This window comes from Zonotrichia leucophrys, chromosome 26 (assembly GCF_028769735.1).
Source record: "Zonotrichia leucophrys gambelii isolate GWCS_2022_RI chromosome 26, RI_Zleu_2.0, whole genome shotgun sequence".
Classification (NCBI taxonomy): Eukaryota; Metazoa; Chordata; class Aves; order Passeriformes; family Passerellidae; genus Zonotrichia; species Zonotrichia leucophrys.
Genome location: NC_088195.1, coordinates 7085543 through 7222348, shown reverse-complemented (window position 1 = coordinate 7222348; position 136806 = coordinate 7085543). Strand labels below are relative to the sequence as shown.

Genomic DNA, 136806 nt, shown 5'->3' with positions numbered 1-136806 from the left:
TTCTCTGACTGGCTCCCCATTGAGCTGGATTTAAATACCTATCTGTAACTTATTTCAAATCATCCCCATCTATTAATATGACCTCATATTTGAGTATCCAAGAGTCTGTAAGCTGCTTTTCATCCTTTTGGTTTAAGATATTTCATACTGAATGGGGAGTATATACTCGTAACTCTTCCTCAAAGGTTAATTTCCAGCTCTCCTCTGCCCTCAGTGATGCAGCAGCTACAGCTTGAATGCACAAGGGCCACTCCCTGCTAATAGGATCCAACAACTTAGACAAGTATTCCACAGGTTTCTAGATCCTCCCCAATCCTGGCTTAGAACCCCATGGGCCACCCCATTGTCCACATTCACAAATGGGTGAAAGGGCTTTTTTAGAGCAGGAAGGCTGAGGGTGGGGGCAGTTACTAATTTTTGTTTTAATTCTTCAAATCTGTTTACATCCTCCTCTGTCCAGATTATCTCCTCTTCAACTAACTTTTCATACAAAAACTTAACAGCCTTGGTGTATCCCTTAATCCACAATCAGCAATGTCCTAGTAATCCTAAAATCTGCTTTATCTTTTCTTTGTTTTTGGTTTTCTCCCTTCCTGGATGTAACTGTCAGCTGCCTTTACTAATTCTATGACCCAAATCTGCTCCACAAATTGGATTTTTTTCTTTGACACCCTCAATCCCTGAGTTCCTAGAAAATTTAAAAGGCCTATTGTGGCTTCCTTAACTTCTCCTTCCTCAGTCCCAGAAAGTAACAAGTCATCTACGTATTGTATGAGTTTAATTTCAGGACTCAGGGTAGAGGATGGCCAGGCCTCCTCTATGGCCTGCCCAAACAAATTCGGGCATTCCATAAACCCTTGGGGTAATCTCATCCACCTTGGTTGTTGTTTTGTTCCCATGGTAGGATCCTCTCACTCAAAAGAAAGGATGTCCCAACTCTCCTCAGCCAAAGGACAAACTCAGAAATCATCTTTAAGATCTATTACACTGAACCATTGATGTGAGGGTGGAATCTTACTTTAGAGAGTGTAAACGTTAGGAACCATGGGATATCAGTCAATAGTCCTTTTATTCACTTCTCTCAGATCCTGTACCAGTCTGTAGGTACACCATCTGATTTCCAAATGGGTCGAATCAGAGTAATGTGAGGAGACATTCATGATTCCAGGGTTTTATCCTGATCAGAGAGTCAATAATGGGTTGTAACCTTCCTTGCCCTTCCAAGGAGATAGGATACTGACGAACTTGGATTGGGCAACTTTCATCAGTAATTGTAATCGCAATGGGCATCATGTCCAGTTTTCCCTGATTCTTGGGTCCTGCCCATAAAATTTGGTTTATTTTCTTTTTATCATCTCCTTTTAATTTGACCTTTAATTAACCTTTTAATGGTTTCACTACCATTTCCCCTTCTTTTGGTAACACCCCAATTCCTAATTGTACTTGCAAATCCCTCCCAAGGAGATGATCCTGCCCCCAGTACCAATAATATGTCTCCCATTCCTGTTTTATGACTCCCATCAAAGGTTACCTGTTTGATAACAGGCACCTGAAAGCCTTCTCCTTTTGCTCCTGTTACCTGCAAAGACTCTCGGCTCTCCTCACATCCTTTTGGAATCTTCTATACACATGTTCTCTCACCTCCTGTGTCAACTAAAAACTCAAAAACTTCTTCTCTGGGGGGACCTAAGTATAGGGTTATCAAGGGCTCATCATGGTATTTTGTCCCCAGAAGACAGAGCCCCTGACACCTCTAGTTCTCTGTCTCATTTTGTGCTTCCCTATACACTTGTAAATTCCTTCTCCTTTGAGGACAATCCCTCCTCAAATGTCCCTTTGTCCTCAAATGTCCCTCCTCAAATGTCCCTTTGTCCTACAATAAGAACACCTGAAATTCTGATCTTGGTTTGTTGTTCTCACTCCACTATCTAAATCTCCGTTTCTTTGAGGACAATCCCTCTTTGGATGTCATTTTCCCTTACAAAAAAACCACATGAAACCTTGATCTTGTTCTGTTGTTACTGCTTCACCCTGCCTATCACTGTCCCTGAATATCCTCGGTTGACATCCCCGTCTATCCTTTCGAGGGGTCCTACTCCTAACAGATCGACTCCCTTCTCTTATTGCTGCCACCATAACTGTGGCTTTTGTCTTTGCCTTCTCCTCTTCCCACATAAGCATTCTGAGCCTCTCAACAGTTCATTCAATCCTCGTTCCTGCCAAACCTCAAGCTTTTGTAATTTCTTTGGATATCTGGCCAGGTCTGCATGACAAAACTAACCTTTAATAGTGTCTTGCCAGCTGCTGATTCCCAGTTGATGCCAGAGTACTGCCTCACATTCCTTCTGAGTCTTTCCTCCATGGGGGTTTCATCCTTCCACTGGCATTCCATCAAAAGCTTTACTCACATTTTGATTTTGTGGAGCAGCCTCCTTTATTCCTCTAATTATCAATGTTCTATAATCTTCCATATTTCATCTCCCCTCCTCATTGTTGTGGTTCCAGGGGGAATGTTGGATGGGCATCTTTTCTTCCCCATTCTGGTCCATTCCGGTGCTCTCTATCCCAGATTTCTATACCTGCTATCCTGATCATTTGCCTTTCCTCTGGGGTAGATAGTATACCTAGGATTGCATTTTGTCCCAAGTACAGGTGTTTGATCCTAAAAACTGATCCACCTGTTCCAACAAACCAATAGGGTCACCTAACAATCCTTTAAACTCTTTCTAAAAGGCTGCACTGCAGAAGAGTTGAGAGGAGCACTCACAAACCCCATCTCCCCTTTGCACCCCACCCACCAGTACTTCTCTAAGGGGATATACCCTGACTTGATGATTCTTGTTTTCATTCTCACACCTTGATTTTGCTTTACTTCTGGTGTTCTGGCTAGGCCCATCTAGGGTTACCACCTTCTCTGGGGACACTGGTACTTCTGGGGATATTGGTGCACTTTGGGCAATAGGGTAGGCTGGTACTGCTGGAAGTACCAGTGCATCCGGGGCCATGGGAAATGGCAGAGGTAAGTTATCTAGAGAATCCCATTCCTTTTTCTGTGACTAAAGGTTTTGACCTCTAAGGGAAAAAATCTCCTCTTTCCAGCAGAGCACATATTCACCTTCCTCCTGATTGTATGGTTCTTTGGCATTAACATGTATTTGCAGGGCTTGGCAAATCCACCCCTCAAGTGACCCATACTGAGGCTAAAATATATGATCGGGTTGTATTTCCTCCTTTGTCCACTCTATCATGAAGTGAAATAAACAGGGCCAGGAGACTTCTTCTCCTTTATAATGCCTTTATTAAAAGTGATCAGCTCAGGATTGGGCGGCTCGGCAGGGCTGCAGTCCCCGTCGCGTCTCCCAGGGCGACTCAGAGGAGGAGGATATGCGCAGCTCTGTCCACTAGGGGCAGAGCCGGGGGACCAGTCCTCGTGGGAGCCTTTAGGGCTTGGTGTCCCCGTCAGATGTTACTTTACCTGGCTCGGTCCTGTCTGGTCCCGGCGTTGGGACCACTCCCTGCTCAGGGCGAGAGGGGCTCCGAAGGTGTTCAGCATCTCTGCAGGCTCAGCACTCGGCTCCTCACGTCCAGACATCACTTTAATCTCTCAACTCTTAGGTGGCTCGTTGTTGTTGGGGTTTTTTCTGTGCCTCTGGAGTCGGGGTCCCCCAAAGCATTCTGGACTTTGGAGTCACTTTGCATAACCCCCCCCACCCTCTCAGGTGTCTTCCCTATGCTGTAAGAGAGCACAGCCTCGGGGGAAGGGCCATTTCCCCACCCAGCCAGGCTTTTTACTAATACAAAAGAAGGAGATAAGCCTTAACGACCCGGTATTACAATAACAAAGCACTAAGAATCCTGGCAGCGCCTGAGACCTGGCTGCCCCCTGCAACTCTTTCTCACAAAAAAAATATTAACTGAATTTTTGTTCATAACATGAAGTACCGTATAATTTTTACCTTATCCTTCTCCCTTCTATCAGAGGGATGCTCCCATTGGGATAGTATTAGTTCCAGGGGGCTATACTCCGAGGTACCCTCCGAATTTCTTCCTAAGGCTTTTCCCTGCTCTTTCCCTGTCCCGTGTTATTAGTTTGGGACTACCTTCTGCTTCCCCTCCTGCCTCTGCCCTGTTGTCTAGCAGTTAAGATCTCCCCCTTGGGATCCTCCTCTGCCACCACTGCCCCTTTGCCTGGTAACCAAGCACTCTCTTCAGGGGTCCCCTGTGGCTGCACTCCTCCCTCTGTGGCTTGTCCTATCTCCTCTGCCTCCCGACATGTGCTTGATCACTGCTGTGCTTGCTCTGCACGTCCTGCGCGCTTCCCCCACGTCTGTGCCCTCCGTACTTCCCGCATGTTCCTGCTGCAGTGGCCATCACCTTGCCTCCTGTGCCTCTCCACCACTGGGGTTTCCCTGCTCCCTGTCTTCTGCCTCCAGCCTCCTGGGGTTTCCCTGCCTCCATCTGGAGTGTCCTGCCTCCCAGGGTCTGCCCACCTTTGTCCTTTGTGTCCTGCCTCCTCGGGTCTCCCTGCCTGTCACCGAGAATGAGGGCCTTTGTCGGGGATGAGCCATTTGTCAGTGAGGGAAGACTCAGACACTCAATATGAGTGATAAGCAAATTCCGTTTATTGAAGAGAGCATCAGACACTTATACAGTGAGTAATAAGCTTATGAATATTCTGTAAGCTAAGCAATCTATTGGTTAAACTATACTATCAACTCTTCCTCATTCCTTAGGGGTTACATCTCTCTTTTCTCATGTCTCTTTCACTGTTTGTTATCCTACCACAGCTAGGCCCAAGGACACTGCTATCTGTGCAGGTGCAGGACTTGGAATTAGCCATGGTTTTGTACTTTTCCATTTTCTAGCAGCTAAATTCCCAACACCTGCCTTCATCCCAAGTGTCCTGCTGCCTGGGGTCTCCCTGCCTTCATCCCAAGTGTCCTGCCACCTAGGGCTTCCCATCTCCCTATTACCTAGCGCCAGAGACTCCTGCCTCTCCAGCTACCCGCCCAACTGTCCAGTGTCGCCTTGCTCCGATGGACTCTGGTACAGGTCCTGTGTGAGGCTGCTGGAGCTGTGGCTCCCACACCCAGATTAGGGGCACTGGCCAAACCTCTCCTGTCCACTCGTGTTGGGTCTCCAGCCATGTAAAAAAAAAAGACCACAGCAAAAAAAGGGAATTTTACCTTTGCTTTATGGGTTCTCCTCATTCCCAGTTATCCAGCTAGAGTCTAAGGGCCCACCAGAGGCCAGGGATGGGCTGCTGAAATCAGTGAGGCAAGCCTCCCCACATAAGTGACCTGAGGGGTCCTCATAATCAGTGGAAATATCCCAGACGAGTCTCCCCAAAATTGTTAGAAATGACTCAAACCCCAGGTGGGAATGACTAAATAAAATTTAATTAGAATCTGTTAAAGTTACAAAGCAAAGAGGAAACAGCGCTAGGAGCATAGTGACACTCTCTCTGCTCACCAGAGGCTCAGCTCACAAAATGGCATCTTTGCCTTTTATACACTCCAGGTTGCATCAGCCACATTAGTATTCATACACAGTCCTTCTATGTCCTTCCAGCACTTCCCAGTGGGTAAAGTCCGTGGCTTTACCCATACATATATATATATATATATACTTGGCTCCTCCTGGGGTCCATGACCTCATTCTTATAAGCACATTTGGCTCCTCCCAAGGTCTGTCTGTTAGCCCTCTGTGCCTCTCCTTGGTGGAGCCCCTCTTACATCTTGATTGCTGGTGAGATGTTACCCTGATGTGGGGACTGCAAGCACAGAGAGCTCCCAAAGCCTCAAACATACAACGTCGGAGATAGAGATGGATACAGTGTTTGACCTAAGATCTTAGAGAAGGCTTGAAGATTTAGAACAAAAAATTGAAACAGACACAAAGTAAGAATAAAGATTTGTAATTTAAGCAGAAAAATGTTTTATGCAAGGAGAAATATGCCTCATGTAAGTGAATAAATATGTTAGCAAGATAGTAGAAAATTTTAGTCTAGTAATGGAACTTGTTATAGAGTTAATAAAAAGTAGAAGATAGAGCAATAAGTTTCTGTAGAGTTATATGATTGGATAAAAAAAGGCGCATTACAGCAAAATAGTATAAAAATAGCAATGTATGATTATTTTATGAAGATGCTAGTGAGCTTTGTGGAAGTAGCTGATTGGATAAGAAATTTATAAAAGACAATGTAACTAGAATTAAAACAGCTTCTAGTGTGATGGTGCTGGATGCAACAACCTTATGGTCTCACCTTCCATGAAACTGATTTTGCAATAAACCATATTTTAATCACCTCATCAGTTGACCCTGTGTACTCTGTATAGCAAACAATTGTTGCCCACCATGTGAGGAAGAACACTTTTGTCTCAGTTTGGGACTACCCCAGAGGACAATTAAAAGGCTGTTGAAAGGAAGCAGATTCTGTGGAATATGTACACCTGAGATGAGGGTGAGTCGAGCTCTAATTGGCTGCTGAGAGGCAGCAAAATAACTGTGCTTGCTGGATCAAGCCCGGCCTGAGCTCGACTTGGATCACCTGCAAAGAGCGCACAGGTGAGCTCTGGGGAACAGGTGTTTTGTGGAGAAAAGAAGAGAACTCCACAACTTTGTAGAAGTTGTAAAGCTGGTATGTTTGTTTATTGCAGTGCTGGATGAAATAAACAGGGGCCAGGAGACTTCTTCTCCTTTATAATGCCTTTATTAAAAGTGATCAGCTCAGGATTGGGCGGCTCGGCAGGGCTGCAGTCCCCGTCGCGTCTCCCAGGGCGACTCAGAGGAGGAGGATATGCGCAGCTCTGTCCACTAGGGGCAGAGCCGGAGATCCAGTCCTCGTGGGAGCCTTTAGGGCTTGGTGTCCCCATCAGGTGTTGCTTCTGAGCCTCGGCGGCCACCCTGGTCCCGGCGTTGGGACCACTCCCTGCTCAGGGCGAGAGGGGCTCTGAAGGTGTTCAGCATCTCTGCAAGCTCAGCACTCGGCTCCTCACATCCAGACATCACTTTAGTCTCTCAACTCTTATTTGGCTCGTTGTTTTTGGGGTTTTCTCGTTGCATCTCGAGTCGGGGTCCCACAAAGCATTCTGGACTTTGGAGTCACTTTGCATAACCCCCCCCACCCTCTCAGGTGTCTTCTCTATGCTGTAAGAGAGCACAGCCTCGGGGGAAGGGCCATCCACCGCACCCAGCCAGGTTTTTTACTAATACAAAAGAGGAGATAAGCCTTAACGACCTGGTATTACAATAACAAAGCACTAAGAATCCTGGCAGAGCCTGAGACCTGGCTGCGTCCCTGCAACTCTTTCTCACAAAAAAATATTAACTGAATTTTTGTTCATAACAGTCCCCCCTCTTTTTCTTTGATCGAGCTTAAATTCTTAAGCTCGCATCAACTCACAATTTTTTGTTTTGAATCTACTATAAATCTTTTGTGCACTGTGGTAATCATGCTTACTTAACCTTGTTACTTTTCTTGGTTTTTCCAGATTGGTTTGTACAGCCAATACTGTTTTACTAAAACAGACAAATAAGCATAGTAAAAAAAGCAATCCTCCAAGTACACACACAGCGAGAAAAACCACTTTTTCCCATACATATTTTCTGAAAATCTCTAAATTCTCCCACCCACTGGGATCAAGTGTAGGAGTTTGATCTTGATTATTTACACATGCCAATCTTTTTATTTTGTTTGTAATGTCCCTAATAATTGAATTCTTTATTTTTAATACTGCCTGTAGCTGGATGACTTTGTTCAACACAGATTTTGGGATCCGAACTTGGCTTTTACAATTTTGGATTTTCCCAATTTCTATTTCACTTTCCTGGTTTTGTTTAATTTCTCCCAAATCATTATATATAGGAACTCCCAAACTTGATCCAGTTTCTTTGGGTAATAAGAAAATTGGTGTTATCACTCTAGCAATGCAGTTGCCAGATGAGATCAAACTTAGGGATTTAGAGCTCCCCTGAAATGTGTTCCAAAAGGGGTTTATCTCTTTTCCAGTACACTCATATAAATACTTGTAACAAACAGTTTTTCTTACCATTTTCACCATTTCTTTGCTTTTTACTAGATCTGCTGAGCTTGTTTCAGCAGCATCACATTCAAAGCAAAACCAGGCTTCCTCTATAGGGCACTCTCCTAGGAGTGGCTGCCTAAAAGTGGCAGTATTCTGGGCTATCCAATACACTCTCTTATTTTTCTCATAAATGACCAATTGGGAGAGGTTAACACAATCAGGGTTAGAACTGATGTGGACTCTCGACAAGGAGCTCTCTTCCTCCTCATAGAGGGGTTGGTATCACTCTCTGCACGGCTCAGCTGGGCCCCCCTGAGCACCACCAGCAATCAGAGCCATCAGTACTACCCTTCCCAAGAGTCCGGTATGGGTCATCTTGCATAGCCTGCCCACCCGGCCTTGCCTCTTGGGGAATTTTTTTCTGAGGAGAAGCTTCCAAGCTCTTTAGAGTCCCTTCTACCCGCTTCTCTGGTTAAGCCCCTCTTGGTCTGTTCCCTACAAATTTTAGTTTCCCTCCCAGGGGAGTGTTCTGTAGAGGGTTAACCTGGGGTCTTTAGAAGTATATTGGGGAACTTAAACTAGAATTACTTATTTATAGCCTTAAACTTTTTACCAACATAATTTACACAAAACAGTCTTGAAACATTTTAAGCAATATTAGAACTCTGATACCAATTTTTTTTCTCTATACAGTTCAGTCTTTTTGACTCTTCCTCCTAAGAGTCAACTTTAAATCTCAGTATACTCAGGTGAATGAACTTGTGATGTGGATGAATCCTTATCCCGTGCTCGGAGGTGAGTGGTGTGGACTCTAGCTCAATGCCAGAGGGAAAAACTGGGAGTCTGGCCCAATGCCAGAATGAGAAAGGGGTGGAGTCTGGTCCAATATCAGATGAAGAAACTGGGAGTCTGGCCCAATGCCAGCAGGAGACAGGGGTGGAGTCTGGTCTAATACCAGGGAGAATGGGGTGCAGTCCGGTCCAATACCAGAATGCCAGAGGGAAAAACTTGGTGCTGAATCCTGGTCCAATACCAGGGGTGAGAGTGATGTGAGTCCAACCGTCTTAGTAATGAAGAATACCTGAAACGGGCTTTCAAACACAGGCATTAATGGTCTACTGTTCATGACTTTATCAAAACTCAGCTTCTCTGTTTAATGTTATTGGTAATTTCTCTTTTTCCATAGCTTGTATGTTTCTCTCATCAACTTCTACATACTCTGTATTTTGCAAGGAGTTGTATTTCTCAGCTAGCTTGACTCTCAAAGTACTTTTATTCTCCTATTTTTTTCTGTGTATTTAATTCACTGGTTTTCTGTTCTATTTTCAAGATCTTATTTATTTATCTCTTGCTTCTGTTTCTTACTTTTACTTACAGCTTAAATACTTCTTTCAACCCCTTACACTTTATCTCTTTTTCCCTTTTTTTTTTCTTACACCATTCTTTTACACAATACACTTCCTTCTAAGGAGATGTGGTAAAACTTGTAATGCACAATCTACATTACTTCTATTCTAACTCATCTATATTCACTCTCTCATTTCTCATTCACTTTCACACATTCCTCTACACCTTTAAGACACAAACTTATTGCTAGAAAATCACGGGTCCCTATAGCCCCTCCCTTTCACCTTGGGGTTGGCCCACAGGTCTTATTATCTCTGGGCCGCTTGGAAGGGCCCTGACTCTGGTTGCCTCTGGTGCACATTCACCTGTGAGGCAGCCTGTGTGTCACTGACGCTCTTACAGCTACGGCTCCCTCACACATCTGGGGAGCGCTAGTCTGGTTTGCAGGTCACACACACACACACTTTGGTCACAGCCCCCACCCGCCCAGGGGACACAAGCCTGGTTTGCAGGTCACACACACACTTCCACTGCCCCCTTCCCACCTGCCCGGGAAGTTGAGGCTGACTTTGCTTGTGACTCACTCTCACACATACAACAAGACAACAATAAGGTACCTTTTACTTTCACACCACTTATTACAAGTTTAGTTTTACTGGCCAGTTTTGGTGCTATTGGATATCCTTTCTACCTAGCTGGTTTTTGTCTAACTTCAGATGTTACTTTGTTGAGACAGGACTTATCTGCTCCTGTATCAACCAAAAATTCTAATTCTTCATTTAGGGGTCCCACCTCAAAGTTTACCAAGGGCTCTTTTAGATGTTTCATCAGGTCCCCTAAAGTGTAAAGCCCCTGACCCTCTAATTGTCACCTTTAAGGGTCTTCTCTAAATTATCTGGTTCCCTGGCTATTGCCACATCGAGACTGAGCTTTCTACAAAACCTCCTGGTGTGTCCTGGCTCTCCACAGTAATAGCAATGTCGTTCTCTCAAAGGGACTTGAGGTGTCTCTATCCCTCTTGTACCTGACAGTACAAGAGGCCTATCCTTGCCTCATCCTGGTGGTGGTCCCGCCCACCCTGCACTTTCTCTAGCTGCAGCAACCATGATCTTAGCCTTGGCCTTTGCCTTTTCTTCCTCCCTCCTTAAATACACCTTCAATGCCTCTCTTAATAACTCATTTATGTCCTTCGCTTGCCACTCTTCCATCTTTTCCAGTTTCCTCCTTATATCAGGCCAAGATTTGGTAACAAATTGGACTTTTAGTAGCATTTGACCTTCTGGGGTGTCTGGGTCTATTCTAGAGTACAACTGGAAGTTCCGCCTTAGGCGATTAAGCCAGGCAGCAGGAGCTTCCTCTTTCTCCTGTGTACCCTCAAATGCCAATTGGGTGTTGGTTCCTTTGGGAACTGACTCTTTAATCCCCCGTATTATCAAAGACCTATATTCCATCATGGCCTTCCTCCCCTCCTCCTGGTTAGGGTTCCAGCTGGGATCCGTTAGTGGCAATTTCTGTTCACCTGATGGCACCTGGGGTCCTGGACAGTTATCTTTCTCCCAAATTCTTATGCCAGCCACCCTAATCATCTGGACCATTTCTGGGGAAAACAATATGCTCAGGATGGAATTCATCTCCCCCCAAGTGTAGATATTTGGACCTAGAAATTGATCCACTTGGTTAGCTATGCCCACTGGGTCCTCAACTAAATGCCCCAACTCTTTCTTGAATCCTCTCACCTCAGAAGCAGTTAGGGGAGCATTCACAAAGCCAACACCTCCTGCTATTCCTCCCATAGGAACCTCTCTGAGGGGAAAGAGTCTCTCTGCCTTGGAGGTCTTGGATCTGGTGCTACAGTACGGCCCATCTTCAGATGCCAAACTACTTTGAGGGATATCTGGGTTGCCTTGAACTTTCTGCCCATCAGCAGGTGTATTTGCTGATAGCTGTTTATCGGGCGAGGAGGCATTTGTGTCCCAACTAGGAGGAGGTAAAGGGACAGCAATAGGAGGGGGAGAAGAGCCTGAGTGGATATTAAGTGCAGCTGGAGAAGGGGTGGAGAATCCAGCAGGTGGAGTAGGCACTTGTGGTGGTGCAGAAGGAACTGGAGGGGATACTGGGTTTATCATAGCGGAAGCTGAAGAGGTAGAAGGAGGAGTTTGAACAGGTGGTAGTGAGATGGCAGCCGGGGGAAGAACCGGACCTGCCATTTGAGGGGCTTGAAGAAGAGGATTATAAAGTGGAGGGGCAGAAGGAGGCAGATAATCCAGGGGATCCCATCTTTTACTAGTCTTATCATCCCCTCTTTCATTCCCCTCTTTCTTCCTCTGTACCTTACAAATTCGCACCCCTTCATCCCCAACAGCGCTCTTTAACCAGCAAGCTACATACAATAATTGCTCAGGATCAGTATCCCCTCGAGCAGTCAGATAATTATTTAATAGCTGGCACATCCACTTATCCTTTGTCCCACACCAAGGCCATCCTCCTTGTATCTCTAATTCTGGCCACACTTCCATACAATAATGGATCATTTTCACTTTATCTAATCCCTCCGTGGCCTCTATAGAATCCCATTTTACTAACAGTTCTCCTAAGGGACTATTGGGATGTATATACCTCAATCTCTTACCAGTCTTTCTACTATTACACCCTCCCATTTTACAGGTCTTAACAGTAAAAGATCCCAAAGGTGCCTTTACTGACTGGTAATTTCAAAAAGAACCTTCTTTGAGGAGCTTCAGCCTCCTCCACTGAAACTTCAAATTTCTGCCTGATGCTCAGGACTTTATACTGAAACAACTGCCCAATCTCTTGATTGCCTAACTTTCCCCACGTCAGGTCTTACATCTATTGGGACTTGAACACACAAAACCTCGGCCTAAGAATCCGGGTCGTGCCTGACTCCCTCAGTCAGGAAAAACAACTGCCTGATTTTAGTTTGCCTAACCCGCCAATTTTTAGGCTTCACCGTATCAGGACTTAAAAGCAAACCACAGCCTCCTTCGCTGGGGTTTGTGCCTGGCTCCTTGTGCCAGGACTTCCTTTTGCCTGCAGGGCTTGTGAGCTACCCGAATCCTTCTCGGGACTGATAAAATCTTACGTGAATCCTTCTCGAGACTTACAAATGCTACCTGAATCCTTCTCGGGACTGACAAATCTGCCTGACTTCCCTCTGTCAGGGCCTATTTTGGGTGCGTGCCACTCATACAAATATTCCCTCCACACGCCCGGAGTGGGGGGGGCCCTTTATTCCCCCTTGGGAGACGACTCACGCTAATTCCAAGCTCCACCCCCTGTTCCCGGCCGGCTTTCTCGCGAAAGCTCGGAACCGCGGTACTGAGGAGTCCCTCTCACTTCGAAGGTCCGGCTACCGGCCTCCGTCTCATTCACACACACATGCGCACGTCTCCCGCTCCCGCCACCGGCTTTCTCACCAGTCCGGTGCTCTGGTGCTCCTCTGTGTCGCGTTGCTCCTGAGCCGATCCCTCTGGTCCTGGTAGCCAGCTGTCCTGAAGTCCAAGATGGCCAGTCATGAGTCTTCCTGCGGCGTGGCTATTCCGGACGAGCGCCCCCAGCTGAAATAAACATGGGCCAGGAGACTTCTTCTCCTTTATAATGCCTTCATTAAAAGTGATCAGCTCAGGATTGGGCGGCTCGGCAGGGCTGCAGTCCCCGTCGCGTCTCCCAGGGCGACTCAGAGGAGGAGGATATGCACAGCTCCGTCCACTAGGGGCAGAGCCGGAGATCCAGTCCTCGTGGGAGCCTTTAGGGCTTGGTGTCCCCATCAGGTGTTGCTTCTGAGCCTCGGCGGCCACCCTGGTCCCGGCGTTGGGACCACTCCCTGCTCAGGGCGAGAGGGGCTCCGAAGGTGTTCAGCATCTCTGCAAGCTCAGCACTCGGCTCCTCACATCCAGACATCACTTTAGTCTCTCAACTCTTATTTGGCTCGTTGTTTTTGGGGTTTTCTCGTTGCATCTCGAGTCGGGGTCCCACAAAGCATTCTGGACTTTGGAGTCACTTTGCATAACCCCCCCCACCCTCTCAGGTGTCTTCTCTATGCTGTAAGAGAGCACAGCCTCGGGGGAAGGGCCATCCACCGCACCCAGCCAGGTTTTTTACTAATACAAAAGAGAAGATAAGCCTTAACGACCCGGTATTACAATAACAAAGCACTAAGAATCCTGGCAGAGCCTGAGACCTGGCTGCGTCCCTGCAACTCTTTCTCACAAAAAAAATATTAACTGAATTTTTGTTCATAACACTGGATGCATGCGGAGATTTCTCTCCCTAAAAGTGCATGCGTGCCTCTGAGAACTTCAGATCTCCTTTTATCTCCCCTTCCAAATACATATGCATACAGTTTCACAATAGGTTCATACATATTAATTCTTATGGACTCCGCGTGACATTTATCGCCAGTTTCTCTTTATCAAAAAGAATTCCTGGGTCAGGGCGGCCTGCCCTTGCAATCTTTTCTGTTTTTTTTTCTCTGTCTCCCTCTGTCTCCTCACTATCTCTGTCCTGCAGTTTTTCCTTCAGCTTTGGCCTTACAAACTTTTCACCCTTCCTAGATATTTCACCTAATTCAAAATGGACTTTTACTCTGGGGGAATTTTTCACTCTGTCTCACAGGACAAGAGATGTCCAAAGAACAGAGAGACATTTATTCCTGTTTAAAATACTGATAAGACCTAATTCCCATGCCATACCTAAGCAAGAACTTAAAAGATCTTTTAAGCTGGGTACAAAAACGTTTTGCAAATGCAGATCTTGAGTCCGCTTTTACTATGTCTCTTTCTGATGCTGTTGGAGTTAACGATGCAATCTCCCATTGAGATTTTATGGCTGCTAAGTTGCTCCCAGTGTGTCTTGTGCTTACTGAGATATTCAGCAAGTAATCTAGTCCAGCTGTACCTTTGGTAACTCCTTCAGTTCCACAGAGCCCACTGTGGCTGTGCCTGCTTGGCCGCACCTGTGCCTTGGGTGTGCCTCCCTCCTGCCTCTGCTCCTGCTGCCCTGGCGGGCAGCTGTGCTTGCAGCTGCAGCTCCAATTATGCTGCCCTTAGCTGCTTCTAACACCACAGAGGAGGGAAAGATGAGAAGGAGCTTGGAACTTTTAAACAGATTATGGGGGTCCAGAAGCTAGAAAATTATCATACTTTTGAAGAAGAAATTGATCTGCTAGACCCCAGTCCCACAGACCCAGATTTAAAACTTGACTTGTTCCCTCCTGACCCTAGAGACTCCCCGATCCTTTCTAAATCTAAGGATTTTTCAAAAAACAATTTAAAATTGACTGATTGGGCTGAAACATGGTGCAAAGCAATAAAAGAAAGAAATTTTGACTTAGCACGTGACTGGCTCCTAGCTATGCCAGTGAGGTGAGGCAGGCAGAACATAAATCCAAGCCAATGACACATGACGAGATTAAAGACTTGCAAAAAGCTAATAAAGACAATGGCTTAGGCTCACCATATTTTAAGCAGCTGTTGAAAGGCATTTATGGTAATTATCATTTAACACCTTATGATTGTCATTATGTCTCATCCATCATTCTAACGGACTCACAATATGTTTTGTGAGATTCAAAGTGGAGAAGGCTTCTTAATAGGCTGATAAAAAATTATGCAGGAGGTGCAAATGCTGCTCTTACAATTGCCCATCTGGCTGGAGGTCAGCCTCGCAACAGAGCAGAGGATCAAGCAGTTGAATTACCTAGGGTTGTGCTTGCTGACATTAAAGATGGTGCTCGCAAGGCTATCCTGCAAGTTCAGCTGGCAGGGAGCCCTGAAGGGTCAACACACAAAGAAGGCAAGGAATGCCTGAGTCATTCACCACCTTCATAGATCACTTAACACAGGCCATTGAAAGGCAATCTGATGACGATTTAGTCCTTCCACGTATTCTTGTATGCTTTGTAATCTTGCCTTTGCAAATGCTAATGAAGAATGTAAAAAGATTATTTGTGCCTTGGCTTATATACAGCCAGACCTGCCTCAGATGGTTGAAGCTTGTAGTAAAATAGGCGGTCCACAGCATATAGTTGCAAACCAAGCAGACACTTTAGGAAAGAGATTTGAAGAAGCCTTTGCACCACAGCCGGAAGTGATAGACCAGTAACTTATAAAAACCCTCACTGCTCTTAACATGTCAACAGAATGCTTTTAAGGCAGTAATGGAAGCAGAGACTGTTAAAAAAGTATGTTTCTGATGTGGAAAGCCTGGACATGTAATAAAAAGCTGCTCAGAGCCCGCAGAAAGCACAAAACCACATACTCTTTGCCCTAAGTGCAGGAAAGGAAGATACTATGTAAGTCAATGCCACTCAAAGTTTGATGATTCTGGGAGGCCTTTGTTGGGAAACTCAAAAGTGAATGTGCAGCAGCACTGTGTAACGACACCAGTAGTGGCAGCCCAACAACCCAAAAACTTCATAAGGGTGAATCAAACTGGAAACTTTGGCCAGATTCCATTTGCGAAATCATCAGTAATTTTGCAAGCAACCCCAAGTTGTTGCCCCTAGAGGCACCAAGTGAACTGGCAACTTCAAAATGAATACTTTTTACGAATGAGATTCATGTTGCAGTTCCCACAGGAGTTACTGGAAAATCGCAGAAAAGACAAGATTTTTTAATTATGGGGAAAGACAGAAACTGCTTTCTAGGGTTTGTTGTTTATCCAACAATTGTTTCAGCTAACTGTAATGAAGAACTTACAGTCTTAACTCAAGCATATCAACCACCATCAGTAATTCCAGAAAAGACCCCAATAGTAACAGCTACTGCTTTACCAGCTAACCTGGCTGAGTGAGTTTGGTTAACAAAATGCCAGTCACCACCTGAAAGCTCTGACATGGAGACTGATGTCTTTTGGAAAAAGTACATCGGCCATGATCAACCACAGATGACCTGCTACTGATGCATAAGAACCAGACAATTACAATTACAGGCTTGTAAGACACTGGCACAGATGTCCCAATTATATCTCACATGAGAGATTGGAAGTTAATAACACTCTCTCACAGTGATTGGGGGAGCCAAAATGGGATTACAGAGTGAACATATGATTACTGTTACAGGGCCTGAAAGGAAAACAGCAGCCATGTGTCCTTTTGTCATACAAAAACCCATCAAAGTGTGGGGAAGAGACCTGCTGTCCAGTGGGGAACAAAAATAGAAATGAGTTTTTGATGGGGGCTACGACAGCACGCACCACTCTAAAGCTGTCGTGGAAAACCAACGATCCTGTTTGGGTGGACCTGTGGCCCCTAGAAGATAAGAAACTTAGTCCTCTTAAAAAATTGGTCCATGAACAACTGCAAAAGGGCCACATCAAACCAAAAAACATCCCCTGGAACTCACCAGTATTTTTCATACACAAGAAAAACTCTGACTCTTGGAAATTGCTTCATAATCTTAGAAGAATTAATGAAATTATAGAAGACATGGGACCTCTACAACCGGGACTTCCTTCTCTTTAAATGATCTCAAGAGATTGCTCTCTTGTTATCATCAATCTAAAAGATTGTTTTTTCAGTGTTCCACTTGATCCAGAAGACGCCTCTCTTTTTGCCTTTTCAGTTCCAAGCATCAATAGACAAGAGCTTTTGCAAAGATATCACTGAGTAGTTCTCCCTCAAGGATTGAAGAATTCACCTACTATTTGCCAGTGGTTTGTAGCACGAGCCTTGTCTCCAGCTTGACAGAAGCATCCTCAAGGAATGATTTGATATTATATGGATGATTTGCTTATTTCAGCACCAACACAAAAGGAGATGGAAAAAGCTCATGACTGTGTAATCACAGAAGGTCAAAATGCTGGACTAGAAAATCTTACATGAAAGATAAAAGAATCCTCACCATCAAGGTATTTAGGACGGAAAATAAGAGGACAGTAAATTATGCCACAAAAATACAACTTCAGACCAGTGTTGATACTTTGCAAGATTTACAGCAACTTTTAAGAGAAATCAATAGGATTAGACCTGTGTTAGGGATTACTAATGATGAACTTGTACCACTTCTTGATTTGTTGAGAGGAAACTGTAACATTAAATCTCCTAGAATTTTTACACCTGAAGGTCAAAAACCCCTTTGAAAAGTTACTGAAGCTCTTCAACAAAGACAAGCGCACTGTTGTGTAATACCACAACCCTTTTTTCTTGCAGTATTAGGAGAAAAAATGCAGTTGTATGGTCTCATATTTCAATGGGACACTTCTGAAAAAGATCCTTTGCTGATAAAAGAGTGGATTTTCTTACCTTGCAGGTCCCTAAAAATTTTTTACAACATTAAAAATGATGGCTCAGATCATAATCAGAGCCAGAGCAAGATTGCTAACTACAGCAGGGCAAGATTTTTTTTGTGATTTACCTTCTTTGAAAAAGAAATATTTTGATTGGGCTTTACAACATTCAGAAGACTTACAAATTGCATTGCTAAATTATTCAGATGTTTGTTTAATTTGATTACAGATTTACAGATTCTGTTTATGTTGCTGCTGTGGTCAGAAGAATAGAAGGACCAGTTTTAAAAATTGTTAATAATGATAACATGTGTCATTATCTCACATGGCTTTACTAAATTTTACAAAAGAGAACTAACAAATATTTTTCCCATATTTGGGAAAAATATGTTTCCCATAAAAAAGAAATAGGTTTCCCATATTGGGGCACATTCTTTGCTTCCAGGATTTTTAGCAGAAAGAAATGCAAGAGCAGATAAATTAACAACGGTTGTTGCAAATACCTTACCCAATATTTTTGAACAAGCAAAACTGAGTCATGCCTTTTTTCATCAAAATGCACAAGCACTTAAGTGAATGTTTTGTATTTCTAAAGATCAAGCAAAAGCAATTATAAATGCTTGCCCTGATTGTAAACTTGTGCAGCCTCTCATGTCCACAGGAACTGTCAACCCACGAAAGTTGCAAAGCTTGCAATTATGACAGATATCATCAAATATCCATCTTTTGGGAAGTTTAAAAACATTCATGTGTGAGTGGACACTTTTTCAGGTGCAGTTTTTGCTTCCTTACATACAGGAGAAATTGCCAATTATGTTTGTCAACATTTTTTGCAAGCATTTTCTTCCTTAGGTGTACCTGAAGAAATAAAGCCAGACAATGGTCCTGCATATTGTCCTGGTTTAGGGCAAGTTTGGTAGAGAATCTCCAAAGGGGCCCCTCCAGAAATCAAACCCACACGGCCTCTCCCCCCAACTGGTTCGGGAAGAATTCCTCAGAGAGAACCTGTTTATGTGACAGGCACAGCACCCCCCAGCACACAAAATGAACAATACCGGATGACACCGCTCTGAAAAAGGTGACAAAATCAGAAAGTCTCTTTTGGGGGTGGTTGCTCTGTTAGTCCCTCCGGCGCTGGGGCAGCTGCTGCAGGCCAAACGGTGCAAACCCTCAGTGTTTCCAGGTCCCAGTCCGGAGCAGGTTTGAGATGGTCAAAGAAAAAGGAGAGGAGAAACAGTCCAGAAAGGAATTTGGACTGTTTGGCTAGAACTAGCTAATGAGCAGAAGCAAAAGCAAGCAGAAGTGAGAGCAGAGGGAGAGAGAGAGAGAGAGTAAAGCAGAAAGCCAAAAGCAAAAAGCCAAAGCAGCCCTATGTACTGCCCGTCTCTGTGTCCCTATTAAGTGAAATCCAAACAAAACTTTCACTCTTCAGAGACAGTCTTAAAGGCACAGAACATATGAATAGGGATACAAGCATCATAACGTCACCCCAGGACACATATACAGCTCAAAAATTCGCCACATTCTTAATGGATTGGTGTGTTCGCCACACTTTTGGTATTCCCTACTCTCCCACGGCTCAAGCGAAAGAGCACATCACACTTTGAAACATATCTTGGATAAACAAAAAGGGGAAGTAACAGGCAACACCACAGATGCGATTGAATAAACCTTTATGTCTTTAATTTTTTAAACAGCTCTTTTGCAGAACCTGACCCACTAATTTTTTGGCATTTTCCTAATAGCCCACAGGCAAAGTTGAAAGAAAATCCTTTAGTTTTAATTAGAAACAGGACAAATTGAGGGTCCATTTCCTTTAATAACCTGGAACAAAGGGTTTGCTTGTGTTTTGACAGGTAGAGGACCTAAGTGGATTCCAGCGAAGAACGTAAAGCCATATCATGTGCAAAAACACGCTGACAACCCCACAAACAGAAAAATAAGCAGGCAGACATGAGCGGAACAGAGACTATATCTAGCAATGCATACATGAGCAACAAGGAACCAGGGAATCCTGTCTCATCTATACTGACCAAAGGCCAGAAGAAAAAGAGGGGGGGACCAAAGAAACAGCTACAGGAAGATAGTGGGAACATAGCCATTGTGCCACAGGGTGATATAAAAACACAGCTAGTAAGAAAACCACGAGGAAGGCCAAAAGGAAGCAAGAAAGTGACTGTTTTAACTGAGGGAATGTGGAGCTAAATCAAATGCTATGCTTATGTCTTTTTATTTTGTTTGCCTTTAGTAGCGCAACTTTTACCATTAAGCAACCCAAAACAAATGTTTGGGTGACTTTAGCTAATGCATCAGGCTTAGACACCATATGCTTAGCCACTACAACCCCAGAAAATCCATTTTCAACTTGCTTAGTAAGGCTGCCTGTGGACATATGGCCAATAAAAGAGAAAACTAATTGTGTTTTAAGAGGTAAAAGTGCTGGCAGCACATGGGATTGGGATCACTTGGAATTATTGGGCAGGAGAACTTTCTCGAACATCCTTAGATCATCAGGAGATTGATCTCCTTGGCACAGTAAAAATGGATTTTTGTATTAAGTTCAGCTACAGGGAAAGAGTCATGGCTGATGAAAGATTTTTCTCCCTATCACCAAGTGTATAACCCAATTTCTTGGGGAAATTATATTTGTCCAGTACAAAGGTCTATTGACACACCTTTACAGTTGCTCCAAGGGATGTTTCTTATCTGTGGAGATAGAGCCTGGCCTGCCATTCCATCACACATCATAGGTGACCCACGTAGCTTGGGGAGACTTTGCTAACACCAAGTATGAAAATGATCACTGACAATAGATGCAGAGGTAAGAAGTATGTTCATCAATATAAATCAGATTGTAAAGATTATTTTAAACCCTTGGAGTTTAGGGAAAAGGTTTTCAGCATCTGTACTTTTACCTCAACTTGCCTTTGCAGTAGTGTTAAAGCAAATAGATCTAATAGGCTGTTGGCTAAGCAAAGAAACCTGTAGGAATGTGGCTCCTGTTGACGGAGTGACCAAATTATTCTTCGTCTGCTTAAAAAGGCAAAAAGCCCAGAAGTTTCTCTCCTCAATTTGTTAAAAAGACACCTCTTAGGACCTTTGAGAATTCACCTCATGTTGTAATCTTGTTGTTGTATTTCTAAAGTCCCATACTGTTGTATTCATATTTCTAAAGTCTCGTACCTTCTTGGTGATACTTCTTGGGGGCAGTTCTTCACAGCTCTGACTTCTTCTCCTGTTTGTTGTCAGCTCAACTTGACTGGCCAAGCCCAGCCCCTTTTATCCCAGTTATCTTCACTAGCTGCAACTGCAGCCTATCAAAAACAACCAGGGCTTATCAGGGCAAGGCCTATATACAGATATTCAATATACAATACAGATATTTTACTAAGAGTCCTACTATAACCTCAAACTTGGTGCTGCCCAATTGGACAGAGGCCAAAAGGTCCTGCCTCGGTAATTCACTAGAAAAAGAAGAGAACAAAGGAAATAATCACTATTCTGGAGTGTTTTAGCAGGAACAAGAACCTCTTGTCCCTGGCTCAGTTTTTCTCTGAAAGAGCTTTGTTATTTTGCCTTTTATTAAAACTTTTTCTGTTTCCAACACTACCTCGGAAGCCACCCTGCTAATTTTATGCCATTCAAGGTAGCTGAGCTGTAGTATATGGTAGAGAAAATTCGTGCTATTAATGTATAAAATATTGTAAAATCCAGACCATGTCTTTTGACCGTCCTGGCCGGGAGCAGTTGTCTTATTCATATACATCTAGTTCCTGGCTGCACGTTAAGATAAACATCGAAGCTTTAACGTAAGAATAGAAGCTTCCAGATCTATAACCGTCCGCTCCCCCGGGTTGCCGGGCCCACTTGAAAACGATTATTGCCCTGCCAATTGCATCTGTTGAGATAACCAATGGCCCCACCCTGATACATGTGAATACATGGCTTCTCCGGACTGACAACATCGAGACAGCTGGACTGGACCTTTGTCCACCTCTGCACATGTAAAGCAACAGCGATGCATTTGAAGAGACACAAAGAACATTTGGTCATCTCTGCCTTGGGGAGAATAAACTGTATAAAAACTCGTTGTGTGAGGCAGCATTCGTGAACTGGGGAGACTCTGACACTTGGGAGGTCGGATCCGTGTTCACCCAGTGCCGATCCCAGGCTCGACACTGACTCTTGGCTGCGGTGGTTTCAACGACCAAACTTCAGTCTCACAGACAAATTAATAAATCTTTGCTAAATTTTCTTATAAGTTTGGCTCACAATTTGATCATTCATAACATGAGCTATCTTGGTTGTGATACGTTCTCTGAGAGCTCATAAGACCTGGCTCAAGGAGAAACCTATCACAAACCAATGCTACTTCTCTTGCATTAAATGATTTGTTAGCAGTTGTCAAAGGTGTAAGATATGCAACTCTGCAAAAGAGGGGAATTGATTTTCTCTCATTGGCACACAGTCATGGATGCAAAGATTTTGATGGAATGTGTTGTATGAATCTGTCTGATCATTCAGAATCCATCCATAAAAGCATACAGCAATTGAAAGAAGGTGTATCCTGTGGAGAAATGGCTACATGACAGAGGTCATGTAGACATTCGCTTGTTAGACGACCAGGAGCCGGGAAAGTACCGAACATAGCTTGTTTGAGTTTTTGCACCTGCAAGATAGCGTGTCCTTGGGCCTAGCTGGGTATGATAACAAGTAGACAGAGAGCCGTGGGAAATAGAGAATGTAGGCCCAAAGGAATGAGGAAGAGTTGATGGTATAGTTAACCAATAGATCGCTTGGCTAACAGAATATTCATAAGCTTATTATTTGCTGTATAAGTGTCTGATGCTCTCTTCAATAAACGGAACTTGCTATTGACTCATATTGAGCCCCGAGTTTTCCCTGCACCCGACAAATGGCTCATCCCCGACAAAGGACTCATTCTGCGACAAATGGCACCCGAACAGGGACGCTATGGACCCCTGTGAGCCACGGTCGGTGCAGTATTTGGGTGTCAGGCCCGACGCAGCCCGGGAGGCACAAAAAGTGGGCCCCGCCTCAGGCGACCCTATAGAGGAGTCCTGGAAAAAGGCAAAAGGCTGGGCTTCGGTGCCCTGGTGACCTCACAGGAGAGTCCAGCTGACTGAATGCCATCGAAATCCTGGAAAGGCTGCAGCGCGCTGAATGAATGACAGGTTAAAAGGTAATACAGGGAAAAGCGGCATAAAGTCCTTTTTAAATGCTTTTTAGAAAAGCGGGGACTATAGACTGTCGACTTGGGAAGAGAATTCCCAAGATTGCTGCATATAGACTTGCAAAAACGTGCGTTGTGGTGCTGTCACTGCAAGTACACGCACAGTAAATCAGCAACCCTGCTGTGATGGTGGCAGCAGCCGCGGCTCGGAGCGCCTGCGGGGCTGTGCCACTCCGAACTCGGCATGGGCGCTGCGCCATGGGGAGCAGCCGCGGCAAGCAGCTCGCCTGAGATGCTGCGCTGCAGCGGCGGTAGTGGAGGCAGCTGCGGGGGGAGCAACCCGCACCGCCTGAGATACCACGCTGCAAGTCCGGCGCACGCAGTGATTCAGCCTGCCAGTGAGTCTCACAAAACAAGAAGTCCAGCGCGGGCTGTTCACCCGCTCCGACACAAGCGGTTCAAGTCCAGAGCGCTTTTCCAGTGTGAGCGCTTCTCCCTCCGCCCTGCGGCCAGCAAAAAGCTTCAGTTTTAGACTTAACAGCTGTAATAAATGTGACTATTGTCAAAAAAAGAAAAGATCCCTACTGCAATTAAGAAACCAGTGATAATAAATAAGCGACACCAAGGAGCATTACTATGAAGACGTTCCTCACCTAAGTTAAAAAGACTTTTTGTTCTTCCTGGCAGAGACTGTGAAAGAGAAATCAGCGTAGTGAATGCGTGGATAAAATTTCGGCCGATTTGGCTTAGCATCCGTTATGCTGTCTTAAAATCACCTGTATTAACATAGACTTTAAACATCAGAAGCCCAGATAACTCAGTCGGTGGAACATCAAACTCTGAAATTGTATTTTAAAAATTTTAAAATGTTAAAGATGTGTTAAAGTGATTGTATAAGTAGGATGTAATAAGTGTGCTTTTTGTATTCTTTGAGCTTTGCTTGGATGTGATAGATGTAAAAGCAAGCACTGAATTCAAAAGAATTTTTCCACAGCTATACCTTGAACAAACTCCTTATTTTTAGGTGCATTCAAGTGTAAAAATGCTGTAGCAAACATACGAAGAAAGTTGTTTTAGCTTAGTATTTTAGAGTTAGGCCTGTAAGTAAGTTATAGTAAATGCTATATTCTATTTCTATAGTAAGTTCTATCTGTCGCTAAATAGTTTAAGTTAAATTATCTATTAAGTGCCATTAAATGTTAAATACTGTTAAGGTTAAGTTTTGTTAAGTTTATGTCCTGTTAGGTTTAAGTGCTGTTCAGTTTAATTTCTGTTAAGTTTAAGTGTTATTAAGTTTAAGTGAAGTTAGATTCTGTTAAGTTTAAATTATATTAGGTTTAAGTTATGTAGAATTTAAAGTCGGTTGAGTTCTGTTAAGTTCTGCTAAATTTAAGTGATTTTACATGTAAGTTCTCTTGATTTGAAAATCTGTTAAGTTTAAGTAAGGTTAAAGTCTGTTAAACTTAAGTTCTGCTAAGTTAAAGTTCTGTTAAATTTAATTTCTGTTAAGTTTAAGTAAAAATAAGTTTAAGTGAGTTAAGTTCTGTTAAGGTTAAATATTTTAAGTATTTTAAGTCTAAGTGCTATTAAGTTTAAGTGATGTTAGATAGATTTATGCTTTTATGCTAGGCGTTTATTTTATGACTTGTGTGCAAGGTGTTGTCGTGAACATCAGAGAAGCTCTAGTTAAAAGAGACAATCAGAAGCATTTGTGAATAAAGCCATTCCTGTTTGAAGTATATCTGCTGTTTAAGAATAGAAAGCAAACTTACCAATCGACACAGATTAAACCTGCGCACCTGTTGCTCCCTTGGCTTATTTTTGTAAGTTGCATTAGCACACCTGAGTTTTATTTGAGCCTTGTAGCAGCATAGAATCCTTTTGTATCTGTCGTATAGCATATTCTATAAATAGTGATACCCTTTTTGGTTTGTCTCCCTGGCTTAGATCCCTTGTAAGAGAGAAACCTTGCTAGTTAAGAATACTGCTTGTAATGTAATTGTTTTTAGAATTGCCTATTTTTGTATTGCAAAGAGTATGACACAGTTAGCCCATCAAACCTTGCTTGTGCAACAAGAAAACAGGGGAATTGTGGAGAAATGGCTACATGACAGAGGTCACGTAGACATTTGCTTGTTAGCTGACCAGGAGCTGAGAAAGTACTGAACACAGCTAGTTTGAGTCCTGCACCTGCAAGATAGCGTGTCCTTGGGCCTAACTGGGTATGATAACAAGTAGACAGAGAGACGTGGGAAATAGAGAATGTAGGCCCAAAGGAATGAGGAAGAGTTGATGGTATAGTTAACCAATAGATCGCTTGGCTAACAGAATATTCATAAGCTTATTATTTGCTGTATAAGTGTCTGATGCTCTCTTCAATAAACGGAACTTGCTATTGACTCATATTGAGCCCCGAGATTTCCCTGCACCCGACAAATGGCTCATCCCCGACAAAGGACTCATTCTGCGACAGTATCCAAAATTAGGGTTGATTATAAAACTTGTTTAGATGACCTGTTCGAAATAACTTCTAAAAATAGGCATGTATATATTAATTGACATAGTAGTTGTGCTAATAATGGTGCCTTGCTTGCTTCAATGTGTGCGGCAGATGTTCGATAAAGCTATTAAGGGTGTATTTGTGGTTTGACAGAAAGGGGGAGATGTGGGAAACGCAAGCACAGAGCTCCCAAAGCCTTGAACATACAAGCTTGGAGATAGATGGATAGATACAGTGTTAAACCTAAGACCCTGGAGAAGGTTTGAAGATTTAGAACACAAAATTGAAACAGACACAGAGTAAGAATAAACATTTGTAGTTTAGCAGAAAAATGTTTTATGCAAGGAGAAATATGCCTCATGTAAACAAAAAAATATGTTATGCAAGACAGTAAAAATTTTTAAAGTCTAGTAATGGAACCTGTTATAGAGTTAGTAAAAAGTAGAAGATAGAGCAATAAGTTTCTGTAGAGTTCTATGATTGGATAAAAAGATACACATTGCAGCAAAATCATATAAAAGAGCAATGAATGATTCTTTTATGAAGATGCTAGTGAGCTTGGTGGAAATAGCTGACTGGATAAGAAATTTATAAAAGATATCGTAACTAGAGTTAAAACAGCTTCTGGTGTGATGGTGTGAACAGAAAATGGTTCAAAACCAAACTGGAACAACAAAAGTACGTGTCAAAAGAACTGTAAACCTTAACAGAACTTCTTCCCACCATACTTAATAACTCCTCCTTATTTGCATGAGCCAATTACTACACCTTATTCATAACATCACTGAGCTTCATTGCTTCCCAGGCATCGGGAACCTCACTGAGTCCTCTCTTTGCTCCAGAGATGGGCCTGACTCACTTTTCTGGGAGCAGGGACAGGACATGGGTTAAAATCCCAGCAGAGAACCTGCAGAGCAAGAGGCCAAGCACCTGACTTGCTCCTACTGCAATCTGCTGCCAGCCCTCTTCTTTGGGTCTGTGGAAGCACCAAGAATTGTCCTCCTTAGCCCAATCCTCTTGTGCTCTTCACCTTGCACATCACATCGCTGACATCCTGCTCATCCACATCCATCCTCCCAGATCCCTGGGAATCCTTTGGGCTCTTCCTCACCTACTGTGAGCTGGTTCTTGTCACTGGCTACCTCTTGGAGTCACAACAGAGCCAAGACACCATCCAGGTTATCCTAAACGGTCCAACTGGAACCCAACAGACTGCTCTGGAGAGCCAGAGTTGTAAGACTTTAATGACTTAGCCCTTGAGATTACATGGAAAACTAAGCCTTTCCTGGGAAAGGATTCCCACCAGCTGTTTCTGACCTGTCTGCTGCTCAGCTCCTGCTCTTAGTTGGTTGTGAAAATAGAAACTGAACTACTTGGTGCTATTCCCATGCCTCTGAAAGTTGGAAACTGGAAGCTGAAGCAGTGGTTCCAGTTTTCCTTTTGTCATGGTTTAAATTTAAAGGTACAAAGTATATTTATTATTACCAAAGTCGGAAGATGAGAATGAGAAGTAAAAGAAGCCTTTAAACCACATTTTTCCTCCTCCAGCCCCTCCCTCTTTCCCACTGACAGTGTGGGGAGACAGGGTGTGGGGGTTTTAGTCAGTTTGTCACTTGAGATCTTCTGTTCGCTCAGGGAGCAGTTTTTTCTCTGCTATGCTGTGTGGTCCCTCCCACAGGCAAACAGTTTTCCCAAAACTGCTGTGGTGTGGGTCACTTATCCATGGCAATGTAATCTTTTAATGATAGGCTGCTCTAGTTTGGAAGCAAAGGCCTCTCTCTCTATTCGGGTCTCCCACTAGACTGCAGTTTTCTCTGGCAGAAATCCACCTGCTCCAGCTAGATCCCTTTTCTCATGGACTGTGAGTGAACTTCTGCATCCCCTGTGGACTTCCCGCATTACAAGGGGACAGTTTGTTTCACCATGGTCCTCACCATAGCTTGCAGAGGAACCTTGGCTCCGACACTTGCAGCACTTCCTTCCCCACTGACCTTGGTGCTGACATGTGGCTTTCTCTCACATGTTCTCACTTCCTCCTCTTCTCTGACTAGAATAAAAAACCTGCTACTTGTAGGTACTCTTGCCAAGAAGTCCCTCTAATTCTTGCAAGATCCTGCAGTGCAGAGAAGCTGGTCTCATCTAGGTTCCACATCAGGGAATTGCATGCCCTGTTTCCCTTGGTGGCCAGTTGGCCTGGCTGTCATTGTGTGGGCAGCAGCCACCACAGCATTGGCACCATTTAACACCTCTCCTCATGCAGGGCATCAGGAAGGGGAAGACACTGTCCCTGCACTTCTGTCTCCACTGGTTGGTTAGGGGTGCCCAGGCAGGCAAGGCTCACCACAGGCCACACCAGCAAGGCAGTGCCTCCCCACCACTGGAGAAAAACTGCCCCCGTGTGCTGCTTTGACTTTCTTCTTAAATGTCATCACAGAGGCATTAGCAACCTCTCTAACTGGGCCCTGCATGTCCATCTTCAGAGCCATCAGAGGCTGGCTCTGTCAGAAATGGTGGAAGGTTCTAGCAGCTTTTCACAGAAGCTACTCCTGTGGCCCTCTCCCACTACCACAAAACATGCTGCACCACATCAACTCACCTTTTCTTTTGAATATTCCAAAACCGCCACTCAACAAAATGGAAAAGTAGATATAAATAAAAGCTTTATATTTTATTAATATAATGGAACTTTTCACAAAAAAATAACACCCCAAAGAAACAGAAACCCAAAACTGGTGCAGCCCCTAAGAGGCAGACTCTTTCCTTGTAAATGTGTGAGGGGAAGGGGACAGTGACAGCCCAAAAAGAACAAAAACCCCTCAGGAATCTGGGCGGGATTTCTTCTCCTTCCTACTGATGTCAACCCCTTTTCTTTTCTGCATGGTCGATTCACTGCTGCTGCTTGTTTCACTTTGGCTGATTTTCTCTTCTAAAGGCTTGGAAGCCTGTGATAACCCAAGAAATACAAGAGTTGTGAATAATTTAATTTTACAGCCATTGGAATGCCCTGTGCTCCCCTAAGGTCAGAGCCGAGTGTACTCTGGCTCTTACGCAGTGAGCCTTTGTTATTCTGTACCCACATCTGGGATTTTTAGGAAGGGGGATGACAGGAGAGCAAGATAATGGCTGAGCAGGGCAGTAGAACACACATAGATGAGCCAGGTTGCTCCAGGGCTCTGTGTTGTTGCAGGTATGGCTTCGCTCTGTGCCCTCCCGACAGCCACAGTTAACTTGGAAATGCATTCAGAGCTGGAGCAGTGAGCATGGCTCCTGCAGGGAAGATATCCCCATCCCAGAAAGGGTGTTACCCAAATCAGGTGCAAGGGAGGAAAGGCACCTGGGGAAGGGAGAAGACCCAAAAGTAACTGAGTTTTGGGCAGAGGCTTTGATCTGCATAAGGGTGATGTTATTTTAATGAGACTCATTGGTGAGGTGACAGAGAGGAAAGGCAGCAGGAAGAGAGGAAGGATGATGGGAGGAAGGCTGAACTCCATCAGGGAATAGGGAGACCAGTCAGTGAATGGATGAGCAGGTGGAGAACAGGCACAGGGGGGCATCAGGCACAGGTGGGCAGGGAACAGAGCTGAGGGAGAATGGGACTACAGCATCCCTGGGAAAGGTTTATCCATCTCTCCCTCCTCCACCTTGAGCAGCCTGGCAGTTATTAGTGAATGAGCACATTTAACTGGAAGGAGAGAATGTAATGAGCTTAAAAAAATATCATGAAATTAAATACAGATCCAAAATACAGAGCAGAAGGTGAGGAAGGGAAGAACAAAGCAACTGTGAAAGGGAAACAGACAAAAGGACTGTAGACCAAGAGGGAGCCATACCAAGTGAGCAGAGCATGGTCCTTACCTTCAGCTGCCCTGCATATTTCTGGGTCCACTCCCTGGCATTGAGCAGGAAGAGCTGCTTGTTGTACTTGTACTCCGAGGACTAAATGGGAAGAGCAAGACAAAGACAGAGATTTGATTGAATACATGTCACTGAGAAGCTGGGACCAAGTCTGGCTTTAGGACTCGTAAACCAGACTAAAACTGCAACAACATGAAGTGTAAAATTCATTTAGCTTGCTTGAAGAACTTGTGCTGCCATTTGCACTGAAGATAGCGGCTTGAAGACAAGACCATGACCACCTCTTCTGGCCTCAGCTGCCTCAGGGAAGCCCAGGGATGCCCCAGCTGACCCAGGTCAGGCCACGCTCCAAATGTGTCAATCCAGAGTGAGTGAAGCAGAAGTTGAGCCTAATCCAGCCCCCTCCTCCCTCCCCACCCATGTCCATGGCCAGGAGAGAGGGAGCTCACGTACAATATTGGCCATGAGAGGATCATCAGGGTTGGGCTCTGCCATCAGCAGCTGGATGGAGGTCAGCAGGGTGGAGATGTTCAGGGAAGGCCTCCATGCACCCTGTAAGGAAACAGGAGAAGAGCAGCAGCTCGGGCAAAGAAACCAGCACACGACAGCCCAGAAACACCTCAGAACCCACAGCATTTCAGCACAACCTGCCCACAGTTGCCTTGGGACTTCCAGCACCTAATGCCCCATGGAACACACCAGACCCACTCTCAACACAAGGCTCCAAGGAAGCCCAACTGACAACCAGGGCAGTGGTTAAGGCTCCAAGGCTGCCAGAGCTCAAGGAGCATTTGGATAAAGCTCCCAGGCACACAGTGGGACTTTGGGCTTGTCCTGTGCAAATCCAGCTCGTGGCCCCGATGATCCTTCCAATTCAAGAGATTCCATAATTCTACGGGCTGTACCCTGCACATCTCTGCTGTGTTGGGGCAACTCATTTTCAGACATAATGCCAATCTTTAAAGCCTTGGAAACTTATATGGAACAAAAACATCATGTTCTGGCTCTAAACAAAGAAGATGCCACTCAAAACTTCATTCCCTGCTCCCTGTAAATAAGTCAGGAGCAAAGAGACATTCAATCAGGCTTTTACAAGAAGCAGATAAGGAGCTCATTATCCTGCTCAGGCTCACTTACCCACACCCAAGCACTGTTTTACCTTCGGTGGTAACTTAAGAACATCCAGGCAAATCCTTCCAGCAGAGTCGATGTTGGGATGGTAGATGGGGGTCAGGAAGCGAATCTTTGGCGGCTCAAATGGGTACCTGAAGGGACAAGCATTAAGAAACAAAAGTTACTGTTATATTTATAGGACCTGTTGTTTTGTCACCCAAGCAATGCCATAATTTTCTTCTCCCAGCCTACATGACACCCTTCCCCAAAAATCTTCAGAGGCAGTGCTCTGCCTTTGCTGCTTCCAGCTGTGTCAGCCTAACTCTTCGCTGGGTAGCCTTCCACAAGGGGAAGAACAAACTTTGCACTGATGAACAAACTCCTTCCAGAAAGCTTTCAGACAGTACGATGAAGCAAAAGTCTTATCATTGCACTTTTAGGTTTTTAATCACACATCTTTGATGTTCAATGCAAAATAAGTATCAGCTTAGAAAAATTGCATTCCTTAAAAAGAGGATCTCAATTCCTTGTTGAGAGGATGAAGACTCACGTCAGTATTTACAGCAAATACCCTTACATCAGTTTACTAATACTTAAAGCAGGACTACACCAACTACTTAATCAGAGAATCAGCCTGGTTTACATTAGAAGGGACCTTAAAGCACATCTCACTCTACCTCCTGCCATGGGCAGGAACCTTCCACTAGCCCAAGATGCTCCAAGCCCCATGGACTTGGACACTTCCAGGGATGGGGCAGCCACAGCTTCTCTGGGCAACCTGTGCCAGGTTCTCTCCACCCTCACAGGGGAGACTCCTTAATTGAGCTAGCTAGAGTCTATTGCCCACCTACCTTTCAGGAACTATGATTTCCAGGTTGAATATTCCTTTCTCATATGGTGTGTCCACACCTCCTAAAATTTCTTTAAGAGCAAGATGAAAATACAAGAATTACATTTAAAATCAGAATTACAGAATGGTTTGGGTTGGAAGGGGCCTTCAAGATCATCTTGTCCAGCAGTCCCCATGTACCTCCCTCAATTACAGAGCTGTTCAGATGACAGAATCACAGAATGTTAAGCGTTGGGAGGGACCTTAAAGACAACCCAATTCCAGGAACCCCTTCCATTATTCCAGGTTGCTCCAAGCCTCATCTAACCTGGATACTCCCAGGGATGGGACAGCCACAGCTTCTCTGGGCAACCTGTGCCAGGGCCTCACTTCCCTCACTAGGGAGAATCCAGGAATAAAAAATGTCATCAAATGTCTTCTTATGTAAGACCAGTTCCATCCCCCCAGCAATCAAAACTAAGGGTAGACCAGCCAAGGCACAGGCCAAGCTATGTTTAAAGGAAACTACAATCCCACATTTCCACATAGCCTGTAAAGCCCAAAGCATCACACACCTGGCAGCAAACTGCAGCCCAGCCCTGCCTTTGGGAACCCCAGAGTACGTACGTGCCCGCAGGTCATCCAGCTGCCCGTTCTGCCAGCAAGTGATGCCCGGAGGTGGCTCTGTAGCCAGGAGTGAGAGCTCCCTTGCCAGCCGTGAAGCTCTCTGCATGGTGCTGGAGCTCTGAGACCAAATTCTATTCCTGACAAATCTGGATTTTTTAAAAACAGCACTTTAAATTGAGATTTTTTTTTGGCTAAGGACCTGGGTTTTGAGCTGTTAGCCTGATGTGATATCAGAATCACAGAGAGGCTGAGGCAGTTCCTAGAGCTGCTCTTGCACCCAGCTGGGGCAGAGGCATGAGACTCCTTATAATCCATCCCATCCCCCCCAGTCCCCAGCTGAGTCTAATAAACCCTGGGGTTTAACAAACCCTAATAAACTGGGAGGCCATAACCAGGCTCCAAAGCCCTTATGGGACTGGAACATCTGCCCTGGGACCCCTGTCCTTTCATGGTTAAGGTACCCACTGCCCTGCTGGGGCCATCCATCAGGGCCCCTTTCTACCCAAAGGCTCCATCTCCCCTTCCTGGGCAGGGGGAGACCTGAAAGCTGCTTCAGGCATGGGCCTCCCCCTACCGCAGCAATGCTCCTGACACTCCCAAAGGACTGGTCTGCCCCTCAGTCCCCACAGACAGGGACATAGGCACACCCTGAGAGGAACCTCGCTCGATTACCCACCACAGCCTGAACCACTCTCCCTGAGGATGGGGGACACCCCCTGAGGCCTAAGTGCCCCCTCCAGGGATTATCCTTTCCCTCAGGCACCATTAACACCCCACAGACTCGCTCACCCGAGCACCCCTCAATTTCACTGCACCTCTAGCCTGACTATCCCACTGAAGGAGCGTTCTACCCTCCTCCATCAGCCTAACTAAATACCCCCCTAATTACCCCCGCACACGGACAAGAGGCGCGCCCCCCTTCCCACTCCCCAAGGATGGGAACGGCCAGCCACAGCCTCACCCTTCCAAGATCCCCCACAAAATCCCTTCGGAACGATCTCCGCCCTCTCTATTTACCAATTACCGCCTCACTCTAACTAATTAACGTTCCCCCCGCAATGACCAATCCCCGGCTCCCGCCGCACAGACCGTGAGGCGGCGCGCGGCGGGGGCGGCACTTCCGCTGTCGCCTGGCAACGGGCGGGCTCAAGGCAAACAGCCCAAACCCCCAGGCCGCCGCTCGGGCGCTGATTGAGCTGTCCTGGCCCCCTGTCCCCGCCCCCTTCATTGAACTGGGGCGCTGCCATTGGGTGAGCGCTGCGGGCGGGAACCCAAGCCCCGCCCTCATTAGAGCGCGCGCGCGGGGTGTGGCCTGAGGTTGTGGTAGGGAGGCGGGAGCGGGGCCGTAGGAGCTCCGGGACCAACCGGGACCCACTGGGATCCCCCCCCCGATCCCCGGCTCTAGCATGGTCCAGCCCTGGGACCCTCCCACCTTGAACCGCGTTAAACCTCCGCGGACAGCGGGCAGGGCCCTGCTGGGAGCGGTACTTACATAACCCCCTGTCCCAGCCAGCGTTGTGTAACCGGCCCCGTGGGGCGAGGAACCGCTGCCGCACCCGCCGCCACTACAGGCCGTGGGGAAGGAGGTAAAGGCGGGCTCAGGGAGCCCCCCGGGAGGCGGCGGGAACGGCTGGCCCGTTCGCCCCCAGCTGCTGCGGGGCTGGCGCAGGGGCCGTCCTCCCCCGTTGCCTCCTCGCCACTTCCCCGTCCGTGTGAGGGGCCCGGGCAGCGGGTCCTGGGGCCTCAGCCCGGCCTCCCTCCGCTCCATCCCCCATAGGCAGAGACTGTCGGGTGTGGTTTTCGACCCGTTCCCGGAGAAGCCCCAGTCAAGCCCCTACACTTCGATGAGTTTGGGACTTCCTCCTCTGACTCAATATGCCATTTTCTTGCATCAAAGCTGTATCCAGCACCGTATGTATCACGTAAAGTATTCAAACAGGGGAAAGAACCTAGAGGTTGGAATCAGCAGTAGCCTCAGGTCTGGCTCAGTGTGTAGAGTGGGATTATGGACCCAGATTGATGCAAAAAATTAATTCTTAGATCCCAATTTAGAATTGTTCTTAAGCCTATCGAAACAGAATAACATTAAACAAGTTAATGGTGATCATTATTCCACTTCCCAAGCCCAGACTGTGGTTTGAGAGGGCAGGTGTAAGGCTGCTCTCTCCAGATAAACCGTTGTTTATCTGTTTCACTATTGCTTCTGAAGCAGCCAAAATATAGTTAAGGAGCACTTGACAATGGAGAGAGTCCCACAGAGGAAATTAAACTGTTAAAAATTTCTCTTCCCAGTTCCTTAGGCCTTGGTCTGTCCCTGCCCCATCTGGTTCTGCCAGCTCCAAGGGCCAGTGGGACCAGAGAGGAGCTGCCTGCAAGCCTCCTCCTTCACTCTTGGGAATTACACAAAGGCTTGCATGGCTTAGACCATCTTTGAAGCAGAATCCCCATCAGTGCACATATTTATGGTATTTAGTGGTGTTTAAAACTGAGCAACTCATTTGTGGATGCCTGTAGGAACAGGGGCAGCCCAGTGGGTTTTGGATAGTGCCACTGACAGCTTTTGCATCCCTCCAGCACATTCTTGCCTGTGGAGAGAAATGCTCAGCAGCAGGAGAGCTGGGATCAGTGACTGTGTGACCTCCTCTTTTTGGGGTGACATGTTGTAAAGACCCTGGAGCATCAGCTGTGCAACCCTCAAGGTAAGGCATAGATTTCTGTGCTTGTCGTGGTGTACCTGTCCTGAAGTACAGGGATGAATCCTGTGCGAGGTGTATTTTCTACCTGCCTGGTTGATTTTTGGGGAACAGATGTGATCTGGATATGACAGGGAGTGAACAGACTTGAGCTGCTCGTTCATGGAGAGGTGGAAGAGTAACAGTGGATAAATCTCAACATGATGTCAATGACAGACAGCACCTGCTCTGCCTTCTCCAACATTCCAGAGCATCTTTCCTTTCCTTGTGCCACGACAGGAGTGTCCAAGAGCTCAGTTTCTTTCTGACACCACTTGCACAAGTGATCCCCCTCCCCATTCTTTCCCATCCAGTAGGGGATCCCAGCTCCTCACCCAGCTTTGACACCTCTTTGGCTCTGGGCTCCCACCCTCCCAAGTGGGCTTCAGCCCATTTTAATGGAGCCTCTGCTCCTCCCAGCCTGTTTTAATGAAATCCTTGTCCCCCCAGCTCTGATTCCCCCAGTCCCCTTTAGTGGCATCCCCAGAACTGCTGTTAACCCAGACCCTACAGCCCACCCAGGCCCTGGCCTGGGGCCTGCCTGCCCTGTGCCCAGTCGGTGTTGTTGTGTGGTCCTGCAAGGATGCCATCACTGAAGGGATGGGTCCTGCCTGGGGACGTATCTTGGGGCCATCCCATGCGCTGTGTGGGGCACTGGGCTCAGAACAGTCCCAGGTGTGTGAGACAAAGGGGTGTGGAGGTCAGTGTGATCCCACAGATATCAGGGGGCTGCAGGGCCCTGGATTTGGGGCGACCTTGCAGACCATGTGGGGCCACAGGGTTTGGGACAGCCCCAAAAGCTGTAAGGCTGTGGGGGCCTTGGAGCCCCTGGCTGGGGCAGTCCCTCAGTGACCCTAGCTGGTGCATAGAATCAGGGGACTCTTCCAGCACGCTTTGCATGGTTTACTACCCAGAAGTGCCATCTGGGTGCTCCCCTGAGCTGCAAGAGCCGCCTTGTTTTTCCGGTTCTCCCAGGAAGTGGGTGCAGGGCAGAGTGTGCCACACAGCCCAGCCCTGCCCTGGGCTGCACCCCAGTGCTTGTGAGTTTGGGGCCTTACTGGGGGGTTGGAACAAAATGGGCCTGTCTGGGTGCTGCTGGTGCATGTGTTTTGGAATGGAGCAAATCAGATTTATGGAAAAGCTGCTGGATGTGGGTTGAGCAGGGACAAGGGCTGAGTTGCCTGGTGCAGCCATTGTGAGGGGGTGAGTGGAGCTGTTTGGCTGGAGGTGCTGAGCTGGATTAGGGATTGTCATTTGGTGCTTTGCTAATCTCTAAGCTCCTCTGGGGGTAAGGCTGGAAACTAGCATCAGGTAGGGGGCCCACCTGGGAGGTGGATGTTGAACTTTTCCAATTTTACATGGGAAAGTGAGTTTAGGAGGTGCTGCTGGGCTTGGTGCAGGCAAGGTGTCAGCTGGGCTCCTCCTTTGCTTCCTGGCATCTGCTGTGTCCATTGTCCTGAACAGGGCAGCCAGAGCTTGGGAGCTGCTTCCCAAACTGTACCCTGAGAGGCTTTGGCCTCAGATGCAAGGTCAGCACTCCTGCTAACCCTCTGAACTCAGCTGAAGTGGCTCAAAGGGGAATAAATGTATAAATCAATAAATGTATAAATCAAAAGTAGTTTTGTATCATTATTACACCCAGCTCTGCTCTGGAGGCAGGCTGGGAGAGCTGGGGATGCCCAGCCTAGAAAAGAAAAGGGGAGATTTCAGAGCCCCTTCCAGTGCCTAAAGGGGCTTCAAGAGAACTAGAGAGGGACTTGGGACAAGGATCTGGAGGAACAAGACAAGGGGGAATGGTTTCCCACTGCTGGAGGGCAGGGTGAGATGGGATATTGGAAGAAATTCTTCCCTGTGGGAGTGATGAGGCTCTGGCCCAGGTTGCCCAGAGAAGCTGTGGCTGCCCCATGCCTGGAAGTGTCCAAAGCCAGGTTGGACAGGGCTTGGAGCACCCTGGGACAGAAGAAGGTGTCCCTGCCTGTGGCAGGAGGTAGAACTGGATGGGCTTTAATGTCCCTTCCAACCCAAACCAGTCTGGGATTCTGTGAAATCCTTAAGTTCAGATGTCTCCTAAAATTGCCTGACAGACGGAGTATTGCACCAGGTCTCTGATGAGCTGATTGCTCCTGTGGACCTCCTTGAAATCAGCTGATGATTTCCAGAAGATTTGCTGACAGCCACATCTGTGGGGTTAAAAAGTGTTTGTGCACTAAATGGAACTCTGGCAGCTCCATTTGTTTTGATTCCTTCCTTCTGGTGAGTGTTATTGGGATGTGATTTCATTAAGGGATTTAATTTAGAGGATTTGATTGACTCATTTGGGGCAGAGGCAGTTCTCTGTGGAGCTGGATGGTGATTCTGCTGCTGAATGATGCGGTCAGAGGAGAGGTTTGGTCTCGTTCCTGTGTTTCTCTCATGAAAACTTATCAAAGCAAGAAGTTTGTGGTAAAAACTGCAGAGGATTTTTTGGAGCTCTATTTCTAATTGTTAATTGACCTTGTTCTTTATAGGGATTTGATATCCTGAAAGCCAAGGGTTCCCTTCCTCTTGTAGCCAGGATGCTGCATCGCACCATTCACCTTTTCCGAAAGGAGCTCCGGCTCCACGACAACCCAGTGCTGCTGGCTGCCCTGGAGTCCTCAGAGGCCCTGTACCCCGTGTACATCCTGGACACAGCATTCCTGACCTCCTCCATGCACATCGGGGCCCTGCGCTGGAATTTCCTGCTCCAGTCCCTTGAGGATCTCCACAAAAACTTGGGCAAGCTGGGCTCCTGCTTGCTGGTTATTCAAGGGCAGTATGAGCTTGTTCTTAGGGATCACATTCAGAAGTGGAATATCACTCAAGTGACACTGGATGCAGAGATGGAGCCGTTCTACAAGGAGATGGAGGCCAACATCCAGCGCCTGGGGGCAGAGCTGGGCTTTAAGGTGCTCTCCCTGGTGAGCCACAGCCTGTACAACACCCAGCGGTACGTGACTGCCCCAAACCCACAAGTGTCTCCAGGCAGTTCATTTTAGAAGAGGAAAAGCCAAGTGTCTTGGTTTTTCCTTTGGAGGAAATTGAACTGTCTGAGGTGAACGTGGTGCTGTTTGGTGGGTGAACTTTGTTGCTCCCTTGGAAGAAATAGAAGAGATTGTGCACAGGTTTTAGAATTTCAGCCCGAACAGCTGCTTAACTTTTTCCTTTTGGGCAGTTTAACTCACCTAAAAACTTACTCTTTTAAACAGAGTGGAAGAAATTCTCTAACACCTTTAGTAGAACTTGTAAAAGTTCTGTTAAATATGGTAAAGAGTTTTTGGTGTCAGATATTTTCAAAATCTTTCAAGTCAGCTTTCACTGGTGTTTGAATACACTTGGATCCAAGCTGTTACTCAGTGTTGAATGACTGAAGATATTGAAATTATTAAGAAGGAAAGCAGTAATAACTAACACTTCTAATAGCCCTAACACTCCAATTTTGCAAAACCCCTAAATTATGTAAATGAATGGATGTCTGTAATTTGCTGTCTTGAATTCAAGCTGTTTGCACAGGTCATTGCTCAGAGAGGACAGTTATTTACTGCCCCGAACCTATTTTTTGTGACTCCAGAGGTGTCCCACGCCCTGCCCTGTGTGTCCTGGCTGTGTGTGGCTGTGCGTGGCTGTGCAGGTGAAGCCATGACTGGAATCCTGATCCCAGTTTTGTTGTCTTAGGTCCTGAGAAATTGCTCTTGGGATAGATGCACACTCACCCAGGGGAGTTTAACTTGTAAAATCTGTAATTTCTACATTCAGTTGCACTAATGGAGTTGTTACAGCCTGTGATGTCACCTTCCTGTCCACTGGCAGTTCCACCTTCTTCCTTGGTTTCTGTTATGTGAGAAGAGATCTTGTTGTTTTGGTTTTTTTTTAAGGATTTTGGACCTAAATGGTGGGAGTCCCCCATTAACTTACAAGAGATTCCTTCACATTCTGTCTTTGCTTGGTGACCCTGAGGTGCCTGTCCGAAACCTCACAGCTGAAGACTTCCAGTAAGTACCAGCCTGTGAGTGGGAATTGCTGGTCCTCTTTCTCTGCCCAAAAGAAGAGCCAGGCCCAAATGATAATAAGGCATTTTAGATGTTTTCTTTTTTTATTTCTGTGCATGGAGAGTTACTGATTCTATACAGGGGATGTAACTGTTGTTGGGAGGGGAGAGCAGATGGCAGAATGGGCTGATACTCATCTCTTTTGGTATTTGTGCAGATTTCTCACCATGTGGGACACCTCACAAAGTAATGGTTGGATTCAATGACTTAAAGGTTTTTTCCAACCTTAATGATTCTATGATCCCATAAAAGTCTTAAGCTTTTGCAAAGCACTTTGTCTTGGTTTGAAAAGACAGGTGTCTGCTAAAGAAGGCAGGAGCCTCCCTTGAAAGGGAAAATATAAAGCCCCTCCCTCCAAATTATAATAATTTTGAAATTATGAGGCTCTCAGGCAAAGATATGGGAATAGGAATAGCAGTTTTTTACTAGGAAAATTAAAAATACAAATGCAATAGTAAAACAAAACCAAAAAACAACCAATACACTGCCAGAGTCAGAGCAGTCCCTGCCCCCCTGTGTGCCAGGGTGGTGTCCCAGCCCCCTCCCATGGGGGCTCAGCCCTCCTGCAGTGCCAGCTGTGGCTCTGCTGCAGCAGGGATCCTGCACAAGGGGGTAGTTTTCCTCTGCAGCTCCAGGGCTGCTGGAGATGGGCCTGGGCTCCCTCTGGCCATGCAGGGCAGCAGAAAGCTGCTCCTCTGGGAATGCAGTGGGCAAAGGCTGCTGTGGTGTTCCAAAAGCCAGATTCTATCCAGGTAGGAATTCTTGGCTCCTCCCCCTGGGTGGAACATCTCCCCATGGGATGATGTAATTTCATCAGCCATGCAGGGACATTCACTGGCCATGGACAGAAGAGATCTCCCCAGAGGGAGAGTGTGAAGATATAAAGAAAACTGCCCCATCTGCTTTTAACAGGTGGCCCAATGAACAGAGGATAACTGCCCCACCTCTAACAGATGGCAATAGGATACACAGCCCCAGCCATATCTTGTAACCTAAGACAAAAAGCTTGAGAAAAGCTTTTAAGAGATGTCAAACTCTTGCAGAGGAAAGCCTGGGGAATTTACTCAAAGGCATGCTCTGCATTCCTCTCAAGATTTTGGACAGGAACTAGATGAACCACAATAGTTTGTTTTATGCAGGAAGTTTGATGGAATGATCCTGCTGTTCCCTCCTGACTTTAAATCTCTGCTCCCCTCTGCTCTATGGGAAAGAGAGACTGAGCCCTTGTCTCCCAGGACTTGAGAAGTAGCTCGGAGTCAAGGATGTCTTGTGTTTAGCTCTCCATGTGGTTAGTGATTCAAAGGGAGGTAAGACTGGAGCAGGAGAGAGCTGGAATGGGACTGCAGGTGTTTGGGATTCAACATCAGGTGCCTCCTGCATGGCCTCAGCTCAGTGCCACCAACCCAGGCTTGGATCTTCCCATTTTGGGGGAGTCCTGTTACTTCCCGAATGTTGTCCTGAGACAGTCTGATAACAAGACTTATGTAAGTACTGGAATATATAAGTTCCTGTATTTTTTTTCTAGCACGTTTTTTTTTTTTTTTTTTCCTTTCTTGCCTGATTTGTTTGTTTGGACTTTTAAAATTAATGCTGATGAGAGATAAGTGGTTCACATGCTTCCCAGAAGGCTTGAGCTATGTCAGTGCTCTGAGAGCTGCACTGGCCCCACCTCTGTAGGTGCCTGCAGCAGGGCCGAGCTCAGGTTTGTCCAGGGAACTACAAAGATCTGTTGATGTCTGAGTTAATTCACAGGTTGTGAGAAGTCTCTGTGTCACCAGCACTTCCTTGGGCCTCTTCATCTGTGTTTCATGGGGTGGAAGAAGAACCAAACTTCCAGCTCTTCCAGCCATATGGGGAGCAGAGGTCTTGGGAAGCTTCAGCAACTAAGGCTGAGGATATGTTCGGGGGCTGCTGAGGGGTGTGGGCTCAGGGGCCCCAGCTTGGTTAGGAATGAGTAGCTGGGGTGACCCAGCTCTCCTGCCTCCTTCCCTTTGAAACTGAAAGAGAGAAGGTTTAGATTACATGTTGGGAAGAAATTGTGCGGTAGTGAGGCCCTGGCACAGATTGTCCAGAGAAGCTGTGGCTGCCCCATGCCTGGAAGTGTCTGAGGCCAGGTTGGCCAGGGCTTGGGGCAACCTGGGGGAAGGTGACCCTGCCCATGGCAGGAGGGGGAACTGGATGGGCTTTAATGTCCCTTCCAACCCAAATCAGTCTGGGATTCTGTGGCTCCAGAGTGACCTCTCCTCAGAGGCACTCAGGGGAGCTGGAGTGGCATTTGGAGGCAGCACCATAATTGTGTTTATGGTCTGAGGAGGCTCTTGATTCCCCCCTAGGGATGGATGTGACAGCTGGGAGGAACTGGAGGGAGCTGCCTCTGAACTTTGTGTAGGGCATGGGAACTGAAAGGGGTCTGAGCTGGGGGTGCAGCTGACTGCTCTGAGCACTATAACTTGGTGGGACTGTTCTTCCCCAGTTCTGGCTAGAATTCTCTGGAGCACTTGCAGGATAAACTCCTCTCCCCCAGGAAAGTACAGCCTGGGATTTCTCACTGTGCTTTCATTCTCTGCGCTCTGGTTGGACTGTGATAGATGATACTTCGTATGGCATTGACAGGGACTGCCTCTATCTTCTGGCTTCTGTTGTTCCTTTCAAAGAGTTTTCTCTCTCACCTCAGGAGATGTAGAGCCCCTGACCCGGGCCTGGCTGAGTGTTACAGGGTGCCTCTCCCTATGGATTTGAAGATTTCCCCAGAGAGCCTTTCCCCTTGGAGAGGAGGGGAGACTGAAGGGCTGCAGCGCCTGGAGCAACACTTGACTGACCAGGTCAGCCCTGATGGAACCCAGGGGATGGTGGTGACTCCAGGTGGGCTGAGATCAGTGCCCAGCTTGGCTTGGAGGAGGGTGGCAGCTTAGGCTTGGGTTTTGTTCTCTTTGATTTCTGGGAAGTGGGAGTGTTTTCCAGGCATGACATCAAACAAGTCCCTCTGATAGTTAATCCAGTTCCAAGAGCTTTCCTCTGTTTATTACTGGCCATGTGTCATCTCGTGCTGCCTGAACCCAAATTTCATTTTCATTTCAGGGCTGGGTAACAAGTTTTACTAAACCAAGGACAATCCCAAACTCGCTGCTTCCAAGCACCACAGGCCTGAGCCCATATTTCAGTATGGGCTGTCTGTCAGTTCGGACATTTTTTTATAGGTTGTCAAACATTTATGCTCAGGTAAGCCAATAATTGGTCCTAAGTAAGCAAATCTAAAACTGTGACAAGTCTGGCATGGGAGGCAGGATTTAACACTTGGATCATCTTGGTAGAGACTTGGTGTATCAAAAAATGCTGCTTTGTTAGTGTCTTCTCACAGTGTCCCGTGAAATCTGTGGAGTGGCTTCATGTTCTGTGAAACAGCCACAGAATGTCTGCAGCACTTCCCAATTAAGTTTTAGAAACAGGATATTGAAATTCTAAATTCATGTTTTCATCATGAATTGTAGTGACAGGGTAATAGGGAATGGCTTCAAACTGAAAGAGAGCAGATTTGGATTAGATGTTGGGAAGAAATTCTTTCCTGTGAGGGTGGTGAGGTCCTGGCACACGGTCCCAAGAGGAGCTGTGGCTGTCCCATCCCTGGAAGTGTCCAAGGCCAGGTTGGATGGGGCTTGGAGCAACCTGGGCTAGTGGAAGGTGTCCCTGCCTGTGGCAGAGGGTGGAGTGAAATGGGCTTTAATGTCCCTTCCAACCCAAATCATGGTTCTATGAATAGGGAGCCAGCAGACCTGGGATCAGCAGAGAAGTCCAGGAAAACCTTCCTAAATTTCAAGGATTTAGTTTGTCTGTCTGGTGGTTAAGGGAAGTTTCTGATTGGTTTGTACAGTTTTGTTTCTGGAAATCAACTGATTTTATCTTAGACAAGTTTTAATTGTTGCATAAATGAAAACCACTTTCTGAAATCTTGTTTGATTCTTAAGAAAAAGTGAGCTTGAAACCAGCCCAAGAAAACCAACCTCCTTTACCTCCATCTTAAGATTATCATTTGAGACATGGCTGAGCCACCTGAATTCAGTTAGCACATTAATAAACACATGCTTGATGTAAGAAATCCCAGTGTGACACAGTTTTGGAAGGTAGGTGGAGTATGTTTGAGCTAACACTGAAGTCTGGCAGTTTGGCTTTGCTTTGGCCCAGACAGCATTGCCTCAGATATTTGATTTCCTTGACTTGAACACTAAAGTGCCTTGAAACTTGTATTTTAGTCAGATTAATCTTTATTTTATAGGCCTGACACTCACAAAATGAGTGAAGCTGCAATGATATGTATGAACTGAAGCTGTCACCTTGTGTCTTTTGCAGGCAAAGCATCACTCTCTGCCCCCAGTGTCGCTCCAAGGGCAGCTGTTGTGGAGGGAGTTCTTCTATACAGTAGCATCAGCAACGCCCAACTTCACCCAGATGGCTGGGAACCCCATCTGCCTCCAGATCTGCTGGTACAAGGATGCAGAGAGGCTCCACAAATGGAAAACGGTAATGAGGTGCATGGCCACAGCAGCTGCATTGGAGCTTGGAGCTTTCCTCTTCCCTTGATCTGTCCCTGCTGGCAGTTTGAATGCATCTTGCAGTGGTGTGACAGGCTGTGAGAGCTGGGAATGTTCAGCCTGGAGAAAAGAAGGCTCTAGGGAGACCTTAGAGACTCTTCCAGTGCCTAAAGGGGCTCCAGGGGAGCTGGAGAGGGACTTGAGACAAGGGATGGAGTGACAGGACAAGGGGAATGGCTTCCAGCTGACAGAGGGCAGTGTTAGATGGGATATTGGGACAAAGCTCTTCCCTGTGAGGGTGGTGAGGACCTGGCCTAGGTTTCCCAGAGAAGCTGTGGCTGCCTATGGATCCCTGGAAGCATCCAAGGCCAGGCTGGATGGGGCTTGGAGCAACCTGAGCTGGTGGAAGGCGTCCCTGCCCATGGCAGGGGGCTTTAATGTCCCTTCCCACCCAAACCAGTCTGTAATTCTGTGAAAGCAGTGTATGGGGGAGAGCTGATGTCCTGTTCTGCTGCAGGCACAGACAGGGTTCCCATGGATCGATGCCATTATGACCCAGCTGCGCCAGGAAGGCTGGATCCATCACCTGGCTCGGCACGCTGTCGCCTGCTTCCTGACACGTGGGGACCTTTGGATCAGCTGGGAAGAGGGAATGAAGGTTCTCTGCTGCCTTTTATTTTCCTCTGTTCTGCCTAGCCCTGAGAAACCCTGCACAGCCTGAGTCTAGCATTGGACAGTTCTACAGAGCAGGGTTTGGTTCTGCCCCTTCCTGTGGATCTCAGGCTTTATGGAATATCTTTATTTGTCACTCAGTGCAGTGGTGAGAGTTCATTCCCTTCCCCAAATGCTCATGATTTTTGGATAACGAGGATACTGCTCAGTCTCTAGCAGGTTCCAAACCCAGAGTTTTTGGGTTGCTCTGTCTTCTGTCCATGGAGAGCATTCCTAGTGTGCCTGTGAGGAGTCAGCCCTGGCCCCACAGTGCTGTGCTTCCAGTAGCAACCTCCCAGTCTGCTTTTGTCTAGTTTTTGCAATATAGCCATTTCAGGACTATTTCTCTTCCCATTCCTGATGTGCAGGTGTTTGAAGAGCTGCTTTTAGATGCTGACTACAGCATCAACGCTGGGAACTGGATGTGGCTGTCAGCCAGTGCCTTCTTCCACCAGTACACACGGATCTTCTGCCCCGTCCGCTTCGGGAAGCGCACAGACCCCCAGGGCGACTACATCAGGTCAGGGGACACCCACCCCAGCACCTCCCTGAGAGCTTCTCAAGCTCCTCTTGAGAAGGAACAGCAGGAGCTGATGAACTGGATCAGTTTCAAACACATGCCTGTTAAACAGGACTCATAGCAATGGTTTTATTGAAAACTTGGGGAAACTGAGGCGTGGAGAAGCAGAGAGATATCTGTTATTCCAAGTGATGGCTGAGCAGGGCTTGTGTTCATTTGTGAGCACTTGTTGTGTCCAGCACCATGTTTGATCACTAGGCTGGCTCCTCTTTCCAAAGGATTTGAGAAGAACATCCCACAGCTTCCCTGTTCCAGTCTGCACTTATTTTCTTGCTTTTCACAGAATTCTGGGATGTGCTTGGAAGGGAGCTTAAACCTCATCCAGTTCCGCTCCCTGCCATGGGCAGGGACACTTTCCACTATCCTAAGGTTTCTCCAAGCCTGGCCTTGGACAATTTCAAGGATGGGACAGGCATAGCTTCTCTGAGCAACCTGTGCCAGGGCCTTACCACCCTCACAGAGAGGAATATCCCAATATCCCATCTAACGCTGCCATTCTTTATTTGCACCCACATAGGTTTTACTTTCCACTCTTAGGTGGAGACTCTCATTTTGTTGTCTCTCCATAATGTGCTGATGGACTTTCTCAAAGCACTGGGCTCACTGTGTTAGTGTTGAGCAAACAGCTTGTCTTGGTTTGAAAGGCAGGTGCCTGCTAAGGAAGGTGGGAGCCTCCCTTGGAATGGAGAATGTGAACCCACTCCCTCCAAATTATTATAATTTTGAAATTAAGGGGCTCTCAGGCAAAAATATATGAAATTAGGAGTAACAGTTCTTTACTAGTATGTATAACAAGGCAAACAAACCTCAACGACTGCAGCATCACCGATCACAGAGCAGGAGCCCCGTCCCAGCCTTGGGGCTGCGGCGCTTTCCCTCTGCTGCAGTTCCGAGCACGGCCAGCAGGGGCGCTGCTGGCTCCCGGCGGGCGGGGCAGGTGCAGCGATCCCCGCGGGGCTGCAGGGGGCGCTGTGGGGCAATGGCGGCTGGGCCCAGACCGGGAGGGATGGAGGAGAGGCTTTGCTCCACAAAGCCCTGGGCAGTCAGTCCCGGTGCCCCCACAGGACTCTGAGAAACACTAGGCTGGAACAGCAGGAATGAGCAAAAAGTCCCCACGTGGTGGGCGAGATGTGTCAAGATCTGCGGCAGGAGCTGGAACTGCGGGATGTCCCATAGTGCACAGGGGTGCGGGGCCCAGTGGCAGAAGAAAAGCAGCTCCCAGCTGGGTTGTGGCTGTGTCAGCGAATTCCTTTTCCCAGACTGCGGGTCCCACCGTCCTCTGAAGCCCAGATTGAGCGAGAGATTGCAACTGCCCCAGCTCCCATCCTTTACCTGCTTCTAATCTCGGGGTGTCTCTGTCCCTCCCAGAGAAGCTCCCAAAAACCAGAGGAGTTTCCCCTCCCCGAAGTCTCAAGCACACAACCGTCAGTGTTTCTTAGCAACTCAATGGGAAAAAATTCTTCGAGTAGAGGAAAGAAAAGGAAAGAAAAGCCAACCCCCAGCACAGCTCAATTTCTCCACATCTCTTCCTCCCATCCTGTCTAGATTTGGGTATTGCCAAGGAGAAGCTTGTGCTGAGGTACCTCACAGAGTGGAACAAAAAATTACTTTGCCATTCTGCAATAATTTTTTAAAATTAGTTTGTTTTTAAAATTTATTAATGTTTAGGGTGAAATGTCAGTGAAAATTTTAAAGACTTATTTTGGAGGAAATCAAAACTGAAGTACTGTTTAAATCACCCCATTTATTCTACACTGTGAAGTTAACTTTTGGAAGATATTACACCTATGGAGGTTCGAGAACATAAACCCGATCTTTTTTTTGTGGAGAATGAATCAGAACTTTCCCACAGATAGTAATCTCAATATTAACATGACACAGATTGGTTTACACTTCTCTGAATATATGAATATTTGCCTGCAGGATTATAAACCCCCCTATTATCCTTGTTTTGTAGGAAGTACTTGCCCATACTAAAGAACTTTCCCTCCAAGTACATCTACGAGCCCTGGACAGCATCTGAAGAGGAGCAGAAGCAAGCAGGATGTATCATAGGTAATTAATTCATATTCCTTGCTAAGGATTTTTCTGCTGCTAACTATCCAAAATAAATGTGAATGAGATGGAAGCATAACACTTCCAACATAAGCCATTTATCTTCTGAAAATGGATGAATCCAACAGCCTTCCTTCTGTTCATTCTCCATTAACATTTTTTATAGGAGTCTCATTTCACAGTACATATTTTTGCTTCAACTTTATGTCCTAAAACTCTTGGATCACTCCACACTTTTGCTTTTGAATTTATTCATCTTGGATGCTTGGCTGCTTTAAATAATATCAGAACATCTTGTGCTTTTACTCCTGCTCTAACACATCTTTGAAGGCTCTTAGGTGAAAGTGAGAGCTCTTCTCTTTGATGGAAAGGATTAGGCACTTCCATTTAAGAAAAACTGGAAGTATTCCAAATCCATGGAAAATGTCTTTGCTGAGTGTGGTAAATGCTCTGTCTCCACATTACCAGGCCAGGATTATCCCTTCCCCATGGTGAACCACAAGGAAGCCAGTGACCACAACCTGCAGTTGATGAAACAGGTCAGAGAGGAGCAGCACAGAACAGTCCAGCTCACGAGAGGTGAGAGATGCTGCAGCACCCACATTCCCTGTGCTGTGGCACACAGACGGTCCTCAGGAACCTGGGCTCTGGGGCTGGGCTTTGGGTGCTTTTCCAGGATGCTTTTCCATGTTGGATACGAACATCATGAGCAGCTCTTCTGGTTACTGTTAAAATGCTGTCCCAAGTTCGAGAACAAGAGTGTGACCCTTTTCTTCCTTCCCTCTCCCCTTGGAGCATCCTCCTGCCTGCTGCAGAAATGCTTTCCCAAAACAAGGTCTTCTCCCCCTGCTCCCCCTGCTGACCCCTCAGCCCCAGGCTGGCTGCATGTGTCTCCAAGGTGCAGAAATCTCTGCAGCTCTGCCCATGCCTCTTGTAAACCATCCTTACTTACATCCTTACTTGTCTTTGTTACCATGATCTGCCCTATGCGATAGCAGAAATTGAGATTCCCACTGAGCATAAAGCTCTGAGGAGCTGAGTTGTTCCAAGAAATTTACTCTTTGGCATGGTTTTCTGCATTGCTTAACCCTGTGGATAACAATTAAGGTAGTTATCAGGTAAGACTAGAACACTCAAACTGTGCCGAGCCTGAGGTACTTAATTAATTAGGTATTTCCAGTCACACAGATGTGTCACTTATGGCACCTGTGGTCTTAAAATTGAAATCCCAGGGCCTGTGCTGAGCTCAGAGGAATCCTTCACAGTAAAACATGGAATCTCAGCCTGGTTTGGGTGGAAAAGGACTTTGAAGCTCATCCAGTTTCCACGCCCTGCCATGGGCAGGAACGCGTTCCACTAGCCCAGGTTTTTCCAAACCCTGTCCAACCTGGCCTTGGACACTTCCAGGGCAGGCTGTGCCAGGGCCTCACCACCCTCACAGGGAAGAATTTTGTTCCAGTATCCCATGGAACCCTGCCCTCTGGCAATGGGAAGCCATTCCCATTTGTCCTGTCCCTCCAGGCCCTTGTCCCATGCCTCTCTCCAGCTCTCTTGGAGCCCTTTTAGGAAGGGTCTGTCAGGTCTCCCTGGAAGCCTTCTCTTCTCCAGGCTGAACATTCCCAGCTCTCCCAACGTGGCTCCATAATGGAATTTAAGTGACAAAATACCTTTCTATTTAAGAGTGAGCCACAGCAGCCTCTCTATATTATAGAAACCCAACATGCAGCAGCTGAGGGGAACCTTAACTGTTCTTTCCTTCGCCCCTCTAACTTGAGGGAATGAATTGTTCCAAACCCTGGAATGGATACCTATTAATGTGTTCATGATGTTGCACACTGGAATTGTACAGATATAACCACTGTATGCTGGCACTTCTTCCAGCAGCCCTGTGGTACCAGGGACTAAACGTTGGGAATGTTGGAAATGCCAAAATTTTGAGAGTCCCTGACTCCAAGCGTTATCCCAACGCCCATCTCAGTATGAAAACCAGGTCATACAGGGGAACAGATATTGGAATAGAGTAAGGGCTAAGGAGTAGGATGGGACTTGGAACAGTCTGGAAAGTGTGGAGTGGAATGAAATGAGCTTTAAGGTCCCTTCCCACCCAAACCATCATGGGATTTCATGATTCTTGTTGCCTATGAACAGAAGCATTTCGTGATACTTTGTATCTTAACCTGACTGAAATCAGAGAAGACTTTTCAAACTTTAATCCTTCTTTATTTCTTGCTGTAGATGATGCAGATGACCCCATGGAAATAAAGGTAAAACGTGACCATTCAGAAGAAAACATTGCAAAAGGAAAAGTGGCCCGAACAGCAGAATAAACCAAAATTCCCTCAGGGGTCACCTGCTGGGTACCAAAAGAGGCAAGAGAGGAGAGCCAGGGGCCAGTTGAGCTGGCCAGCCACTGTCCTCCATACTTTGCCCTGCTGATGTGCCTCTTGCTTGCGACCTGACCTCAGGACACGTGTTGGATCTTGAGTAGTTTTAGTGCAGTTATTTTGGATGGAATTGTTTGTCTTTGAGTGGCTTCTGGAGCATCTGTTGAAGCTGTTGGGTAAATGCAAGAGGTGCGTGGTTGTGGCAGGTCCTGCTGCTGCAGCATCCTTCAAATCCATGTTTTTCATGCACATGTATAAATAGATTTTGTGAAAAATAACTTAATGTCAGAAGACCATGTGCACATTAATGTGGTTGCACATTAGCATTAGGACCTTGATTTGCTTGCCTTGTAGAGACAGACTTAGGGATGTTCAGATTATTTGTTCTAAGTTCCCAGTTTATGACTGTAGTCCCCAGTTTGGGGAGACAGAGCAGAGTGCAGCCCCTTGTACTTTGTGTATACGTTTTAAGTCATAAGTAGGAATTATTATGCATTTTGAGGACAAGGTTGAAAATATCTCACTAAATTAGGGCTAATATATAACTTTGTCACCATAATTCTCTTCCTTGGCTAACTAGAACTGCAGGGCAGAGATTAATTCTGTCATGTACCACATGGAAAGATTTCTCCTTTCACTGAAATGTATTGTTGTGAAGTTTGACAAAGCTGGGTGAGTCAATTATGATTGGGGGTTTGGGGGTAGGGAAGTGCAGTGGGGTTTTCATGGCTGCAGGTAGTATTCTGGGTTTGGAAAGAAATAAAACTTTTTTCTGACATGAACAATGCAAGGGCTCTGAAGCAATCTGTTATCACAATTGATATCCATCAGTCCTCTCGGGAAACCTGGTGGCATAGCAGCTCCAGCAGCAATCCAAACTCCTTGGAAGCATCCCAGGATCTAGTGCAGGAGCAGCACAGGAGCAATGAGCACCAGGAGGAGGCTGTGAACTGCAGGATCTTTCAATGCTGCTACAGACATGCAGGACCTGTCAGGACAGACCATGCTGGCAGCAGGACAGTGAGGTGTAAATAAAAAGCTGCAAGGAACTTCCTGCTGCTCCAAGCCTGCATCAAGCTGCTGGAGATACCCATATTCCCTGATACTTCAGCCCTCCAGCAAACCTAATAACTTGCAGGGATGGCCAGAAGAAAAGGCCTTCTGCCTCCCCCTTTATGGAAGGTAGAATTCCAAGCTGGTTTCTTTGGAGAGATCTGTTGCTCCAAAGCCTCCTGGCATTCCTTCCCCCTGTCATTGGGCTCCTTCCTGTGCCTGAAGGGATTTACAGCATCCCTGAAAGGCTGGAAGGAGCATCTGGGAAACTCCAGGCCTGTCAGCCTGACATCAGTGCCCAGGAGGATAATGGAACAGGTCATCTTGGGTGCTATAACCTGGCACCTACAGGATGCCTGGGGGATCAGACCCAGCCAGCAAGGGTTTAGGAGGGGCAGGTCCTGCCTGACCAACCTGATCTTCTATGACCTGGTGACCCTCCTGCGGGATGCAGGAAAGGCTGTGGATGTTGTGTGCCTGGACTCCAGCAAGGCCTTTTTCACTGTCTCCCACAGCACACTCCTGGAAAAGCTGCAGCCCATGGCTGGGACAGGAGCACTCTGTGCTGGGTTAGGAACTGGCTGGATGGCTGGCCCAGAGAGTGGTGGTGAGTGGTGCTGCATCCAGCTGGCAGCCAGGCACCAGTGGTGTCTCTCAGGGGTCTGTGCTGGGGCCAGTTCTGTTTAATGTCTTTATTGATTACATGGATGACGGAATTGAGTCCACTGTCAGTAAATTTGCACATGAGACCAAGCTGGGAGCATGTGTTGATCTGCTTGAAGGTAGGAGGGCTCTACAGAGAGACCTGGAACGACTGGATGGACGGATTTAGTCTAACAGGATGAAGTTTAATAAATCCAAGTGCCCAGTCCTGTATTTTGGCCACAATAATCCCCTGCAGCATTATAGGCTGGGGACTGTGTGGCTGGACAGGGCCCAGGCAGAAAGGGCCCTGGGGGTGCTGGTGACAGCAGGCTGGACATGAGCCAGCAGAGTGCCCTGGTGGCCAAGAAGGCACATGGCTCCTGGCCTGGATCAGGAATGGTGTGGCCAGCAGGAGCAGGGAGTCATTCTACCCCTGTACTTGGCACTGGTGAGGGCACACCCTGAGTGTTGTGTCCAGTGCTGGCCCCTCAGTTTGGGAAGGATGTTGAGACACTCAAGCATGTCCAGAGGAGGAGAATGAGGTTGGTGAGGGGCTTGGAACACAAACCCTGTGAGGAACAACTGAGGGAGCTGGGGTTGTTTAGCCTGGAGAAGAGGAGGCTCAGGGGTGACCTTATCACTCTCTAGTGACCACCCTGAAAGATGGTTGTAGCCAGATGGGGGTTGGTCTCTTCTTCTTGGTGACCAATGACAGGATGAGACGTCACAGCCTGAAGCTCCACCATGGGAAATTTAGGTTAGATATTAGGAAAAAAAATATTCACAGAAAGAGTGGTTCAGCATTGGAATGGGCTGCCCAGGCAAGTGGTGTATTCACTGTCCCTGGAGGTGTTTAAAAAAACACTGGATGAGGCACTCAGTGCCATGGCTTAGTTGGTAAGATAATAGGTCACAGGTTGGACTCAATGATCTCAAAGGTCTTTTCCAACCTGGCTTATTCTGTGATGCTGTGTCTGCAGTCTGGCCCCAGTGCAGGGGCTCTAGGAATGCAGATCTGATTCCTGCCTCATGTTTCAAGGCACAGTCTTTGCCTTCAAACCCTAAAGGAGCTGGTCTTTTTTCCTGAATGTTTCTACCTCGAAGTAGCAGGCTCTACCTGAGCTTCAGTGAATTCTGGGGCTGTGTAATATAGCAGAATTGTGAAATCCCAGACTGATTTGAGTGGGAAGAGACATTAAGGCCCATCCGGTCCCACCCCCTGCCGTGGGCAGGGACACCTTCCACTATCCCAGGTTACTCCAAGCCCCGTCCAACACGGCCTTGGACACTTCCAGGGGTGGGGCAGCCACAGCTGCTCTGCATCCTGTGCCAGGGCCTCACCAATCTTTCAAGGCCTCTTTGGAACTTCTGTTGTTGCAAAGCAGTTTCATGGTCTGGTCTGTGGTTGGAAGGAGCAGAACTTGGCCTGCAAAGGAGCTGCTGTGAGAGCAGGAGCTGTGTTTGAGCAAAAAACGGCAAGTGCAGTTGGAGTCTGACCTCTGCTTCTGGCTGACAAAGTAGCATTGGAGAAGTTTCTGAATGAAATAGAATAATGGAATCACAGAGTCCTTGAGGTTTGAAAAGCCCTCTAGGATCACCAAGTCCAAATGTTTCCCAAGCACTGCCATCTAAGCCGTAACCCATGTTCCCAGGTGCCACATCCACACACTTTTTGAACACTTTAATGAGTGGTGACTCCACCACTGCCCCAGGTGAGGGGGTGCCTTGCCATGGCCTGACCACCCTTTCCAGAAAGAAATTTTTCATAATATCCAACCTAAATCTCCCTTGGGGCAACTTGTAAAGTCTTTATTTTCAGTGCTGAACCTTCTTGTCTTGTACCTGTTCCCTGGGAGCAGAGCCTGACCCTGCTGGCTGTCCCCTCCTCTCAGGGAATTGTGCAGAGCCAGAAGGTCCCCCCAGGCCTCCTTTCCTCCAGCCCTCCCCCAGCTCCCTCAGCTGCTCCTGGTGCTCCAGACCCTTCCACAGCTCCATTTCCATTCCCTAGGACATGCTCCAGTCCCTCAGGGGTTTTTTGGGGGTGAGGGGCTCAAAACTGACCCCAGGAACTGACCCCAGGATTCAAGGTGGGGCCTCACCAATGAAGGGGTGCGGTCACTGGATGGTCCTGTTGGACACACCATGGCCAGACAAGCATCCCCAGGTCCTTTTCTCCAGCAGCCACTTGGAAGGACTGAGCTGGCTCGTGATCTCATGGCCAAGAGACTTGCTCTGTAAAAATGAATTGCTGGCTGAGTATCAGAATGAATCAGGCGAGACTCCATTTCTTCATGCAGGAAAAAGCCAATTCTTTTTTCACACAACTCATTTTTATACAGTTTTTACTGACCTCGTGTGCAACTTTAACTGGTTAATAGCTAATTCGTTAATGGCTTTCTTGCCAATTGCTCTATTGGTTAGTAAAAGGAACTTTATTTGTCTATCAAATCTCTCTATTCTTAAATTGTTAACATATTTTCTTCACTGGTTCTCATGTGATAGATTTAATGTTTATGAAGGTGCTAGTTGTTTTTCTCCCAGTAATAGATTATGTTAACAAACTGTTCACACCAGGATTGTTTTCACATAAAAACCTGCAAAGTGCTAGCTGCACTTATAAGCAACGACAGGCCAGCCATCCATCCAACCAAGTCTGATTTTATGAGGCCTTTCTTTTATAATTTTTCTTGACTGCAATAGCAGAGTGTTTCTGTCTCTGCACATTTTTCTCTGCTGAAGGGATCTGACTTTGATGGCAGCAGGATTTGATGTGGAATTGTTCAGATACTGACCCACAAAAATGCACCTGATGCAACTCTCTGAATTCTGGGGTGTGGAGACAAGTAATGGCATCTTTGCTGGGCATTCCTGCCATGATTCAAAGCCACTCCAGCTGGATTTGGGTCACCTTAAGTGCTTTTATTATAAGAGGGTGTCACAATCCATTCTTACAAAAAGGATTCATGATGGTTTGTTCATTGATCTCAGAGTACAAAAAATTGACATGGAAAGGGGATTTGCAGTAATAATCAAGAACAAATGCACCTTTATTGAGCAACCACAGCAAATTGTGTTGGGGGGCGATTGGGGAAAAGGGAAAGAATGGGGAAAAGAGAGGGAGGAAGAGAAAGGAAGGTATATAGCTACCAAACGTAGAATAACAAAATCTTTTGAAGTCCAGTCAGCAGAGTTCGCCTGGTCATGTCAGGGAGGTCTCGAAGACACTGGTCAAGTCGAGGTTCTTTACAGTCCTTTTTTTGGTAGGGGGAAAACAGGTCTTCGAATCACTGGGGGGAATCAAGTACAATGAAGAATAGTCTATTGAAATTTCTGAGGGGAGAGAAGGCACTGAAGAAGGGTACACACAGTCCATGCTCTCAGCAGTAAGCGAGAGCCATTGTCTTCTTGGTCCAATGGTCATGACCATCTGCAGGCAAATATCTTGCTTTGGTCAGGTCGGCTACCCCACACACCTCCTCTGGGTTGGGGGTTTCAGTCCCAGTCCTTGGGAGGAGGAGGAGCTCCTCCATAGAGGGGTTTCATGTCTCAGTCCTTGAGGGGGAGACTTGTCCCATCTCAGTCTGTATGTCACTGTGGTTGTAGAACAGATGAAGGATCTTCTGTGGGGACCACCAAAGGTTACCCCAGAAAAGTCCAGCCAAGCTGAGAGATGGGGAAATTCCAGGGCTATTGTTGGGAAAGCGAGTGCAGGCGAAGAAGAGCAAGGTGCCCCTTCTCCTTTCACTAGGTTCAGTGTTCCAATACAGCAAACACATCTGCAAACAGAAGCTTGGCAGGCCAGAAGCTCTGCTCAGGCCTCAGGATCCTGGCAAGCAACCATCTCAAGCAAGACCAGGATTCCAACCAGGGTGTTTTTCGGTGATCACAGTTTCTGTCCTTTCATGCCAATCGTGAGGCAGATGAGAGAAAACTTCAGACAAAGACTTACAGAGGGAAATGTGTCTGATGGTGTTGATTTTGTTTGATTTTTCTTTTTTTTTTCAACCACTCCTGTCCCCCTTCTTTGGCTTCTTCACCTCTTCACCCACATGCCCAAAGCTTCTCTTTGTGCCTGGGTTATATTCTTTCTCATTTTTGCATCCTTATGAGATTTATCTTGTAAAGTTTTCATTTGGGGGTTGTGAATTAGGGCTTTAAGTGTCTTTCCTGAGTCACCGTTGGCAGAAATGAGAACAAGACAAGAATTAAGTCACCTTTTTGGGTCACTTGTGCTCTAGGGAGCCTTTAATGGAATCCCAGACTGGTTTGGGTTGGAAGGAACTTTAAAACTCACCCCATTCCACCCCTTGCCATGGTTAAGGACACCTCCCACTAGACAGGTTGCTCCAAGCCCTGTCCAATTCAGCATTTTCAGAGTTGATTTAGTATTTTGCCAACAGGGGAGTTGATGAGCTATCTGCCTTCCTGGCTATTGAGGAAATTTTGACTTCCCATAACAGGGCAGAGCTCCTGGGGGACTTCAGCTTCCTCCTGAGGGACAGCTCTGATTTCTGCTCTCTGTGAGCAGGGACAGGACCTCAGGGAGCAGCTGGAGCTGTGCCAGGGCAGGGTCAGGCTGGGTATCAGGAAAGGTTCTTCCCCCAGAGGGTGCTGGCACTGCCCAGGCTCCCCAGGGAATGGGCACAGCCCCGAGGCTGCCAGAGCTCCAGGAGTGTTTGGGCAGCGCTGCCAGGGATGCCCAGGGTGGGATTGTTGGGGCGTCTGTGCAGGGCAGGGGTGGCACTGGATGGTCCCTGTGGGTCCCTCCAGCTCAAGGCATTCTGTGATTCTATTCCCCCAATTCCTTTGGCACAGGAAGGTGACCAAACAGCTTCTCCTTGAGCAGCTGCAGCCAGGCTCTCTCTGCATCCTGCCATGTCACACATGATGGTGACAGCAGAGCTTTTGGGGTGGCACTGGCTCCACAGCACCTCTGTATTCCACTTTGGTGTCCCTGAGGATGGGATATGCCATGATGGCCCTGCTCCCTCTGCCACAGCTGCATCTCCACCTGACTTGTTCTTCCCTTGCTGGAAGTCCCTTTTCTCTCAGGAACATGGTGGGATTCTTAGGGGTGTCCTGTGCAGAAATAGCAATTGGACTTGACAGGTCCCTTCCAACTCAAAATATTTTGATTCTGTGATTAAAAACATTCACCAGCTCAACCAATTCTACTGCCTGTGTTGAAGGACTGAAATCACAGGCTGAAAATAGGAACAATTATGTAACCTTATCCCTGAGGGCTTGCTCCTGGATGGTGACAGCTGGAACTTTGCCAGCAGTGACAGCAGAAGGAAATCCCACCCCTCACCTCGATATGGTTCCCCCAGTCACAGTGTCTGCTGTGCTCTGACCAACCCTGGTGGGGCTGTGCTTCCAGTGCTGGAGCATTTGTGTCCCAGCACCTTCCCTTCTGCAGAGCGGGGCCTCACACAGCCCTCCCTGGCCAGGAGTTGTTTGATGCGAGACCATGGCTGCTCCTCGAACCAGAACCACCTCTCCAGGCCTCCCATGGATGATCCTCTTTGTTGGAATCAATAAAATTAGAGGGTTTTGAGAAAGCTGTGAAAAAGACAGGCCCCAAAGACAGCAAGGACAGTGAAATGCCAAGGCAGTAGAAAAAGTTTTCTAAGCTGTAGTGCAAACGTGAGAAATAGAGCAATAGGCCTATGTGATTTGCTTTTCTAAGTTGCAAAAAGCGTATCTAAGTATTCATTTAGAAGGTTAAATGTCAAAAGGGCTCTGTGCTTTGTCTCTTATAAACGAGCCACTGTATGAGAAAATAGGCTGCTGTTGTTTTAACCACAGTTACATGTGCTTCATATGGTTGGATAGAACTACTGTCAATGTGCTTTTGCTCTATGTGTGATTGGCTGAAACTTGGACTGAGATTGTCTTATGCTGTGTTGCAACAGTACGTTTCTTTAGCATTCTGTTTGATCAGTAAGCTGTTAGCATCTTTCTTCTCCATTATCATAACAATGTAATTAGCATGATGCTGGGAAAATAAAAGTTCTAGACGCTGATTTCAGGTGTCCCGTCCTGTTTGTGGCTGGGTTATGGATACGAACGAGGCCAAACTTTCTCCAAAGAAAGAGGTTCTCATTTATTAAAATAGCTACAAGGAACGGAGTGCCCAGGATAAGCCCAGGCACCCACACAGCGAGCCAAAAACGAAACAGTGCACTGATCCCAAGGGCACTGGATTCTCCCAAACAAAAAGTATCCCAAAAGAAGAAGAACCTCGACCCAACCGAACTCCTCACATTTGTAGTCCCCCTCGAGTCCAGGATTGGTGCATTTTGGATCTTCATGATGATTGGTCCATTTCCAGGCTTCTCATTGGTCTTTACCGCCGCTCATTCTGGACCAATCGTTTCTGCAGGGCTTTGAATGATTGATCAGATCTTTCATCCAATCTCTCTTCGACCTTGCCTTGCCCCGGCAGACCCCTGTTTCACCAAACCCTGGACCCTTCTAGCACATTCTAATAACCCCCCCCCTTTAACATAATACAAATAATATAACATAATTAATACAATATAATTGAACTATATCCTATTTTAACTTAACTTTTACCTATAACAGCTGTATATAAACTGCTGGCGAAGCACTTTTCAGAACAAACCTGTTCCCTGTGAGCCCAATGCACTGAGCCACAGCTCCAGCTGAGCAGGGCTGGTGCCCCTGTGCTGCCCTTGAGCCTTCAGCAGCTGCAGAGAGGGAGGGAAGGACAACCTGCCTGTCCTCCAGTCAGCAATGCCTTGTTTAGGATGGATGTTTATGGGAGAAATGGCTGAGTTTTAGACTGATTGTGTTTTTCTGGATAACTAAACTATGTTTTCTCAGGTTTCTGCTGATGGGAGAAGTTCTGGGTGTTAATCTTTCATATAAGTTTATTATAGTTTTTTTATAAAATTCTCTGAGTTTTTGTGTCTAAGAAATGTTCTGTCTGAGCTAAATCTAAATCATTTCCCATATCTAAATTCCAAGACCACAGGAATCTGTATCTTAATGTTTTTCATTACATTACATGGTTAAGTGAGATATCACTTTAAAAATGAGATCTTGAATTCCAAGTAATTTACTCCTTATCTTATTCAGTTCATTAACAGGAACAATAATTACCCTCCTCTGTGCAGTAAATACCAGTGGGAGGCAGTGGAGCCAAGGCCCACAATTGGGCCTTTTGCCCAAATGGGACTTTTCCCCACAATTAAGTTTTTTCATGGTCCAATTTGTCCTGTCAAAATTGTAACTTTCCTTTTTTGCTCAACTGGTTTTCCTTAATCCTGAAACTTTAAGCATGATGGTGATGGATCCTCAAACAGCCCGTTGGCATTTCAGACTTGGGATGAGTTTTGAATTTTAATTCTTTGTGGTTGAGTGGAACTGGACAAAGAAATATCTTGAACAAAATAAGCACTATGACCCAGGATTTGGTGGGCCTTGAGTAGAATTTCAAGCATTCATTTGCTTAATGTGTAGAAATCAAATGTGGAACGTAACATTTATGTGAACTCCCGTAAAGTCCAATTTTAATTAAAATAATGGGATCAACTAATCTCAGCCTGGTTAGCGTGGGAAGGGACATTAAAGCCCATCCAGTCCCACCCCTGCCATGGCAGGGAACCTTCCACCAGCCCAAGTTGCTCCAAGCCCTGTCCTACCTGGCCATAGACACTTCCAGGGGTGCAGGGGCAGCCACAGCTGCTCTGGACAACCTGTGCCAGAGCCTCAGCACCATCACAAGGAAGAATGTCTTCCCAATATCCCATGTAACCCTGCCCTCAGCCAGTTTTTATGGTTTAAAGACCCTAATTGAGGTTTTTATGTGTCTTATGCCAACTCTACCTTTCCAAGCTGCAAAACTGGCAGTGAATTTAGCCAGTCTTACAACCTTATATATACAAATTTGCTTTACATGGTGGAAAATGTGAATTCAGATGTGTCCTCAAAGAGGTGAAGCCCTCCTCTTATAGGACAGGTATGGCTTTGTTGACTCAGTCCTAAATATTGCACTGAGAACTGTAATAGTTTATAATTGACGTAGCACATATTGAATAGGGAGCACATGGTAACTCAGCTCAGCATCATTTGGTGCTTTCAAGGCTCCAGATGAATTTTGGCACTAGTTCTGTTACAGCTCAATTTTCCATCTCATGATATCTCAGTTGCACAATGTAGAGAAATAGCTACATGACAAGAACCCAGGTAATCTAAGTTCTGCACCTGTAAGGACACTGTCCTTGAGCATAGCTGTGTTACCATAACAAGTGCTGTAGTTGAGAGACTAGAGACATGAGAAAAAGCAGATGTAACTCCTTTGGAATGAAGAAGCTGATATCTGTATATAACCAATAGACTGCTAACTTACAGAATATACATGAGCTTATTACTTGTTGTGTATAAAATGTTTGATGCTCTTTGCAATAAACGAAGCTTGCTGAACACTCATATTGAGGGTCTCAAGCCTTCCCTGCACCGAGACAAATGGCCAGCTGTGACAGCACCAAGTTTGACAAGAGCAAGTATCCACAGCATCCCTATTGACAGGCAGTGGTTACATCTGTCTGGCTGCTTTTCCAACTGAAATTGCAGACCAAGGAGCGAAGCAACCCTCTTGAGAGCAGACTGGACCAACATCTGACAAATAAATAGCTAATCATCTCTGCACACAAGTCTCTGCTGACACCAGACCTCAAAGTCAAACCCAAATGATGCCAAATGAACAGGCAGGAGAGGAGACACTCAGCTGAAATATTTTTTCCCAAAAATGTTTGTTTAAAGCCTGTGGTTAGGAATTTAGAGGAAGCTGAGTTAGACCTCACTCAACATGTTGGGATTCAACATGAGGAAAATTTCTGACCATGAAAAAAACCCAAGAGAAGTTGTTAAGCCTGGCATCTCATAAATGAGGAAGGCAAAGATCGACCTTCAGAGGCTGGAGGACTTTGCCAATTCAGGAGAGTTGAAAGACTTAGCAAAAATTACCCAAATCTGAATGAATTTGAATTTTCCAAGAGACCAGCTAGCATCCTTCAGCTAAAAGGACCAGCAGTAAATACTGCTGGCAGACAGTGATCCTGGGAAATAGCAAAAACTTATTCTCAAAGCCTTTACCTGTCTTTGCTGGACAGGTGACGTACAGAACATGCTGGATGCTGTATTTCCAGTTCAGTCAGACACCTAACCTCATTCATTTTCTAGGATTAGGAACCAGGTGGGAAAATAAGGAAATAGGAGAAAAAACTTTTGCTTGGGTGGAACATGGTGCCCTGGTGAGGCAGCTGTAAAGCTGTGTCCAGTTCTGGGCCCCTCCTGAAAGGAGAAGCATCAAAGGTCTGGAGAATGTCCAGGGGAGGGGATGGAGCTGGGGAAGGATCTGGAGCACCAGGGGCAGCTGAGGGAGCCGTGGGATACCATGACCCATTGGCTGGCTCATTGTAAATCCTCATCAGGCTGAACAGAGGTCAAGGAGCTCTTGTGCTTTTATTGTAGTGTTGTCTCAGTTCCAGCAATCAGCCAGCTGAGTCTAAACTCCAAAGGTGTTGACCAACAAGCTCTTGAATATTTACAATGCATTTCTACAGGAGTGGTGGCTACAAGCCCTTAATTTTGTGCCCTTCTCTTCAGTGAGTTGTCAACTCCCACAACAAACTCCTCAGAGGAGCTGGCTCACAAGCCATGGTACCACTACTCAATCTCCCAACTCCCACATCAAACTTCCACACAGAGCACAGGATGGAATGTGAAAAGCATGCTGTGCCCAGGCAAAGCAAGGGAGCAACTCCAGAGCACCCTGAAAACTACAGACCTGCAGTGTCACTTCAGTGCCTGGTAAAGTTATGGAGAAGGTTACTGTGTGTGGAAAATTGGTCATTCATTCCTTCATGAAATGAAGATCCTGCTTATCAAATGTGATTTCCTTTCATGACAAGGTGACCCACCTAGCTGACCCAGGAAAGCCAGGAAAGCCAGTTGATGGAGTATTTTTGGATTTCAATAAAGCTTTCAACACTGCCTCTCTCCAGGATCCTTCTAGACAAAATGTCCAGCCCACAGCTGGATAAAAACATCATGGAATGGGTGAGCAACTGGCTCACGGGTCAGGCACAAAGGGTAACAATAACTGAGGTGACATCAAACTGGGGACCTGTCACTATTGGGATTCTACAGGGCCTGAGCTCTGTGCTCTTCAACACCTTCAGAAATGACTTGGATGCAGGACTGGAAGGGATACTGAGCAAGTTCACAGATTATACAAATCTGGGAAGGAGCTGTTGACTCCCTCGAAGGCAGGGAGGCCCTGCAGAGAGACCTCAACAAATCAGAGATGGGCAATCACCAAATGTATGAAGTTAAACAAGGGAAAGTGCTGGATTCTGCAGCTGGGATGGGGCAAACCCGGATGTATGGACAGAATGGGGAGTGAGAGGCTGGAAAGCAGCGCCTGGAAAGGGACCCAGGGGTCCTGGTCAGTGGCCAGCTGGGTCTGAGCCAGCAGTGCCCTGGCAGCAGGAGGGACATCAGGCCCAGCATGGCTGGCTGGGCACGGAGGGGATTGTCCCGCTCTGCTCTGTCCTCACCTCGAGTGCTGGGGGCAGTGTTGGCCACCACAAGATAAAAAAGACATTAAGCTGTTGGAGAGCATCCAAAGGAGGGAAACAAAGATGGTAAACAGCCTTGAGGGGAAGACATGTGAGGAGCAGCTGAGGGCAACTGCTCTGTCCAGCTGGAGGAGACTGACAGGAGACTAATCACAGTTACAATTTCCATGTGACGGGAAGAGGCAAACACTGATCTCGTCTCTGTGGTGACCAGGGACAGGACCAGAGGGAATGGCTGGATCCTGGAGTGTCAGCAGGGGTTTAGATTGTGTATCAGGCAAGGTTCTTCCCCCAGAGGGTGCTGGCACTGCCCAGGCTCCCCAGGGAATGGGCACAACTCCTGCCAGAGCTCCAGGAGTGTTTGGGCAGTGCTGCCAGGGATGCCCAGGGTGGGATTGTTGGGGGGTCTGTGCAGTACAGGGGTTGGACTCTTCTTGTGGGTCCTTTCCAACGTGGGACATTCTGTGGTTCTGTGAAATAAAGTCAGAAAAGAGGGAGGAAGAGAACAAGAGCAGAGTCTCACTAGTCCTTAGATCCCACTTTATTCCTGGAGCTGGGCTTGTGAGACGAAGAGAGAGAGAGGAAAAAGAGAACCAGGGGTCCCAATCGACTTCCCTTCATAGTTAACCCTCTTATGGGGGTGCAGCCTCTTTTGTAAATTAGATTTTTCGTTCTGTTTTATTCACAAATGCACAGTCCTCCTCGAGAGGGGAAGCTGAGCATGAGTCTCTGAGAGTTGGCTCAGGTCCACAGGACCTGCTCTGATCACACCTTTCCTGTTGTGACAGTCACAGTGTCTTAGACAAATCCTGCCTGTGCCTGGTGTTCTCAGGAGGAACTTCACTGAACTGCCACAACTTCTCAAATGTGATTGAGAGTGGCTTAGGAACTTCCTCTGCCAGTTCCCCCAGATCCATAGACACATCTCATCAGATCCCACAGACCTGTGCACCTTCATATTCCTTAAATACTCCTTTACTGGAGTGTTTAAGATATACCAGTAGAAGATACTTTATCTTCTCAAGCTCAGAGAAAGGAACAGAGCTGGTGAAGAGTATGGAGCATGAGTCCTCTTAGGAATGGATGAAAGCTGGGGGGCTCAGCCTGGAGAAAAGGAGGCTTAGGGGGGACCTTGGGGCTCTGCACAACTCCTGACAGGAGGGGACAGCCAGGTGGAGTCAGGCTCTGCTCCCAGGGAACAGGGACAGGACAAAAGGAAACAGCCTCCAGCTGTGTCAGGCAGGTGTAATTTGGATATTGGGAAAAATTTCTTCATGGAAAGAGTGGCCAGGCTCTGGCTCAGGCTGCCCAAGGCACAGGTAGAATCACTGTCCCTGGAGGTGTTCAGGGGATATAGTTTAGTGGTGGCTTTGGCAGTGCTGGGTCAACAATTGGTCTTAATGATCTTAGAGGGCTTCTCCAACCAAAATGGTTTCATGGTTCAGTGATTCTGGGTTGTGACTCGGATTACAGGTGTTGTAGAAAAATGGAAAGAGGTTTACAAACATGAGTTTGGGCATAAGCAAATCCCACGGACAAGTTGCTGGCCAAGAAGTACCCACAGGGGCTTGTAAAGGCTCCCTCCCTGGCTGAAATGGTGGGGTGTTTCTCCAGGTAACCTCTTGATGCAGCCCAAGGGTTAGATCAGTGCAGGATCATCTCAGAGCAGTGACATGGACAGACTGTGACTGGTCATGGTGCCTTTGCCTGTGTCACATGCCAGGCACTGTTCCCAAGTGTCCCCATGACACACCTCTCTGCCCACCACTGATTTCATGGAAGGTTCCAAACTCAGTCTTACTTTATAAAGGAATAGTGACTCTAAAGATTATAATTTTTTAGGTGTTTCAGGAACCACAAAGATCAGAAGATGGTCTAAACCTCTGTGTCTTGAGCCTCAAGATGTGCCAATGGAGGTTCAAGTTGGACATGAGGAGGAATTTCTTCATGGAAAGGCTGGTCAGGCATTAGAAGGGGCTGCCCAGGGAGGTTTGGGGTCTCCATCCCTGGAGGTGTCCCAGGAGTACCTGGACATGGCATTCAGTGCTCTGATCTGGCTGATAAGGTGGAGACCATTCAGGTTGGAGTCAATGATCTTGGGGGTCTTTTCCAACCTGAGTGATTCCAGGATTCTGTGGATGACTTTATAACTCCACTCTTTGTCTGGATCATGCTGTACATTAAATAGGAGGGGGGTGATTGGGTTGGATATAAACTACCCTGGAGAGGAGGAGGACCTTAGAGAGAATCAGTGGGTGACTCTGCTCTCGCCCCTCCCAGCTGAGGACGCCTTCTTGGTAACATTTTGCATACAATTATAATTACCCAAGTTAGCACATCATTATTAGTATGGTTGTTGTTCATCACATCATCCTCATCATCATCATCGTCATCATCAATCATCATTCTATTGGTGCTGGTGCATTTATCAATGGCAACTCCAAACCTGTATTTCTGTTGTTTCAATAATTCCTGCTGTTTGTGGATCTGTGATTATGAAAGTCCTTTTTGCACAAGACCAGACTTGTGGTGCCCAACTGGTCATGATTGGAAGTTTAACCCAGCTGCTCCCAGCCCCTCTGAGAACCTGCTGGGACAAAGGGGGATTATTTTCTGCCAAATTCCTATAATCTTCACATGACAACCAATAACTGTCATGGGCAAACACTTGATGCTGGAAAAAAATATTTAGTTTATTGCAAATTAAAATATGTTTGGATACTGAGAAACCAAGACAAGATTTAAACCACTTTTTTTCGCAGGCTCAGCTTCACATCCCCAACTCCTCCCTTTCCCTCTAGCCTGGGTGGTGCAGTGGGGATGGGGAAAGGGGAATGTGGTCAGTGTATAAAAACTCCCCTCTGCTGCTCATCCTTCCTTGCCTTTCTCCTTCTGCAGGGTGGGTACTTCATGGCATGGGGGTGGTTTCTTCAGGGCACACCCACCTTCTGCTGTATTACCCCAACACTCTGCTGTTACCACAGTCTGGACATTCACAAATCCAGAGAGTTTTGACTCATTCTCTTGCTTGGGGTGGAGGAGGGAAATGGGGGCTCCGTTGTTGGTAGAGTAATTGTCCTTGGACATTGTCAAGGAGCGGCTGCTTGTGGCACTCAGTGGTCTTGTCCAGCTAGTGATTTGGCAGAGGTTGGATTTGGTCGTCTTGGAAATCTTTTTCAACCTAAGTGATTCTGGATCACAGAATCTCTGAATCATAAATATAATAGAGTGTAATATAATATAATATAATATAATATAATATAAATTATAATTATATATATATAATTAATAGTATCATATATGATATAATGATTAATATGTATGTATATATATATATGATATGATATGATTGATAGATATATATCATATCATATCATATCATATATTATATTATATTTAATATAATAATATTTTTACTTTGAGTAATCTATAGTACCGATTATATAAAATGTAAGAGAATAATGATAAATTTTCATTCTATTTGATTATAAATGTCGTTATTTATTACTTTAATTTAAATTTATTATTTTACCACGATTTATTATACAATTATATCATGATAATATTAGATGAGCTATTATTCATGTTATTCATGTTATATATTACGTTACATATAGAGCTCACTGACAGCACGCAATGCTTCTCACGTGTGCATGTATTCACCCCACTGTCTATGACAGACGCCGGGTGTTGCATACATTATAGCAACATTTGCATATGCAAATTGCCCTGTAGCCGCCCGCCCGCGCTCAGTGGCGCCGCCCCGTGGCCAGCCCATGGCTCCGCCCCCCGACCCGACCCCGCCCCGCCCGTTTCCGCCAGCACCGGAAGCGCCAGCCCCGCGCTGCCGCTCGCGGCCGCCGGGTGGCGCCACTTCCCGGAAGCGGCGTCCCGGAAGTGGCGGCGGCAGGGGCAGGGCGGGCGGAAGTGACGCGCATGCGGAGCCGCGGCGGGGCCGCCCCGCCATGTCGCGGAGCCCGGGGCGGCGGCCGCAGTTGTGAGTACGGGCGGGCCCGGGGCTCCGCCTCGCAGGGACGCCCCGCCAGGTACGGTCCCGCCTCTCCCAACCGGTCGCGACCCGTGGGCGGAGACGGGAGGGCGGCCCCGGCGGCGGCCCCGGCGGGACTGGCGGGAGGCGGCGGGGAGCGCGTCCTGTTCATTCCTTTCCCCTCCGTTCCTTTATTATCCTTCTTCTCCCATCTCTTTCTTATCCTGGTCTGTCCCCTCCTTTTCTTGTCCTTTTCCCTCTTCCCTTCCCCTCTCCTTTCCTTTTCCCGTTCCCGTTCTAGGCGGGGCGGAGCGGCCGGGGGCAGTTCCAGCTCCTCCCGCGTGCGGTGTCGTGTCCAGCTTGACGCCACTTGAGTTTTGGTTGTGTTTTGGATGTGTTTTGGTTGAGTTTTGGTTGTGTTTTGGAATGTGTTTTGGTTGAGATTTGGTTGTGCTTTGGATGTGTTTTAGTTGAGTTTTGGTTGTGTTGAGTTTTGGTTGTGTTTTGGATGTATTTTGGTTGAGATTTGGTTGTGTTGAGTTTTGGTTGCGTTTTGCTCTCGGCGGCTCTCGGTGTTTGTTGTCACCACTGCCACATCGCGGTGAGGGCGGGGTGTGCTGGAGGTAGCGGGAGAGGGGCAGTGGGGATGGGAGAGGAATTGAACATTTCACGGTCACGGAATTATTTCCGTTGGAAAAGCTCTTAAAGATCAATGAGTGCAGCCATTACCCTAGCTCTGCCGCATTCACCACAAACCCATGTCCCCAAGCGCCTCATCCACTCAATTTTTTAAACATTTCCACGGATGGTGACTCCACCTGTGCCTTGAGAAGCCTTTTATGATGCTTGGCCACCCTTTCATTGAAGAAATTTTCTCCAGTATCCACCCTGAACCTTCCCTGGCACAGCCTGAGGCTGTTCCCTCTCCTCCTGTCCCTGTTCCCGGGAGCAGAGCCTGACCCCCCCCGGCTGTCCCCTCCTGTCAGGAGCTGTGCAGAGCCACAAGGGCCCCCTGAGCCTCCTTTTCTCCAGGCTGAGCCCTTTCCCAGCTCCTTCAGCACTCCTGGTGCTCCAGCCCTGTTCTCTTCCCTGGGCTCTGTGTGTCGGTTTCCCTGATCCCTCATTAGATCACACCACGAGAGGTGGCCGTGCTGGGCCGGGCTGGGCTGTCCTGGCTGCAGCTGTGCCCAGGGAGCCTCGGGCTGCCCGGCTCTCTGTGCCTCCGTTCCTGCTGGGGCTCTGCTGCCTTCCCTGGTCTCTCAGGGTTCTCAGGGTGCTTTGTGTGTTCTGGGATGAGCTCTGGGTGGTGTCTGGGTCCTGGGGCTGCTGTGGGATCCACGTTGGGTGTTTGTGGTGGTCACAGGTTCTTCCCAGGCTTTTGTGGTGGAGGAGGATTCGGTCGTGGATCAGGAGAGCTGTGGTTGGTAGCAGAGCTCAGGGGCTGTTTCCTGGCAGTTTGCACATCCACGATTGTCTCTATTCCAGGGAATATTACACAGTGGATGAAAAGAGTTCCCAGAAACAATTACTGTCAAACAGAAAGTGTTTTCTCTGCCATTATGGAAAGCTTCTGGTTTAGGATAAAAACTCAGATCATGAGATAGCTTGAACTGAAATTCTGGTCAGGATTCCTCCAAATTCAACATCAATTTCTTGATTTCCTTTAGATGATGATAATAATGATGGTTATTGTATATTATCTAGATTATATGTTACTATGTATTTATTATTATTGTTACAATTATTATTTTATTACAATTTTAAAGCAATCCATGGAATGAATGCAACTGTATAAAATAAATTTGTATCAACTACAGTCAATTAATTTTACTTTGTCCCTGGGTGCACATTTCCAATTGACAATAAATAGTTACTTTGCCACTTCCTGGATCCAACTGAACCCATTAAAATAAATTCTCTTGGTTCTCTGGAGTGGCCCATAGTCCCTGGTTATTTATTCACATTTGTAGGTGAAAATTGTGCCTAAAGGAACTGTTGGGAGTGAAGGCAGATGGGAAAGTAGCTCATTGTTCCTTCTGAGGACTTTGCAGGAAAATTGAGCCAGTCTCTGGTCTCTGCTGATGCGTTTTTTAGTGGCACTGTCAGGATTTCTGTGGGAATCATGTGCTGGTGTTTGCACTGGATTTGGTGAATGAATTTGTTTAACAGAAATAAATACTCCTATTTCTTGAAAATATTCCGTGGGTGTTTTTGTTAATGGAAGCATAAAGGCCAGAAGGTGAATGTTTGAATACTCAGTATTTTGTGTTTTGCACTGCTTACTGAGAGTAATGAACAGAAAGAGAAATTTGGACAGTAAAACTGGTGTGTCTGGTCAAGAAAACAGGAATTCTGGTGAACTGAAGGAAATGTAGATTATTTTTTTAAATTTTTCTGTTTTGAAATAAGTAAAGAAATAAGTATCCCAGTTTCTTTCTGTTCTCTTGGCTTTCCTGCCTTCCTTAATGCCACATCCATAGGGAGGTGTCAGTGTTGCCACACACAGACTGTTCACCAAAAGAAATCTCCTTTTTGGATCAAAAAAAAAATAATCTGGTTGACACATCCCTCTGTGAATGTCACAGAATTTTATTCTATTATTTTTATTGAATTTGATAATTTCTTTGGTGATGTTAAATAAGATTTCTTCCAGTCCTCCACCATTTTTTGGGTCTTCCATGAGCCTGTTTCTCTCAAGGTTTGTTTATGGATCTGCCTTAGGCCTTTCTAAAGGCATTCATAACAACACAATTATTTCTTAGTGTTTGTATATGAGACTTGAGGAGGTTTATTCTTACGGGGTTGGAAGTGAAGGAGGATGAAGAGGAGAAAGAAAACTCTACTTCAGTAACTATGGGAGAAGTCCACTTGGACAACCTGGCATGATACAGATTTCCTTTTCTTTTTTTTTTTTTTTCTCTTTTTGGTTAGGAAAAGAAATTAACCTGTTCTTTAACCAAATTAATCTGACACCCTATAAAGGGAATACTGAGGGATTTTTTTTCATTCTGCTTAAGATATTTTTAAAGATTCATTAATTCAAGGAAGCAGTAACCTTGAAGACTGAAGCAAAACAATTTCTAACTCTTCATCACTCATAAATGTATGGAGACAATGCGACAGTGCTTTATTTTATTCTGGTAACATGAAACTTCCTCGTGGTGGTTTTTTTGTATCACCTGGGAAAAGCTTTATGATGTGAAATTATTGCAATGAAGCCTTTTCAACTTAAGAGAGCTAAAAAGATTTGCCGTGATTCTTTCCTCTGTTGTTGGCGTAAATATGTGTGAATTCCACTTCTCGGTATCTTGTTGGACTTTTCATTCTCTCCTGCCTATCCTTGAGTTTTTTGTCATTCTCCAAACATGAAAATACCTGATATTTGTTTCAAGTTAAAGAATGCTATTTCCCAGACAATTATGGTTTTGGGGCATCTTGCTCTTCTTCATGGAGATAAAAAGCTACACTTGCGTTCTGTAACCATTAAAAGTAGAATGATCTGAAATTCAGACAAATGAGATTTTTTTACTGATGCTTTTTCCCCCAGCCTACTTTTAAAGTTCCTGTTTGTAGCAAGTCAAAACCAATTTTTAAGTCCTTTGAGCTGGAGGTGAGTGGTGATTCCAGGTGGAATGAGGTGAGCACTGCAAACTGGCAGAGGAACATATTGATGCAAATATATCATCAGCTCATCTCTCCCTGTTTTCATTGCTTTCTTTCCCTCTGATCTCTTCCCCCTCCTCTTGCCCAAAAGTTAGAAATGTCCCCTTGCTTTGACAGGTGGAGGAACAAGCCTCTTTGGAGGTTTCTTCTTGGTGCCAGTTTGCAGCCCTAGTTAGTTGAGGGCACAGGTAAGTGCCTGTTTCTCTGTTCAGCACTTCCACGTTTGTGTGACTTGCTGAAAAAATCCTTCTGAATTTGCCTTTACTTCTTATATGTGGAAGCACAGTTGAGGTTGTAGATCATAAAGTTATGAAAGAAGTGTTGAGAGATTCAAAGCACAGAACAGACAAAGTGCTGTCCAGGAGCTGCTGCTGTTCCTCATTTGCATTGTCAGTAGTGCTAGAAGGTTTAAAGTTCTTCAAAAGTCTTTTTTTTCTGCTGTTCAAACACACAAATATTTCTACTTCCTCTTCATTTTAGTACAACTGTATTCTGTCAGATTGTTGCCTGTCAGTGCTAGTCCATCTCAACTCTATTTCTGATTCCAAAGCATCCAATGCCATTTTGCTCCTAAGCCCTTCAATGACAGCTTCCATTAGGAACTGTGTGATAAATTGCCCATATTTTAATTTTCAGTACCTTAAAAACAAAAGTACTGCAGAATTTCCTGCCCACTGCACTGTTACCTTATGTAAAATCTCAGTTTTCACACATTGTGACCAGAAATGAGGCATTGTACCAAAATACTAGGTGTGGGAGTTAATTCCAAGGTCACAGCAAGGAAAGCTCTGTGCCCCTGATGCCTTTGTGTGTTGGGCAGTCAGTAGTGGGGTGTTTGTGTCAGTCCCCAGGGGAATGGGACCCACAGCAGCAATTGCCCAGCTTTGGGAGTGAAGAGCATTCCTGTGACTTCTCTCTTGATGAAAAAAGGCAAAAAGGCAAAGGTTGGTTGACTCCTGAGCAGGCACAGTGGTGGGAGGCAGGACTGAGCTCTCCCAGACACTGCTCCAAGCTGAGTCAGAAGCCCAAAAAGACAGAAAAAATGCTGGTTTCAAAACTGCCTGACAGAAAGCGGAACACAGCACTGATGTCATTGGGATGGGACTGGGAACATTTCCATGTTTGTGTTCCCAAGGCATTTACTGATGTAGGAGGTTGATGGGATGGAGCTGGTGCTCTTGGGTGACTCCAGGTGGAGTTGGCAGCTCTGCCTGTTAATCACTCTGGATCTGCTGTCAGGAAACAATTTCCAGTGATTTGGTCTCTTCATTCCAGTGAGGGCAGCTCTATTTACCCACATGTCTTTGCAGTGCTTTGGGCAGTAGATTGTTCTGCTCAGAGTCCAGGAGCTCTTTGCAGAAGAGCTTGCTTTGGGCAAACTCAGCCGGAGTGGAAAAGGTTCTTTGTCTTGCCACAGACTCAGAAAATCTTGGCATTTGGAATTGGCACAACTAACTTGTGTTTTGACAAGATCTGTTGGTCTCTTGGTGAGTTCTTACCTTCACCTGCAAGAAATCTTTGTTTTCTCTTTGAGATGTCCCTAGTGTTTCCATGTGTTCTTCCTTGGTTTTGGAGCCTTTTCCTTCCCAGACTTAGACTTCTGTTCTCAAAAATGTTTATAACTCAGTAGTATTTGAGGGTTTTCCATCTCTTTGAGGACAAACCACCTCTGTGGTCTGTATCTGCCTCAAGAATGGCCAGGCAGGTGCGATGGAGGGACAGGAGCCACCTGTTCCACAAGATAAACACATCCTGCTTCCAAGTTCCTTTGTTGTGTCTGAAGTAATTCCTGCTTCCATCTTGCCTTGCAACTACTCTGCCTGTGTTTTCCTGAAGTGTTCCTGAAGCACTCAAGAAGGATATAAGTAGTAACAGGGAGGTGGGAAAGGGAAGAATATGTTTTCTCTGGGAAATCGGGAGGTAGTGGTTTCATTTTCAAGATGAAAGGCCCCGTGAGGGGAAGCAGAGATAATGTGAGGTGTTTTCTGGGGTCTTTTAACTTATTTTTAACCTGAAAAAGATGCCATTTCTTGTTACTCTGGGGTGTTGAAGTTGGACACTATTTTCAGACCGTCTGAGGTGGTCTCAAATGAAAATCTGGGTACGTCAGTAGGAAGCTCCTGAAGATTACCTAAGTCATTTTCCAGGAGTTAATATGCTTCAGCCCTGGGTGTAGAGTTCACTGATGCTCATGAGTTATAGTACCTATGCTTATTCACTTACACTGCCTTTCATTTTTCTCTCTTTTCCCTTTTCTTTGTTAAGCATTGCAGGCTGTATGTACCGAGTCATTCAGACAACGGGACCAGATGGAAAAAACCTTCTGAAATTGCTTCCCATTTCTAAAACTTCTGGAAGCTTTGTACCAATAGTTCAGTCTCCAGCCATGCCAAATAATTCTAATGCAAATGTTTCTAGCCCAGTCCATCTTACTATTACGACACAGATTGGCAATACTGCTGCACCTCCATCTGTTAAGATACCGATTTTTCAGTCTCCTAATCCTGGAAAGATTATTCTTACGAGGACATTAGACAAGCAGGAAAGTGCTAGGGCAGGTTCTGAAAAGGAAAGCTTAATTCCAAACGCAGCTGCCAATGCCCAGAGCAGCTGTGTGCCCATGGATGGAGTGTCCTTGCAGAATGTGGCCATCACGAGCTCCTCTCACCAGAGCAGCCCAGCCCGCACAGTGGTGAACACCAAACCCCTCCCAGTGACTGTTAAGTCTCCAGTGCTGCCCTCCGGACACCACCTCCAGATTCCAGCTGATGCAGAAGTGAAATCTGTCCCAGCATCTCTTTTGCCACCTGCAATACAGCAAAAAATCCTGGCAGCTGCAGCCACCAATGTGTCTGGAGGGGCTGACAGTACAAAAGCACCAACAGTGATTTACGTGTCACCCGTAAACACAGTGAAAACCTCCCAAGTCCTGCCCAAGCACTTGCAGAGCTTTTGCCCTCAACCTGCCACGGAAGTTTCAAAGACAGTGATAGTGACAGCTGCCCAGAAGGGATCTGGTTCTTCTCCTGAGCCAGTCACATCCAAGGGGCAGCAGTGCCAGCAAACTCCCATGAAATGGATTGTGCAAGAAACTGCCTCGCTCTCAGCAGCTTGTCGTATCCCTGTAAAGTCTTCAAGTAATGTGGCTTCCAAGATCCTGAAAACTTTGTCAGACACGAAGAATATAGAAGTCAACCCTGCAAATATTTTACCACTCTGTTCTAATGGTCCTGGTGGAAGCCAAACTAAAATCACACGTTTAAAAGATAATGCTCTGGTCATGTACAATGGGAAAGTCTATTTATTGACCAAAAGAGGCTCTGATGTTCTGTCAGCCCAGGCTGACAAACAGGCATCTCCTTCTTCTGATGCTTTACTTAAAAAGGAGACACCCGAGCAAATTGATTCTACTGAAGTCAATAAAATAACCAGTAAAGTGGTGAATCTGGTGTTGACAAAAAGCAAAGGAGTGGTGCTGTCTCAGAAAGACCCAAAACCATGTACAGTTTCCAAAAATTCATCACCAATTAGCTTAAGAAATGACTTAAAATCCACATCTGCAGCTCTGCTGACACCAAGTGCTAATCAGCAGGATCCCACTGTAATCCAGAGACAGAGTTTGCCCTCCACCAAGAGCGTTTCTTGCAGTGAAGTGATCCCAGTTCCAGCAGTAGGGATGCAGGAGAGTGTGAGGCAAAATGGCAAAGACATGAGTCATTCCCCGAGAGCAGCAGGGGCTGTGTTACCTCAGGCTAAGCAGGAATGTGCTGTCAGTGAAGACTGGCCAAAGGTAATAAATCATAAACATGCTGCTCAGTGGTTCTGTGGTCCTGGTTTTAGGTGGATAAAATTACTCTTGATGAGTTCACACATTTTTATAACCAGGTGTCCTGGAAATGCTGCTCTAAGATTGGTTCTAGTCAGTAAATGGCCTTTTCCCCAATACTTTTGCATTGTGCGAGTGAGAAATGCATAGAAAAGAAAGGGGCAGAGGAAAGATGGCTTTTGATTTCCTCCCAAGATAAATGGTCAGCAATAACTGGACTCCAGGGAGGCCTTTCATTGTTAGAACTCTTAGATGTTGATGCCACATGCTTACAGCACAACCTTAGGGCTGTAGGGGTGATGTAGGGTAGAGAAGGACAGGTTTGTGTCTTCACAAGAGGAAGATAAGTTGGAAGAGCAGAGTTTGTCCTCCAGAGACAGCTCTGGTGTGGCACTGTCAGCTCCAGGCTCTGACAGCCATGGGCAGGAGCTGTGTCCACCTCCTTCGCTCCTGGGTCCATGCCAGGCAGAAGGAACTCTTCAGATCCTTAATGGCTGAATTGACATATTCTTTTAAGGTCATAATGTTGAAAATATGTTAAAAATTGTAAGCCTCAATTCCTCAAACTCCCCACACAGGATAGGGGATCATGTTTTTAGTAGCTCCAGAGGCCAGAATGAATTTGTCTTGAAAGAAAAAAATCCAAAATTTGTTTATGTTGTCCAGGAAGAACAGAAATGTCAGCTGAGTGTATTTTTGCAAATTGTAGATATTTAATTGTTGCAACAGACTGTAATACCTAGTTTTTTGATTGTTTGTCAACTATCCATACCATTTATTTTCTTCAGTGCTGTGTGATGCTGAGTCTCAGCATTTGCTTTAACCTTGGTGAGAAATAGCTCAGCAAATTTGATGTTCTTGTCCCTAAATTTGGAAAGCTCTGGATTGCAGAGTAGACACTACTTGCTCTTCCCTCCTCTTTCTTTGGTACTTTGCAAGGGTAGAACAAGTGATTCTCTTGTTGCTTCTTTTATTTCTGTGGGTTTTGGTTGGCCTGGACATTTTTGGGATGTTCCATAATGTACTTAAGATGTTAAATAACAAGTGTTAGACCTATAATCATTTGCATATAATTTATCAAAATCAGTTTATCTGTGTCAAATGTTACCTGTGTTAAATGTAGCTCTTGGAGAATGACAGAGAAAATAAATGTTCACCTGTCTTTCTAGTACTTACTTTTTGTATATTAATTTATGTTACCTATTTATAGATGTATATAGTGAGAGAGTGATTGATGGCTCTCTCACCATTTCTGTATTTCAGATGCAATGTGTAAAGATGGATTCACCAGGAAAGGTTATTCCAATCAATCACCAAGACCGCTCACACTGGAGACAATATTTGGAATTAAGGAAAAAGTTTGGTCTCTTTAAGGAGGAGAGAGTTTACCTTACTAGAGTACCATCAAGGGCCTTCTGTGAGAATCCAGAAGGAGGGGTGTGTTCCAGTGACAGCTTGGAAAGGAAAAATGAGTCTTGCAGTTCATCCTCATTGGATGTGGAAGTAATGAGTCATCATCAGGAATGTGTTAAAGAAAAGGTACCTGAGATTTTTCAGTGCTAAACACACTCAGAAAACAGTGTATGTTTAGTCAGTACAGAGATGGGGGTGTTTGGAGCCTTTGGGATCTTTATGAGAATTGTTCCTAGAACTTGTTTGACTCAAGCACCCTCTAGGAATTTTTATTCTCAGTTTTGGGTTCTGCTGGAGGAAACTTGAGCAACAAATGCTTTTGAGAAGACTGTCTCTACTACTATGGTAATGGTCCTTGTTGGAATAGGTACCTGACCTTGGGATCCTGATTTATATTTAAGCCTCTGCAGATGGTTGTGTTTGTCTAGCAGTGCAGTGGGTACGGTCAGAGGAATGGGTTTACTTGAAATTAAAAGAAATTTACTTGTGGATCTGTCCAATCTTTAGAATTACAAATGTTATTACAAACTTTGTCCTTGTTTGGGTACTTCTGGATGGAAGAACTTCCCTGTTAATGCATGGAAAGGACTTTATCCATCTAAGTATTTCTGTTCAGCTACATTTTCTTCTGTATGATTGTACTCAACTCAAAGACTTTCTCAGGTTTACTAATTTTGTGCTAATAATTGAGCAGATCCATGGCTGCTCTTAACATTATCATTAACCCATCCCTTAGAACTGTGCAAGACCAGGTTGGATGGAGCTTGGAGGGCCTGGTCTCGTGGAAGGTGTCCTTGCCCATGGCCAGGGGTGGAATGGAATGGGATTTAAGGTCTCTTCCCACTCAAACCAGGATGTGATTCCACGATTCAAATAATAAAGCATCTATGAGGCATTTAGTGTGATAATGGACATTACTCCTCAGATTGAGGTTTTGGAAGTGTAGACATGAAGAGTTTTTCTACACTGAACTTTCCCATCAAATTAGAAAGTTTTTGTCTTGCAGCACTGTTAACTTAAACAGCCACAGGAGATGATGGATGAGGCCAGGAAAGGCAGACATGCAGCGTTGACTAAAGAAGGAATTCAGTGTCTGGAATTGTTAACGGGGAATCTTTGCTAGAAAAACATCAAACACAAAAATATGTTTGTTCCTTTGCTGAAAGAAACTTCTTCCAGGCAGTAATTTTAAAATGCTTGCAACAAATAACTTATAATTTGTGCTTAGAGAACTTGGTGTTATAATGTAACTGATACCAACTTTAACAGAACTGCATTTTGCCTGTTTCTAACTGCAGATAATTGTGGATCTGGAAGAAGATTTGATTAGGAAAAGGAAAACAAAATCCTCACCTTTGTCAGACAGTGGCAAGAGGAGGAGAACTTCAATCAAATCAGCCACAAGTCCCAGTTTAGAAGTGACCAGCTCAGGTTCCAGTGTATCTAATAGGAGTGTTTCACCTGCACCAGCCCCAGCACAGCCAAGCGTTCCCGCTGGCTTCAGCGGAGTGTCCCAGGAGAGGGACTTGGAGCAGGACACGTTCCCCCGGTACAGTGACACTACCCACCCAGGGATTTCAGTTTTAGTCACTTCCGAAGAGGATACTTCCATTCTGGAAGGTTCTTTCCGAGATGATGCCTTCCCTATGGCTCCCCCAGACCTGGAGGAGACGATACGGGAGGAGAGAATCAAGCGGCTGAAGCAGACCCTGCGGCAGCAGAACGCGGCGCTGGAGGAGCTGCGCCGGGAGAGGCAGCAGAGCTGAGCCCCCTGCCCTGGGGGTCCCAGCCTCATGCTTCACCTCTGCAGTGACTTCAAGAGGAAATCCCTTGCCTAAATGAGTATTTCTGGTAGATGGAAGAACTAGATGGATTTTAAGTATGTGTGTATTTAGAGAACTGTAGGTTTTTGTTAAATGCCAGAAATAAGAGAGTTGACCATCACATTCTACTTCTAGGACGTGATCCAAGAGCACAGACAAAGGGCATTTTTAGCAGCATATTCCCCATATTTTGAATAGAGGGGGTCCTGTATTAGCAAATAAACTTTCCCCTTTTGAATTCCATGGCCTGGCTTTTAGAACCCCAATGAAAATTGCAAACCCTCGTTGTAGATACCTTTTTGTTTGTTTTTCTTATGTGCATGAGAACTTTCATAACTCCTGAGAACTGTTAATTTTCAGAAGAGGTCAACAGTCAGTGGTTATTGGACTTTAGACAGTAACAGTGCAGATATTTGTACAAAACCTCTTGCAGATGTGAAGACCGAGGCAGGAGGAACCCTGTGACAGTTGTTTGGATTCATGGTTTCTCTGTCATTATTGTGAGCCTTTATAAGGCCATGGCCAGCTGTGCAATGTGGAAATTAGTTTGTGGGGTTGTTTTGGAAGAGTGGGATGTATTTTTTTTTAAGAAGAATTATGTTAATAATAATTTCTTCAAGCTAAAAGACTTTATCCCTGGATGGTATCTTTAACAATCCTCAATGAGTGTCTTTTAATTTGTTGTTGTTTGAAATTGTTGTTTGAACATGTCTCTTACCACCTTCAGTTGTGGTACCTTAGTTTGCCTTGTAGGAGGGGATGTGCCCTCAGACTGTCTTTACATCCTAATTTTTGGAGAACTTTGTGTGTATTTCCCCACCATGCTCTGTTGTATGTGTAGGGACACCGTTCCTTGTCCTCTGTTGTCCGTGTCTGATCATTGCAGGTTCCTTCTGCAGTTTTTCAGTTTCCCTTTCACCAAATAATAACTTTTTTTGCCAACAGAGTGTATTATTGCTTTGTTCCTGTCTAATTATATTTATGTTAAACATCACCAATCCTGGCAAAGCTCTGCTGCAGATTTGTGTTCATGGAAGGCTTTTTTTTTGCTGTCTTTACTTTTGTTTTTATTCTTATTTTGTTTAATTTTTATCAAATTCTCATCTGCAGAGTTTTCATTTATTATCCCATGGATGCCCAGTTTATGTATAGGGTTTTGGTGGAGGATGGATGTTTCTTGAAGAGCTTAGTCCTGTATTCCTTCTTTATATAAGTTTTCGCAGTGGGAAAAATTCCAATGGATTGGAGAGGCAGGAGAGGTTTTTAGAAGGGAAGAAAAATGAAGTTCCTGCTCTGAAGAATCACAGAATCAGAGAAAGGTTTGGTGTGTAAGGGTTCTTAAAGCTCATCTCAGTCTCCCCCCTGCCATGGGCCACTATCCCAGGTTGCTCCAAGCCCCGGCCAGCCTGGCCCTGGACATTCCCAGGAATGGGGAGATCTTAAGCTAGACCAAGGTGATGGCCCAGATACACAGTGGTGGGTGAAGAAGGAAGGTGAATAATGGAAATAAACTGCAGTGATTGAGATTACTTGATAGGAGGGAAGTGTGGTGGAACAAGCAAGTCAGCATGGTAGTGTGGTATCCATGGGCTCACTGTGTATGGAATGGGTGTTTTGGGACACAATTGACTTTGGCCACCCCCAGACATTCACCTGCTCCACTCACTTCCTTCCTGCGGGATGTGGGAAAATGGAAGAATGGACTTGTGGGTGGAGATAAAGGAGTTTAACAGGTCAAGCAAAAGCTGCTTGCACAAAAAGTAAAATCAGGAATTCAGTCACCACATCCTGTCAGCAGGCAGAAGATCAGCCATTTCTGGGGTCTCCGTGTGCACAGTATTCACTTGGAAGACAAATACTGTGACCAGAAATGTCCTTCCATCCTCCTGCTTTCATAAAGCTTTTATTTGCTGAGCATGGCCTCCTGTGGTATGGAATATCCCTTTGATCATTCTGGGAATACTGTCCAGTTTCTTGTCCATCCCCAAATTCCCATCCATGCTAAGCCTGCTAGGGGGTGCACAGCAAGAGAAGGAAAAAATTTGGATGTCATGGGAGCTCTCCTCAAAACACGGGTATGTGATCAACAGTCTCCTCAAAATCCCAGACATGGCATGATGTGGGGCTACTGCAAAGGACATTGACTCCATCTCACCTGAAAGGATGAAATGGGACTCGGGAAGGAGGTGGAGGCAGCCCTGTGTTGTGTCTCTGGTGCTGCAGTCACCTGGTAGGTACTCTTCCAACAGGTTTTGCTCACTGTCCTCTAATAAATGTCTTTCCTTTATTTTCCAATGATCTCAAAAAAAAATTAATGAAGCTGCGTTCTCTTATCCTCTCATTTCACTTGAGGATTCCAGCACTGACATTCTACAATTGCACCATCTTTCTCTCAGAACCTCTTTTACCCTAACAAAGTAGTCCATTTGCCTGAGTTTTTTTGTAGAGATGATAAAGTACTCAAAATTTGGAGAAGAATCCTCACTGCAAAATTTTGAAGAAATGTAAGCAGGATTTGATGGAAGAAGATGAATGATGGAAAACACCTGGTGCAGTTCAGAAACCGAGTATGGAAGAGAGAGATCTTCCTTGGAACAGCACCAGTGCAAGTTTGCAGGGATCACTGAGAGCCAAGAGAAGCCTCTTGATGTGCCAACGGGGGAAAGTTGTGCCAAGAGGAGCAAAGGGGCTTCTGACAGCCAAGGACCGTGAGGCTGTTGGAGCTGCTCCTCATCCAGACTCAGCATCTGCAGCATGGATTGGGTTTTGCTGCCCTGTTAATGCATGCACTCCTGCAATTTATGAAGAGTCTGTGACAAGAACAAGAGTTCTGGAAATGCTGACTCTCACCCCAGGAGTGAAGGTGACTGGTGGCCATCCCTGAGTGCAGCCCAGCCTGGCAGAAAACTGTTACACACTGGGATTGCTGTGCTAAGTATGTACGAAATCCATGGATTTAGGATAAATTACAACTTCAAGCAAATTCCTGGCAAGAATCAGTGGAAGACCATTTAGGAATTTCAGAGTCCAAAGAGCAGAGGTGGCAGTGAGTGCTGGACAGAACAGATCAGGAAGTGAAGGTGGTACTGGGCAAGTTGCCAACATCAGCCAAACCTGGTGCCTTGGAGTCCCTCGCCAGAACTGTCCCTGTGCCTGTCTCCTGTACTGGAGACCCACCACAGACCCAGAATTTCTATGTGAGGCACAAACCTTCACAGAGGTCTGTCCTAGACATAGAATCATTGGATCATTTAGATTGGAAAAGGCTCTCAAAATCATCAAGTCCGACCATAAACCTGAGGTAGCCAAGCCCAGCACTGACCCAGATGTGGGCATTGCCAGGTGCAGCCCAGGAGGCCAACTGGGGGTGGCTTTTAGGGGACTCTACCAGGAACACCCATCAGATGAAGCTCTGGACAGACAGTAGCATTGTCACACTCACAACACAGCAGAGCATAATTGATCCAGGAGGTTCAGGAATGCTGAGGATAAACTCCAGGTGCGAGAGGAGCCAGCAAGGAGAGGAGCTGTGCTGGACCTTGTGCTCACCAACAAGGATGACCTGGCAGGGAATGAGAAGCTCGAGGGCAGCCTGGGCTGAGCGAACATGGAATGGTGGATTCAGGATCCTCAGGGCAACAAGGAGGGCACAGTGTGCCCGGGGACTCAGGATGGCTCTTCAGGGACCTCCTTCATGGAGTCTCATGGGATAAAGCCCTGGACGGAAGAGGGGCCCAGGAGAGCTTGTTCGTATTTAAGGATCATGTCCAAGCTCAGGAGTGATGCGTCCCAAGCACAAGGAATTTGGACAAAAACTCCAGGAGGCCTGTGAGGGTGAACAAGGAGCTCCTGGACAAACTCAGAGTGTGGAAGCAAAGACAGGCAGCCTAGGAGGAATACAGAGGGATTGTCTGAGCAGCCAGGGATCAGGTTAGGAAACCTGAAGCCCTGGTAGAGTTAAGTCTGTCCAGGGACGTCAAGGGCAACAGAAAAGCTTCTATAGGTACACTGGTGATAAAAGGAAGACTGGTGAAAATGTGGGCCCTCTCCAGAAGGAAATGGGACACCTGCTTTCCTAGGACATGGAGAAGTCTGAGGTTCTCAGTGTTTGTGCCCCAGTCTTCACTGGGAAGTGACCCAGTCACACCGCCAGAGTTGTAGGGGCAAAGGCAGGGACTGGGAGAAGGAAGAACCATCCACACTGGTAGAACCACAGAATTCCAGAACCTTTAAGGTTGGAAAAGCCCTCCAAAGTCATCAAGTCAAACTTGTGTCATCGAGTCCAACCTGTGACTGACACCTACCTTGCCACTCAGCCCAGAGCACTGAGTGCTACGTTCAGGCATTCCTTGGACACCTCCAGGGGTGGCAACTGCATCATCTTCCTGGGAAGACCCTTCAATGCCTGATCACCCCTTCCAGGAAGAAATTACTCCTGAGACTTTCCTGGTACAACTTGAAGCAGTTTCCTCTTGTCCTGTCCTTTGTTCCCTGGGAGCAGAGCCTGACCTCTGGCTGTCCCCTCCTGTCAGGAGTTGTGCAGAGCCACAAGGTCCCCCCTGAGCCTCCTTTTCTCCAGGCTGAGCCCCCCAGCTCTCTCATCCTTTCCTAAGAGGACTCATGCTCCATACTCTTTACCTGCTCTGTTCCTTTCTCTGGGCTTGAGAAGATAAAGTATCTTCTACTGGAGTATCTTAAATACTGCAGTAAAGGAGTATTTAAGGAATATGAAGGTGCACAGGTCTGTGGGATCTGATCAGATGTGTCTGTGGATCTTGGGGGAACTGGCAGAGGAAGTTCCTAAGCCACTCTCCATCACATTTGAGAAGTTGTGGCAGTTCAGTGACTGGAACATGGAAAATTGGACCCTGTTCTTCAAAAGAGAAGGCAGATGCAGTATGCTACAGGCCAGTCAGTCACACTGGTGTCCAGCAAGATCATGGAGAAGATCCATCTGGAAACTGTGCTAAGGCTCATGGAAAATAAAAGGTGATTGGTGACAACCAACATGGCTTCTCTGAAGACAAATTGTGCCTGACAAGTTTGGTGGCCTCCTATGACAAGGTGACAGTGCTGATAGGTGAGGGCAGAGCAACTGACATCACCTACCTGGAGTGTGCAAAGCATTTGACACTGTCCTGCAGGACAGCCTTGTCTCAAAACTGGAGAGACATGGATCTGATGGGTGGAACACTCCCTGGATAAGGAATTGGCTGGATGGTGGCACTCACAGCGTTGTGGTCTGCAGCTGGAGACAAGTCTGAGTGGAGACCAGTGGCAAGTGGTGCCCCAAGGGTCCGTGTTGGGACCAGTGCTATCTTTGTCAGTGACATGGACAAGTGGGAATGAGGCACCCTCAGTGTGGTGCTGACAGTGAGGTGTTTGGTGGGGTCACACACACTGGAGGAAAGGGATGGGGCATCCAGAGGGAGCTGGATGGGTTGGAGAGGTGGGAGCGTGTGAACCTCATGAAGTTCAACAAGGCCAAGGATGAGATCCTGCCCCTGGGTTGGGGTGACCCCCAGCACAACTCCAGGCTGGGGGAAGAATGGACCAGCCCTGAACAGAAGAACCTGGGGTATTGGTGGATAAGAAGCTCAACAGGAGTGACTCCATCAGGGATGAGGGAAAGCTGACAGATGTCATTTATCTTGACTTCTGTAATCATTTGATGTGGTTCTCCCCCAGTATCCTTCTCTACATTGGAGAGATGGATTTAACAGGTGGACTGCCAGGTGGATAAGGAGCTGGTTGATGATCACATCCAGGCGGTTTTGGTCAATGGCTCAGAGTCCCAGTGGACATGAATGACAGTGGTGTCCCTCATGGATCTGTACTGGGATCAGTAGTGTTCCTCAGGGGTCTATACTGGGACCAGCATTATGTAATATCTTCATTAATGACAAATAAAGGGATCTAGGGCACACTGAGCAGGTTTGTAGGTGACACTGAGCTGAGGGGGCAGGGACACCCCTGAGGGGGAGAGTCATTGAGAGGGACCTGGACGAGCTCAGAAGTGGCCCATGGGAAACTCAAGAGGTTTAATAAGGCCAAATTCCAGGTGCTGCAGCTGGGTCAGGGTGACCCTGGGATGGATCCAGGCTGGGGGTGAGCAGATGGAGCAGCCCTGGGAGAATGACTTGGGGGTGTTGATGGGTGAGACCTGGATGTGCCTCAGCCCAGAAATACCCCAAGCCCTGGGCTGATCCCCCAGGGGGGCAGCAGGGGAAGGGGATCTGCCCCTCTGCCCCACTCATGCGAGACCCCACCTGCAGAGCTGCCCCAGCCCTGGGACCCAACAGCAGGAGAAGGATATGGAGCTGCTGGAGCAAGTTCAGAGGAGGCCGTGGAGATGCTCAGAGGGCTGGAGTCCCTCTGCTCTGGAGCCAGGCTGGGAGAGGTGGGGGTGTTCAGCTGGAGAGAGATGCTCCAGGGGAAGAGAAGGTTCCAGGGAGACCTTAGAGCCCCTTCCAGGGTGTAAAGGGGCTCCAGGAGAGCTGGAGAGGGACTGGGGACAAGGGGGAATGGCTTCCCACTGCCAGAGGGCAGGGTTAGATGGGATATTGGGAAGGAATTGTTCCCTGTGAAGGTGGGAAGGCCCTGACCCAGGCTGCCCAGAGCAGCTGGGGCTGCCCCATGCCTGAAAGTGTCCAAGGACGGGTTGGACAGGGCTTGGAGCAACCTGGAATAGTGGAAGGTGCCGTGCCCATGACACAGTGGTGGAATGAAGTGATCTTTAATGTCCCTTCCCACCCAAACCATCTTGAGATTCTATTAATCAAGATCTGAGGACTGTCCGCAGAATGAATCCCTGGGCAGAGCTGAACCAGGGCCGCCCACAACAGCCCAGGCCAGGGCTGGATGCTCAGGCTTGGGCTCATGTGGAGCTCATGGGCCATGAGTGTGTGAGGAGGTCCCAGGGGCCTGGTCAGGGCAATTCGGGTGTTTTAATGGACCCTGTCAGTCTGTTCAGTGCTGGGCTGGTCAGGCATTGGAAGGGACTGCCCAGGGAGTTGGAGGCGCCATCCCTGGAGTTGTTTAAAGGGTGTCTGGGTCTCGCAGGGTGATGTGATTTAGGTGTTATGGGACTACAGTGGCAGTATGGGATGGACTTGGATGGATGATCCTGAAGGTCTTTTTCAACCATGATGATTCTATGGGAGGTGGGACCCAACCTAGACCCTGGGTCATGACTGTTGGTGGGACTGCAGAGAAAGGGAAAAAGGCAGGGAGGGATTCACAGGGAGTGTGTAACTCTGGAGCAGCTGGGAGCAGGGAGCTGCTCCTCGTTGCTGCGCATTCATCTCTTGGCAAAGGGTGAAACAGCAGGAAAAGGGTTTTGCTGGCATTGAGGAGGCCCCTCAATGTTGTTGTTGTTAAACAAAGAAGAGTTGGATGCTCTGAGGCTGAATTTCCATGGATCTGCAGCTGAGCAGGAATCCCAGCATGTAGTGCTGGGCTGATAGGGGAGCAGTGAGGGAGGTTTGGGGGCTTTACCTGTAAACCCAGGAATGTAGTGGTTTAGGCAGTAAAATCATAATCTTTGAGGTTAAAAAAGCCCTCTGAGATCATGGAGTCAAATTCTCCCCAGCACTGCCAAGGCCACCATTAATCATGTCCCCCAATTGCCACATGCACATGGTTTTTTTAAATTCCTCTAGGACTGGTGACTCCACCACTGTCATGGGCAGCTGTGCCAGGACTGGACAACCCTTTTGGGGGATGAAATTTTTCCTACTGTCCAACCTAAACCTCAGTCTGCCCTGGCTGGCTCATCACAGTGACATTAAGTTACAGAGAAATTCCTGCTCTCTGGGGCAGGAATTTCTTCTGGGATGTCGTTGTCAGAATGAACCTCTCTGTGTTTCACAGGGATCCATGGAGAAAGCAGTGAAGGGAAGGTGAGGAAAGCCCTGTGAGCAGGTAGATGCCTTTTAGAGCCTCCTTGAGAGCTACATGAATGCATCAATTGGGTTTTTTTCTTCTCTTCCCATCATATCAGGCAAAGAGCTCTCTCTGTCTCCTTCTCTACAGGGATCCCATCACTGTTGGCACCATCTCTTGCTTAAACTGTTTGTCTAATGAGCCTTGGGGGAGGCAAAGGATTCTCTCAGCTGAAACATCACATTTCTACATTGGAGCAGTTAATCAGGAACTGGGCTTTACCTATTCCCTGCTTAGGAAGTGTGTGGCCAAGTGTGCAGCTCTCCAGGGTGGCTGGGATCCCTGAGGATTCATCAGCAGGTGAAACAGAATACTTGAGAAACCTTCCCAGGCCATTGAGCCCAGGGTTCTCTCTGACTCCATGAGAATCACATCCCCCTGTCCTCTTACCCCACTGCCCTCACTAGTATTGCATCTTTTGGCCCCAAATGTTGTTTCCACTCTGTGGATTTTCTGAACCAGGCTAGAGGTGCAGTAACAGGGATGGAGACATCCCGTTTAAATCTGGAAGAAAGAAGCTACTCAGGGAAAACTGGGGTTTCCAGGAGGCCTCCAGCTTAGATTGATTTCTCTCCATGTGCTTTGTCTGCTTCTCCCGGAAGGGAAGATGTCAAAGTAAGGGACTCTGGAGCGGGAGGGAATGTGCTGGAACTCATGTACAAGCCTTGAGCAGTAACTTGGGAAGGGAACTGAGCTATTCCTGCCAAGCAGGGCTCAGAGGCAGTTGTGGAGGTACTTGGTAGGTCTGTGTGCAATCAAATATCCCCTCAATCTGCTGTACTTTGGTAGAATTAGAGATATTTGTTTTTAAGGCTTCTGACTTGGCCCTGGGCATGAGTGTGGGAGGTTGTGCCTATGGATTGACCCTAGAAGCAGCTGGTGGAGCTCATGGAGCTCGGCCTCTGGAGCACACAGACACTCCACAGGGCTGGGATAAGGGCTGTCAGCACCCTGGGAGCTGCTGGAAGCAGCTGGAGGAAGGAGCAGCTGGCTCAGATTGGAGGCTCTCAGGGAGCACCAGGGATGTCGAGAACACGAGGACAGGGGTGGCACTCTGGGGTGTTTAGGGACAGCTCTTGGCTCAGTGGGAACAGGACATGGGCTGCCTTGGCCAACTCTTCCACCTGTGTAACAGGGATGCTTGGCATGAGAATTCCTGGGTCAACCTGCCTGTCAGCTCCAACAGCTGCCAGGGAGAGGGAGGGAAGGAAGGCCAGGCTGGACAGGGCCTGGAACAAGCTCGTCCAGTGGAAGGTGTCTTTGCAAGTGGCAGGGGATGGAATGGGATGGGCTTTAAAGTCCCTTTCTGAACCAAACCTTTCTGGGATTCCATGGCTGTGTGGTTCCTGCTGCTCCTTGTCACTGCTCTCCAGAGCCAGCACAGGAGGGAGCTGCTCAGCTGCCTCTTGACCTCCAGAGCAGGCTGGGCTGTGAAGAGTTTTTTCCCTATGGGATGCTCAAAGGATGGGGTGGCTTTGGGGTCCAACTACAGGGCATGGATCAGCCCCTGGGCCCAAGGGGAACAGAGGTGACGGTGGAGGCATCCAAAAGGATCTGGCCTGAGGAGCACTGGAGAGAGGAGGGTGAGGGAAGTCAAACTGGGTGTGGAGGAAGAGACGAAGAGACACAACTCATTAATAACCTTCATTTAATCCTTCATGACATTGGAAATTTTGGAAATGTCACAGACTCATTCACAGTACTGGTAACATTTGCAAAGCTGTGCAAAGCCCTTGATGTCAAGTACAAGACAATCGCTTCATACATTTTTTAATAGAAAATAAATGTTTAGAAATAACAGATGTTATTGCTATTAAATTCCTGAGTTCTCTCCATCCATCAGATGCTCCCTGCTATGAGCAGTGCCTGATCTTCTGCCCTGAAGCTCCCTGGGCTCTCGTACAGGGTCTGGCCCTGCAGGCTGACCACGGCTCGCAGGGAGATTTTCTGTGGAGGAAAAGCAAAGGGGGTCCCTGTCAGTGGCTCCCTCACTGCCTTGGCACTGGGAAGTTCAGTGGCCAGAGGAAACACCAACAGATCAGCTCAGAACCATGTGCCTGGCTCCTAGCTGTGCTCTGGACTGGTTCCATCATTTGCCTTGTCCTGGAGGAAAAGGCCCCTGTGGCTGTGACAGGTTAGGCAGGGCCAGTTAAAGCCAGCCTGATGCTGGAGCTGCAGTAACACAGCAGGGACAGACTCTGTAGGGATCACAGAGCTGCTCATGGGTCTCCAGCCCTGGTGACTGATCCACGCCAGGTTAATGGCTGGACTCCATCACCTTAAAGGTTTTCTCCAACTAAAATGATTCCATGATCCCATAAAATCTAATGCTGCCCTGCAGCTCCACACTAGGTTATTCAGAAACAAAGAATGTTAACTTCATTTTACCTGGAAGTCACGGATGTAGGTGAGGAAGAAGCTGAGGAAGGAGAATGCCAGTGACCACTCGGAGACGGTGCTGATCATGTGGGGGGTGTAGCCCTGTGTTACAGAGGGGAAAAATCTGTGTGAAAACTGCTCTGTTTGGAACCTGCAGTGGCACAAGGATGGCTTGTGACTTGTGACATCCCATGTGAGATCCTGCATCCAGAACTATTCCCACTGGACACCAAAATCCCTTATTGTATCTGGAATCTCCAAGAATGAAGTACTGAAGAATGAAAATGACCAGAAAAACACCGGCTCTAACTGGGATGATGCCCACTTTTAATGCTCAATCCAGAGCTCAACTAACAAAGAGCAGGGAGGTTCAAGGCCCTCCTCAAGATGCAGGAGGGATTAATTTAGAGTTACACTTGAAGATCCAACAGTTTTGTGCAATCAGAACTTCAACAAGTGCTGGCACAGGTTGCCCAGAGCAGCTGTGGATGCTCCATCCTTGGAAGTCCAAGGCTAGGTTGGACAGGGCTTGGAGCAACCTGGGATAGTGGGAGATGTCCCTGCCCATGGCAGGGGATGGAACTGGATGGGCCTAAAGGTCCCTCCCAACCCACCCCAGTCTGGGACTCCACAATTCCAAGGAGCTGCTGGCTGGTTCTGCTGGCACAGCTCTCTCCTCTCCCACCCCAGTCTGTGTTGTGAACTGCAGGAAGTTCCCACCTGTCCCTCCAAGTCCAGCTGGATTTGGTCTCCATTCCCCCCCAATCACTTACTCTTTCCTGGGGGTTCCAGTGCAGCTTCTGCACCAGGTTCTGTCCATACAAGCCACTGTACAACACAACTGAGGACACAAACACTGAGGGAAGAGGTTAAAGAAGATTCAAGGCCAAGAATTAGGAACATGGAACTTGCAGACTCTGTTGAGCTGAGGCTATGAGATCTCATCCTGAGGAGCAGTAATGGTGCCAAGGATGTTCATATTGTGCCCTTCAACCTGTAGCTTGTCCCAACCCACTGGTTATTGTCATGTGAAAAGGTTAATTTGAACCTAAACCCATTATTTCTGTTCTCTGTGTGCTGCCTCTCATTATTCCTCTGATCAAACACAGCACTCTCATGGAAGTGTTTAAGCTATGATCAGATGTGCACACTTACTAAGCATTTTCCTGGTATTTCCCACCCTAACAAGAGTCTAGATCGCTTCCTCTGATGGCCTGTCAATGTCTAAACTACCTTGCATTCTTGCTGTGGGCCACAGGTTGGAATTCTGTATTACCTGCAGCAGAGAGGATTTTTGGCTTTTCTGTTTCCCTCTTAGTCAAGGTTTGAGAAGCTTTGGATTTCACCCCATGTGACAATGATCCCCCATTTAATCCAAGACCTGGATCTTTCTGGAGTGGTTGATGTCACTTCTTCAACATCTTAGACGGGGAAGGTACCCAAAAACGTGCTCTTGCTACACAACAAATAAAACTCAGATCATTAATTTATAGACAACCTGATTTTCATAGGATTAAGACATTAAATTCTTCAGTGGTTAGTGAGAATAACATGAAGAGCCTCCTGATGTTAAAAATTAATTTTGGTGGTGAACAAGGCTGGACTTCCTAGCACAAACACGGCCTTAAGAACCTAGACTTCCAAAGCTTATTTAAAAATGGATGTGAGTGGTTTAGGAGCTCTGGTTACTGATTGGACCAAAGAACCCCAATTTTCTGCTTAATTGAACTGGGCAGCTCTAGGAGCTGTTTGTTATCTGCCTGAGTTCCTGCTGCAGTGGGAAGAATTTAATCACTGTGATATAAAAATAACTGGTTCCCATTCCCCTCTGCCCCCCAGTACAGTGGGTCATCAACTGCCTTGCTCTGGGCTGGCACTTCTGCTCTTACACTCCACCACAGGACCAGGAGTATTTTCATAGATTCAGAGAATTGTTTAGGTTGGAAAAGACCTCTGAGGTTGAGTCCAATTTTTCCCCAAGGCCAAGGCCACCACAAATCCATGTCCTCAAGTGCCACATCCATATGCCTTTTAAATCTCTCCAAGGATGGTGACTCCCCCACAGCCCTGAGCAGCCTGTGCCAGTGCCTGACCACCCTTTTTAGGAAGAAATTTTCCCTGATATCCAACCTGAACCTCCCCTGGCACAGCTTGAGGCCATTTCCTCTTGTCCTGGCCCTTGCTCCCCAGCAGCAGAGCACGACCCCATCCTGGCTGTCCCCTCCTGTCAGGAGTTGTGCAGAGCCACAAGGGCCCCCTGAGCCTCCTTTCCTCCAGGCTGAGCCCCTTCCCAGCTCCCTCAACTGCTCCCGGTGCTCCAGACCCTTCCCCAGCTCAGTTCCCTTCCCTGCACACACCCCAGCCCCTCAGGGTCTCTCCTGTCAGGAGGGGCCCAGAGCTGCCCCAGGGCTGGAGCTGCCCCAGCAGTGCCAGCACAGGGGATGGGCACTGCTGTGACCCCAGAGCTGACACAAAATACATTTCCTTCTGTCTTCCAGTACCTGTTGCAACCATTTAACCCAAGGCTGCAGACTTCTCCCTTTCCCTTTCTTTCCTTTATTACATTATGAGCTGTTAATTTAGAACAATAATTTCCCTTTTCTTCCTCTTTCATTGTTATATATGTACACATCATTACTTCTATAACTTCCCTATAATTTTGGTTAGACTACATTGGCACAAAAATCTCTATAAATCTGAGGTTTGTGGGCTTTTGGCATCTGTAAGAGGAACATAACTTGCAGCAGATCGCATTGTTCATAGAACATATTTTAGTTTCACCCATTTGGTCCCTCTCTATTCAAAGCTGAAAATCTAGTTTGCTAATACCAAAATTTTCTGTTCAATACAACAATTCTCAAAGTTTCTTGGATGATTTCCTTGCTGCCTGCCAAGGCCCCTCAGCAGGTGAAGGTTCTTCATGATGGATAACAAGCCTGTGCCCCACTGTCCCTGTTCCTATGACTCCTACAGATTCTGTAATCCTGCAGCAGCAGGGATGGGAGCCCAGTGAGATGCTCCAACCTTGGGAAATGGGACATAGAGTTTAGTGTTGGTATTGGCTGCCAGCCTGGAAATACGTGGGACTGGTGGGGATTAAATCAGTGGCCTAGTTACAGCTGCAGAAACAGTGTCTAAGCAATGGGCTTTGCAACTTGTGTCTCTGGAACTCAGGAAGTTTGGAGTTGTTGTCCTGTTTGACACAAAAACTGAGTTTAATTTTTAAATCCAATCTCCAAGTCCATTATGGTGAGCAGGAGAACTGTTCTGGTGGAGTTTCCTGACTGTTTCAATGACTGGGGAGAGGAAAAGGCCTCTATTTCTGAGTGAGTTTGCTCACATCTGTTATATAAATATATGGCTAAATGGGAATGGATTCCCACTGAGAGGTCCCTTCAACACAAACCATTCTGTGTTTCTCTCTTTCTCTAAACCCCACAGCTGCTTCCAGCACTTGGAATTCAGAGCTGAAGGGGGTGATGGAGTCTGATGCTGAGGGAAGGTGGTAGGGAATGCCAGTCAGAAATATCTTGTCTTTTGAACTGCAGGATGGGCAAGGAGGAGATCAGAGGTCAAAGTCCCCCCCGAGTCACCCTTGAAATGTGCTCCAGACTTGTCTCCCTGGCAAGTGCCAGCACATCATCCCTGCTCCAGAGCCAGCTGGCACAGGCAGCCCTGCTCCACATGGTCTCTTTTCCTCTTGTGCTACATTCTGGGCTTCTTTTTCAGTTGTATTCAACTCTAACACTCTGCACCATTTTTGTCCTCAGGAACACACTTTTATTTCTTACCTGTTCTTTTCCCCCCATTGAAACCACCCATCCTTTAAGCACACTTCCCTTTGGCCCCACATTTCTTAATTTAGTCAGACCTTTTGGGGATAAACTCCTATTTTTCCTGTTTTCAATCTCTGGTGTGCAGTAGGAAAGGGGAGGAGAAAGGGAAGTAACTGACCCTCTTACCTTTTTTTTTTTTTAACATCCAGGGAGGAATATTAAAAGTATTAAAGGGATTAACCATTTTCCCTGAAATTCCCAGGCTGGAATACAGAACAGGGCACACTATGGGGTGTACAATCAAGGACTCTTGTGGCATGGTGGTTCAGCTCAAGTAGGTGTAAATCCTATGGAGACTGTTGGGTTTTGGTGCCAGTGCCCAGACAAAGGATACTGCTCAGGATGCTGGAACAGCTCCACAGGAACACGGCCAGGCGGGCCCAGAAGATTTCTTTGCTGTGAAATTCTGGCTGCATCAGGTAGGAGAGGACGGTCTGAACCAGCATGTAAATGGAGCCCACCCCGAAGGTCAGGCAGGCTCCCAGCACGTGGATGTAGTACAGGATGCATTTCTGGGGAAAGAAAGTGCAGCCTGTGAAAACCTGGTTTCATCTTCTTTTGTAAAGCTCTGGCATCCACCCCTCAGTGACCTCCCCCCATTCTGAGCTAAGCAGTTCTGGACTGTGCCAGTCCTCAGGAGACTTTTCTGGAAGCACCATTGTAAGATGTTTGGAAGCCAGAACCTGCCAGCCTCTGGAATTCCTGCGTTTGTTAAGTTCTTGTGGTGAAGTTACAGGTCACAGCTGTACCTTCAATACAGGAATTTGTGAGGGCTCTTCTCATAAATGGACAATATCACAGGAATTGGGTGAAAGAATCCCTGCAGGTGGGCAGGGAGTGGGAGTGACAACGTTTCTACCCCAGGAACCTGTGCATCTATGAAAGATTATGTAATACAGGACAGGCACAACATGATTCTGGCACCCAATTTTGGATTAAAAATAATGAGGTTTTGCATTTCTCTGAATGAACTCTGGTTTGAATAAAGATTGTTTGTCAATTTAGTACCCTGGAATACTCTGGAGGAACAAGGTTCAATCAAGCAGCAATACTTAAAAACACCACCAGGAGGACCAAGTGTCAAATAGCAAAAATAACTAAAACCAGAAGATATTCCAAAAAATCCAACCCAACTAAAATTTTATTATTAAAATATATGTGTGTGAAAACTCAGGTGTGTTCACCCCTTTACTCTCATGCCCAGCTTAGCACATGAGCCAGAGACAGGGAACAAAAAGTGTCATCTGACTTGTTGCACAAGGCAAGGCCTGGCAGCCTCCTGCACCCCAATCATGCAGATGTTTCCTTCCCTAAAACATGAGGTTCTCTGTGTATCTTAACACTTAAGAACAAGCTTTTCCTTGTGCACTTTCTGTGCACAAAGGAATTTTAAGTTCTGCATCTACAGATGAGAATTTCTATTTAAGAAATAAGCAGGTTGCAAAGGTGTGTGCTCCAAAATCATGTACTGTGCAGGGAGGTGTCAGCAGAGAGAAATTCTCTATTTTCACACTTGGAGGTCTTCAATCACCAGTGGATTTCAGGGCAATATGCAAGTGCATCACTTCCAACTTTTGTTTTGCTCAAGATTAAACGAGGCACGAACTGTTACCAGATTAACATGCACCTACTGGGTTTTGACTGTTGTGAAATACAAACAAAGTAGAAAATCCCTTTCTTGAGGGCAGTGGAGGGAAATAACGGAGTTGAGCAGACCCTGGAGGATTCTTCTCGTGTGGAAGTGTGGAATGGGAGGCTGGGACCTCTGAGGGCTCTAGAAAATAGTAAATAGATTGAGGCCTCCAAAAGAAAAAATGCCTAAATGAGGGTGCTGAGGTTTCTAAGACAGGGGGTGCTAAAGCACTTGAGGAGCTGTGCTAGGGAAGAGGTGGAGCTTCCCAAGAGCTTTTCCTCTTTTGTTTTCCCTGTCCCTAATCCAGCAGGAGCCTGAGATGACACTATAGCCTGTGGTGGCTACAGGCACCACAACAGAGCCCCAAAATCCATCAGGTAATTAATGTGCTGGCAATTATACAATCACCTGGCAAATAAAGCCAACGAAGGGGGGCTGCTCATGGTATGATGAGTGAGACTATCAGATTTTGGAGTGGAAAGTATTGGGTAGAAAAAAAAATAGAGGCCTGGGATGGAGAAAATCAGAAAAATTAATGTTGCAGAATTTTAAAGAATTTGAGAAGGTTTGAAGGAAGATCTACCCAAGAGGGCAGCTCTTCCAGAGCTGGGCTTGTGGAGTTGGGTCATTTTGTTGGCTTTACTTCTAGTAGTAACAAGTTTTTGATACCTTTTATACTATTTGATATCTGATTTCCCTAAGCCACAGTTGTGGGCTTTCAATCTGGATCTCAGGCTTTCAACCTGCCTGGAAGGAAATCCAAGTGCAGCTTCTGCAATGCTTGGTGGTTATGAATGTTTTGAAATGTCATGAACAGCTTCTCACAAGTCCCAAAGCAAATAAGAATAAATAGCAAATTAAAAGTCAAACCTTATATTTTTAAACTGTTCTCTGTAGAGAATTTCACAAAGAAGCAGTTTGCCACGGAAAGTTGCAAAGAAACTGCTAACACTGCAGTTTATCAGGTGTGCCATTGGGTATCTCAGAACAGACACAGCTCTGGCAGGGGCAGAGCAGTGCAGGCAGAGCACAAACCTGGAAATTTGCAATAATGCAGAGTCCAAAGCAGCTCATCCATCCTAGAGTGAGGCCCAGCTTATTCAGCCTGAGGATCTTGGGTTTTTCTGGGCTCAGGGCAGACACTTGTTTGTAGCGGACGTACATGGTGGCCATCCCTGCCAAGGACAGGCACAGGCAGTGAGATTCCTGCAGGGGAATCCTGCAGTGTCCCTGCTTACCTGGGAAGATGCTGAGGGTCAGAGGCAACTTTTAAAATACAGGAAATTTTTAGGGCACAGTGAAATAGGAAAGGTGAAAGGCTGGAAATGAAAATTGAAATAATATAATGGCAAACGAGTCAAATTAATAGATTTTTCTGATCTATTTCATTTAAAAGCCATATTAGGTTGTTTTCCCTGCCTCCATTGTTGCAGCACAGGTAAGGTGAGTGCCTTGAATTTGCATTTTTATTGCTTTACTTTTCTGTTTGTTTTTTTGAATGCATGTTTTGTCCTTCTGGAATCTGCAATTGCCATACTGGCAATTAATGGATAACATCCCTGACAAACACTTTGAATTGTTTAGGAGGAGTGAGATTTATTGCTCAGTATTTAGTTTTTGAGTGAGAATTCTGGGCTGTTTAATGATCTTAAGGAAGTGAACTTTTTTTAAGCTGATGCATTCCAGAACTGCCTGCAGCTCACCAAGGACAGTTTTCTGTACTCACCCAAAAAGGTTGAAACATTTAACATGATCCCAAATAAGCATCTTTCAGGTGGTATTGTCCCTGTATCACTGGAAAAGATAAATGTGGTGATAACATATCCTATATTATTTATGTTAAAAATACTTCCAACACAACTTTACTTATTTCAGTCTACAAAGGACTCCCACATGATAGTAAAAAAGAGCCTCCCACATGATTTTCATTGAATTTTTCATTACTCAAACTATGCTGTGCTGGTTTTAGAGCTGTAGAAATCACCAGGGTAAAGACAAGCTCTCCCTGGCACAGGGAATGATCATGCTCAGAGTAACTGTTCCTTTCATATTGGTCTTGATGCCATAAAGGTGAATAAAAAGGATTAAAACTGAAAAAATGAAGAACATGGAAAACTGAAAGAGCAAAGCTTGAGTTATATATATCAGCCTTGACAGAATAAAGTTGGCAATGTAGATTTTAGTATGGATTTTCTGGTGCAACAAACCTGGTGGCAGCAAGTGGCTTCACTCTGAGCAGGGATGTGGTGAAGCACCCCAGGGACGTGGTGAGGCACCCCCAGTTCATCATCATTTTAAGGGTATGCTCACAAAGCCAAAGCTTAAGAGTTTTGCACAAAAACAGACAGCTTTAAATAGAGTAACACATAAGTCCCAGAATGGGTTAGGTTGGGTTGGGAAGGACCTTAAAGCTCATCTCAAACACCTCGTTCCAACCAGGGACATCTTCCACTATCCCAGGTTGCTCCAAGCCCTGTCCAACTTGGCCTTGGACACTTCCAGGCGTGGGACAGCAACAGTATCTCTGGGCAAAGTGTGCCAGGATTCACCACCCACACAGGGAAGGAATTTCTTCCTAACATTTAGGCTGAATTTCCCCTCTGTCAGTTTATATCACCAATAACTATATCTCTAATGGCTCTAAAGAGTAACTTTAGAACTGGAGCTGCTGGGTAAGAACTGCTATTTAAGTCTGGAGTTGGGAAGAATTCACAGGAGTGGGGTCATTTCAGTGCTCTTTCACAGGGTGGACATCACTGACCTGATGTAGGGCACCAAAGGGTCAACATGGTGCAGGACAATTGCAGTAATGTAGGAAAACACAAACGATGCTGCTGACCACACAACCAGCGCCACGGGCAGGAACGAGAGGCCTTGCTGGAACCACCACATCTCAGGGCTGACTTCTGCCTCCAGACACTGGCAAGAACCAAATGCAAAGGTTTACTAAGAGTTCTCAAACACTTACTGAGATTCTCAAATATACTGAGTTCTCAAGGGTTTACTGAGAGTTCTCAAAGGTTTGCTGAGATTCTCAAAGGTTATCTAGGATTTTACTATGAGGACTCTGAAGTTTTGCTTTCCTTGACGCAGGCTGCTTCCCATACAGCAGTTTGATATATCTCAGTTCTCTCCTGCAAACCCAAAGTGAACACTGACTTCACAGAAGAAATCATAAATATGCAGAATTAAACCTGGAAATGTTAATTCTGAAATTCTTAGAGTATCATTAGAAACCAGTACTGTCATTTTACTATGTGGCTTGGATTTTTTGCTGCCAGAAAAGGGTCAAGTGGGTCACTGAGAATAAGTGACTCCATTTTCTTCTCTGCCTTGTGTCACAACCCCAGGTCAGTAGAGTGAGCTGACAGAGAATGTGTCTCTGCACTGACACTGCAACTGATGGCGGAGCCTCCAGCTTCTATTAACACTTAGCTGGGCAGATGTGGAGGAAATGACCCAAAATTACTTTAATACCTGCCCTCAATTATTCCCTGTCAGACTCTGTGGCTTGACATCTGTTATAGAGTCCCAGGGCTGGACGGGATTTTAAACTCCATCTTGTTCAACCCTCTGCCATGGCAGGGACACCTTCCACTATCCCAGGTTGCTCCAAGCCCTGTCCAACCTGGCCTTGGACCCTTCCAAGAATGGGGCAGCCCCAGCTTCTCAGGGCAACGTGTGCTAGAGCCTCACCACCCTCACAGGGAGGAAAATCCCAAAATCCCACTAACCCTGCCATTAGTTGCACACACATTTGTTTTATTTTCTACTCTGAGTCCTCTTTGTCTCACAGTCTCATTTTGTTGTCCCTCCATAATATGCTGATGGGCTCTCTCAAAGCACTGGGGGAGTTTCCTGGGCTCACTGTGTTAATGTTGAGCAAACAGCTCAATTTCTCCACATCTCCCATGCTATCTAGATTTGGGTATTGCCAAGGAGAAGACTGTACTGAGGTACCTGTACTGAGGTATCTCACAGAGTGGGACAGAAAATTACTTTGCCATTCAGCAACAATTTTTCAAGATTAGTTTGTTTTTTTAATTTATCAATGTTTAGGATGAAATATCAGTGAAAATATAAAAACCCTTCACAGTTTAGATTTAAAAAAATGAAGTAATGTTTAGATCTATTTATTCTATGCTGTGAAGTTAACTTTTGGAAGATATCACTGACGGAGGTTTCAGAACATAAACCCAATTCTTTTGTGGAGAGTGAATCAGAACTTTTCCATGGATTGTACTATCAATAATAACAATATTAACAGGGCGGGGGCACCTTTCACTAGAGCAGGTTGCTGAGCTCCAACCAGCCTGGCTTCAGGACCACTCAGCTATCTGAGTTCACTGCTACCAACCACAACCCTCACACTCAAGGGTTGCTCACGGCAGTTGCTATTTTACAGGTGAGAGGAAAAGATCCACGTGCAGTGCAGTGAAATTATGACACTGTACTCACACTGTCCAGTTCCCTAAATCTCAGCCTGACAGCAAATCTGTGTCTCAACTCTTCTCTAAGAGCAAGAAGGGTATCTTAGGTTGGAAATGAGGGGTGTATTCTATTCCTATCTGATGGAGGAGTTATCTTCTGTTAATTGGGCAGTTTTTCTTAATCTCTTCCACAACCCATCCTCCCTCCAGGAGGTATGTGCTGTTAACGAGGCCATTGAGTGTCACTGCATGATTGATCAAATTCCATCATCCCATTGGGAGAAGCTCTGCCTGGAGGGAGGAGCCAAGCATTCCTACCTGGATAGAATCAGAGATCTGGAAGGCCACAGGCAGCCTCTTCCACTGCATTCCCAGAGGAGCAGCCTTTTCCCCACTGCATTCCCAGAGGAGCAGCCTTTTCGCCTGCATTCCCAGAGGAAGACCAGGCCCATCTACACCGCCCCTCGATCTTCAGAGGAAGACTCACACCCTTCTACAGGATCCCTGCTTCAACAGAACCACAGCTGGCACTGCAGGAGGGCTGAGCCACCATTGGATGGGGCTGCTGCCACCTCCCTGACCCACAGGGTGCTCCTGCTCTGACTCTGTCCGTGTTGTTTTGTATTACTGCATTGTTAATTTTAATTTTACTTTCTTCCTAATAAAGAACTGTTATTCCTGCTCCCATATCTTTGCCTGAGAGCCTCCTTAATTTCAAAATTATAATTTGGAGGGAGGGGGTTTACATTTTCCATTCAGGGGAGGCTTCTGCCTTCCTTAGCAGACACCTGTGTTTTCAAACCAAGACAAAGGGCCACCCTAGTGAGCTCACACAGAGAGAGCTGTGACTCCTCCCTACTCTTGCTGCAAAAGCAAAGTAATTTGCTACTAGCTTCAAACACAACCAGAGCTATTTCAGCCTCCCAGAATGGCTGAGGTGGGGAAGGAGCTCTGGGGGTCACCTGGGCCATCCCCCTGCTCAAGCAGGGCCACCAGAGCCAGCAGTGCAGGGTGACAGCCCAAGGATGGAGATATCACAACCTTTCTGGGGAGCCTGGGATGACCAGTGCCAGTCACCCTCACAGGGAAAAAGTGTTTCCTGATGGTCACTGAGAGAAGAGGTGAAAAAGTGTTTCAACATTGTTAAAACTGGAGACTGTAAATGGAAGATGAAAAAGGATGAAGGTGAAGACCAAATAATGGAGAATGAACATCCAGGGGCATCCAGGCAAAGATCTATATGTGAGAAAAGCAAAATAATGTTGAAAGAAATTAGAAGGAAGTATTGAGAGATTTTAGAAGGGCATGGCCTGGGGTGGACAGGCTGAAAGAAAGGAGGAAGAGAAAGGAAGAAAGAGGAAGCACCAAGACTAGAAAGTCTCATGGCCAGAAAAAAGTTGAAACAAAAGTGGGTGAATCTTGCAAGAGGTCAGAGCTGGTCAACCTTCACAACCCTTGCATAGATTAGACAACTACAGCCTTGTAAAGGTGAAGGTTCAGCTGCTTGTGAGAAAACTGGTTGGGGACAGGTAAAGGTGTCTAATTCACTTATGTAGTGAATAAGAACAGATTGACAGAATTCAAGTTGCCTGATCTCTTGCCCATTTTTAAGCTAAATATAAAGTTTGCCATCTGATCATGATTTTAAGACTGCAAGCAGTAATGACTATAACCTCACAATCCCACCTCTAGTATGAGTAAATTGGGAATTTGAAAGAGAAATGAGGATTTTGCATGACATTCTCTGTTATAAATGTTATGTTCCTGGATATGTAATTCCCAGCTCCAACCAGTCAGTCTGAATATACTTTTCATTTCACATTTAAATATTCACAGCGCCTTAATTTTATTTCTGAGCTAACATACTTTCCCCTGCAAACAAACCAACCAACCACCCAACCAACCACATTCCACATACCTGAGAAAAAGGGCAGCAGAGGACATGTCACTTAAGGGGAATCCAAGATCATTTTTCTGCTGACACTCCACATTCGTGTCATTTTTCTCACTCTGAGATATAAAGGTAAAAAAGCAAGATGTGAGGTTCTTCTGTACCTCTTGCCATGTTTATTCTTCTTAGCACCTTCTGTTAGTCAGTGCTGCTGACTGGACACAGGTTTGACTGTTGGCTTGCCCCACACTGTTTTTCCTGCATTCCAAGCAGGTTAAGGAGTGAAGCCTGTGTGTGGTGGGGAGGTAGAAATGAAGAAAAATTGGTGATTAAGGCTCTTTGATTTTAGGAGTTGTCTACACAACCATTTAATTTGAACTGAAGAGCTTTCAAGAGATGAAGTGAATGCAACTAAAACCAGTGTCTAAGACCATGGCTTTCACCTAAGAAAGGGCACAGAACATGGAGACTTCCCACTTCATTGTGGACACACATCCCAATGTCCTGCTGGTACAATGCTAAATACATGGCTGGAGAGGGCCTGGAGCAACCTGAGTATCATAGGACCACTTAAGCTGGAGAAGGCCTCTAAGATCATCAAGTCTAACTATTCCTCTGGCACTGCCAAGGCCACCACTAAACCACATCCTCAGGTGCCACATCCACAGCTTTTAAATTCCTCCAGGGATGGTGACTCCACCTCTGCCTTGGACAGCCTGTACCAGTGTTGGACAACATATTCCAGGAAGAAATTTCTCCCAGTATCCAACCTGAACTTCCCCTGGTGCAGCTTCCTCTTGTCTTGTCCTGGCCCTTGTTGCCTGGCAACAGAGCCCGACCTCCCCTGGCTGCCCCCTCCTGTCAGGAGCTGTGCAGAGCCACAAGGGCCCCCTGAGCCTCCTTTTCTCCAGGCTGAGCCCCTTCCCAGCTCCCTCAGCTGGTCCTGGGGCTCCAGACCCTTCCCCAGCTCAGTTCCCTTCCCTGCACACACCCCAGCCCCTCAGGGTCTCTCCTGTCAGGAGGGGCCCAGAGCTGCCCCAGGGCTGGAGCTGCCCCAGCAGTGCCAGCACAGAGAACCACGCTGGGCACACCATGGCTGTGACAGCCCAGACTCCACTGGCCCACCTGGGCTCATGTCCAGCCACCGTTACCAGCATTCCCAGATCCTTTCCCAGCTTTCCACCTTGGAGCATTCCATGGGGCTGTTGTGACCCAAGGGCAGAACATGGCATTGGTCTTGTTGACTCTCCCCCCATTGGCCTCAGCCATGGATCCTGCCTGTCCATTTAATCAGCCATTCCATAACTCCTGACTCCTCCTCCCACAGGTTTGAGGCACTGCCTTGGGGATGCAGAGGGGCTGAAGCTCTGTGGGGATGAAGCTCACAGACAATGCCGATTCTCTACCTGCTGATGGTATTTATGTGCCTGTGCAGACTGATTTACCTGGGCTAGGACAAGCTTAGTAAAGCAGAACAGCTATTCCCAACTTTTCCCTGCACACTGCCCTTCATACAAAATAAAGGCAGCTCATCAGCACTGTCTGCTCCAACGCAAGCTGGGCAGCAGAGAAGCCCTCACTCTGTTAGGACTGGGAATCTCTGTACCCTGAGCTGTCACTGAGCCCAGAGCTGAGCCCTGCACATGACTTATCATCACTTTCATGTGGCCTGGCACAAAGAGCACCTTCAGTCACACCACAGAGCTCTGCTGAGGCACAGCTTCTTACTGAGAGTGTATGTGCAGGCTGGTGGAATCATGGAATTTCCTGAGTTGGAAGGGACCCACAAAGATCATCCAGTCCGTCACAGACATCTTTTATGAGAAATCTTTTCCTTAGGATGTTTCCTCTTGAGAAGCTAAGAGGCCTCAGGAACAAAATGTAAACAATGATTATCTGCTGCTGTGGAATGCAACAGGTGGATCTGTGATTGGTCTCATGTGGTTGTTTGTAATTAATGGCCAATCACAGTCAGCTGGCTCAGACAGAGAGCCATTCTTTGCTATTCTGTTCTTAGCTAGCCTTCTGATGAAATCCTTTCTTCTATTCTTTTAGTATAGTTTTAATGTAATATATATCATAAAATAATAAATCAGCGTTCTGAAACATGGAGTCAGATCCTTGTCTCTTCCCTCATCCTGGGACCCCTGTGAACACGGTCACACCAGTCCAGCCCCTGCCCTGCACAGAGCCCCCAACAATCCCACCCTGGGCACCCTTGGCAGCGCTGCCCAAACACTCCTGGAGCTCTGGCAGCCTCGGGGCTGTGCCCATTCCCTGGGGAGCCTGGGCAGTGCCAGCACCCTCTGGGGGAAGAGCCTTTCCTGAGATCCAGCCTGACCCTGCCCTGGCACAGCTCCAGCTGCTCCCTTGGGGTCCTGTCCCTGCTCACAGAGAGCAGAAATCAGAGCTGTCCCTCAGGAGGAATCTGCAGCCCCTCAGGAGGATCATCCTGAGGCACCAATTGGGCTCTGCCCCTCTTGCCTTCCCCAGCAGAAACCCTCTCACTAACTCTCCTTACACTAAAAGGAGTTTTATAATTTTCTCCTCCTTTAAATTCTCTCATGTCAGTCAAGATCGACCCTGAGTTCTTTTCTCCCTTCATCTCTCACCTCATTAAATATTTTACAGTGGAATCAAGTCAGTTTTCCCATTGTTCTGGTGCAGACTGCACATCTCCAACACAGGCTTCACTCTGCAAATCCCTGGGCACAGTCAGGGCAGGGTGCCCTGCATCCCTGCCAGCTCCCAGGCTCTGTCTGGGCACAGAAAGAGGCACCTCCAAACACCAGGAGGCAGAAGGAATTGCCATGTGCCAGATGCAAGGTCCTGAGATAAATGATTATCAACACCTTGTCCTATCCCCTTGTTTTCAACCGGGAGAAGGAAAACATACACTCAAACTCGTTTTTTCATAAGCTCCTTTGCAAGCAGATTATACAACAGCAATGGCCAGCCTCAATTTTCCATATAACTATGATTTTCTTAAACATCTATTCTGATCTTCAGGCACTTTAAGGTTCTAAGGTTGTTTTTTTTTTAAGCTCCAGTTTGAGTATCACAGATTGTTTACAATATCAAGGGCAAGTGAAGAAAGTGTTTCAAAAGCAAAGGAGATTTTAACCCTCTGGAAGTGTTTCTCCCAATGCAAGAATGTAGCCACACCCTACCCAGGCTGGAGCATGTGGAATAGAATCTCCAAAGGAAAATGAAAGGTGGGCACGACCATCAAGGGCAGGAAGTTTACTTTACCTGGAATGACAAAGTTGCAAAGATGGTTGAGTTACGTGGGGAAAAGAGAAATTCCTGAACTACGGATGATCCCTGTGTTGTCAACCTGCCTCTTTCCTGCTCTGCCAGCCAGGCAGTGATAAAGCACTACCTAGGGACACTTCTGTTGTCTCCAGCAAACTGTCAGTGGACAGTGCTGAGGGGAGGACAGAGGAATTTGTCTGTGCCTTCCTAAACAAACAGAGGCTGGATGGGGCGGTGTCTGAACAGCTGCACAGGTTAGGTCCTACTGATAAGCCACGGGTAAAGGTCACTGATCCTCAAAGCACTGACGTCAGAAGTAGGAAATGTGTCACCTCTGCTGTCCCTGCTGCAGGGTAATGACAGGTGACTCATTTTGGGTGTTTTCTCTGTACAGACACCAAAAAAGTTGCCATGAAATCTTTCAGTCCTGGAGGGCAGCTTCTAGGGGGTCTCCATGTTCTCCCGTTGCCTGACTGGGAAGATACAGCAAGGCCCGGAGCCAACCCAAACAGTGCCAGTTCAGTGTGACACAGGGTGTCCCCAAGCCTGCCTGGGACACCCGGCACACGGTGACAGTGGCTGGTGCTCCGTGTCACGGCCCTGGCCAATCCCACTTGTCTGAGCCGAGCCCTCGGGGCAGAGGCACCGGGAGATTCCCAGGGGACAGCTGGGACTGGAGTCACTGCAAGGTCACACCGGCAGTGGGGGCGCTGGGGGCAATCAGAGAGCAAAGGGAAAAGGAACCAGGATGGAGGGAGGTTTAGGAAAGGAGGAAAGGGGAATGAAGGGGAGAAACGGGAGGCTGAAGGCAGAGAGATGAAGGGGAAGAGGGGCTCATTGGGGGCCTCGGGGCAGAGGAGTTACTGGAAGTGATGGGGGGTCACTGGGGATGGGTTGGGGGGGTCACTGGGGCTGACAGGGGGGCACAAAGGGGATGAGGGGGATTTGTCAGGAGAGGGAGGGAGGGCAGCTGAGGTTTCTGGGGGTCCCGAAGGGCAGTGGGGACTGCAGAGCACCCGGGGGGGGCTGCAGTAGGGTGGGTGACATGGAGGGGGTCAGGGGACACCGGGGGGTCATTGACAGACAGGCCATGGCGTCACTGAGGATGGCGGATCTCTGAGGGGATGACAAGGGGTTTCCAAGGGGGTGTCTGACGTGGTGACAGCGACATCGGAAGGTCGCTGAGGGGGATAAAGAGGGGTCCCTGAGGGGGTGGCAGAGAATCTCGGAGGGGGTAACAGAGAGTGACAGGAACACCGGGCGGTCGCCAAGTGGTCGGGTGATGGTAGCTGGGGGGTGACAAAGGTGGCTGGGGAGGTTGTGGGTTCTCTGAGGGGGTGGCAGGGCTAACAGGAACGCGGGTTTGGGGCTCGGTGTTTGGGTCCCCCCGCTCCCCCCCTTCACCTCAGCCGCTCCCGCGCCGTCCTCGCGCTGCCCCGGCCCCGCCCCCGGCGCGCGCTGCCGCCGCCTCCTTTCCGGCCGTCGCAAAAGGGGCGTAAAAGCAGCGCCGCCCGGTGCGGGGAGCGGAGGTACTGCTGGGGGTGCCCCGGCGGCGGCAGTGGGGTCTGCGCGGGGCCCCGGACGGGCGGGGAGTGGGGGCGTGTGGGGGGGAGCGGGGAGGGCCCCGAGGCGGGGCTGGGCCGGGGTCCGGGGGGAGCCGGGGCTGCGCCGTGGGCGGGGGCGAAGCGCCGGCGGGGCCGGGGGTGCCCCGGGCCCCTCCCCGGCCGGGTGTGTGCCAGGCCCGGGGCGAGCCCCGCGGCAGCCGGGCCGGGCGTTTGTTTTGGAAAATGAGGCGCTCCTGGGCTGTTTTTCCCCGGCTCGTCCCCTCAGGATGAGGGAAAAGCCCAGTTTAATGCACTGGGAGTAATTTTTCTGGTCATCCAGGGCACCGCCCACAGGGACCTCTGCGGTGACCAATTCTGGTCTCCTGGCCATTGGAGAGGTGCAGTTCGGCTTCCTCCCGAGCTTATCGAACGCAGCGAAGGCCCTGCCACTTTCTCTTCTCCTCCCTCTGACGGGGCTGCCTGAGGTGGCTTTTCACTGCTGGAATTTGCCTTGCCGAGGGAGTGGAGAGTGGAGCTCAGATCACTTGTTCTTAGGCCAGTGGTGACCTTTGATTTGCGCAGCTTTCTCTGCCCGTGCAGTGCAGATGGCTCTAGAGCTCTGTATTCCTTTCTCTGCTTTGTTTGCTGGCCTTCAACCGAGTTTTCTATTTTTTTTTTTCCATGATTGTCTCCTACAGATAAACAGCAAACTCTTATTTTGAGTCTCCTTTCTGTGCTGCTTCTCTACTTCTTGTGGAGAGTTACATGTCCCTGGTCATCTGCTTTCAAGGGAGATGGAACATTGTGAGGGTTCTTGTTTGTGCTGAAAAAGTTGCTCCTGACCCTGTATTTGCTTTTCACAGCTGCTTCATGCTGTCTCTGGCCAACTAAAGCTCTCCAGCTCCTGCATGTTTTTTTGTATCTCTTGAAAGTTGAACAGACAATGAGCTGGGTTAAATTTAGAGAAGAAAAAAGCTATAGCAAAACTGAAATGAGGAACAGAAATCTGAAAAAAAATGTACATAACTGTTTTTAATTGGTTGTCCAGCATCACTGCGGAAGACAAAGCTGCTCCAAACCAATTTAACTTAAGACTTTTCAGTCTTAGTGCAGTTTTTGGTGCTCTCAGTTGATAAGCTGAATGGTGTCACCTGCTCTGCTGGGAGAGGTGTGAGGAGTCTGTAACACAACTCACTGCTGGGGTTGGGAATTTCAGCTGGTGGCTGCAGGGTTTTACTGCTGCATTTGGAGCACTTGTTTCTTGTCGTTCTGTCAGCAATTCTCCAAATAACTTTCTCTTTCAAAGGAGTAGTCCTATGAAATCATCTTGCTTTGCTGGTGGCAATTGAAACGCTCTTTAGGGCAGCAGCTGGGAACTTTTGATGTCCTAAAATCTCATTTGTGTGCTCAGGCGTGTCTTGCTCCTCTGTGTTGCAGGATCTTATGGTTCTCCAGCCCAGCTGCTGCCTGCCCAAGACAATTCCTTGGCCACCCAACCCATGAGTGGGCACCGGAGCCTCAAGAGGCGATGCGGGGAGTCGCACCTGGAGGGCCCCGCGGGCTGCGGCCACGGCCCCAGCGCTGCCTGCGTGCTCAGCAAGCTGGTGCAGCTGCCCACGCCACCCCTGTCCAAGCACCAGCTCAAACGGTTAGAGGAGCACAAGTACCAGAGTGCCGGACGCTCCCTGCTTGAGCCCCTCATGCAGGGCTACTGGGAATGGTTAGTGGGAAGAGTTCCAGCCTGGATTGCCCCCAACCTGATCACCATCATCGGACTGTTAATAAATATATTTACAACTCTGCTATTAGTATGTTACTGCCCGACAGCTACAGAGCAGGTGAGTTATGGACTCCTGGCACTCTTTTGTTTTGGTTGCTGTCACTGGTTTTGGATGGGTTGTGGCTTTGGGGAGAGCTGGTTCTTGCTGTTCAGCCCACAGTCCTGGTCTTTGTAACCTGTTCTCTGTAAATGTTTGTGCCTCTCTGTGATGCTGGCATGCAGAGAGAGCATGTGTGGATGCTGGAGTGAGCCAGCAGTTCCTGGGGCCAACTCATCCATGTGGAGCAGGATCTGACACCGAAGCAGCCATGAGGGACCTGCTGCACAAAGCTCAGCCCTGCCAGGAGTTGGAGCAGTGGCTCTGCAGCTGCCTGGCCTGCGTGGCAGGAGGAGTCGGCACCTGTTTACTTTCTGTGACCAGAGCAGGGCAACTCCCCCTCAGCTCAGGGATCAGAGTTGCCACACGAGCTGGGTGGGTTGGACATGCTTGGGGCTGCACCAGAGCCAATGCACTGAGCTCTAGAGTGGTGCCACTTAAGATATCAAAGCTGGTGTGACCAAACCCAGCTTAGTGAGCTACAGGGACACCTTCCTGGGCCCCACTGGTGTCCTGGCAGCTCAGTCAGGACTTTGGCACAGCGTGGTGGAGTTGTGTTCCTGAGCTGTGGCTGTGCTGTGAGAAGGCCAGATAAAAGTCAGTGGTTTTATTCTTTGTTCTGAATGCTCTAAAACTCCCCAGATGCCCTGAGCAGAACTGTTTTAACCTGATTTCAGGGATACAAAAGTCTTTTTGAGGCATTTCAGCTTCCCTCTATCACCACTTACCTCATAAGGCACTTGAAGAATCATTTTTGTGCACTGGAAGAGTTTTCACTTGAGTGTTGAATCTTAAAAGCTGCTTTTGTGTGTGTGCACTGAGAAAGGGAATTATTTGGTATAGAAATGTGTTACATATCACATGGCTGGGAATGTCTCAAGAGTTCCAGCTTTTAAAACACCTGAACTCCTTCCTAACCAAGTCTCCCAGCTGAGGTTGGGAATCCAGCAGGGCACAGTTTGTTCCCCACCAGTCTCCATAATCTCACGTAGGTTGGCACAGTCAGCACTGCATCCCTGCTCCACGTATGACATGGGAAAGGGATGTCTGCCTCTCCTAGAAATCTGTTGAAATAGATTGTTTCACAATAATCTGTGGAATTTGGCAGGTGTAAAATAAACAGTGACTATTCAGTTTGAGCAGGGAATACTTGGAGCAGCCCCCTCCTTTTCCAGGCTGTGGCATTGTGGTGTGTGTTGGTTTAACTTATGTTTACTTCTGAGCAGGGTTGTGTGGGGACTCAGACTCTTAAATCTGGTCTGAAAGAGAGACTTCAGCTCTCGGGACCCCAGAGCTGATGTGGGTCATTAAACCAGAGCAGAATTTAGAATTTGGAGAAGAGTTGTGTCTTGGTTGGTAACTAAACTTCTGAAGTGCCCAGGAAGCTGCACTCAGAGCGTCAGAAATTCAGTGTTAGCTGAAGGCTGCTGTATGAAAGCACTGTTTGGTGTTTTACAACTTGAGAAGTACTTTGTGTGAGGTGAGTGAGATTTTTTTTTCCTCACTTGAACTGAAAAATAACTTAGTGCTGAGGCAACTTTGGCCTGATCTGATTTGCCACATGGCACAGCATGACCAGGGAGGTGCTTTTTAAGTGTCAAGGAGCTGTGTGGGGAAGAAAATGGGGCTCTGAAACTCCAGGAGCAGAATTTCTCCTCCTCCCCCCAAACCACTACTGATTTCTGATGTAGATTTTCTCCTCCTTGTAGCTCAGCTTTAGTTCTGCTTTTTTTTCAAGGGTGACTCCTCCCTTCCTGTTGCTGAAAGGTGCAGCCAGGGCAGATGGCTGTCACTCAGGGCCTCGTGCAACCAGAGAGTAAAGGAGATGCAAATACTTCCTGCTTAGCTGGGAGGACCCAGCTGGAAAAGTGCTGACTGATGGAATGGTACCTGAGTTAAAAAAAAAAAAAAAAAAAAAAAAGGAAAAATTATCTGGATAAGAAGAGAGCTGTGAAATTTTACTTGGATATAAATAGGTCTAAGTGGAAACACCTACACTGCTCATGAAAGGAGCTTTTAAGAAAGGAGAGCCAGCAGATTGATTTTTAAGTTTATAGAGAAACCTTCAGGGTGATGCCATCTAACTTAAATGTGGCAGATTAAATCTGTACGTGAGGGATAAAAATGAGAAGGAGTTGTGTGGCATCAGAACCTTGGCTAAATGTGGTGCTCTGCTCTTGGGTGACACATTTCCCCTTTCTCACCTTGTGCTGTTTGTACAGACAGTACTGTAAGCACATCACAGCAGCAGCTTTTGGGGCAGAACAAACTGTTTTGGTAAATGGCAGGAGCAATGCAAATTGTAGAAGGAAATACATTTAAGTTGATGTGCTACAAATTAGTCATGTTTGTGTTGGCCAAAACCATCTGGACTTCAGGGCTTTATGAGATTAAGCTGTATTTGGTTTTTCTTGGTGTGGTCTGTAAAATAAAGGTGCTTGTAAGTGCTCACTTCTGTAAAGTGTGTCAAATGTGAAGATTGCAAAATAGCCAATAATATCTGACTTATGGATGTGTAAACGCAGATGGAGTAATGGCACCTCCCTGGCTTTTGTGTTCTTAATGGCTTATGCTTCAGAAAGCATAAAAAAGCCTGGATTGTGATCTTTCTCCAGCAGGGCTTTGGCATTGTTTGTGTTTCTGTCTGAGTAGAAATCGTTTTCATGGATGTGACCATTAAAGGTTCTTACTGTAGATCTGGCAAAGCTGCTGGTGCCTTGTACTGGAGGGGACACTTGGTGATGGAGGGGCTGTGCTGCGGAGCTCCAGAAATGCTCTTGGACTCAGTCTGGGCACTGGTAGTGACACAGCTCTCAAATGGTGGTGGACTGGTGAAGATGAACACTGTTGAAGTGTTTGTGACAAAGTTGGGGGCTAAAAGTTCCCAAGTTTCTGAAATCCCAGTTACAACTTGCATATATTTAATGTAACTTTGTTATGCACTGCTTTGCAAATGTAGTATTACAATTTTTCCAGCTGTACAGTGCAACTTCCTACTTCAGAGCAGGGGCTGTAGCTATTAATCTGTCACTGGTTTATTTACATTCCACATGTAATAACCATTCTGTCTGTCCTTGCAAGGACCAGATGCTGAAAGGTCCCTGGGTGAGGAGGAGGATGTATGTGCAAAGGGAAAACTGTTTTGTCAGGCTGTGGGACAGCTGCAGGCTTTCTCTTTCTTAAAGAGAATTTTATCTATTTTAAACCTTATTGTGATTGCCTTTCTCTCTTAGGCACCTCCCTGGGCATACATTGCTTGTGCTTGTGGCCTTTTCATCTACCAGTCCCTGGATGCTATAGATGGAAAACAAGCAAGAAGGACAAACAGCAGCACTCCATTAGGAGAGCTTTTTGATCATGGCTGTGATTCATTGTCCACAGGTATTGTTGTCATTTTTAATTGAAGTAGGAGGATTAAACTGCTCTGTTTCAGGGATCAGTTCTGCAATACAATAAAAAAAGCTTCTTTACTGAAGAAAGGACAACTGATAGTGTTGAATGTAGCAATTTCAACCAAGAAAGTCACCTTTCCATAGAACAGTGCTCTGGATCAGCTGAATGTCTTCTCTTGTATTACATTGAAAACAAAACTAAGCATGGGACTAATTCAACCTGAGACAGCACTTCTATATGATGCTTTAGCAGAGTCTTGGTTCTAAAGTATTTTCTGTAAGAAATTGTCATAATACTCTGCTATATTATTTCATATTGACTTGATACAGAGTGATACCAAGACAGGTCTAAGCCTAAGCAGTGGGACTCTACAAGTCAGAGTTTAGGATTTGAATCATGTAGGTAATTTCCTGGGTAGGTGGAGTTCATCGAACCAGTCTGAAGTTTAACCCCATTGCAAAAAAATTGTAAAATCATGGAATATCTTGAGTTGGAAGGGTCCCACAAGACTGGGTCCTGCTCCTGATTGGATGTTTTGGGTTCCTTAAGTTTTAAAGGTCTTAGGCTTTAAATTTTATGAATTCTTTGTCAGAGTTGTATATGGGAAGGGTGGAGGGGAAAGCTTAGATATGTTACTCATCCTGAATGTATCCAGACCTTTGATTTTCTTAATGCCATCAGAGAAATTCAGAAGACAGAGAAAAATATTTGGCAAATGCAGGAGAAAACCCCAAAACTTGTTGCAGGCTGCAGCTGCAGAAATTACTCAAGTCCCTTAATGACATTAGGCATCACAAGGAATAAAAATGTAGGAGACTTAGAAACCTTTAATATTGATGACTTCCAATAACTGATATGGATTGAAATGTGTTGTGCAACCTGTATATTTTTAAGTGGAAGCATTAATCTCTTATTCCTATGAAATAACCGTGCCAGGATAAACCTTCCCACTGTCCTTCCTGTGGGCCCTGTTGCTAGCTTTGCTTCTGGTGAGGATGCTTACACACATCCACCCTTTTCACTCTGTGACTGATTTTCTCCTGCAGTCTTTGTGGTTTTGGGAACTTGTATTGCTGTGCAGCTGGGCACCAACCCTGACTGGATGTTCTTTTGTTGTTTTGCTGGGACGTTCATGTTTTACTGCGCGCACTGGCAGACGTACGTCTCGGGGACACTGCGCTTTGGCATGTAAGTACCTGGCTGAGAGAAAGGGAAAAGTCACCCTGTTCTCCTGAATTGCACCTTGTGTGCCCATAGTGCAGCTTCCCAGAGCAGTAGCAAATTGTTTTTATCCATAGTGACACCCTTAGAGCTTTTGGCAGGTGTTGGATCTGTAATTAATAGTGAATGTCCCTTAGCTTGTGTTAGGAGTGGTAGCAATATAATTTTGGCCTGTTAGTTAATTAGAGCTTTTGTTGTAATGGAAAGTACCTGCTGTTTTATCCTAAGACTGGAATGCTTTGGTCAGATGGTGGCAGTCTGATTTTAGCATTCATTAAACTCTGTCTTGATACTGCTTGATTGTGATGTGCAGTTATTCGTTAATATTAACCATAACCCTTAAAATATGCTGTATTAATTGCCCTTGTGCCTCCAATTTAGAGTTCAGAATCCCTTTTGGTTAGTGCAGATCATGGTTCTGTCAATAAATGGAACCAAAATTGCAGTGCCAAGAAGGTCAGGAGCAGAAATCCTGTTTCCTGCTGGATGAGGCTGGGTGGGAGGTGCAACACAAGGGCTTGGTGAGCTGTGGGATTCTCTAACCTTAATAAGGAAATAAATGTATTCTATGGTGAGAATTTATTCTGTGTTTGCAGAGTAAACAAACACATTTCAAATAAATGTACTGGAGAATTTTTTTTTTTTTGCATCTGGAAACTGAAGTTTGCCCTTAGTTTGTGGGATTTTGAAACAATTCTAGAACAACTACATACAGATGTCTACTAGACTGTTATTTATGGTCTATAATTGCTAGTCTATAGGCTAAAACAGTATAAATGTGAGTCTCTTGTATATGACAGTTTTTATTGGCAGGATACTGTTTCAATAATGCATATGCTCTTGAGAAACTTATGTGTTTCTGCTCAAAAATTTAAGATGTTGGATCAGTTTTAAATGTCTATTAGAGGAAGAAAAGAAGAATATCTAGGCTTCTGTTCCAACTCTGGCTACACTGAAGCATATTGACTGAAACTATCCCCTTCTGGTACTTACATCTTTAAAATAAGTCATGTGGCTCCAATACTTTCCTGTTTTAGGAGTATCACTTTCATGTTGTACCAGAAGTCTGAATGCTTTTAGCTCCCTTCAAACTTTACAGGGCCCTGATAATCAAACATTTCTGGATATTGATCAAAGAACACAAAAGCCTGACCTTGGCATCTGCTTGACTTTACAGGTAGAAGTATCAGCCTCCCCAAACTGCTGCTGTGCTGCAGAGAAGTGTTTGGGTCAGTGCTGATGTTGACTGGGACATTCCTTTGTGAGGAGTCTGTATTTTGGAGGCATTTTTCAGCAAATTTGATTTTTCTGCCTGGCCTTATAATAATATAAGAATGTGGTGGCCATTAATATGTGGCTAATTCATATAAGGCAATAAGCACCTAAAGGTGTGTATCATTAATTTAGATAACACAGCACTGTGTAGTAAACATATTTGTTCCTTCTTTTGCCCTCTGTCACCAGGTTAATAGACTGTCATAAGCTGATGTTCATTTTAATGCCTAAACCATGAGACTATTTATCCAGTTAACAGATTCTCACTGTTTGACACTTTTTTTATGAAGCCTTCATTTCACTAATCTAAAACTGAAAAAACGGTATTTTATCAACTCTTTCAGATTCACTGCAGTGCACACACTTAGGTATCCTTAATCCTGAATAAGTGGGCTCAGAGACAGCTGTTGAAAGGAGCCAAAAAATCCTTGTGCACAGGAGCTTTTTCCTGTCTGTATCCCCTATTGTGACTCTCAGAGAGAGGGTGTGGTAGTGCTGTTTTAGGGAATGTGACAGTGGTTTTGACTTGACTGAATTCTGAAGCAGCAGGAAAGAGTAGACAGCTGGTTATCACTTACTCTATTTGTGGTATGTTGAAGAAATTGTATTTCAGTGCAGAGAGAGCTTGATAATGAAATGGCTTGCAGAGGAGCAGAGGGTGCTAAAGGGAGAGATTGTATTTCCCTCCTTCCACACAGGCCTAAAGTGCTGAGTTATAGAATCAGCCTGTCTTGCTGGAAAAATCCATCTTAAGAAAAACCAGGAAAATTAGTGTCAAACAAAGTGTGTGCTCGTGGAACAGCGTGTGGTTTGTGTATGGGGAAGGGATTGCAGCTCCAGGAGCAGCTGAGGGAGCTGGGAAGGGGCTCAGCCTGGAGAAAAGGAGGCTCAGGGGGGACCTTGTGGCTCTGCTCAACTCTTGACAGGAGGGGACAGCCTGGACAGGGTCAGGCTGTGTTCCCAGGGAGCAAAGGACAGGACGAGAGGAAACGGCCTCAAGCTGCACCTGGGAAGGGCCAGGTTGGACATCAGGAGGAATTTCTTCCTAGGGAGGGGTGGTCAGGCATTGGAAGGGGCTGCCCAGGGAGGTCTGGAGTCCCCATCCCTGCCCAAGGAACAGCTGGATGTGGTGCTCAGGGCTGGTGACAAGGTGGGGATCCATCAGGCTGGGCTCGTTGATCCTGGAGGGCTTTTCCAACCTTAACAATTCCATGATTCTCTTTGGTGTCACTGCGCCAACCTTGGCAAGTCCCTGAAGCTGAGCAGAGCCTGTCATATTGCAGGGCAGGATCATTTCCCCTGAGGGAGGAGGAAATGGGATCCATTCTGTGAGGTTCCTACAGATTCTACAGGTGGAGGAGGAAAACTTTGTTCAGTTGGGCCCAATTACTGAATCCATCAGCTGTGTAGGTTCTTCATCTTCTGCCTGACAGCTGTGGGGGATGTCCCTGTGCTACTCCAGGTTTTGGAATAATCAGTTGAGTCAATAAAGTTCCATGATCTGTCTCCATCTTCAATTGATCACATAATTCCATTAATTATGATCCTAGCAACCACCACTCTTCAAAAAGCAATTGGTGTTGATTAAACAGCTCAAATAGCTAGAGGTCAGTATTGCTTAAGCATTCCCCAGCAGGAAGCAGGAAGTGTCTCAAGGCAAGTAGGGCAGGCTCCAGGAAAGTCACTGTAACAATATCAGCAGTGCAAAGGCAGCTGGAACAGCAGGGATAGAGTTAAATGCAGAAGTTTTACTTAAAACACCTGATCTGGGAATGATCTTACGGAAAAACAGGAGTGCTCAGCGCATTTGAAAAAGAGAAAGGTGATTTTGAATGGCAGAGAGGCTTAGTATTCAAGCAGCCCAAATAATGACTTTGTTCTCCTGACCTGGTTTCCAGCCCAGGAACTGGTTTGTCTGGGTTGTGGATTTGCTGTGCTGCAGCAGAGGATGAGCTGAGTCATGTATTGGGGCAGCTGTGCCATCACAGGGGCTCCTCTGCTTTGCAAACAGAGAATTTTTTCCTGCCTATCCCAAAAATCAAACTGCCAAGCTGCAATGGACTTCCATGTGTCCTTGTGGAAGCAGATGAGAGGTGCTTCAGGGACACACTGCCGAAAACAGATTGTTAGGGAGTACAAATCCTGAAGGGATTTTTCCAGTGTTATCTGGAGCCCAGGTGTGATCACCTGGTTCTTCCCCAATCCAGGGTTATCTCATTTGGATTCAGTAGTGGTCCTGGTCCCTGCAGGAAGTGCAGGAGGAGAAGCAAGTGTGTGCAGGCTCAGGATGTTCCAGCTGCTCAAGGTCAGAGCACAGCCTGATTGCAGGGGCTGTCTATCCCTGTCAGAGCTGGATTCTGCAGCACAGCTCAGAATCACAGAACCATGGAATTGCTTTGACTGGGAAGGGACATTAAACTCATCCAGTTCTGCCCCCTGCCATGTGCAGGGACACCTTCCACTATCCCAGGTTGCTCTAAGCCCTGTCCAACCTGGCCTTGGATGCTTCCAGGCATGGGGCAGCTGCAGCTTCTCTGGGCATTCTGTGCCAGGGCCTCACCACCCTCAGAGGGAAGAATTTCTTCTCAATATCCCATCTAACCCTGCCCTTTGGCAGCGGGACGCCATTCCCCCTTGTCCAGCCTGGATGTACTCTTGAGAGACATGAGACACAAACTGCTCAGGTAAAGTCCTAGTGCATTTGTTCATGATGGAAGTGCTGGAGGTGCTGAATCATATTGAAATAACCCAGTGGGCATTGAACACTCAGGGGTCCATCCAGAGATATGAGGGCTGTACCATGGTCTCCAGCATTTCTCCTACAAGTTACTGCATTTTCTGGTTTATTACAACCTTTTTTAATGAAAATACCATAAGTTGTGATGGTAGGAATTATAGCTGTAAATATATGTGGGTAAATATAGACACAATGAGATGGAAATTAGTTTCCAAGGAGGTTTCACAAAGGAATATCATAAATATGAGATGAAGAATCAGTTTTTACCACCTTTCATATAACTGAAAAGTCAAACATGGTTACACTGCTGTTTGAATAATAATCCCCAGAGAAAGCAAAATTATTCAGGCTGCTGAACAAAACAACCTTTCTTGATGAGAACTGGAGAATTTGGGGAAAGATTCCTGTTCAGTGACTCTGGAGCAGCTGTCCAGGCCCAAGAGCCTGTGGGATAATGGGTTGGTTCACCTGAGTCCTTATCACCACTGCTGCCACTAAGGTCTGAAGGAGAGGTGAGGAAATGGGGGATTTCAGAAAGCTAAGCCAGCCTTCCTCTTCAGCCTCAGCAGAGGAGGAGTTGATGTTCTATCTTGCATAGACAACACACACCAAATACTGACATACAGGGATGGAAGCCTGCCAAGTCAGACTTTAGCACGTTGAGTTCTTGCTCTTGGGAACAGCCTCAGCATCTCCACTCTGAGATAAGGCAATCATTGCTATGATTGTAGAGCTTAAAACTTTCCAATGCTTCTTGGAGAACTTTTACACCCAGGTTGTTTACAGAGGAGAATCTGAGGCTAAGTAGAGCCTCTGTTGGTGTCAGGGGATGTTGGGTTCTCTGTGCTTGCAAGCAGGATGTGTTGAAGTGTCTTTGTGGTGGGTGTGAAGTTTGGTGTTGGTAACCTGCACCTCCTGCTCCCTCGGTTGCGCTGGCAGCGTCACAGAAACTGCAGCTGGTGAGGGCTCACAGAAAAGGTGGGGGGGGTGGTTTCCACATCCTCCTCCTCTTCCCTCCCTTCAACAGCATTTTCAGCCACAATCCCATTGGTCATGTGTGGCAATGCTGCTCCTGATTGTTCTGATAAATCATTGGAGTTCTCACTTTCCTGTGAAATAATGAACTGCAGCATAACAAGCATATGGCTATTGCCTACCCATGCAACTTCTGTGTACCTCTGGGAGCAACAGAAGGAAAAATTTACATACTGATGTGTATAATAACAAGGAAGGGAGCTTATTTTAAATTATTTTTCCCTTAATTTTTAATATTATTTTTTCCTTAACATGAATTTCCTGGTGCTGGAAATAATTCTAATTCATGTTCTCATTTTTTCTATACAGTTTGCTTTATTCACGCTGTTGTATTTCATGGCATCCAAGTGAAACTGCTGGATTGGAATGAGTTAGGATAAAACTCTAATAACTTTATAACGAAGTGTTTGCACTTCTGGCATGTGACTCTCAGCCTTTCTTTCTCTTGTGTTCTGATGTTGAACATTCTTTTCTTGCTGCTGTGGTTCCCCTAAGAAAACAGTCCTTTGTCTCCTGCTCAGATTCCCAGTTCATTGCTCAGCCTTAGTAATCCCACTTGCACGCTCAGTAGATATGGACAAGACAGATGGAAGAATCATCATTTTGCAGACTAGAGAATTAACTGGTAGATGGATCCCTGTAAGTTTTCCAGGCCCATAACTTCTGTTTTCTGTTGAGGCAGGAGTGTTTTTCTTGTCTGCTGTGATTTGGGACTTTTTCATGGAGTTTTGTGTGTTGGGAGATGCATAAACCTCCACCGTAGTTTTATACAGCCTTAAAAAGCTGTATTAGATCAGCTGTGTTGCTAGAGATTGACTTGATTTCAGGGCTGTCCCCAGTGTAAGTGTCTGTTTCCTGTTGTCATTGGCTCATTTTCTCAGGGCATTTCTCTATTTGAATTCAGTTTGGGTTCCCTGTTAGCACAAGGAGGGGACTGACTGCAGCTGTCTCTGAGCTCTGAGCCAGTGGTGGCTCTTGAATTGCCTAATGATTTGTTTAGTCAAACAGAGCATTTTAAGAATTGCCCATGGAATACACTCAATAAATTAGCACTGACAAGGGAATATTCTGGATGCAGCACTAATCCCCTGTGTGTTAATTGGCTCCAGACTCAGGAGCCTGACAGGGTTCCCAGCAGGGCAGGCCCAGGGATTGTCAGTGCCAGTATCTCCGTGGAGTGAAGCACATGCCAAGGTCAATGCCCCTTCTTGAACTTGCCAGATGATGTTTAAAAGATGGATCCATGTCTGAATTACAAATATCACCTAAAATAACATAGGAAAAAAGGAACAGAAACTGCAGCTGTTGTGAAGCACCAAAGTAGCTGTGGGGTTTGGGCATGGGGCTTTCCCTTCCTGCGTTCCCTAAAATACCAACTATTACCTCTCCTAGCTATTTACTGTGTTATGTACTGTGATAATTACACTGAAAATGCTTATCAGGCTGAACTTCAGTGGCCCCTCTCCTCAGGCCTGGTGTCTGCATATCATCACTGCACCTGAGCCCTGCAGTGGGGCCTCAATGACCTTTCTGTGCTGCCCATTTGAAATCCCTTGGCATCGTGGGTGTCTGTTCCAGCACACTCTGATAAGCACAGCCATAAACAGGAGCTGTGTTCTGGCTGACCCTGCTGTTGCTGCTGAGTTATTTTCTTTTTAAACTAGATGGTTTGAATTTTAAATTTGATCCCATTTAAAAATCTTTTTGTTATGATAAAATGCAGATTTATGGCACTGTACTGGGAGAAAGGGTGGTTTCCGCGGCTCTGTTGGCTCCAGCATAATTTTATCCCTTTCTGTCAGGGGCGAGAAATAAATAGATACAGAATGGAGTGTCATTACCCCTGAGCAGGGGTCCAGAGCTCACTTCTTGGAGCATTATTTGACAAGAAGCTGCATGAGGAGGGAGGTGAAACTTCTTCCTTTTCCTCAGAGGTGTCCAACTGAAATACGATCTGCATTTCTGCTCCTCTGAAACATGCAGGAGCATCTTCAGCTAAAGAATTCATATATTCAGTGTTGTTTGCAGACACGAGCATGAGGTCAGGAGATGAGAGTTGTGGATTGTGCTTGGTTATGGGTTTTATTCACCATGACTTAGAGCAAGGAATTTCATTTATTCCCTCATGCACACACAGAATGATTGTTTTTTCTCATGTGTTGGAGTGATACGGTAAAACTGTAAACTGCAGAAGTTCTGAATGAAGATTTAAACGTGTAAAATACTCTGTGGGTTAGAATGGTTTTGTTAATTCATTAATACCCCTGGTTTTTGTGATTGTTAATCCCTCCTCTGAATCGCCCTTTGAGTCATCCCCATCCTGGATTTTGTCCTTTAGCCTGACTGAAGATGTTTAATGGTTCTTTCCCCTTCAGAGGAGTGCTCAGGACAGAGCTCTGAACTGTTTCTCTCCCTCACCTGTAGATTTGATGTGACAGAGTCCATGCTCTGCACTGTGGCCATCCAGCTCCTCACAGGCGTGCTGGGGCCCTCGTTCTGGAATTTCACGGTAAAGCCCTCGCTGGGCAGCGCCTGCTCGGGCCAGGGCAGCACCTCTGTCATGCACTGCTCTGGGCAAAGCAGCCTCTGCAGCGTCTTTGTGCTGAACACAAGGAGGAAAAAGATTTCAATGAGTAGGAAAAATTTGATTTAACTGGAAGCAAATTGTTTTGAAAGGGTCTCATTTTGTTTAAAACCAAAGCAAAACCTGCCTGTTCAACAAAAGTTTGATTTAAACTTTTCTTTTTATCATGGTTTTGGCTTCACCTAAAAGCCAAGCAGGGCTGTGGAAGCAGCTCTAAGTGTGGGTGTAGAATGTTGTTGGAACTGCTTTTTAAAACTTATTTTGTTGCTGCCATTTCATTACCTTTCCACCAAAAAAAGGAGAATTTCTTGGCTCTTTCAGGAAACTGTCTTGTGTAATAACTTAAAAAGTCTGGTTAAAAATGTCTGGTTTAAGCTGTGCAGCTTGATCCCTGTGCTTGTAGCTTCATGAAGAAGTAACTTCCTTTCCAGCTTGTCTTTATTTTTAAAATGCTTTTCCTTATGTCTGTGCTAAATAAGTCCTTTTCCCCTCTAGTTTGCTAGCCTTAAAGACTTTCTCTTCCTTATTTCACCTCTTTTTTTTTTTTTGCTAATACATTGTATGTGGGTGAAGTCCCCTCCCAATAAAATGTTATCATTAAAAGTGGATTCCTTGAAATATATAATAGATTATGATTACTGTTGATGCATTTTTAATCTGGACTTTTCCTTGAAATATTTAAGGATATAAGAATAGGTTTTTGATCTTTCTTAGAACTGCATCAGATGTTAAACAAAAGTGAGGTTATTTTTTTGATGGTTGGTTTGCACAGCCTTTGTTAAACCTGTGTGGATGCTAATTATTTTCTAATAGTTCTTTTGTTTTTTTCATGTAGTAGCTCAGCAAAATCTCTGCTTCCAGGAGGTTATTTAGGAAGATGAATTACTGGCTCTGCTTTAGGTGCAGCACCATCAGCAATCTGGTAAATCCTGATGTGTCTCCAGCTGACCTTGAGAGCTGGGTGGCTCTAAAGGGAGTCAGGTAACAGCAGTAACTTAATTTTTAAAATACTTTGTTCATAATCTATGAAAGGCTGGAAATAGTGTCAGGAAATGGTAATTTAGCAAACAGTAATGCAAAGGAGGGAGAGGTTAAATCAAGATTTTAGCCTGTAATATCAACTGACCAAGGAGTCACTGAGGGCAGAAAAAAATTATAAAATCACATAGTTGTGAAACACTCAGAGAATTTGAGTGTGTGAAATCATTCCCTGGTGTGATGGTTGTAGGGTGGAAATAACTCAGATTGGGTGATGAAAGGAAATAGTTTGAACTGGAGTAGGACAGTTTACCATGGGGTGGAAGAGAGAGGAAGGGCAGGTGCAGAGGACCTGGAGCTGCTGAAGATGTGCATCTGTACCCCCCTCAAAGGAGGCCTTTGCCATTCCAGGAGATGCTGGTGATACTGGTTTACAGACAGCTGGGGAGTAGGCTCTGAGGGGATGGGCCAGGCAGGGCATTTTCACAGAATCCCAGACTGGTTTGGTTTAGAGGGTCCTTAAAGCTCATCCCATCCCACCCTGCCATGGCAGGGACACCTCCCACTGTCCCAGGCTGCTCCAAGCCCCGTCCAGCCTGGCCTTGGGCACTGCCAGGGATCAGGGGCAGCCACAGCTGCTCTGGGAGCCTGGGCCAGAGCCTCACCACCTGCACAAGGAGAAACTTCTTCCCAATGTCTCATCTGTCCCTGCCCTCTGGAACTGGGAAAGCACTTCCCCCTTTTCCTGTCCCTCAGGCTCCTGTCACTGGCTCCTGAGACAGAACCCCAGGTGTTGCCTTTGACAGGTCTCCTCAAACACTTATTTTAACTCAGTTTTAGGCACTGAGTTACAGGATAGACTTTTAAATCTATTTAAATTCTTTCATGAGTAATTTCAGATGCCTTCTGGCATCTTTAGTTTTAGTCTTAACTAAATGCTGCTGCTTCCAAGTGGTTTACTCAGACACACCAAGCTTCACTGACTTATTTACACACTCAGATGTCAGGCAGAACAGATTTTTAAGGTCAATATTGCACATCTCAGATGGGTAAGCTACAGAAAATGTGTATTCATACTCTGGCTGTTTCATGTGATAAACTTTCGTACTGAGAAAATACAAGAATATAAACTTGTCTTGAAAATTATACAGGTGCTGGGACAGTATGAAGCGAGTAGCTTCAAATTCTTGCAGCACAGCTAAACCTTGTACTTGGCTGGACAGGAAAATTTTATGTTCACCAAGGAGGGGAAAATATCTTAAATTGGTAATGAAGTTTACGTATCCCTGTAACCAATGGGAAATTAATTAGAATAACCTGAAGGCTTAAAAAGCTGGAAAATAAAAATATTTTGGAAACCAAAATAGGTTTAGTCCATTATTCCCAACATTCACACTTGAAGTGCCAGAGTTTCAGCCCTGCCTCCCTCTCCCTGCAGCTCTGCAGTGTCACCCAGCAGTTCTGGTACTGATGCAATGTAACTTTGGTTTGGAACATTTTGCCTTGGTGATTTTTCAAAGACCAGAATTGGGCTGTTTTAATACAGTTTAGCACAACAATATAGAGGAATTGCAAATAAAGGTCTTGAGGATGATTGAATCTGGAGACTGCTCATCATTTTATAGAAAACAAAATGTTAAAATAATACTGTTCCTAACAATATTTGGTCACAGAAGTGATTAGAGGGATGGAAACCTCCTAAGAGGAAAGAATGGGAGAGCTAGGGATGTTCAACCTGTAAAAGGGCAGAGTCCAGGGAGACCTTTGAGCCTTTTCTTGTGCCTGAAGAGCTGGAAAGGAACTTTGGACAAGGGATAGAGTGCCAGGACAAGGCAGAATGGCTTCAAACTGCCAGAGAGCAAGGAAAGATGGGATAGTGGGAAGGAATTCCTCCCTGTGAGGTGGGGAGGCCCTGGCCCAGGGTGCCCAGAGCAGCTGTGGCTGCCCCATCCCTGGAAGTGTCTGAGGCCAGGCTGGACAGGGCTTGGAGCGCCCTGGGATGGTGGAAGGAGTCCCTGCCCATGGCAGGGGTAGAATGGGATGAGCTTTGAGGTTCCTTCTAACTCAAACCATGCTGGGGGTTCTCTGGATCTTCTCTTTATCTGGGAAGACTGTACAGCTTTGAAGACAGGCAAATAATCTGCATTTCAATTTGTCACAACAGGGAAAGGAGGATCAATAGAGGAGAACACTGCAGGGTGTGCAGGAGAATCCGTGGATGGCAGTGTCACCACAGGAATTGCAGCTGCCCCTGGAAACTCTGCAGGAATTTTCCTGTCTTGTGAATTTAGGCAGATAGGGAGTGAGGGTGCACTTTGAAATGTGCATTTAAAAACTCACAAACTTCTGTGTTTCTCTGGCTTCATTTGAATTAAATCCTTGGGTGTTCTGGTTTTTAGGCTGCGGTTACCCCCAGTGCAGTGCTGACATTGCCTGACCCTGTCCCTGCCTTCTACAGTGCTGCTGGTTATTATTCTTCCCTAGCATCACTTTGCTGCAGAATCAGTACTTCTCAGCATTATTGTGAGTGTTCTCCCCAACCTTGCCACTGGATGTTCTGTCTGGGCATTTTAGTTTGTCAGATATTGAGTCTGGGCTCTTTGCTCTGTTTTCAGCATCAGCTCTTTGTTCTTGTTCTTTGCCTGGATGTTCCTGCTGATCTTTGCAGGGTCTTCTGTTTATTTTATACAAGATGAAAAAGCCCCTGGTTTATTTGAAGAAGAGATTTTTGGAACTTGATTCTTTGTGTCTTCTGAACTTGTACAATAACTTTCCGTCCATCTGTTGTGGTGTGGGAATGTCTTGGGAAAAGGGTTTGTTTCATTTTCTTCATTTCGTGGCCTTAATGATCTTCCACACAATGTGCACAGAGTCAGGGCAGTGCTGACATGACTCAGTTGTCAGGAAACATCAGGCAGCAAACCTGTCAGGCTGGGGGGAAGTGTGGCTCCAGTGGTGCCTGAAAATAACCCACATAATAAAAATATCCCAGTTCAGAGGCTTTAAGGCCCTCTTGCAGAATTCATGCTGCTTGCTCTTCCCATTTGTTTTTTCTTAGGACTTCCACTGTAGTATTTAAATGAGTAAATGAATACAAACACAAGTTGAAAATAGAATCTTTGAACTGGCTGATTTTCTTCTTGCTTTGAAATGGTTTTACTTTCTTACAGCTCTGTGTGTGGTATCTGCTTCTGTGTAATTAAATGTGATTATAGTAATTAAATGAGGCAGTCTGGAGGAACGGTGGCCTTTCTCTATTTTCTGCCTTTTTTCCCTTATTTTTTTACTATGATTTTATACATGATCCATTGCTCCAAAATTATGTTTTCTCTAATGTTTACCATGGGAGAGTCACTTGAATATGCAATGGAACTTGATGTAGAATAAAATACAGTACTAATGATGTCATACCTAAGCAGGAACATTATCACCCTGCTTTGTGAATAAATTCCGCATCCACTAAAGCAAGTTGGATGTATTTTCCCTCAAAAAGAAAGGGATTGGTCAGATTCCCTCTGTAGAAACCTCCCTTGTGGGGCCCCCTGATGGGGAGACCCCTAAAAAGTTCTGTGCTAGGAATGAGGCACAGATGGAACACTTGGCTTTTTGGTCTTCAGGTTGTTGTTTATTTTTGTCTTATCAGAAGTTCTGCATGCTGTCTACATCTCAGACTTAGCATACAAAGAGAAGGCACCAAAAGGCACAAGACACACAGATTCAAGGACTTTTAAAGCTATTTTGTCCAATTAACTCTTAGAATGTACTTTATTTCAACCTTTCTACCAATAACTAATTATTTCTCTGTCTACGCAACATCTGTGTTGTGGTTTTTTTTGACCAATTGCTCTGTGCTCCCAACACTGTAGAAAACGGAGTAGATGAAGAGCAAGAAGGAGATCAGACAATGCCCAAAATCTTCTGTCTTGTATCTTATCCACCTCCATACTAAAAACCTAAAACTCTTAAGTTTTTCACCCTGTGATAAACTCTACTGCTATCTATTTCACACTATTACACACTCATAGATTCCAATTAATCCCAAAGTCTTGGAAGCTTTCTCCAAAGCCAAAAGGGCAAAGGTTAAAAGCAGTGTTTTCCTGAGGATCAGAACATCTCAGGACAGGCAGAGAAATTTTCCCTGTGCCCTGGGTTCTAACATCCCTCTAAGTGGAGCAAGTGCTTTCCTGCAGCCCTGCTTTTGCCTTCCCATTTATTGGGTAAGTTCCCAGCTCTACCAGAGTTTAAAAGCATTATGGTGACCTTGGCAATTTATGGATTTTTTTGATTGCTAGCTCATTTTACCTGGATACAATGCATAAATTGAAGTTAATCATTTAGGTGTAAGAATGTCCTCTGGATCACCTGATGTTTTAATGTTTTCCAGGCAGTGTGGATATTGCTTTGCTCACGTTTCTCTTGACAAAACTATTGTTGCTTTGGTTTAAAATGGCATTTTTTCACTTCTTTTTCATTTTAGGGAGCTGTTTAGGACTTTTATGAAGGCTGGTAGCAATCAACTTGTCTGCCATTTCCATTTATTCCTCCCCTCTCTGGAGCTGCCAAGTCCCACTGGCTCAGTGCTGGGTTGTGTGGATCCAGGGGCTGAGCAGACCTTCCCTGCCGCCTCCTCAGGGCTCCCAGCATTCCCAAGGTCACAAAAACACCAGGAAAGCTGATGGGCTGGCAACTGGGACAGGAATTTCTTCTTTTTTGGTTGGACTGTTTTAGCCAAGACAATGTCCTGACCCTGCTGATGGCAGGAGAGAAGGTGGGGCTGAGCAGGTGTTTTTGGGGGAAGAAAGTGGTTGGATTTTAAGGAGCTTGGGATGACTGCTGCATGTAGCAGCATCATGGATGTATCTGGTTTATGCGGTGGTTGCACAGTTATCTTGAATTCAGGTTGAACCCAGAGAGGAGCAATGTGCCCCTTTTCACACTTTGTGCTTCCAGATGTTTGTTGCCTTCTGTGGTCCAGCTTTGAGGAGCTGCCTGTGGATGTCTGGATTCTTAGATTTCTGTCCAGAGGCTACTTGACATCCTGCAAAAAAAAGATTCACTGAATAATTCCAACATCAGGCATGTGCTTTACTGATATCAAGCTTATCATTTTAAGTCATCTAACAGTAGTTTTAATGAGCATGGGATGTTCGCAGGCCGTTTTCCTCCTTGGGATTAAGAATTTATGCTTTCTTTAGGTGATAGTTTGGTGTTTACTTTCTCCTCAGTAGGTCTTAATGCTTTTGTCTTCTGTTTTAAGGAGACATTTGGTATTAAAAATACAGTATATTAAGGTGGAATTGAAGTTAAAACTCATATTTGTTCTTCAGTAGGAGATTCTTACTGTAAGTCAGGGGCAAGTTTTTAACAAATATCCTTGGCTGCCTGATACTGTTTCTGTTTGAGTTGGAAGGGCAGAGCCCGGGGCAGGGGAGTAAAGGTTGTGCCATGGCTGTGTAAAGATAAAACTGTTTCCCTACCTCAATCCAGGCACTGCTCCCCGTGTATCTGTTGGGCTCTCCGTCTTGTGCAGAGGTTTGTCTGGCAGAATAACTTGGTTTTCCATACATGACTTTAGTGGGCATAAGATTTCTGCTGCCAAAAGAAACTTGGTTTCCTATCCCAGGAAAGCTGTAAGTTACCTCCATGACTTATTAGTCACTGTTTCTGTGAACTTCCTCAGTTTCTTTCTGTTCTTTAGGAGATTGACAGAAGTAGTGAAACGGGCTAAAACACATTCCTGCACTCCTGGAATGGAGTTGCTCCAGTCCTTCCTTGGCTGGACACACTGAGAACACATTTCCATGCTGACTCCAAGGGCTGGGAGGAAGTAATTTGCATTAAATCAGTTGATTTGTGTATCTCTCCTGAGCATTTTTAATTTTTTTCTTGCAAGGTATCTCAATGGCTCTATTTGTTTGTATCAGGACTAAAACCTGAGATATTTTAGAACATTCTTTCCTCAGTGGAAGTCAGTTTTTTCCCCAGCCAATTGTGATTGCCTTGCAGGATTGTTATTGAGCAAATTGAATATAGGAGGGCTCCAAAGGTTGCTTCCTGGATGTTCCATCTCCAGGTTTGTGTAGTGGAAAGCAAATTGGCAAAGCAATCATGGACTGGAGTGGGGTGGAAAGGACCTTAAAACTCATCTCATTCCAACCCCTGCCATGGAGATATCCACCATGGGATTTAGGTGCAGCCTTGGAATGATTCCTTGTGCATGTGGCTCTGCTGCTGACCAGACTGGAGATCCTCAAATGAGAGGATCCACTCCCAAACTGAAACAAAGTCTATGGAGAGACCCTGAGCTGATACTAAAATCAATTCCATGGTCTTGTAGCTCATTTAAGGCAGACAGAGGAAAGCCCAGCCCATAATGCTTCTTCCCTGTGCAGGTGATATCAGCAGGGTTTTGGCACAGCAAAGCTTGTGTGTGCAGGAAGGGATTTGGAGTTTTTTAGGTAGAACTATCTAATTGGAAATATGGATAAGCCAGAAATGCTTCAAACTGACTTGAAGGATTATTTTTGATGCAGCACTTCAGGGCAAGATACTGTTATGGGCTATAATATGTAAGTTATTTATAACATACATCCATATGCATATATATAGATGTATAGAATGTGTGTCCCTATTTATAACATTATTGTGTATATACACCCTATATCTATATATATATCTATATATATATATATATATATATATGTATCACACCAGCAAGTCTGTCCTCTTCATTTCTTCATTTCTTCATTTCACTTGTATTTTTATATACTCCTATTTCTGGCATTCATTTGTACACCCATTTTCCCCTCTTTCTACCTCCAAGATTTTTACATGCTCCTTAAAACAAAGCCATAAATTTTCTGTTTTCTCCCATTCTCCCTGCAGCACATCCTGGCTCTGCTGGAACCAGAAGTGGTTTCTCTTCTTGCTGCCACTGCACCATTTCTATCAACCCTTTAGGGATTCTTGTTTCTTTTCAAAGCTTGATGCTGTTCGCAGGATATTCATATTAAGATAGGCTAGGGAATATAATAGGGGTTAAAAATACATTTTTAGAATTTTATCATCTCTACTAAATTCTTTTTTTTTTGGTGGACAAGGTTAAAACTGAATATTTATTTCTGCAGCTGCCACTGGGCAGGGAAGAGTTCCAATGTTTCTGGTTGATAAAATGGATTTCTGTTATTGCACTGTGAAGTAAAACAAAATTATAGTACAACATTGCTCTTAGTTTGAACAAAAAAGCTAAATACATTTTTGCCTTCTAAATTATTGGTGAGTTTTTCCTCTTTTCCTCAGCCTTTATACAGTGCATGACAGAGGTGTGCTGCTGAGCTTGCAAATAACTGACTTGAAATTGCTTTGAATAATTTTGCTTTTTTTTTTGGCTTTTTATACCTAATCAGAATTGATGTGACTGAAGTACAAATCTTCATAATAATCATGCATTTACTGGCAGTGATTGGAGGACCACCTTTTTGGCAATCTCTGGTAATTTTGCTTGTGTTCTTATTTTATCCTTTTTAATAATCCAGTGATCACTGAAGCACTCCTGCACGTCTTGAGACAGTTTCACTTCTGCAGGAAGGTTTCACTTTTCCTTATAAATGGAAACAGGTTTTTGAATTCAGATCCCATGGAATGAACTGTGAGTTCTGTCTGTACCAGAGTCATTAAAACAAGGTTATTTTATACCCTGTGCGTGCTGGTGAAAAGCTATCAAACATTGCAGGAACGTAAACCTTTGGTGAAATCCTGGCCAAAACCTGAATGAATTTCATGCAATAAACAGTGGAGGAATATTAAACTGGGATGAGGATTTGGGGGAACTCTTGGGAGCCATCAGTAAATAATTAGGCCTGAATGTGGCTGATGACTCTTGGTTTGTGTAAGGGGTCAACTCCCCCTTGTCAGGTTTTCCTTTTAAACTAAGATGATCCTGATTAAATGAGCTGCTGGCACAGCCTGGCTGCAGAACTTTTATTTATAACTATGTCTATGTATTTTTCTATATATAATATATATATGTTGATATAGGCTTGCCAGGCCATGCCAGCTGACAGTTTAATAATAATGATAATTATAATAATAGTAATACAATAGTAAGTATTGCTGAAGCCATATTGAGCTATCAAAATGACATTGTCCACAGAAAAGCATGTATGTGCATACATAAATAAGTTTACTGGAAATCAAATCCAAAGCATTGATTTCCTGAAAGGTTTTCCTAGTTTTCCTTCCTGGTTATTGATCTTCTCTCTGGATTTGGTAAATGCGATTCTTAAGGAGAAAGAACTCTTGATTTCAGTAACACCAAGAGATGGTCAAAAGTCCCTGAAAAGCTTCACTCCAGATGGATGAATTTCTAATGTGCTCTGTGTAATGAACCCACAGTATGTGGAAAGGATCCCAAATGAGCTAATCGAGGCCGTCCTGATTTTGCTGCTTATGCTTTCAAACCCTAACGCCCTTAATTAATTCTATAAACTGCAAATACTATCTATAGGGAATGAGGGTGGGAAGGATTGATTACAGAATAAAAATAAGGCTACATGTAACCTTATTGGTGACATTAATATCTAGAAATATTAATGTGGCCAACATCCCGATGCAGCTGTAATTTAATATTCTGTGTTATCAAGAGAATTTATCAATTCCTGTTCTTAGTTTCCTTTAAAAAAAAAAAAAAGTGGTGAGGGGAGGGGATGCTGCTACAGCAAGCTCTGTCATGGTTCAGTAATGTTTGTGTGAGCTTAGAAATGGATCTCTTGTTATTAAATAGCTTAAATAACTCCAAAATGGCCTTTAAAATAACCCTTTTCAGCAAAATCTTGAAATCTATCAGAAGTTCTGGGTTGGAGCAGCATTTGCCTAAGGCAGCTCCCAAAAATATTAAACTATTTTGGTTAGTTTAACGGAGCATCTCTCCAGAGAACAACATTAATCAGGTCTCCCATGACAATCCTGTTTAATTCAATGAGTGAGATTTTGTGTTCATTTAGAGATAAATCTTACTGCTTGCAGAGCAAAATAAATCACACAACCCCTTCTCACCCAGCCCTCTCTAATCCTTTAATACTTGATGTGACTGCAAAGTTGATGGTTTGGTATTTTCTGTTTGCTTCTGTTTGGGGGAAATGGCGAGTAGATGTGGTTGTGTACTCAAACATTCCACTTTTCATGGGAAAAGCAAAATACTCTGAACAGGCAAAATGCAGAATTGTGAATTTTGGAAATTGTTGCTTTCGTTACCTTTGTTTTATTCCATGAAACTGTGTGTGCCTGTCTTGGCTCCCTCCTTTCTGGCAGTGTAAATTCTCTTCAAAGCCTGTTAAATGCTGCTCCCCATGCTCCTGGAGCTGGGCGATTCCTGTGGGATGCTGAGTATGGCTCAGCTTGGATCATTTGGGGCATGTGAGTAAAGCAAGGAAGCTTAGGGTAACTTGTTTAATAGATTGTATATTTGGAGTTGATTTTCCTGCTTGAAGCAAGAAAAGTGATACAATTGTTGGAGTTTTCTCCCGTAGCGTCTGGAATATGAAAAAGCACAAACACTTTGGGAATATGAAGATAGAATTCAGGCCTCTGGAAGTTGTTCTTTGGGCAGATGTGACTGCAGTTTATCTCGACAGCTCCAAACTCCAGCTGGGATGCAGCCCTGTGAGAAGGACTCCAGGGTCTGAGTTGCCCAGCTGGCTGTGGTAATTGTGGGATTGGTGACAGGAGGAGTTCCTGGAGGAAGTGAGACTCTTCCATGCTCCCTCCCTGCTGCTTCCATGAGCCCTTAGCTGGGCTCTGCTCTGGCTTATTCCCTCATAATTTTATTTTTTAAATCCCAATTCATTCTGCACAAAACTGATGAAATATACTCTGGAATCCTGGGAGTAATTTTCCGGCAAAATGTTCCAGACTCCCTTTAATGCTGGCTCTGACAGCTGCTCCCGACTCCATCCATTGCCTGTTGCCACTTGGTTACTGCCATGCCTGGGCTCTTTACAAACCAAATCTGCAATCATGGAATGGTTTGGTTTGGACTTAAAAGCTCATTCAGTCCCACCCCCTGTCATGGGCAGAGACACCTTCCGCTATACCAGGTTGCTCCAAGCCCTGTCCAGCCTGGAATGCTTCTTTCCCAGGGTTTACCTGGATTCTGCAGCTCTCTGGGCAATGCAGCTTTCCGTCTGTGATCAGTCTCAGATGGTTTAAAAGAGAAAATTCTTTTACATTTGCCTGTAAAAGATGTAATTGGTAATGATTCCCTGCATTGCTGACATGGTTTTGGGAAGTTCTGCCTGCACGTGGTGTTGGATGAAGCCCCTGGAATCACCAGGAAAGGCAGAATAATTGCAGGAACTATAGTAATACATGGAATACCAGAGAGGGAAACCTTGCAGCTGTCTTCCAGTGTCCTCTGAGTTAAAATTCAGGGGCTGTGGTGCCACTTTGTAGGAACATTTCACTCTCTCCCTCCAGTCAGAGGGAAGAAATTAAAGTAATCTGATATTTGCATGGTTTTGCTGCTTCCCACTTTTGGCTTTGATGATCCCATTTTGTACACAGAGAAATTCAGCAGGTGCTGACTTTTTAATCCACTCCTGGCTTTCCTCTGCGGAATTTCTCTGTGTGGCCGTTTCTCAATATTTTTTTCTTCTGACATATTTTGCACTGATGCAGCTGCTGTGGAGGCCAAAGGGAGGATGCTAAGAACCTAAAATTGGCCAAACTGGGTTTTATAACAGTGTGGCCTTATCTTCTCCTTCCCTGAGCATCCTTCTCCAGTGTTTGAGTGGTAGCTGGGGATTCACGGGGTGTTTTTCCCAGCCAATTCCCTTTGTCTTGGGGAAATGTCAACCTTAATGTCTTTTGACTCCTGTAATGGAGTTTGCTACTGTTTCCTTTTGCTTGTAAAAGTCAATCCACCCTGTTCTTTAAATACCAAAGTTCTGAGGCAGAGGCCAGCACGGGTACCTGCTTTTAGAAGAGCTTGAGGAATCCTGAGCCTCCTGACATTAATGAATGATTAGAAGTAGTGCTCTAGTCTGGCAGTTCAGGCCTTCTCTTTACTTGTCTTAATTCTTTCTGTCCAATCTTGTAGGAAATGGCTTTTTTTTTTTTTTTTTGGCTTGACAGGGTAGCCTTAGCAAGGGAGAAATATATTTGAGTGTCATGAAATTGGGGCGTGGTTTGGGGAGTGGGCTGAACAGGGCATGAAGGGTTAAAGCTGCTCTGTCTCTTCATTATGCCCTGGAAAGATGAAGACATTGAGTTGTTGAATGGAATAGAAAACTTAGGATCTTCAAGAACAATCTTCACGCTCCAGCAGGGTGTGGACAGCGCTCTCAGGCATAGGGTTGGATTGTTGGGCTGTCTGTGTAGGAACAGGGGTTGGACTGGATGCTCCTGATGCGTTCCTTCCAACTCATAGCATTTCATTGTTTACCTGCTGAAAGCTACTCTGAGAGTGTAATTAAAGAAAAAGATAAGCAATTTGACCTCCTTTGGTCTTCTGTTCCTGGCTGGGCTCATTGGGGAGCCAAGCATTTATTCAGTTGAGTGCCATGACTTCAGTTCCTGAATGAAGCGCATTTAGTTGGGAATATAGATATACATAGATACAGATAGATATACAGTTGGGAGGTTTTGGGTAGTTCTCTCTAAACATTTGCTCCCATAACATATCTCCTGTGGTTTACTTTGGACTATTCTTCATTTCTAGTTTTTCCTGTTCTGCTTGAAACATGACTGTTAAAAAACGAAGGAAACTTTCGAAACTGCCTGTGCTCGTTCTCTCCTTCTTTAGCAACCTCATCCTTCCTCTCCAGGTCACTCTGTTCTGACTTGTCTGATCTCTTTGCTTGCCTTGCCTTGCACTAAAGTTTGGATCCAGTGCTTGAAAGGGTTTATCTGACCATCCCCAAGTGGCTGTTTTTCTGCCCAGTTTGATCTTGACTGCAGCTTCAGGAAAGGTGATGATTCTCTCCCCTGGGGTGATTTAGAGCAAGGTCTTGATTTCTGTCCATTTCTCTGCTTTTGGTGTCTCTTCTCTGGTAACTGAACATAAGTCTGGCTTTCTGGGAAGCTTCATGGAAGCTTTTGGAAAATAAATTTTTCTCTCTGGAAATGCCAATCTCTGTATAGCAGAGAGAGAAGAGCAAATATGTTGAAAAGTGGAGTGTTTGAGTGCACATGAAATACTAACCCAAATCTGAGTTTGTACATGTTGTAACTTCTTGTCTCTCTTCCATTAAGATTCCAATACTGAATATTCAGGTGAAAATATTCCCAGCTCTTTGTACTGTGGCAGGAACCATATTCTCCTGTACAAACTACTTTGGTGTGATCTTCACGGGTGGAGTTGGCAAAAATGGATCCACTATAGCAGTGAGTACCTTGGGCTGCCAGTTCCTCCTCAGCACAGAGGCTCTTCAGCCACAGTTTCTATTTAACATAATCCCTCCTCCATGGAAAATATTTTCCCATTAGCTCCTTGCTGGCTTGGGAAAAACAAGTTAATATTGCATGTGTAAGAATAGTAGATTTAGGAGTCAAAGTTTTAAAATTTTTTATTAAAAGTACTCATTGTACTTTGTTTTTGAATTAATGAGATAAATGAAGCTATACAAATACACCCCTCACTGAGGAGTTCATAGAAAAATCCTGTGCAAAAATCCATTCAGAAAGAAATCTTTCACGAAGATTCTGGGTTTGATCTTTCTGAAAGATCTATATTATTTATATTACCAATGTAAAAGAATGAGTGGATGTGTCTGCACAAGCACCCTCTGTTGCAGTGTTCTTGCTGCCTAAAATATTATTTTTTTCCCCAGAACCAGAAAGTTTCCACCACTTCTCAGCTGCTGCATGCTCAAGTTTCACTACTTTTTGTTCCTTTTACCACCAGCATTCAGAAAGATGTTTCTAATGTGGTTTTATTTTTAACCCCTCATTGCACACCACATGAGGGGCTCTTTGAGGTTTCTTTGCAATGTGCACATTTTATTAACCTCATGCTTTAATCTCACCACAGGGAACAAGTGTCCTCTCACCTTTTCTCCATATTGGCTCAGTGATCGCCTTGGCTGCAATGATCTACAAGAAATCTGCTGTGCAGCTCTTTGAGAGGCACCCCTGTCTCTACATCCTAACTTTTGGCTTTGTGTCTGCCAAGATCACAAATAAACTGGTGGTGAGTGTGCCAGAACCTTCCCCAGTCTTGTTGCAGGAGAACTTTTTGTAGATTATGGAGCTCTCTTGTTTGTGCACTGAAAGAGATACTTGTGCTTTGCTTTGAGTAGCCTGGAGTGCAGCAGAGTCTTTTTGTGTTTGAAAGGGCAGTGTAAATGTGGAGTTGATGCTGTGGTTGCACAGGCAGCGCCAGACAGCTCAGAGTTGTTTCTCCCCCTTCTCCAGCTGTTAATTCACACATTTGCAATGTATTTGTGCATGTGTGAAGAGTTGGGCTGGAACAGAGGGGGTTGGAATCCCCCTCAGACGCAAAGGGGAGGAAGGTTTGGCAGAAGGAGAGGAGGTGATGGAGCTGCTGAGGTTTGGAACACTTCCTGAGGGTTTAACTTGAAGAATTGGAGGAAAATAGGGGTTAAAATAGTTAACAGGTTTATACAAGGGCAGAGGTGTCATTGAATGAGGGTTAAACAGCTCCTGCCTCAAAGGCCATCCCAGTTCTGCAGACCTCTGTTGGGCTGTTGTGAGCTGGGTCAATGCTGGACTTAGCTCACAGTGAACGAGTTTCAGTTCATAGTGGAGGAAGAGTTTAAGCTCACAGTAGAAGAAAAGTTTCTTTCTTACCAGGCCTGCTTTGGTACTCAGTCCCATCCCAGCTGTGCTGTGCCGTGAGGATGAGTGTGGGCTGGGTTCTCTGCACCTAGGGAAGTGAGAAGGGCACACATGAACACCAAAAATGGCCATCAAATTGTAACCAGAGAGAGGTGGTGATCCTCATGGAATGGGAGAAAAAGAGGTGGAGGGAGAGGAACACCAAGTGTCCTTGACTTTTTGAGCTCCAGCAGCTGTGAGTTTTTGTTTCCAGGCTCAACTTTAAAAGTTACCAGTCTGCTTCCATTTCACTGTTTGGTTTCTGGGAGGAGAAAGAGGTGAGCTGGAAAACTTATTAGTGTTTTTTCCTGTGCTACATTCTCTGCTCTAATAAAAGATCCCTCTCTGCAAACCTTGCATCTCTGTAGCTGTGGAGCACCATGGTTCAAACAATATTGTTGTGGCCACTTGAGTATGTGGTATTTTTCAGTAATGTGGCTTGAACTGTATGGTTTTGGCTTTGTGTGTTCTGAAATCACTCTGCCTTGGCTGGCATATATTTATTTCTTAAACTTCTCTTTTTTTTTTTTTCTTTTTTCTTTCTTTTTTTTTTTTTTTTTTTTTACTGCAGGTTGCCCACATGACCAAGAGTGAGATGTATCTGTATGACACAGCATTCATAGGCCCAGCATTGCTGTTCCTTGACCAGTATTTTAACAGCTTTATTGATGAGTATATTGTCCTCTGGATTGCCCTGGTGAGTCCAAGCTAATTTTATTCATTAGCTCTGCCACTAATTCATCGTGTTGGCTGTGCCCAGCTGAATCCCCTGGAGTGGATTTGAAGCTGGTGCAGACCTGAACAGGACCACAGTGTCCCTGGTGTGGTGTTGGGACAGTCCTGGGGATCTGACAGTCTTTAGGGATGGTCTGGGTGAGGGGATCGAGGCACTCCCAGTCAGTTTGCAGAGGACACCAGGTTGGGTGGGATGTAGATCTTCTGGAGGAATCTGGACAGGTTGGATCCATGGCTGAGGGCAGCAGTGGGAGGGTCAGCCAGGCCAAGTGCCAGGTCCTGTCCTTGGGTCACAACAGCTCCATGGAATGCTCAAGGCTGGGAGAAGAGTGGCTGGAAAGCTGGGAAAGGATCTGGGAATGCTGGTAACGGCTGGACATGAGCCCAGGTGGGCCAGTGGAGTCTGGGCTGTCACAACCATGGTGTGCCCAGTGTGGTTCCCTGTGCTGGCACTGCTGGGGCAGCTCCAGCCCTGGGGCAGCTCTGGGCCCCTCCTGACAGGAGAGACCCTGAGGGGCTGGGGTGTGTGCAGGGAAGGGAACTGAGCTGGGGAAGGGTCTGGAGCACTGGGACCAGCTGAGGGAGCTGGGAAGGGGCTCAGCCTGCAGCAAAGTTCTGGCTGTGCACAACTCCCTGACAGGAGGGAGCAGCCAAGGGAGGTCAGGCTCTGCTGCCAGGCAACAGGGGCATGGTCAAGAGGAAATGGCTTCAAGCTGTGCCAGGGAAGTTAAGGTTGGATATTTGAAAAAAAAATGCTGAAAGAATTAATCAGGTATTGGAATAAATTGCCCAGGGCAGTGATGGAGTCACCATACCTAGAAGAGTTCAAGAGGTGTCTGAATGTGGCACCTGGTGACATGGGTTAAGGATGATTATGGGTGATGGTGGGATTCGGTGATCTTGAAGGTCACTTCCAGCCTTGATGACTGTGATAGTTTAAAATTTCAAAGCATTGTAGCAAATATTCAAAGCTTAGATTAGAATATTTTGCAGTTGAGTGTTGCTGCCTCGTTAGCAGGGTCCTTGTGATGGGCAATGCCTGGGTGCTCTGGCTGTGGCTTAAGGTCTGGAATGTCTGTCATGACTCCAGCACCCATCGGGATAAACATCCTAAATTCAACTTGTCTGGGCTTATTAAATGCACAAGTTTAATGTACAAAAACAGTGTCAACCTTTTGGTGAAATTGTGTTGGTGTGATGGGAAAAGATATTTTGTGTGTGGCTTTCATCATTCTGAGTTAATGGGGCATTTCACAGTATCTCTGTAGTTGCTGTACCTCTTATCCACTTTCTGACTGTAGAATTAAGAGTCTGTCTTGTCTTAGGCTGGAAGAAAGCCCACAATACCCAGAAATTCTTTAGGGAGTGATGCGCCATCCATGGAAGTGTCCAAGGCCAGGTTGGACAGAGCTTGGAGCAGCCTGGTGTAGTGGAAAGTGTCTCTGCCCATGGCAGGGGTGCAGCTGGATGGGCTCTAAGGTCTCTCCCATCCCAGGCCAGTCTGGGATTCTGTGGTTATTCCTGGAGTTGGAGATGCAGCTCAATGGACCACAGTGCTGTGGTTGTGCAGTGCGGGCTGGTACACACGTAAGGATCATGTGGGATAACTGTGGCTGATGTTTTCCTGTGCAGATCCTGTCCCTGTTCGACCTGCTGCGATACTGCGTCAGCGTGTGCAACCAGATCGCCGCGCACCTGCACATCCACGTGTTCCGCATCAAGGGCTGCCCCGCGCACTCGAACCACCACTAGGGATGGGAGCTGCCACGGGGGAGTGGAGGGGGAGTTGGGGTTCTACAGGAGTGGATGAAGACTTGTAGGAGACTAAGGCTAAAAGCAGATAAGAACAAAGTAATTTATAATAATCAATGTTGTATAACTTTTCTTCTTTGTTATCAGTAACACTCCTTAACTAGTCTCCTGCCTGAGAGAGTGAATTCCAAGTACACCCTAGTCAACTTTCCATGTAGTCAACTCTGTTGGTTCCAAGCCCGGGAAAGCATGCAGGAAGAAAATGCTCTGTCTTTGTAATTACCTTGATTACAAATTAATCTCTCTATGGTGAATGGATCCCCACCAACTGAAGTTTCTAATGTAGTATAATTACAGCTGCAATCTGACTTGCTTTTAATTTTAATATTTCATCATCTCTTAGTGAAATACTTGTTTAGTGTCCACTTGGAATTTATTTACTAAAGACCTGAGCTGGTAAAAACCCAGAGATATCTCACTAAGTTGTGTGGCTGCAGCAGCTGCCAGGTGGGAGCCAGGCTGGGGTGGTTTTTGCTCGTGCATTGCTGACAAAGCGGTTTCATGCTGAACAGGGTCCTGCGAGCCAAGGGGTGCCCGGCATGCAAAATAGTGTGGTATCTTTGTCAATTAATTTTATTTTTTTAAATAAACATTATCTAAAAAGACAACTTATTTCTCAATTTTCTTCAGTGGAAAAGACTATAAGAAAAAAAATTTACTGTTTACTTTTTTATGTATAAAACTTAAGCAAAATTTCCTTTCTGCTCTTAATAAATAAGAATTCTGAGAGCAACAGTTGTCTTGAGATGTATATGTTGCTCTGTCATGCTTAGACTTGTGAATGACAAATCTGCCTGTGGTTTAGAGAGTAGTTTTCCAGTGCTTTTATGTGGATCATGTCATTCCAGGATTTCTGAGAGCTTTGCTTGCTATATCGTGCAGTAAGTTTGGGGGTTTTTTTTCTGTCATTGTTTTCATACAATTTTAACTGTCATGAACTGCATGAGGGACATTAAGATTAATGGAGGGTTTAATTGCATGATAATGAAGTTCACGTGGTGCCACAGGCCCTGGCACTGAGGGGAACTTCCCCCCTGAGCAAAGGGGCTGAAGTACCAAGCAGGGAGTGACTCTGAGCAGGATCTGCCTTGGCTGTGGGGAAGCTGCTGCAGACAGCTGGAATGCTGGGATCCCATGTCTGAAATCCCAGCCCTCTAACCATGGAGCGTCCCTCTGAAGGTGGGAAGGAAATCCTCTGTACTGGGAGCTCAAGCCAAGGCAGTGCATGTGGACAATGACATGGCTTTGAAGGAGTTAAACACAGCTCATGGTCAAAAAATCCGAACCGAAAAACTTCACACCTCAGTAAATCAAAATCTCACTGAGCTCCTGCAAGGGCTGATGTGGATTTCCTGTGATACCCCAGAGATTAGAAAATGTGCTCAGGAAGTGGAGAGAAAACTCAGTTCCTGCAGTGCTTGGAGAGGTTTGAAACCCTTATGCCCTCTCCCTGGGCAGTGCTCAGTGTCTGGCTGCTGTGGACTGAGAGATTGAGCTTGTTTGTGTCCTGGCAGGGACAGGACTGGAGGGAGCGTGAAGGAAGGTAGCTCTGCTTTAGTGGCTGCAGTGTTTGTGGGGAGAGCCCAGGCTGGCCCTGCTGGGCTGTGCTAGCACGTGGAGCAGAGGTGCCAAGTCCTTTGGCTCAGCCTTGGCACAGGAAGTGCCCAGTCTCGTGGCTTCTGTGCTTGAAAGTCTTGGTTCCTTCCCATGGAGAGGCACTGTGTCAGCAGGTGAGGTGGGGTCGTGTGTCAGCCTGGGGGGCACTGGGGGAATCAGGAACGTGCTTGGGATGAGGAGGAGACTCTGTAAGGCTTCCCCACTCCACCTTTGCCCTCCCACTTTGAATCTTTGAGCAGCAGTTTTATGGCAAGAGCAGCTGAGGGTTCTTGAGGGACCTGGCTGTGTTGGGAGGGGGTTTGATTCCTGCATCCTGGTACACCTGGGGCAGCTCCCAAGGGTCCGGGAGCTCTGCTCCAAGTACCTTGGTGCCAGGAGCATCTCCATGCATGAGGTGACAGCTCTAGAATGACATTTTTAGATATAAGTGGAATTCAGAGAACTCATTGAGTTTTAACAGCAGTGAGCAGGAAAGGGTTGATCTGGGCAATGCAGCCTCTGCTACTGTCCAAGGGCAGCAGGTAAGTCTGCAAGGGAAGAGAGTGGAAGGGTTTGAACGTGCCCTTTACAAATCACGTGTTTCCTTTCATCAGCATAGAGTGGGTGCAGAACTGTTGCTTGGAAAGTCCCTCTCTGGGGTGTGAGTGATTTCCTCGAATCAGAATCAGTCTGCTGGTTCGTCAAGTCCAGCCTTTAACCAAACACCTCTGTGCTCACTTACCCATGTAAACAAGGAGATTCCTGCTCTCAGTCCTCAGGGGTTTAAGATTAGGCCACTCCAAATAATTTGTTATACTTGAGACTGGAGAAGAACCAAAGCCTTTAAAAGGCTGTGCAGGAGCAGACTTCCACGTGCAAAGCTAAAGCCTGTTGCTGTTCAAAAAATGCAATAGGACACCTTTTTCTGAGCTTTTCACTCCCTGGAAGTTTGGATGCCTCCAGCCAAGAAAAAACTCCATTTCTCTGCTGATGTAGTTTCAGTGAT

At 46.1% G+C, this 136806-nt stretch overlaps 5 protein-coding genes across 20 annotated transcripts; 3 read left to right on the top strand and 2 right to left on the bottom strand.

Annotated features, from left to right (window-relative positions):
• Positions 1-27959: 27959 nt before the first annotated feature.
• On the bottom strand, positions 27960-32940 carry UBE2T (ubiquitin conjugating enzyme E2 T). 4 transcript variants are annotated; one of them, XM_064732963.1, is made up of 7 exons: positions 32826-32940; positions 31737-31882; positions 31132-31201; positions 30327-30432; positions 29621-29719; positions 29168-29248; positions 27960-28254 (listed from the first exon to the last, which is right to left on the bottom strand). In XM_064732963.1, exons 2-7 carry the CDS (start codon positions 31840-31842, stop codon positions 28129-28131), a joined length of 588 nt encoding a protein of 195 aa, XP_064589033.1. In that variant the 5' UTR covers positions 31843-31882; positions 32826-32940; the 3' UTR covers positions 27960-28128. The 4 variants fall into 4 exon arrangements, with proteins under 4 accessions (XP_064589033.1, XP_064589032.1, XP_064589034.1 ...); XM_064732962.1 differs by having other exon boundaries at positions 32698-32837; XM_064732964.1 differs by lacking the exon at positions 32826-32940 and adding an exon at positions 32754-32815.
• On the top strand, positions 32858-49555 carry LOC135458057 (cryptochrome-1-like). 6 transcript variants are annotated; one of them, XM_064732955.1, is made up of 13 exons: positions 33074-33322; positions 33514-33647; positions 34311-34435; positions 36976-37436; positions 38362-38478; positions 41210-41357; positions 41614-41754; positions 42880-43050; positions 43579-43719; positions 44141-44292; positions 46310-46407; positions 46876-46986; positions 48643-49555. In XM_064732955.1, exons 4-13 carry the CDS (start codon positions 37024-37026, stop codon positions 48732-48734), a joined length of 1584 nt encoding a protein of 527 aa, XP_064589025.1. In that variant the 5' UTR covers positions 33074-33322; positions 33514-33647; positions 34311-34435; positions 36976-37023; the 3' UTR covers positions 48735-49555. The 6 variants fall into 6 exon arrangements, with proteins under 6 accessions (XP_064589029.1, XP_064589025.1, XP_064589028.1 ...); XM_064732959.1 differs by lacking the exons at positions 33074-33322; positions 33514-33647 and adding an exon at positions 32858-32986; XM_064732958.1 differs by lacking the exon at positions 33514-33647.
• A 15497-nt stretch (positions 49556-65052) lies between these two features.
• On the top strand, positions 65053-76445 carry LRIF1 (ligand dependent nuclear receptor interacting factor 1). 2 transcript variants are annotated; one of them, XM_064733109.1, is made up of 5 exons: positions 65053-65145; positions 68868-68938; positions 71016-72540; positions 73840-74115; positions 75288-76445. In XM_064733109.1, the coding sequence occupies exons 3-5, from the start codon at positions 71029-71031 to the stop codon at positions 75753-75755; spliced, it is 2256 nt and encodes a 751-aa protein (XP_064589179.1). In that variant the 5' UTR covers positions 65053-65145; positions 68868-68938; positions 71016-71028; the 3' UTR covers positions 75756-76445. The 2 variants fall into 2 exon arrangements, with proteins under 2 accessions (XP_064589179.1, XP_064589180.1); XM_064733110.1 differs by lacking the exon at positions 68868-68938 and having other exon boundaries at positions 65054-65145.
• An 8941-nt stretch (positions 76446-85386) lies between these two features.
• DRAM2 (DNA damage regulated autophagy modulator 2) lies at positions 85387-102690 on the bottom strand. 2 transcript variants are annotated; one of them, XM_064733320.1, is made up of 10 exons: positions 102585-102640; positions 101096-101177; positions 97953-98044; positions 94366-94523; positions 93331-93398; positions 92640-92779; positions 90306-90483; positions 86909-86991; positions 86145-86237; positions 85387-85703 (listed from the first exon to the last, which is right to left on the bottom strand). In XM_064733320.1, exons 4-10 carry the CDS (start codon positions 94494-94496, stop codon positions 85596-85598), a joined length of 801 nt encoding a protein of 266 aa, XP_064589390.1. In that variant the 5' UTR covers positions 94497-94523; positions 97953-98044; positions 101096-101177; positions 102585-102640; the 3' UTR covers positions 85387-85595. The 2 variants fall into 2 exon arrangements, with proteins under 2 accessions (XP_064589390.1, XP_064589389.1); XM_064733319.1 differs by lacking the exon at positions 101096-101177 and having other exon boundaries at positions 102585-102690.
• Positions 102637-134937, top strand: CEPT1 (choline/ethanolamine phosphotransferase 1). Of its 6 annotated transcripts, none has more exons than XM_064733313.1 (9): positions 102637-102709; positions 104162-104562; positions 107835-107982; positions 109041-109182; positions 125231-125315; positions 130074-130205; positions 130852-131010; positions 132229-132354; positions 134025-134937. In XM_064733313.1, exons 2-9 carry the CDS (start codon positions 104224-104226, stop codon positions 134142-134144), a joined length of 1251 nt encoding a protein of 416 aa, XP_064589383.1. In that variant the 5' UTR covers positions 102637-102709; positions 104162-104223; the 3' UTR covers positions 134145-134937. The 6 variants fall into 6 exon arrangements, with proteins under 6 accessions (XP_064589383.1, XP_064589388.1, XP_064589384.1 ...); XM_064733318.1 differs by lacking the exon at positions 125231-125315 and adding an exon at positions 116687-116771; XM_064733314.1 differs by lacking the exon at positions 102637-102709 and adding an exon at positions 102710-102743 and having other exon boundaries at positions 134025-134812.
• Positions 134938-136806: the final 1869 nt, after the last annotated feature.

Coding starts and splice junctions, on each gene's coding strand:
- UBE2T (XM_064732963.1), bottom strand. CDS start 31,842: ATGCAGAGAGCTTCACGGCTGGCAAGGGAGCTCTCACTCCTGGCTACA. Junction 30,433..31,131: donor GAAATCATAGTTCCTGAAAG/GTAGGTGGGCAA, acceptor TTGTCCCTTCAG/GTACCCATTTGAGCCGCCAA. Junction 29,249..29,620: donor ATCCTCTCATGGCCAATATT/GTACGTGAGCTC, acceptor CTTCCCATTTAG/TCCTCGGAGTACAAGTACAA.
- LOC135458057 (XM_064732959.1), top strand. CDS start 37,024: ATGCTGCATCGCACCATTCACCTTTTCCGAAAGGAGCTCCGGCTCCAC. Junction 41,358..41,613: donor AGCAACACTTGACTGACCAG/GTCAGCCCTGAT, acceptor TTTTCATTTCAG/GGCTGGGTAACAAGTTTTAC. Junction 43,720..44,140: donor GCTGGGAAGAGGGAATGAAG/GTTCTCTGCTGC, acceptor CCTGATGTGCAG/GTGTTTGAAGAGCTGCTTTT.
- LRIF1 (XM_064733109.1), top strand. CDS start 71,029: ATGTACCGAGTCATTCAGACAACGGGACCAGATGGAAAAAACCTTCTG. Junction 72,541..73,839: donor TCAGTGAAGACTGGCCAAAG/GTAATAAATCAT, acceptor TCTGTATTTCAG/ATGCAATGTGTAAAGATGGA. Junction 74,116..75,287: donor AGGAATGTGTTAAAGAAAAG/GTACCTGAGATT, acceptor TTCTAACTGCAG/ATAATTGTGGATCTGGAAGA.
- DRAM2 (XM_064733319.1), bottom strand. CDS start 94,496: ATGTGGTGGTTCCAGCAAGGCCTCTCGTTCCTGCCCGTGGCGCTGGTT. Junction 93,399..94,365: donor CCTTTGGTGCCCTACATCAG/GTCAGTGATGTC, acceptor TATCTTTTCCAG/TGATACAGGGACAATACCAC. Junction 86,992..90,305: donor CTGTTCCAGCATCCTGAGCA/GTATCCTTTGTC, acceptor CTCTTCCCTCAG/TGTTTGTGTCCTCAGTTGTG.
- CEPT1 (XM_064733313.1), top strand. CDS start 104,224: ATGAGTGGGCACCGGAGCCTCAAGAGGCGATGCGGGGAGTCGCACCTG. Junction 104,563..107,834: donor GCCCGACAGCTACAGAGCAG/GTGAGTTATGGA, acceptor TTTCTCTCTTAG/GCACCTCCCTGGGCATACAT. Junction 130,206..130,851: donor AAAATGGATCCACTATAGCA/GTGAGTACCTTG, acceptor ATCTCACCACAG/GGAACAAGTGTCCTCTCACC.